Consider the following 137,784-nt stretch of genomic DNA (forward strand, 5'->3'; position numbering starts at 1 on the left):
ATATTCCCTCGGCATCTTCTTCTTCCCTGCCTCCCTATAAATTCCGTTAACCAACCATGCCTTCCACGTGTAGCGAGCGAGCGCCCCCAGCCTTACTGCAACCCTAATCCAGCTGCATTGTCTCTCTGCCATGGCTGCCGTCGTCGTGGTGTTCGACTTCGACAAGACCATCATCGACTGCGACAGCGATAACTGGGTCATCGACGAGCTCGGCGGCACGCAGCGCTTGAGCCAGCTTCTCGAGACCTTGCCATGGAACACTGCGATGGTATGGTTTTTTTTTTTCTGATACAGTGAGAAAGGTATCTGTATCTGTTGCTGCTGATATATTATATATATATATATCAGGATACGATCATGAGGGAGTTCCATGCGCAAGGAAGAACAATCGAGGAAATCGCAGAGATATTAAAGAATGCTCCTCTGCCGGCCGAGACCGTCGCCGCTATCAAATCAGCTTACTCTTTCGGGTATGTTCGTCTTTTGTTCGTTTTGTGTTTTCTTCCCTTCGCCGTCTGAATCGCTCCTGGTTCGATTTGCAGGTGTGATTTGAGGATAGTGAGCGATGCCAATAGATTCTTCATCGAGACCATTCTGAAGCACCACGGTCTGATGGGCTACTTCTCGGAGATCAACACGAACCCTGGGTACGTGGACGAGGAAGGGAGGCTCAGAATCTTCCCTTTTCACGACTTCAGTAGCTCTTCCCATGGCTGCAGTCTCTGCCCTCCCAACATGTGCAAGGTGATCCATGTTCTTCCTGTTTGCAAGCTTTTCGCCATCGTTCTGTAGGCTGCCTGCACTGGATCTGAGTTCGAGCCGTGTTAAAATATGCAGAGCAAAATAGTCGAGAGAATTCAAGAGTCAGCTCTTGCGGAGGGGAAGAAGCGCATCGTCTACCTGGGAGACGGGAAGGGGGATTACTGTCCTTCGCTCCGGCTCGGCGCGCAGGATTTTGTGATGCCGAGGAAGAACTTCCCGCTGTGGGAGCTCGTCGCCGAGAACCCTCACGCTCTCAGAGCAGAGATCCACGAGTGGAGCGATGCGGAGGAGCGAGAGGGTGCTGCTTCAGATCGTCGATGGGCTGCTGTCGGCCGAGCGCCGCAACGTTGGCCACTTGTTTTCGGCGGACTGCAAGTTGCAGAGTCTGCCATTGGCTTCGCCGGCGGCCTTGCCGAAGGCTCTTCGTGTTCCCAACTAAGGCATGCGTAGATATTGAAGAAAGATAGAGAGCAAAAAAAAAGACTAAAGAACAGAACTGGATTGTTTTTGTTTACATTTTTAAATATTTCAGTCAATCGATTGTGGAACTTAAATGAACATGTTTGTTGGAGAAGATCACGTGACAAGATTTCGACTCAGAAAATGCAGTTGGATATAATCTTTTCTTGATCTAGATCTTCGAGTCTGGTTCTCCTAATACAAGAATAAAATTAACATATAAAATTTAAATAATATGATTTTATCTGGAGAGCAGAGGACTTAATAAATTTAAAATACTTTTAAATTATGGTTTTAATATAAATCAATTTTGTGGTTATAAAACTTTCCATGTGGGATTATTTTTTCATTAATATTAGAGTCAATTTTATCTATCTTTATTCATTTTTTTCAATAATTTTTTTTATCAATTCTATCCTTTTCTCATTTCTAACGCCAACTCGGAGGATGATAATATGGATAAACGTCGCTATAGGTATTCATATTCTCATGTAGGTTTTGATTGAATGATTAATGTCTTGTAAGATGACATTATGATCTCTATTGGAATTATTTCTTCTAAACCAAAAATCAAATTGACGGGCGACTCTCATTATTGACCTTGGAGGGTTTTATTCTCTTGGGCTTCATTTCCAACTTAGCTTTCATTTCTAATTTATATAACCTTTTTTTATCCAACCTGAAAAGGTATACTCGAAAGAATTCAATTATATGTCTAATGGTACCTAAGTTATCCTTAGTGGCTGGCTTTGCTTCTCAATCGGTCAAGCCTAATTCCGTATTTCTTTACTTTTCTGCTGTTTAGTTGGCCTAGTCAGTTACAATTTTGCAATGTGCTGCAGTATGCTCATAGGGCATGTATCCAACGTTGGTGCGATGAGAAGGGTGATACAATGAACTCTGTCATGAGGTGATCAGTTACAGTCTTGGTTGTATTGTATGGACATTCTCCTCAAATTTGTGTCATTCATGTGCCTTCTTTCTGAAGAATATATAGTTTTTGTTTTTCTTTGTAAACAAAGATAAACTATTCTTTTAAAAAAAGGCAGTTAATTTTATTTCCTATTTCCAAGCTTCACAATCTACACACTTCCATGAACAAATATCAATGTCTAAACAAAAAAATAGGATGTCTGGAATCCAATATTACAAGCACATAAGCTTTGCTGTACATTGCCATGAGGTGTTGAAGACAAAAAGAGTAAGCCATTTAGAAGTCATTGAATCTTGTACATACCATTTCTTCATGCAATACAAACAACAGCAAGCTAGTTCCTCCGAGGAAGAATATTTTTTTTTGGAATTCATCTGGTTCAAATGGTTGTCTAAATCTCTGGTGAGAAAAGGGTGAAATGAAAATAGGAAAATCACCTGGATTCAGCATGATAGCTGCACAAACTTATTCAGTTTAGTTGTTTGGATAATTTATTGGTATTGTGATTTATATATTATCAATATTCTAGTGCAGTAGAAAACTTAACTTACCACTTGTCTTTTAAAGTTCATTTATAACTTATTTTATGCCAAGAATTACTTAGTTCTTTTATGGTATTGTTTATTTAGCTGCACATAACCCTAATTATTATTATTATTTTTTATACTCCTGGTGTCCGAGCTTCGCCCGACTAATCTTGGAGGGGAATAACCTTCCCCCTTGGTTCACCCACACTAAGAAGCCGACCTCCAGGATATTCGTCCCACACATAACTCTAGTATTCATCTCGGATGTGCTGGTCCATCTTGAGTTTTTGTGCTAACTCCTAATCCTTTTGACTTGAACAATGTGCTCCTGTATATTTCACTTTAAAAACAATATGTCATATATCAAATAAGTATTATAATTTTTTTTAGCTTCATTTGTGATTACAGCAATATAAACCTGGTTATACCACTCCTCCACGAATTCATTTTGATGAGACCACAATTGACATCGAGTATGTTCATTTACAAATTTTACTTTGTCGATCCCAAATATTAATTCCTTTTTCTTTAAGATATTTTTTCATTTGCTGTGGCAGCTTGTTAATTGCAGGTTCTACTTTGGATTTGCATGATCGTCACGTATTGACAACGACAGCAGCACACCACCACCTTGTCGAAGCTGACTATGATGGATATGCTTCAAATGACATTGGTGCTGAATTTTGCCGCTGTGTTGCTTTAATAGTTAAGTCCCTTTCTTCTTTTTTTTTTTTTTTAACTTTGACATCTACATCCAGCAATCAGATGGCGTCTAACTTAGAGGTATAAAATGATACTCAAATGGTATACATGTAGACTAAGCTTTGTTCCTGAACAAACTTCTGTAGTTAATGACTCTCTTGTTGTTGAGGCATGTATTGATCATTAGCAATGAGGATGACAGTGATGTCGACGATGCTTTTGCACACATTTTCGTGAGTGAAAATTTAAACTCTTTAGTAATTTAGGGCCTAGCTTGTTCACGTATCAAACTTATTAGTTGAATTTTTCAGGTTTTCTTGCTAAGTGTTGTTGGATTTCTGTTACCCCTCTACTTTGTGGGTTGGATCATGATCATCGAGCGACACCAAAGGGAAAGGCAGGTAAAAAGCTGTTGTAATTTTGATGCTCGCATAGTTTTGGTGTATTTGATATAAGACTTGACTTTTCTTCTGAATTTCCTCGACTTACAAGTTGAAATGCTTGAGATTCCTCCTGTGGCAACCATTTTGATGAAGTCAACAACGCTATCAATCGGGTTCCTGCATGTCACTTCCTGACCAAACAAAATAAGTGACTCCAAATAGGTTAGATGAAGGCGACATGTATCAAGAATTCCACCATCTAATGAAAGCTTGTGTTTATATATAGTAGAGGATCACAAGAAACTAAAAGTAATCTGCCAAAATTATTAATTAGGTCTGGGATCACAATATGGGCACATATATTTATCACCAATTGAGATTCAGTTGAGGCTGAGTCCGGGCTTAGGTGGTTTGCTTGAGGTGACCACAGGTCTATTGAGATTCTTGTGAGGATGTTGAGTTCCACGAAGGTGGAATGCATTTCTGTGGTTCATGTGAAGGTAGTTGAGTATGTAGCTCAACTGAGGTGCTTGGGCTTTGTTCAAGCTGGCACATTGATTGGCTCTATAGAAGCTAGCAAAAGTCTCTCTATGACTCTGTAGGTGTCTTGAAAGCTTGCCAAAGATCATTCTATTACTGTAACACAGCCTATCTATAAACCATTGTAGTGAGCAAAGTAGAATTGTTTTTCACTAGATGGTGTTGGCAGAGGGCCATTGGCAGATTTTTTAGCTTGGAATATATATAATTCTATTTTCCTCTGACTAGAAAATTGAGGATTATGTGACTCACTTGTTTTATTTTTAATCCTTTTGTTGGGGTCTATAATTTTTATTGACATTCAATCTCAACAACAACAACCCAGGAAGCAGCAGGCTTAGCAGCAAGTGGAATGGCATTCAGTCTGCAGTCTGGTGGGCATAGGGGCAGCTTGCCCATCACATTAGCACCAGATTCACCATCCACTCCCCAACAAGAGCCGCAACCGTAGCTATCAAGTGTGAGAATCATTCCATTAGACTCGAGTTGGTTCTCAGATGAACTATAGTCTGAGCCACAAAGGGTGCCACTCTTTGAATATGTTCCATGCATTTGAAGATTTAATTCACTTGCAGCTAAACTGTCACCTTTGCCAGAGCTCTTTGATGCTCCTTCCTCCTTTGTTTGGCCATATCTTGGCATTCACTTTAGCTGTTCACAACAATGTAATGTGTATTGGAATGATTGAAATGTATATATGCTATTTAATTCAATGTGTGATATATCATTTTCCTTGCTAAAATTTCTAGGGTGTATAACAAGTTGAGTGGATCAAGAGAATCAAACATGCTTGAGAGTGGATGGATTGCGGTTAATTACATACTAATCAGTTATTGGTAATTAATGGTTGGATAATTAATAATTAGTTAGTTAATAAGTTAATTGTTGAATTAGTAATTAATTAATTGGTAGTTAGCAAGTGATTAGTTAATTGTTGATTAATTAGCCAAGCTTGTCGATTCATAAAGGAGTAGGGTAGATTAGATGAAGTACATTGGACCAAGCGGAGGAAGAATGTGTATTGGAATGATTGAAATGTAATGGTGAATGGCTAAACTAGAAGGTCAAACACAAGTTTAAGTATGTTTACTATTTTCAAAAGTATGGATCAGCTAAGAAAATTTTCCTAGGCACTACAAGCATGTTCAGAAAATAAGTTAGTACTGCAGATAGAGGATAAGAAAATGAATTAAGTGAGCAAACATGCTTGAGAGTGGATATTGCGATGAAGCTTTATCGAGTGTAGATTAAGGTGGACAAGAGGCAATAATATCGATCAAGCAAGACAAACAAATCGAGTGAGGAGGGCATATCATGTAGGTCTAGTCGACTAGGTTGGAGGGACAAGCGACATGAACTAGATAAGACGAATGAGCAAGTGCTTAGCGAGACATACAATTTGTTCTACTCTTATAGCTCATTATGTTCCCTCAAGCTTTTGTTCCTTTGAACCATTTGCTTCATAGACCAATTCAACATGTCTGACCTATCCATCCCATCCGATTTGTTTAACCAACTCGATCCATTTTTACTCATCTAATTCATCCAACTTTCCCTACAAGTTTAATCTTCTCAATTCATGAATCTAACTTAATTTATCCACTTTGCTCGGTCAATTTGAACATTGATCTATCCTGCCCTTTGCCTAGCTTGATAGAGTTACATGTTTTAAGTCACTCAACTTGGTCTTATTAAATCGATCTAATCGGTATGTTTTGGCCCCACTCACCTCTCCTTTAGTTGCCCATCTTAGCACTAACAAAAAAACACTATCTACTCATCTTCCACTATTTTTAGCCTATATATTGATGCCTCTTTAGGCCACAAGCAATGTTAAAAGACAAATGTGAAAGCCACCTTCTTTGTTAGTGGAATGACATAAAATTGAGGTTAAAGCCCTTCATCATCCACCCACAACCCACAAGATGTTATCTACTTTAAAACTAGGCCTTCTTGGATTGGCCCTCCCAACACATGCTTTAAGAGTGGCTTATTCGATATCTAGTATTCAATCCTACTCCATCTCGATTGCCATTTGTTTCGGCTTCCTCTAGCCATAGCTATATGGTGTCTTGTGACTTAGTCGATCGAATGCAATAGCAAAAGTTCATCTATTGAATCACTAAATGCATCATGAGGATCACCTCCAAATTCGCCTGCATCGCGTATACCGCTCGAATTCAATCCCTATAGAAGGAACAATAATCAATATTAGCAATGAATAATATTAAAGGGCTCAACACCCCTTGGGTTAGTACAAAACAGATCAAAATAAAATTGTTTTATACAAAATAGTTTGTATAAAATAGTTCTAAAAGCGATATTATTTTATATGAATAAAAAGATTTCTTTTTATTTTTTACCAATTTTTTAAAAAATAATTATCCTTCGTACTCTTAACTATTAACATAAACATTTTTTTTTCCTTTAAAATTTTTAGAAATAATTATTTATAATATATTTACTTTGATTAAATTTTCAATTGATATACTTATCACACCTTCAATAGAAAGGTTTGACTAAATTTTCAATTGATATATCTTCCTCATCACACAAAAACACAATTAATGATCATGTAAAGTTATATCACATGTAAATTATTCAAAACTATGGTTACATTTTTTTTGTTTTGTTTTGTTTTATTTTTAATGAATATTTAATGCCTCATTTTCTCGCCCTATCTAAAATATTTGGTGCACGCATATCATGCCGACAGCATATATATTTAAATATAACAGATAGAGCTCATGACTTAATTTTATCAATAAAAGAATGGTGAAAGTCCTCGCACAACAGTATCAAGTATTCATAATTTTAATTAAAATGTATTATTATTTTTTAAATTTATTTTGATGTTCAATAAAAAAATTTATAGAAATTATTCAAAACTATGGTTACATTTTTTTGTTTTGTTTTGCCTAATTAATGAATATTTAATGCCTCATTTTCTCGCCCTATATAAAATATTTGGTGCACGCATATCACGGCCGACAGCATATATATTTAAATATAACAGATAGAAGCTCATGTCTTAATTTTATTAATAAAAGAATGGTGAAAGTCCTCGCATAACAGTTTTATCAAGTATTCATAATTTAAATTTCAATTATAATGGACACGTGATTTTTAAATTTATTCTGATAATTAATAAAAAAAATATATAAAATTAAATCGATCGTATATAAAATTAATTGAATTATAAAAATGGAATGCGTAGAATTATAAATTAAAGAGCAGGATGAAAAATGCAAGCTTTCCGGGTCGTAATTGATTATTAATTATTCAGCCAATGGGTCGCCCTTTCCTTTCGTTGCCGTCCACAATAAACCAAATTCTTTTTCGTGTCTTCATTGAATAAGGACAAAATAAATAATAAAATAAAATAAAATCCGAGTTAAAATATATTATTAGGTGGAAGAGACAGTGACCTGGGAAGACTTCTGATGCTCTTTTGGTCACAACTTGAACGATGAATTATATTCGTGTGAAAAATGCACCGTGGCTGGGGAAACGCCATCGATCCATGGTAAAATATTGATTCATTTTTTTAGATAAATTTTATTTTGATCGATTCGATATTTGAATACATACCTAAATTATGTTTATTAATTCATTTCAATAAAAAAATAAAATTTGTCATCCTAACGATCTCATACGATCGATCTCATAATCATCTGTGAAAAAATAAATCAAGAAATTTCCCACGGAAAAGACAACTGCAACTTGTGAAATAAGATAAATCAACCATTAAATCTTGAAATTTTTAATATGGAATTAAAATTTCATTCATGTCTTCCGTTCCCCCTATCCATTCACATTTCTAACATTAATAGATTTTTATTTGCCTTCGAGGCATGATTGAGTTGATTACTATGGGATAGATTTACTAAAGTGGGCAAGGACAAAGCTAAAATAATGGCCCCCGTATTGATCAATTGCAGTTTTTTGATTTATCACCTCATAAATGATCATGAGACCGTGTGGATCATTGGGATGATAGATTTATTTTTTTCCTGAAATTAATAGGTTCTTACAAAACTGAGTGGCTCTTTTCATAACTTTAATTATCTAATTAATTAAAGGAAGGGTGTGGGCAATTAATTAGCTTATGTATCTAAATTAATTATGTATGTCGAGATACAATTGAATTTTATGATCACTGATCATTCAACATGACGACTTAATTATGCTGTCTGTGGCAGTCGATTTAATTTCTATAGAGTGCTTTTATCGACTGTGAAAACGATCGATCGATCTTATAATTAATTTATTATATATCATAATTAAAGTAGAGTTATTGCAAGAACATTATCGATCAGTTGATTAATCAGAAAATTAAATTAAAGTAGCCAGACGATTTTCAAAAGCCATGGTCGATGCGTGCGTACGTACGTCGACTGGAATATAATTCAGTTAGAGTAGGTTATCAGCTGCCGGGTACAGTTCCGTCAAAAATGGAATCCACTATACTCTAATGATCTTCACCTACGATCAATTTCACGATCATCTATCAGATACATTTAACTTTATAAATAATAGACGTTTTTTTATAAAGTTAAATGAAATATCTATTTAATTTTAATTGAAAATGAGATATCCATCTGATTTTGTAAATAATGGATGTCTTTTTTATTTTTATCTAAAAAATAATAATAAAGGGCATCCTTTTATTATTATTTTTTCCCATGAAAACAAAATAGACATAGCCACTAACAATGTATAATATCTTATGACATCCCTAATTAAACTTAGCATCTATTAAGAATTAAAGAAGGGGTAGGCGTCTACCTCAAAAAAGTTAAATCAATTATTATGTATGATAAGAGGAGGATTAGCTATTATTAATAGAGGTTTACCCACTACATCACTAATTTAATATCAGTGCTCTCACACTATTTTTTTTATAATTCAAATATTTAAACTCTTATTGATTCAACTAATTTAAAGATTTCCCCCCAAAAATCTAACAATTAACGTTCGAATCATAGATATTTAATTAATATCATGATCGAAAGGCTAGTGTTCTTGCACGATATTTTGATTATAGAAGGGAGTTTAAAAGAGGTGAATTAAACTAAAAGTTTAAATAAAAAAAAGTCAAATCGAGGAAAATAAAGCGTAGAGGTTAACTTAAAGGCAAAACAAACTTTAGATCGATTAATTAGAATTCCGGATTTCATTTTCATGTCCTTTTTCTTTTTCTTTTTCTTTTTCCTTTTTCTTTTTCTTTTCTTCAATTAACTAATCACCGATACTTTTCTTATCATACGTCACCGTCGAAGATTTCTGTAAATTTTCAATAAAAACGCGCAATCCAAAAGTCTGAGTCTTGACCAGGAAAATAAAGGCACAATGTGAAAATAAATAATAATAATAATAATAATAATAATAATAATAATAATGTGAAATGAAGGAATAGATCGATTCCTGAAGAAATGAATAATTCCCAAGGCGTGGAAGGGAGCAATTTGGCTGTCAATTTTTCATAGGGAACGCAAACTTTTATTTTGGCTTTTTTTTTGTCTTTCTTCATTAGATTTTCTTGAATCCTTTTTCTTTCGCAAGAATATTTAGCCACTATGAAATTTCTTCTTCTCCTCTTCTTCTTCTTCTTCTTCTTCTTCTTCTCTGTTTCATTCTTCGTAAGGAAGCCTCTCGTTGATTTGCAATTCTAATTGGGATTCAGCTTTAGTTGAGTTGCACAGAGCTGCTGAATTGAAGCCATGGAATTCCAGAAGCTGTCCAACAAGGCCATGGAAATCTTCACTGATTTCTTCTGGTTCATCTTCACCAGTTCCTTGATTTGGGCGATCAGTTTCGCAGCCATGCATTTCTTGAGGTGAGGACGTGATGTTTCTGCTACTTGCGGTTCAATTTTCTATCTTTCTTGGATGCAAATTTTTACTTTTTTCTTTCTTTCTTTCTTTCTTTCCTGCTCTGTCTTCAGACCTAAGAAAGGAAGTGATCCTCAGAGTGCAATTGATTTGAGGAGGAAGGACGATGAGTCTAATAAAGAAGAGGAAGAGCCGCCATCACTTTGTTTCAAGTTTCAGTATCAGTTTTCCGATCGACAGCAGCTGAAGCAACTTGGCGCAGAGGATGCCGGCGAGCCGACGCCGCCGCCAAACGCTAGAATTCACAACTACAGCTTCTCGTCGGGGAAAGATTTCACCGGGTTCATCGAAGAGCCGGCGGCAAAAACTTATCGAGTTTTTCAGGATTCTTATCGCGATCCTGACCATGCTTCCAGGAACAGGAATTTTAGTACAGTTCAGAGAAGTAGCTCTTTATCATCGAAAGACTTCCCGCGCCGGCGACGAAGTTCGACAGACCGGCGGCAGGGACAAATCCACGCCGGCGAGAGGTTTCCGACCGACAAGTCGACAAAGTCGAAGGCTTTCTCATCAGGAGACAGTAGAAAATTCGGTTCCAGAGCTAGTTCAGCATCACCAAAATACTTCAAGGCAGACAATTTTCAGAGCATCGAGGGAGTGAAGAAGGAAAAATCAGATGAAGCAATCTTTATTCTTCCCAAGTTTTCTAGCTTCAACTGGGAAGCTGAATCCATTTCTGATGCTGATTCAGTGAAGGTTCAGAGCTTTGTGTCTTCGAAAGGTTCCCGAAAATCGTATGCTAGCAATCTTGCTAGTGTGCCCACAGCTGAAGATGAGGGATTTCTGAAGACCAGGGCAAATTTATCAGCTGAATTTGGAAGAGTTCATCAAGGAAGGTTTATGTTCCATGAGTTTGCAGGATTGGACTCGGACACCGAAAGCTTCAGTGCAAGTGATGGTTATTCTGTCAAGGATCTGATTGTGGATTCAGACAGTAATGGCCTTGTCTCCGACACCGATGCCGACTCCGATGATCATGAACACAAAGCAAATTCAGCTAGATACAGTGGAAAATTTTTGGAAGCTGTTAAAAGACTTGAAAAACTACAGTCACGGCTTACTCACAGCTATGATACAGAATCTGTTGTTGCAAATGAGGAGTTCTCCAATCGAACCATGTCGAAAGAGAATGAACCAGATGGAAATTTTGAGCATGATGAGAAGGTTATGAATCAAGGCCCTGATGAATCAAAAGGAATTCAGAAAGAATCAACACCACCAAATTTGAATGCCAATGGTGATGGTGAACCTCAAGTAACTGGTGATGCAGTTTCTGAAGCGCCGACCGGATTTGATCTCTCTCCTCATCCTCTTTTGGAAGCAATTTCAAGCACAGATGAAGAATTGGATAGACTAGAGAAAGAACTAGAGAAGGAAAAGGAATTGGATGATGATGAGTACGACGAGTTGGAGTCTCTCTGGGAACATGAGGATCTCATAGAGCAGCTCAAAATAGAGCTGAAAAGGGCGAGGGCCGCCGGCCTGCCTTCGATCTCAGAGGAATCGGTAGCCCCGAAAATAGTCGAGGATCTGAAACCATGGAAGATTGGCAAAATTCAGCACGAAGATCCTATAGAAGAGCTCCATAAGTTCCACAAAATTTATCGAGAGAGGATGTGGAAGCTCGACATCTTGAACTACCAGAAGATGAACACAATAGGTATTTGTCAAACGCTTGAAACTTTGTTTTTTTTATCAAAAACAACATATTCGATAACGATCACTACTTCTCCCAGGATTTCTCAACCTCAAGGATCATGTTCATGCGAAGGGGCCTCAAAAGTCCATCAAATCTGTCCTCCTGCAGAATCTATGGTCCTGTAATTTTCAAATGGATGTAGATCCATCTGACAAACTGATCAAGGAGGTGAAGAATGATCTGGAGCTTGTTGTTGTGGCACAAACATGCCTTTCATGGGAGTTCTTGCGTTGGCAGTATGAGAAGTCCAGAGAATTGCCGGAATTCGAGCATCAGTACAATCACGTAGCTGATGAATTCCAACAATTCCAAGCGTTGCTGCAGAGGTTCATAGAGGATGAGCCTTTCCGAGGACCGAGATTACCGAATTATCTCAACAGTCGATCTCTCGTTAAGAATCTCCTCCAAGTTCCAGTCATAAGAGGTAGCTAGTGTGCATGAATTTACTACTCCATTCCTGATCGAGAATATCACTCACCAGAACTGAATTTCCACTTATTATGCTGCAGAGGATACCATGAAGGAGAAGATGGAGGATGAAAGCAAGGGGAATTTCATCGTTACAATTGAAACCCTTGACGACATAATGGAGGAGTCCATCAGGATCTTTTGGGAATTTGTCAAGGCAGACAAGAATGAAACTCCAGGGTTTCTGAAGATGTTAACTGGATCTCATGCTGAGCTTGAAGACCCTGCAGACTCCAAGCTCATGTCAGAGATCCAAATCAAGTTGGAAAAGGTAGTAGTCTATCAATCTTCTTTATGTTAGATTAGAACAAAGAACATCATTATCCTTTTTTACTGCAAACTTGTGATCCTATGTTTACTGTTCCATGTGTTGTGTGACTCAGAAAGAAAGGAGACTGAAAGACATTTTAAGAACCGGGAATTGCCTTGTGAAGAAGTTCCAGAAGCCTAAAGAAGACAGATCGAATCAAGATCTCTTCTTCTCTCAAGTCGACTTGAAGCTGGTAGCAAGAGTCCTACGGATGTCGAAAATTACAACGCATCAGCTGGCGTGGTGTGATGCAAAGTTGAGCAACATCTGGTTTGTGGAAGCAAAAGTTTGTAGAGAGCCTTCATTTTTTCTCTTCCCCTGCTGAGTTTGTTTGTCACTTTTGTTGTTGTAGTAGTAGTAGTACATATATATATATATATCTCATACATGTAAATTAATGTAGCAGAAATTAGGCCTATACTACACAAAAATAAATGTATGTATAAACAGGATTAATGGTGAATCATTTTACATGGTTGATTCATCCACAGAATTTTAAACCTGGAGAGGTTGAATTCTTAGAATAAAATCATAATCAGATGCTTGTTTTGAGACTCAACTATCTTCTGTGGCTACTTCTCTTTATCCAAGCTCCATGTAGAACTTTTGTCTAGTTAAGTATTTTCTAGAGCAATAATTAAGAGAATCCTTAATTATCAGAATCATTAAAGGGATGTTTCTCTTAAAATTGCCAAAAATCTTAAAGATTACAAAAACTAAGCAAATCATTCCGTACATATACAAAAATCAAATCAAGAAGCAAATCATACACACAGCTCAAAAACCCTCTAAACACCAAAATAATGCCCAGAAATATGCTTGATTAATACGTACTTATGAAGTACTTACTGTTTAACGATGTATCTTAATGTTTCTGGACGTCGACGACCCCGAACCAGCGGGAGCAAGTGTAGACCGAACAGAATGCTTGCAGAGCTGTGAGGAGGAGCAGGAGAATGGCGGCCACGAACGTCAAGAACTGCCATGAACCGAACACGTACTTCTTCATGAACCTTCCCGTCTTCACTCTCCACCTGCTGTTGTGGTACTTGTTCACGTCCTCGATGAGTTTGTCCATGAACGCCACCCTCGTCAGCCTCACCGAACGGCTCATGCCGTTCCACAGCGACGCCACCTGCCCGTCGCTCTTCATCCGGTTCGCCACCACCCCCTGTTCCCGGAGCAGCCGCACGTCCTCCTCAGTGTCGATGATGCCGTTCATCAGCTCGGTGAACCTGGTGAACACCAGCGGCCCCATCGCCGCCGACGCCTCGTACGCCACCAGATTCCGCAGGATGACCTCGCTGTTCACGTCCAAGCAGACGGCGGGGAGGTAGAACGTCGCCGTGTTCGTGTCGAACGCGATGGTCGACAAGTCGCCGGTGGTCGGCGAGAACTTCACGCCGGAGCTGACCAGGTCCGTCACGGAGGGGATCATGATCTCCTCCACCAGAGGCGGCTACTGTTGATGGAGCTGCTTCCGTTGATTAATGCTTGAGGGATCTGATCCCTATCTTGTCCTCGCAGGGCGGAGCTGCAAAAGGACTCCAATGGTTGCATCAAGATGGAGAAGCCAGGAAGGCTGGTGAGGATCTTCCATGGAACCAACGCCACAAACTTGACCGGCCTCGAGGTCACGACGCTTCGGACGAACTGAATCGGGGCTACAGTGAGCCCTGATCCGATGCTCACCACGGAGTTGAACAGTTGCTTCATGTAGCCGCCCCCGGAGCTGCTCCCTTTTCGCGGTTGCCCTTTCGGCGGCGCCGCCGTCTCGTCGTTGGGTTCCTCGATCTCGTTTTCTTCGGATTGGTCGTCGGACTGCGGGACGACGACGTAGTAGAGAAGTTCCAGCAAGTGGGAGTGCTGCTTGACGTCGATGCTGCAGGGGAAGCTATCCATCAGCTTGAAGGGGGAGAGCTCCTTAAGCAAGCCGCCGAGCATCTTCGCCAGCGTCTCGTCGGATGCCTCGGCGGACGGCGACTGCGACTCCAAGATGTTCCGCAGGAGGAAGAGGGGGATCTGGTTCTCCAGCATCATGATGTCGCGAAGAATGACGTTGTGGGCGGACTTCCTCCCCGTGTAGTCCACCAAATGCGACATCCTCGACGACAGTCTCCTCAAAGCTTTACCACCACCGTCCTCCACCGCGGCGTAGACTTGGAGGAACTCGAGCAAGAACGAGGCGTCCACCGCCATCATCCACGCCAAGGTCTCGCCGCTGAGATCGAGATACCGGTGGTAGTGGGCGCGGATCCTGTGCTCGAGCTTGGTGAATTGCTGGACGAGGTGTTGGAGCTTGATGGTGTGGAACTGCTTCTTGGTGCGGCGGACGGCAGCGAGCTTGTAGCGCTCCATCTCGTACAGTTCGGGTCGCCAGTGGTGGTAGGGGCCGAGGGCGATGAGCTGGGGGGTGTACGCCTCCGGCTTCGTCACCTGCAGGCTCTTGGGGACGTTGAACACCGACACCGGGATGCCGACGTCGTCGCTGTCGTCCACGTCCTCCACCGAGTGCCGAATCTGGATCACCCACCGGAGTTCGTCGAACAGAGGATTGTTGACGTGGTGAGAGTTTGGACCCGGACTGGAATTCTGCTGCTGCAGCTGCTGCTGGCCATTGATGGACGCCATGCTAGAGCTCATCTGTGGATCAATTCGCTCGCACCTACACAAGACACATGCAGCTCAGCTCGATCGATCCCTTAATGATCTCCGATGGATCGAGAGCTGAGCTTTAGTTTTCTTTTGGACCCGCGACAGAGCCTTTACAACCCACATTGGATCATCCCCAAAGACTTTATAATTATAAGATAATGAATTGTTAGTGGTCAGCCATCATGTTAGTCTGGGAAATGTGATCCACGTGTAGATATTATTGCAATTTCTATCTAAAGCTTGTTACAATTAGAGGATATTGTCACACAAATCAATAATTAACCAAAAAAAGGTGAGGGGTCAAAAAAATATTTATCATATGGATAAGATTCATAAACAAATCAGATTTAAACCTCTCTCTATCTCAGATGAGCTCACAGGACAAAAACATGGCAAATTTGAACTAAATAAACGCTGGAAACATGCAGCAAATAAAAATATCTAAGAGATAAATACAGGCATTACAGTTGCTCAATTAGCATGTCACATAAGCAAATAAAAATATCTAATAGTTGATGCTCCTGATGTTAAGCCTCAGGACTAACAAAAGACAAATACGCAAGAGACATAGGGCTCTTCTTGATTATGATAACCTGATCTAAAATTTTCTTCACGTGAAACATAAGACCTGTTTCTTATATTCAATGATATAACATAAGCAAGAGAATAACAAACTGATAGTTATAAACGAAAAGGTGTATTGTCAATACACAAACTCCATCTTCACCGATCTGATGTATTACCCAGAAACAAAGCATAGACTGGCAACCACAATACCTGTTACCGTGTAATGCCGTCTGAGTTCTTGGAAAACTGAGGTAGACTCAAATTCACCATTCTGAAATGCATGACCACATGGCCTACATGACCCTGATGTAGAGAAATGGCTAAAGCTGTTTGAAAATGAATGTATCCTTAACGCTGGTTAAAAGGTGAGTCTCAATGTCCCTCCAGATAATGTCAAGTCTATTTCGTTTTTCCAACATGAACGTATATTTTTGCAGTCAGAGTTCAGGATGTGAAATGCTCAATAATTTAGTAAACCAAAAACATATAGGAAAGTATAATATAGGAATTAGTTTCATAATTGAACTGCAAAAGAGGCGATCTGCATTAAAATTCAAATATCAGCAAACATTTACCAAGAGATACAGTATACAACAATCAGAAAGAAGGGGGGTGATTTGAACTGGAGAATGCAACAGAAAGGATCTCCGTACTAAAGCCTGATAACTGCACCTCAATTCAAGTATAATCCAGTAGCCTTCTCTTGTCCCAAGAACATGTAAAGAAACTGTTTGAGAGGAGAATCATATATTATAGCCAAACATATAATTTTTTTATTAATCTATAATATATGCGATCAAACCTTCACAAGATGAGACAATTTTGTTTCAGTATCTATGACCATCATCGAACAATGTAGAGTTTTCTCCCCATGGATTATACTCTTTTTCTGCATGAGATTGTTGCTGAGCTTGCACCTCCTCTAAAATTGTCCGACGAGTTTTAGGCTCCCTTTGATACTGCAAACAACAGTTGCAAGGCATTAGTAACTTTGAGCTGCTGACGAAAAAGTCAATATATTGTTAGGCAAAACATATAGATCATGTTTTTCAAATGAAAATCACATTGTTTGGACAAATATTAGACATCATCACTGAACCCCAAAGGAACCAGAAGGTGAAAATATGATGTAGTTGCATCCTCCATTCAAGTTTATCTGTGCATTACCCAACTGCTGCAAAAGTTAAATGCTCTAGCAAAAATGTAAGTAAGCTGGGAAATTGTTTCTGATATCAAATGAGAGCATTTGCAGAAATGGCATCAAAGCATACTACATACAGAAAGAGATAGAGAGAGATCAGAAAATTTACCAAAAGCCATTAGAAGCCAGGTGAAATCATTGGAGAAATTTCATAACAAAAATGGGCGTATGAATGATGTACTAAACCTACTGATGCTGATGTTAGGATGCAAAACAATAGAGCACATGTATAAACGATATCACTTAGTAGAGATAATCATACTGTGCTTGTTAGTAAAGTAATACAGGTGAAATCAATTCAAGAATGTAACAAAAGCACAAGGTATGGACATGGTTTTGATTTTCAAACTATATCAGAGTTTTGATTTATGACCGAAACGATACGGTTTTGATACCATATCATATCATGCCAATATAGTTTTGATATTTTTTAAAATATATTAATTTAAAGTAAAAATTTTGACCTAAATATTTAAAAAATAAAAATAAAATATTTTGGATCACGGCAACCTCCGTGACCCTACGGAGATTGTGGCAGCCTCCATGACCCTATGGAGATAGCAACAGCCTCCGTGACCCTACGAAGATCGCTGCGGAATTGCAATGGCCCACGGTGCCGAACAGCAAGGCATAATGCAAATTTTGTCTGTTTTCGCCCAACGCAACACGAAATTTTAAACCATGGGTATAGATTTTCTTAACATTTGAAATACAGCATACATCACTCCCCAGGATCTATCCTACTGCAAACACTACAACCAAAATCTCATTATACGATGAACAACTCCACGAGATTATGATGAGTTAACTATGGCATGTCCAGTAACACATGTGAGGAAGGACTATAACAATGTTATAGCATGAGCTTACCTTGCTTATCAGCGACTCAAATGCTTTTGGTCCATTCTCTTCAATATATTTCTTTGCTGCTGATAATATATCTTCTGGTTTACTAATTATGTCCTCCTTTCTTGGGATATACCAGATGTTCACTGTCTGCCGATTGACTAATAATGGTCTCACAAAATGTTGATAAACATATGCAGCACCATTAAAGTAGGGCAAGACCAACCAGCAGCTAAAGAACAGTTTTGCATATGACCAAATGGGGAACCTACGCCAGACAGTATGCATTGAAGCAATTTGAATTAGAAATTTGGATATTACTAGTGTTACTTGCATAGAGTTCAATAGAAGGACAACTGGAAAGATACATATAGCTGATCCTAAATAATTATGACTAGCATGGTTACCTTGTAAAGGTTAGTCAACAAAAGAACAGAGAAAACAAGCTGCATTTCCTCTAGTAACGCACATAATGTGCATAAAAACAATATCCTGACCAAGCTCCATCATATTTTTTTGTTAAAGACATAATTACTTGGGTCTATTGTTGCTAGTTTTAAATGCCAATCAATCTCGAAGTGCTCTGGGACCAGGAAAGCAATATGAGCATTTTCCCAAAATGCACTCTTCCTACTCACCCCTAACTGTTTTTTTTCCCAAAATGGCATTCTAGATTATTTTCCCCTGTAATACTCCTGATTTTCTCTCAAAAAGGTAGCACAAGCTAATTCGCAAATCGCAACAAGATTTAGAGTAAAAATAATAAGTTTAGACACCTGAAATTTTGAAATGTACAACTTGGGGTGTTCCAAAGCTAAATATTGGATAAATTCATAATTTTCACAGTATAAGTTATTTACAAATCAACTTCCATTGTAGAAATTGACACAGAATGGGTAAAGGTGCACAAGTAAAGATAGGATAAAACAATATCAATTTTTGACACTCGAAATGTCTAAGATGTTAAATTTGAAGTGCCTCAAAGCTAAATATCGGATAAATTTATGATTTTCATAACACAAATTGTCTTGCAAATCAACTTGCATTGTAACGATATAGAAGGTGCTGCAAGCTAATTTGACAGTCAGCTTAGGACAATTTTGAGTCAAAAAGTAAATTTCTCAACATCTTAGAGCAAGATTTAGAGTCAGAAAGTAAATTTCTCAATATCTGGAAGTCTAAAATGTTCACTGTGAGACGCCTCAGAGTTCAAAAGGAGATCAATTTGTGATTTTTAAAATGCAAGCTGATTTACAAATTAGCTTACAACACCTTTCAGAGGAGAAATGAGGGGTATTATGCGGAAAATAGATCTGAGGTACCTTTTGGGAAAAAGTAATTATAGGGGCACATTTTGGGAAAAATAATCAATATTAACACGTTAGGCAATTTGCACTTTCAGTAATGCCAATGTTACTACCAGAATTCTATCCAAGCAGCATGCAATCAGATTACCATAAGGATGCATATGGGGCATGAGGACAACTATGCAGAAATATGCATGTGCATAAATGTATAAACAGAACCAACAGGGGTAACAACGTGACTGCTAGTGTGATCCAATAGAGAAAAAAGGCTTTGCAATGGAGACAAAACAAGAAAACAATCCAATCAGGAGAACCACACTGCTCCTCTCTTCTCACCCCTCCTAGTGCAAATGATCAGCTTAAGGAAGAGAAGCCTTAAGATGGAGCCAGAGTTTATAACCCTGGAGATAAGTAAACGCATACCAAATACCATGGACTTGTGAAGGGACACAACTGATCATGTGAACCAGTTCATCAAGGTTGTTTGAGATAAAAGATGTGGAATAAAAACCATGTTTATTCTGTCACAAGCATACAGAATCAATTGGCTGTCAATAAGGAAGTACAAACATCTATTCTAAATACACAACATATTGAGGTGTGACATCTAAAATTCACTCTCACAAGCCCAGTCTCTCTTTTTTCTTCTTGTTCTTGTTCTAATATGTACTTCCGTAACATAGGGAAGCACAAGGAACATAGGATTAGGCTGACTGATCCTCCCAACCCTTCAAAAGATTCTTCCTAAGTTCTCCTCTCAGAACACAACACTGATGGGTTTGATCCCAAGTCAGGCACCTAATCTTTCTTTTACCGATTCATCATACTTCTATTAAAATATACATACACACTAACAGTTATCTTTTGCATGTCTATATAGTCTAGACTACTCAATAAACATGATGTAGGCAAGACAATTAAAGATTAACACAATATGTAACTATATGGGCATATAAATAGCATATATGACTACATTTGATGCAGTTAATAATTGCACAATGGTAAGTGGAAAAATTTACAACTTAAAACAGTGGATAGTGAGATGTAATAATTCTGTAGAAGAAGTGGACAAGCAAAAGCAGGGAATTATGAGCAGTAAAAACTGAGCAATAAGTGAGCAGTAAAAACTATCCACTGTTGGTCATCAGTAGATGAATTTACCATTCTATAACCTTTGCGAAAGTAAGTTCAAACAGTGTAATAAATGAGTACAACACCCAATAAGTGAGCCACTGTTGGTCATCAGTAGATGATTTGGTTTCTATTGCTTTGATGGACGCATACCTGTCAAGATTAAGCAGATGAATGTTCAAATGAATGACGAAGAAGAAAGAAAAGAGAAAATTGTGTACCAGGTTATAGTTTCCACTTACAATGGATACACAAGAGTAACCACTGGCCTGAAAACCATAATTAGAAAAAGACAAATTAAATTTAACAGTTAGAAATAATGCATTTACTAAAAATGTCAAGAAAAAGAATAATAGTGCTCCAATCAAGAACAAAGAAGTTAACATGTAAGATTTTGAGCTTGAGATACTAATTGATAATGCTTCTTGGTTGGCAAAGTCTTAACTAGAGATTGAGATTATTTAAATAAACAGGATAGGAAAAAAAACATGGGTAGATGTTAGATCCTATACTAATTACATTCCATAGATATTTCAGCATTTATCATCATAAAAGTTCAGCCATTTTTTTCAAAATCTGATGCAACACTACATTAATTCTAATCAATATAGCAGAATGATAAAAAAAAGGCAACTATCTGATTAGTGCCCTAAAATAACATGCTAAGCAAGGCTCGATAGACCACAAATTGCAGAGTTACAACAAAAACAAAGAATTTCTCTTTAAATCATTAGAAAACCTGTTTTTAAAAGATCCCTGAAGTATTGCTATTCATAAAACAAGGATACAGACAAGGGGCATGGAAGGGAAGTGAGACATCTCTTCTAATTTAGATAATACATGGACACAAAAGATACCATGTTAGGCTTCACTTGCAAAATCTAAGCAGCCAAAAATAATTCGCATGCAGTTGCTAAACAGGAAACACAATAGAAATCTTTCTAACAGAGAAAAAAAACAATCATATTCAAATAAACAACTCCTAACTAAAAGAATTCTTTTTTAACTTTTGATGTTGTCATCCTTCTTGTATTGATGTCAGATAATATAGTTTAATGTGTTCATATTAATGTTGTACATTAAAATTTAGTTCACATGATAAATTATAAATATCAAATATAGTTCTAAAAATATTTTGACTAAGTTGTAGATCTCAATCCTAGATCGGCTCTCCATCCTAAAAACTTTGCACTTAGGTATATAGGATCACATAAGAAGTTTGTCAGATGAAAAAGAAAGATGTGTTGTTAGTGAGTGTAAGAAATATTATAATAGCCAATTGTTTGATAGGTTGCGTTAATATATCATTTATGCATTGAAGTAATGTAGGAGATAAGAGTGGCTAATACCCAAATATATACATGTTCACTTTCAGGCTCAGTCCAAATTTGTGGACAGGAAGCTCAAAAAAAGTTATTATGGATAGGTTAGAATGTACAAAAGAATTAAAGGATCAGAAACAATCTAATAACTTAATACCATTAATTTCTAATGATATTAAGAAATTCTTAATGTTGTGTTTACTTGAAGAGGAGGAAATAGGGGGAAAAGGAAGCAGTGAGCTGAAAAAAAAAGAATAAAATTATATTATTTCCATTTTATCACTTCCACTCACCTTTGTTCTTCAATGGAACCAAAAGGAAAAAACACACACACGTTACTTGTGTTAGATTTATTAAAGGATCAAACTTTTCTCCCTTACTTCTGCTTGATCTAGGCAGATATAAAATGAAAGATATGGATAAAATTAAATTCCTTCCCCTCCAATTCGTGCCTTCCAAGAAAACAAGAGAAGCTGACAATTTTATTTATTTATTTATTGTTTCCTTTCCTCTCCTACTCAGTTAAAGCAAGTAATCAAGAAGAACTTGAGGGCACAAGATTACGATCAAGTTTCACGTCACCATAAAAGATTATTATAATTTGTTATCTAAAAGTTATCCATCAAACAAGAATAAAGGCAATATCATAAACAGTTGGGTCAAAGAAGTATATAATTTCCTAGCAACAAGCGAGTAACAAAAGGAACAGGAAAGTTCCAAAGTAACAAGGAATGGGACAACATTAATTTCCCGGCTCTAAAACGAAATGCACATTACTAGCGGATGTCGATCGACATAGTCTTCCCGATGATGGAAGAAAAATTCAATTGCGGAAAAGCTAAGGCAGTGCGACGATGGAGATCCCTGAAATGGACAATACTACGAGGAGTCGAAATGCATTTAGACCATGATTATGGATTAACCTGGACGAATCGTCCAAAACCATGCTCACCAAAACGTATTCCAACGAAAGTGCTACGAACATGGTGAGTACAGATGCTTACCCAGCAAGAACATCGAAGTTTCTTGCGACTACCTTGAGAAAAGATCCCGATCCCATTCTCTTCTACTGCGCCGGGCGGTGGCTTCTTCTTCGCTGTAACCTACCTTCTCTTTTCCCGAGGAAGAGTGTCGATGAATAAAAGAGTTGCTGGAAGAGTGTGGAATTATGCTGTTCCGCATAGGAAAGATTCTACGACCTACAGATCGGCCGTTCATCACCGCCGAATATCGTCGGTCTAGATCGTCTAGCTTGGAGCGAATATGGTTGGGTTGACCGGATCTTGACCAAGGGCTATCGGATCTGACTAATTCTTTTGTATTGTGCGGTTTAGTCAATTGAAAAATAACCCGATAATTTTTACGCCCAAGTTTGATCAGTTTATTATCCCTTGACCTAAGGTCTATTAAAAATTAATTCAAAATATATATAAATAAAAGGTAAAAATTAAAAGGTACCCTAATTATTAAAAATGTTAAAAGGATGTCCCAAAACTATATAAAATACTATTATTTTAATATTATTATAATGGTTAGAGTATTATAAGGTGTAACAATTAAAATATTTTTTAAAATTTAACTTGATCAAAAACATACATAGAACACTTTCAAATTTAAAAAATATTTTATCAAATTGATTAAAAATAAATAAATTTAATCAAAATTATTTGAACAATATTAAAAACATCATAAAAATTATTATAACATCTACTAATTAATTATTACAATTAATTCATATATATACCTGGGATGAGGAATTAGTCCTTGCTCTGCATTCAACTCCAGTGAAGAACCCCACATACAACAGAATACGTAGAATTTCACAGGAACCTCATGTTCAAGTTAAATCTCTCTCTTTAGCAGATGAGAGAATCGATAGGATTGAAAAGAAAAAAGGGGGGAAAAATTACCCTGTAAAAGATTCACTACTGAACACCGAAGAAGGGGGAGAGACTGTGTTATTGGAGAAAGCTACCCTTATCTCCAAGTAAGCAACAGGTTGATGGCTGTGCCTCAACTCATATTTGCTCTTCAATTGGTTGGTCAACCTCTCTGCTTGGATTGCTATTTTCAATTACTGACGATTGATCAGGCTCACCCTCCCACTGGTTTTTCGGTTTGTCGACGACCCAATACTGCTTAACTGCAACCAAAATCTTCTCCTGCAAAAGAGGGCCATCCTCGTGATCTGACATCTTTGTCTTCCATCTCATTCCAGTAATCATCCTCTTCACCTTCACCAGGATATCACCGTGATCTCGGAAAATGACAGCGCCTTCGGGCCTCAGTATTCGGTCCATTTCTAGGAGAATGTCTTCCATTTTGCACCTGGTACCGGAACGACTATGTTCAGCAAAGAAGTATCCCAAGTAAGTACGTAAGGAAACTAACAAACTCACTTGTTCATGTACATGCTAAAAAGACCTTGGGCATGGATAAGGTCATATGTCCTTGGGTAAGTCGAGAAAGCTTCACACCTGCAGTGGAGCAAAAAGGTTGCATTAATATCGAACATCACAGAAGAATTGCTCAACACATGCATAAAAGACTGAAAAAGGTGGAAGGAGGTTGCTCTGTGCTTACATTTTGGATATGAATGATGTATTATGACACATTCACATTGACAAGCTGACCCAACAAACACGGATTATAATGAGGAATATTCATCTCTAACATGATATATTTGCAAATAATGTAAACTTACTGACATCCACGCTAGATTGAAGAGCATATAAAATGTAAAAAGTGTAAATAAAACCAAATTGATCTTCCAATAGCTACACTTCGAAACTTACGACTGCTGCTTATATTATAAGATGAGGAAAAATATGTAAAAACAAAGAAAGTAAGGAATTAACAGCAGAAGTTAAACATTCTGCTTGTGGAATGAGGAAATAAAAGCTATATTTAAATTATAGTTTGGACAAAGTAATGCCTAGTTTAGAAGAGAATAGGGAGGAGAATGTTTCAGAATAGAAACCAAAACAATGCTATAGACCTTGGTTTATGGATTGTGAGAAAGACTAGTGAATTCGTACATGAGAAAACGGTCTGTGAGTCATACTTTAGTTCTTTCCACAAGTTTTCCGTAGGTCATCAATAATATCTGGTTACCTGAGAAATGAACTACAAGAAGAAGAATCCTACCGAAATGTTTTGTCCTGAACTCTTTCGTTCTTTACTATTTTAGACCAAATAAAACCACAAACAAATTGCAACCATATGAAGAATCCTACAGAAATGTTTTGTCTTGAACTCTTTTGTTCTTTACTATTTTAGACCAACTAAAACCATAGACATCATAATGCAAAATATACATGGCAGCTTAACAACACCATATATAATGTGATATTCAATCAAAAAAGTTAACACAGATAAGTAGAATATGCTTAATTTATTAAACTTCACAAAGAATTCAAAACAATTCAAAACACATTTATAAAATGAATTATACTAGTTATTTCAAGATTATAGGTTCGAACATATTGTGAAGTAGAATATGCTTAATTCATTAAACTTCACAAAGAATTCAAAACACATTTATAAAATGATTTATACTAGTTATTTCATGATTATAGGTTCGAACATATTGTGTGAAACACTAACCATTAAAATTAGATTGCTAACGTCAGAAAATATGATATAATATACTGCATCAACAACAAGTCGTGAATCCCCAATTATTTATGGTCGGACACTTATACATTATCCTAAATGAAATCTATGCAAGAATGTACCATTTGTGGTGTCAACATTATTTTAATTACTTTGGTAAAAAAAAAAATAATCTATAGCAGGCATACCTTCAACCTAATACACTTTCATTTTTTTATATATAAATTTTGGCTCTATTTCCAATAGTCTAACCCGTAAAGTATGGCAGGTGCATCAATGTCAACATTAAACAAAGAGCTAAAATCTAACTGAAATATTTAGAGCAAATACCAGTCATGATACATGCCAATCAGCCCTCTATCATATATGACGTGTAGTGCAGCCTTCTCAGCAATTGTGGGCACCACATTCATTACCCATAATTTAGGTGATTCAATTGCAGCTGCAAAACTACCGAACCCTGCATTCATATCCATTATATTTCGATATCTTCCTGTGTCAAGATACTTGTTTATTCTTTTGTAAGCTTTGACATGTTTCCTCCATAATCTGTTGTCTTCATGAAATGACTCAGCTGAGAAACCAGGAACCAAACCACTAGCTACTGTAGGAGGCAAAGCATTCAGTCTAGCTGGAAATGCTTTTAATTCTCCACCGGCAACATCTTCAGGATTGTCAACTTCCGGGAAAGGCACAATGCATGCTTCCATTTTCTTGTACCTAGAGCACCATTGTGTCATAAACAGTACAAAAAACAAGTTGATAGAAAATGTCAAACAGTTAAGGGTTTGATCCATGGTATCTTCACAATTGAAATTCAACCAAATCACATGGTGTGAATTTTTAGTACAGTAATAATAAATATGAGAGAGGGATCTGCTAACATATCTTCTATATCACAAATGTACTTATATGAACTTAACTAGCACATAAACATCGAAAAACACACCAATTATATTATTTTAGTCATGTAGAAAGACAGGATAAGTTGGCAATACCAGACATCATCTGCATAAGAAGAGTCACAAGTTCTGATACGAGGTTCATCTTGCCTCAGAGGACATGAATCAGTATTGATTCTCTTTCTCCATATTGCAATTTCATTTTTTTCAGAGACCTTCTCCCAGCAAAGAAGCTCAGCAATCTCTTCTATCTTTTTCTGCTCTTCCTCAAGGTCCTCCTGTGTTCGCAGCCATGCTTTGTAATTATTCTTCCAATTTATTGGAGGGCCTGAAAGCACCCAGTATCCACCTGGCCTAAGAACTCTATCAACCTCCATCATATACATTCCATCTGGGGAAAAAAACAACACGAGTAAAACAGTGACTGATCCCAATCTTGGACTGCTATCCTTAAGGGTGAGTGTTTGTTGGTAACAAGAATGAAATAGAATCTAATTGTCCACAGTCCACACTCACCATGTGCTCCCCAAGGAATCAAGCACCTTGAACAGTGAGCCATATCAAAGGATCTAGATGGGTATGGAAGTTTTATTGTACCAAGGACACCAATAATTGCAGGAACACCTCTTTCTAGAGCAAATTGCACCTGTGCCTCATGAGAGTCTCTTGGTGCAAATGACATGGCTAGAACATTCTTTTTGAGAAGGTATGCTCCCCAGCTTGCAACCTGAATTTTCCAAACTTGTCAAGTTAAAATGAATTTGGAGGGATCTAATTTTCTTTTTTAAACTTTTAAGTATCTTATAAGTTCAATGACATAAGAATCAATGATGATCCAGGAAGAAGTTTGCGACAAATTTTTTGCGTACCCCACAACCGGTGTCCAATGCAGTTCTCACTGTCCCATTATCGATAGGAATAACTGATGCAAGTTGGTTGATATATGCGTCTGCGCCTTGAGGAAACTGTGTTCCACCACCAGGGAATCTAAAAACATTGCCTTCAAATTGAACCCAGTTCTGGACAGCTTTCTCAACTGTCAGACTTTTATAGGGGACGTTTGCATAAGGGACAAAGTCCCTACTTTTTGGCCATGGGAACGGAGCAACATATCCTCTGGGTGCTGGTATCAGACAGTAAAGCTTTTCTTCTTCCTGGGGACAATGCCGTTCTCGATAGTTCATATTTTCTCTAGGAAACAACATTGCTCGGCTTTGATCTTGGCAAGGAGTATAGTCTGTATAATGTTCATCACATGGTTCAAAAGTTTTGGGTTTTGCACCGCCATCATCGTCGATATCTGATCTACTATGATGAGTCTCAAAACTAAGATTTGGTAAGATTGTGCAATCAGTTTGTTTAGTTATCTCAATAGCAATACTATCACCCTTCCCGAAACCGCTTCTCTGCCATGCTCCCAAAACATAGAAGAAGCAGCACATACCAATTATTACGAATATAGAAACAGAACTTCTGGGCCTATTCTCGGCAGCATTTCCTTTAACAGCCATAGAACCTAAACAAGATACATTGTAAATAAGCAAGATTTGATGCAACATAACACTGAAAAAACTAATGTTTTGGATATCCAGAGATGGAAGATCAACTAAACCAGAAAACAAGGAAAACAATAAAAGGCAAAAGCACCTTTTAGAGTCCATGCAATCTCCAAAAGAAAGTTTCATAAACCAGTGACTGATAGAAACCTTTTGATGACAAATGCTCTTTATTTATTTTTTTCTGTTGAAGAAATGCGGCAACTTAGCCTAATTCTAGGGCAATCACAGAATGGTATTTCCATAAACCTCCATATTTATAGGGAAGACTTCCCTCATCATTGATACAAACAAGGGGAGTCCAACTAACCATTACAAAGTCTATATTTTTAAGAAATCCCATCTCTAAGTTACTCAATACCTCAATTTCAGAATTTCTCAATCGACGATATGCATAAATTAATTTCAGAATTCCTCGAGCCTAAACGAGGCCTCAACAGTGACCAAAGCCAAAGGGTTCTAAAAGATCATAAGAAAAATGCGATTCTTGCAACGAGAGCGCGCGCATCTGCTCTCCCTGGAAAATTATTTCCAAGAAAAATAAAATGCAAAAGCCAATTACTTGCCAAAACAACGGAAAAGAAGAAGAAGTGACCTAATCCATGAAAAGAAAGCGTTTTGCCATACCGACTACCTCGGATTGGAACTGAGATGCAGAACAAGATCTCAGATCATTGGAGCCACACTGGGAATCCCGTCAGGAAGAGCTCGTCGATAGCCAAGGAAAGGAACCAGAGATCTCGTCCTCGGGCGGTAGTTTTATAGCGATCGTTGGAGCTGCAGATCTACAACAACACCATACGATAAGCCGAAGAGGTAGCGCGGCCAGGCGGTGCCAGGATCCCGTCAAGAAGTTTGGGTCGGATTATTTGCGGAGAATTGACGAACAGGAAAACTTTGACGAGATGGCGGAGACTGGGATCGGGACGATGACTTTACTGACACGTGGCAACGGATGTGTGGCCCTGCAAGATTCTGCTTGCAGTGAATCATGCATCCGAGTCGGGAACACGCACGACTTGGTCTTCGCATGGAGCCTGGAGGAATCGGAACGGGGTTTTGTGGCCTAAAATAAATAAATATATAAATATTATGTAATTTATTTAGAGTATAGTCTTATTTTCTATAAAAAAAATAATAAATCTCAATCAGTCTCATGGACTCAATCCCTGAGGGTGACCGATCCGGTCCCACAGAAATTTCCCATTGACCACCAAAGTAAATTGGAAAGTGCATACGACGGCCAATCCAGATGTCCAACATCCTTTGATTGCGAAAATAGCCTTATTTTCTATAAAAGATTATGAAAGTTGATTGATTACATTTATATTCATTTTAAATTTTAGAAAGTGTAATAATAAATGATAATTATTACACGTGTCCTCCCCCAACAAACTTGGCACTTGGCACCATAGTATTGGCCAAGCATCTTTCCCAAAGCCTATAAATAGTTTGCGCCTGGTCTTATCACTTGTCTAGAAGCAAAGCAATGTCCAAGCTGCACCTATCAAACAGAATGAGTTGCACGAGGTGAAACTAAGAACACCTTGTGGAACAGAACATAAACGTTGAATAATAAGCTGTGATCATCCATAGTTCATTAGGCAGCAATACATCGCAATTCATACATCTCATATCAGTACTTTCGAGTAGAACTCAATAACTCATGCTCGCATCAGACTTTTGTTGCAAGTAGACTACTGTCATCGAACTCCAACTCACTGCCCTCCTAGAATTTATGGTACAGCTGATAGATATATCTCAGGGAGAGCAGTCATCTCTCGTAAGGATTCCTGAAGTTTTTTAGTAGTTCTGGAATATCATACCCTAGCATATCGTCGACAGCTTGTATCATTTTTGGTTTCAGCTTCTCGAACTTATCGATACTAAAACCATTCAAAATCTCTCTGAAATACTCCAAATTGGGGAAATCCCCAAGTGGAAGATGATATTCCCTTTGAACCTATTGAAGAAAGATTTCAGTGTATAGGCAGATGAAAACTGGCATACATTAAGGGGAAAAGAAAATTGCTCGGTTGGTTGGTTAGTTGGTTTGCTGCAGATACTCAATTGAATAACCATATGAAAACAGTGTACTGACTGCTGCATGATGATGAAGAATCAAAGGAAATAACAAAACTGTTGCACTACTTAGTGTTTATATACATATCCAATGAAGTTGACCAAGAATATAAGCACTGTTCGGTAAATAGATAAGTCAACCTTTCAAGTTTGGAATATACATGTGCAAAAGAAACGAAAAAAAAAAAGAAGATAAAGAATAAGGAGTTGGAAATAGTGAGAATCAACACAAGAAATATAGATTCATGAATTGCTTTAGTATATCCACATGTTCTGGATCCAATTTCTTTAACAGCAGATGAAAACTAGTTCATTTTTTTTAAAAGTATAACCATGAACAATCATAAGACAATAATGGATTCTAATAAGATATCCTATGTCTAAACTCAGAAGATACTTATTGAAAAACTTTCTAATTATGGATATATGGGCAAATTCATATACTTCATCTAAAAGAGCCGTCCGGTGCACGAAACTCTTGCCAATGTGAGGTTCCCGAGAAAAGTCCAACCACATTGGGTCTATTGTACGCAGTCTTACCCTTTATTATAAAAGGTTATTTTCGCAACTCAAATCATTACAAGGTCACACGACAATAATTTTACCATTGCGCCTAGGCTCCACATACTGAAATGAGAAATGACTGAAAGCATATTTGTACTTCATCTCATTTTGCCAAATATGCTTTCTGGCATTTCTCATTTTAGTATGTATATACATTTTATGTCGCATACACTTCCAAAGGTATTCCTTATTTTCATTCAATGAAAAGCAAGGAGTCCTCTAATATATATGACATAAGCCTAACTAGCAAATGATTGCCCAAGCAGGGACAATCAATGAAACATGTCTAGGTAGACAAATTTGTACAAACAATCAAGATTTATTGGATAATGTTTTTTCAGCACTACAAAAGGAAAGGAACATTACCTTTTTAAACTCATCCTCCAGGTTATCAATTAGTCTTTGTTGAGCCTTTGCCTTACCTATCATCGCCAGCATCTCATTTCTGAGGTGGCTAATGATATAGGAATGAATTTTAGCTGCTCTAGCCCTTTTTACAAATTCATTGATCTGCAATCCATAAGGTAAACTAAATTAGAAACAATTTAAAAAAAAAAAAAAAAGTAGTTTGAAAGAGGTCACAAATCAACAAGATTACCCTGCGATCACAAGCCTTTTTAGGAACATCTTTCAAGTCAGACAGGAGGTCATCTTGTTCTCTCTCAAAAAGTTCCTTTCCAAGTGGACCAACAGCTGCTTCATTCACCGGTTTGTCATTGAATGAACTGTAAATTATAATTAGAATAGTTTTGAACTATAACATTGCAATGCTTGTGATTGCAGTCCAATAAGAATTAAAATAATAACTAGGACATAATAATAAGCAATCTGAAAAAAGCAAAAAACCAGAAATGATTCCTGGGAAAAAGCAACAGAAGTTCTTGGATACCATGGAAATAATGAATAGTTTTGCATTGAGAACACACCCGATATACACACGCATTACTTCAGGAGTATTCAGAACCTTTCCAAGTGACCACATCAATGCACCATAGACTCTCATAAGCTGCATATCAAAAACCATATTAAAAAAAAAAAGCACTTTTGTTATAGAAAGTTCAAAAGCAAGAGATCTTATAATCGCTCCTAGTATATGATCTCCTGTCAAAAGATGAGGAATTTAATTGGAACTTGTTCACCTGCTGCGTGTCAACCTGGTCAGCTTTATTGAGAACCACACGTATCTTGTCATCATGACCACGCAGAGAGCCAATAACACACTTGAACTCATCACTGATGTCAAGCTTATGGGGATCAAATAGAAGGAGAATAAGATCGCATTTTGCAGCAAACCATGACGTAACGCCAGTGAAGTCATAACTACGTTGAGTTCGTTGTTTTTCTCCAGAAAGTACCCCAGGGGTGTCAACAAATGTGATGTGTTCCAGTAGCTTAAGAAATTCATAGCAGTTAGCTTCTAGATTATATTCCCTCCCTTCCAAGAGCTTAAGATAAGATCATTGTTGGAGTATACTGAAAAGACTAGCTCTTTTGTATATAAACATTTCATGAAATAAAGGAATCATGTTTTGGTCAAATGGTTGCAATAGATTAGACTTGTAACATGTCCCCTTAATTTACATTGTAGATAACATGGTGTCTGTGAGACACAGAAGATCATGATTATCAGCTCCTTGTAAATTATAAATTAAGGCTCACAACCAAGATGACTTTGGACAAACCATCGGGAACGGTTGTAGTGTAATTCAGTAACTGTCTATCTTGACTGTAGAATTACACTAGTGCACTTTGTGTGTATTGAGTAGGACCATTGAGGTTGTTCAATTTACGCTGACTCATAAATTGAACAAGACCTCTGTTATTATACTTATGCACTCTTAATCCCGATATAATAAACGGGCGCGTATATTTAGTAACTATCACTTTGATTTACCAAAGGGTGAGATCTTTCCGTCAGATCAAATATTCTCGGTAAGTTGGGTGATGTTACTATCTATATGGTGTGCCGTTAATTATAGAAGGAATCCGTGTCCCAGTAGGGTTGATGATGTCCCCTTGAAGAGCTCATAAGGTTTGTCATGTCAAATCTTGCAAGTGGACTTAGTCCGACTGACAATAAGGATGAGTGGTACTATTCAAGGACATAGATGTCGATTATTGAGTTGTCAGTGAACTCAGATAATTGATGGACATACGATATCTTAAACACGGGGAGCAATGCATAAAATAATAAGAAGGAACCCATAACGTAATTTGGGGATTGGATTGGTAGTGCAATAATGATCCTCTAGTGGAATGGATCGTTATTGATGGATGTAGGTGTGTATTCGGAGTTGAATACGGGATCCGAAACCCATCAGAAGGCCAGATCCAATACCTCCTCGAGGTCCCTGCTGTAGCCTAAAGAAATCTCTACAAGATGCAATCAAACGGATGAGATTAGTTCTCAGCCGTCGGATAAGATTTAACCGATGGATGAGATTGGTTCTCAACCGTAGGATGAGTTAGTGGATGAGATCAACTTGTATCCTTGGGATTAGATCAAGTTGCATCCATTGGATCGAAATAAATAAAGAGGATCAAAAGAGATTAAATTAGAACCGTTGGATGAGATCTAGTTGCGTCCGATGGACGAGATCTCTTCGGTTTGGTTTTAATTCTCTTTGGAAGCAAAAACCGGTTCACAAGGTGAACCGAACCCCTCTCTATAGCCCACGCCCAAAGCATGATTATTTGTGGCCATTGGATCGAAGAGATCAAGTTATATTAAAGAAGATTATATTAGAACCATTAGATGAGATTAAGTTGCATCCAATGGATGAGATCTCCTAGGTTTGGTTTTATTTCTCTTTAATATAAAGTTGGTTCACCAATTGAACCAAGCCATCCTTGATGTGGCCGGCCACCTCCCCTTGGATTTGGAAATGTTTTTTTAAAATAAAAAACTGAGGGGGCCGCCAAGCAATCAAAGGAAGAAATAATCAACGCCTATTCTTTTCTAGATTTGGAAGTTATTTATGGAAATTATCCAAATCAATTCCTTGATTGAAGGGGGCGGCCAAGGCTTGATTGGGCATGGGAGGCTATAAAAGAGAGGGGGAGGGGGCGGCCAAGAGACACATCAAAGAGAATAGCATACGAAATCTCTCCGATTTCGCAATTGCTCTAGTTTTTCCTCTTCTCTCTTGGCCGGCCACTACTCTCTCTTCTTCTTCTTCTTTGCTTTGTTTTCTTTCCTTGCTCTTGGTGGCCGAACCTCTCCCTTGAAGTGGTGGCCGGATCTAAGGTGAAGGCGAGGAAGAAAGAAGCTGGTTCAAGAAAGAAGCAAGGCGATCCAAGGCGTCATCCAGCAGAAGTTGCAGTTCTTGTTTCTCGGAAGATCGTTGCCCACACAACGTCCGAGAAGGAGAAAGGAATACAGCAGAAGATTCCGAGGTTCAAACCGGGTTCTGGTATAATTTATTTTCCGCAGTTTTATACTTAGAACTAAAATGTAAAACCGTAGATAAGTAATTTAGAATCGGCGATCCTGTGGATCGATCGACTTAATCTTCTTTGAAGATTATGTCGATTGATCCGGGCGGGATAAAATTTTTGTCCTATGGGGTTCTATGCTTCTCGGAGCGGATAGAATCCGGAACATGGGACGAAGATCCAGAACGCCAACACGAAGTAACTGAGCTCAATGGTATCTGTTATAAACAAAGCATTGTCATATGTTTGCTTAGCAGCAAAAGGACTATACAATATCGGCATATTGCCTACTAAGAGGGTGAAAGAGTGACAGAGTGAGATCTATTGAGAGAGGTAGGTGACAAACATAGAAAAGAAACAGCACAAATTCAATAACACTCAAGTTTGAATTAACACCAAATGATTCCACTTACACTGCTGCGAGCAATTTAGTGGCTATCATGTTCAATTTTTATATAAATCCAACATACAACACTCGTTTTCTTTTAATGACAGAGGTACATAGTTTCAAAGAGTAGAATATCTAGTACAGTAGAAGTGTTTAAAGTCAGATATTAAACTGCTGATTAGACGTCATTTATGAATTAACCTTGAAGGTTAGCAAGGTATTTCCATGTCAACGCATGAACCACCTAAGATAACAAAATTTTTGTGTATGTAGATCACAACCTCAAACTAACTCCTATCAGAGACTTATTTCTGCTGATCAACCAATTTAGCCAAGCAACTACATATATCAATTGGGGATTTGGGATATATTTCCACATAGAGAAGGCCTTGCTCAGACCACCCAATAAGCATAAATTTTCCTCCATACCCTTTTCGATATTAATATGAGAATAGACTTGAACAAGTGGTTCTGCCATCAGTCAAAAGTTGAGCTGTGGGAAAAGAGAACCATGACTACAGAAACTCTCAAGTCATCAACCCTTCTCTACTCCTTTTGTTGTCCCTTGATTTGACCTTTCCAGAATCAACAAAACCATGTTAAAATTAGTTGGCATGACTAATTCTGATCAGTTACTCAATCCATGTTAGCCAATTCCATCTGATTTTTATACTACTTTCACAATTTCATATAATTTCTAGTAATTTTGCTTAATTTAAGAATGATCATTCTAATCCATATTAGGATTGATTGATTCCGAAAACTACACTTTCTATGTTTCTGAGTAAACTGGCATGCAAAATCCTGTGTATAAAGCCTGGTTCCTATGTCTGGTCCAAGCAATTTTAAGCCCTGACTCTTGTACTTATTTCCTTCTAGCATGTACACTACCATGTTCTATTACTCAACTTTCTATCCATTATCCTGCACTAATTGTGCTTGCATTGATTTGGTAACAAATGTAGATCAACATTTACATTGATTTCATAATCACATATACATGTAACCTTGTGGATGAAGATCTCAAATATAACATAGAGAGTTTGAATATCATATTTTGTAAAGTTCATGTAACTAAGTTCAATGAATTTAGCTCTTAGCAATCAAACTACTGCCACAATGATTGAAGAATTAGCATGAACAGAAGCAAACATAGGGAAGAAGTACCTTCTTTGCTGATTTTGAACTGAACCATTGGAATGTTGATGGAGGACTTTGTGGCTCGGAGTTCACTAAGAAAGATTAACAATAAGTTCTTATCCAAGATGAAAATACTTAAGTAGAAAATTTGGCATACATAAGAATTTCTATACCATCTAGCTCAGAATCAACTCTCTTTTGTGATTGTTTATTTCTCTATCAAATAAGAGAGAGTTAGAATAGTTACAGACTACTAAATTTAGTAGTTCAGAAAAACTTGGCCTGACTTACAGTGAGCAAAACATCCAAACCTTCCATCATTGGAGGATTCAATTTTTCCAAATCTACAAAAGGAGGGAATATAGTTTATTATTAATTCAAATTTCATATGAGATATGAAGCCGTATTTAAAAATCCACAGTTTACCTGCATGAGCAAGTGCATCTTGAGTGATTTCGCTTCCTGCTTGTGCTAAAGACACAAGCTGATAAAATAAAAAATAAGACAGCAATTTACAGAATTATGCATTCTTATCAACATCAACAATATTGAAGCAAGGGAAAAAAAAGATGTCACCAGAAACCTGCATGGCTGTAATGAACTCTCTAAATCCCAAAAAACCTTGGCGCTTAGAGTCCGCAATTGCCCATACCTTCATTAAAGTTTGGTAGGAACATTGGTTACTGATTATATCTTCACAGGTTTGAAAAAAGAATATCGCTCGTGTTATTGTATCAAAGCAGTCCATTTATAGAAACTGAAAATAACTAGCAAGTACAAATAAATGTATTACAAAATAGTTGAATAATCAAACAACACGATCATAAAAGAGTAACACCATTATCCCTAATTAGGAAACCTTCAAGTGAGCTTTAGATTAGTTGAGATCACAAATACTATAAAACACAGTAGCAGTAAGTTCTCCATCACAACAGGAACAAAATACTGAAATTTAGTTTCCTAACTTCAATAACTTTGAAATCGAGACAGCTATGAATTTTTCAGTAACTTGATTATCATATAGCAACCTTAATACCTGACCTCCACATTCTTTCAGGCACAATAAAATGGAAATTTCGCCTATTATTGTCCCTTTAATAACCACAGAATCATGAATATCTTTAATTGACTCAATGTGCTTAGGTGATTCCCCTTGTCTCCTATTAAATCCTATCCTAACAACTGCATTAAAGTAGAAAAGTTACCAGGGGCTCAATCTTCTCATTCAACAATAATTAAAGTGGGCGTCCTAGAGATAAAATATGAAAGAGCCGTCGAAAAGAGGTAAAAACTTTTTTCAGTAGCGACGAATTCAGACCCAATTCACCTGCTTAAGGTCAGGGCGAGACAAGTTGGACATGGAGAAGAACTTAATGGCATCGTTACCCGTGATCCGGCCGTCTCCATCTGTCACAATGGCGAGAAGATCCTCAAAGCCCTGGCAGAGATCGCCTCAAACCGAACAAGGAGGAAGGGTAAAGAAGCGAGACCTGAATCGGCGAACGAGAACCAGTCCCGGTAGATCTTCGCCTGCTCTTTACTGACAGAGACCGAGGAGAAGTCCATAGCCGACGGATCGGCGGCGGAAGGGAGGGAGCAAAGAGGGCGAGGCAGCGGATTGGAAGAAGGCGGCTTGAGATCGGAGGAATGCTACAGCTTTAAAATAAATAAAATAATGTTAATAAAATATAACAGACCAAATGTGTTTATTACTTCTTTTCTCGCGGTGCGGGAAGTCAAGTCTCGGATCATTGGACCTCACGTCTATTTTAATTTTCTGTAACACTCATGACGACACAATAATTTAATTCAAATTAGCAAAATAATCAATAATAATCGAACGCCCATTATTTTCATTTTAAAAGTGTTTTTTCCCCGACCTTATTTTTTATTTAAAAAATAGATGTCTTTATTGTAGTAATTTTAATTAACAATTTTAAAATAGAATTGCAAATTGCTATTATACCAAAATATCCTTATTTTAAGAGTGCCAAAAATGGACGTTAAAATATTAATATTGATATGTATAACAGAATTATTGTAACAATAACTGCATTTTTTATTTTTATTAAAATTCTGTAAAAACAGTTTATTCAAAATAATTCCAATGGATATATTTTCAATCACAACAACAACAATTAAATTTTTTCACATCAGATAGGAATTATATAGATTCTTTTATGTTATTAGATTTTATCATCTACTACATTATTATATATATTTAAATAATTTTTATTATATTTATTATTACTGACTTAAGTCTTTTTAATTTTTTTCTTCCTTATTAATATTAATATTTATCATAATTTTATTTCGTTTAATTGGAAGTCGTTTATATATGCATATATTAAATTTTATCTATTTATTTTCTTATGTTTGTACATCCATCTTAATATCTTTATTTCTGTTACTTTCATCTTTTACTCGTATACTCGAATAGTTATCCAATATTTAATATTATATAACATAATAAATTTAATCATAATTTTATAAAACTTTTATTTAAATTTTAAAAGTATTTTATGATATCATTATGATAACATCTCAACCATTTCATTTATATTATATATAAGATATTATTTTTAACTCCTCTAATTTTTTATAAAACTGATCATAAATATTTAATAATTATTTTAATAATAAATTTATTATTGTTAAATTTAAATTTCATATATTTTTCCATCGAACAACTTATTCAAAATAAATTCCAAAGGCAAATATATATTTTACGAGAGCTGCTTTTCCCACCCCTTTACACCGCACGCCCCCTCCCACTTCCTCTCTCTCTCATATTCTAATGACATTTCTATCCTTTTTTTTTATTTATTTATTTTTTATTTTATTTAATTTTTATTTAGTTTTATTTTTAAATTAATTTTATTTAAAAATAGCTCTCATATATTTTTAATTTTATTTACTTTTATTTTTTAATTAATTTAATTTATTATTTTTTTCATCAATACGATATTATTTTTTTAAATTTTATTTAAATTTTATTTAGTTTTATTTCTTTAATCAATTTTATTTATTATTTTTTATCAAATTTTTTTATTTTATATAATTTTTAACATAGGTCAAAATTGATTAAAAATAAAATTAAATAAAATTCTAAAAATAAAGTATTGATAAAAAATAATAAACAAAATTGATTAAAAAATAAAACTAAATAAAATTGGAAAAAATATATATATAAGTATTAATGGAAAAATAATAAACAAAATTAATTTAAAAATAAAACTAAATAAAAATTAATTAAAATTAAAAAATATATATATATAAGTAAAATAAAATAAAAAACAAAGAAAAAGGGTAAAAGTGTCATTTAAATAGGAGAGAGAGAGAGGAGGGGAGGGGGGGTGCGGTGTAGGGGGTGGGAAAAGCAATTTCAATATTTTACTTTAAATTTGTTTAAATATTTATTTTATGATTTAAATTAAAATGAGAAATCTCAGGTTAGTTTCGATTCGGATTTTGAATTTCGATCACTAATACTAATTATTACCAATGACAATAAATGTTCCAATTAGTATTAACTATAATGGAATCGTATAACAATAACAGAAAAAAGTTAAATTAGCTCATTCATTAATTAAAAAAAATAAAATTAGAAATATTCATCGTCGAGCACATTTATTACAATAAATGAAAATAACTTAGAAGATATTTAAGATTAAAACAAATTAAAATTTTAATTTATATAATGTAATAATTAATATTCCCCATTTTGATAATAAATAAAAAATAATTATAATATTGTTTTAAAAAGAGCTTTTCATGTAAATTTATATATTTTCTTATTCACTTCATAAAAAAATATAAACAAATAAAAATATATGAATATCAACTTAACCACTACATTCGAACAGTCAACGTCTTGGGATTTACCGTCATGCATGGCTGCCCTAACTGGGGGCTTAGATCCGGCCGAGTGGGGATTCATCGGCGTGGTCATCCGCCAGCCAGAGCCCGTAGTCTTTGAAACGTCGTATCTTGTTCTGAAACCCTAAGATGTAGTTGTTGTGGACGATGGCGTGCAGGCCTCGAGTTCTCTCCACCCAATCCCCGTCCTGGAAGTATAGCCCTCCCGGTGGGAATGCAGCTTGAGGTAACAAGTAGAGGTCCACCTGCAGCAAACCACGCCGGCCGGCCGGCAGTGCTGTGTTAGTCGAAGAGATGGATCGTATATTGGACTTGCGAAGCAGAGATCAATGTGAAGCATGGACCTCTCCTGCTGCAGTTTTGCTCAGAGCAGAATTGAAAGCAGGTTGGTCGTTTGTCGGCGTGTTCTCGGACCAGGGCTGGTTTTGGATTTCCTGAATCCAACTGCTCATCGCCTTCTTGGCGCCCCTCGTCGGACGGAGGAAAAGCATGCAGCTGCAGACGTAGGTATGGCCGTCGGCCCCTGGCGGCGGCAAGTCGTGAGAGTGATTTAGGGGCTTCACCTGTTCATATGGAAGGGGACGACGACGGTTACGTTCACAGAGGATACAGCACGCAGATCCGTAGAGAACGCCAGAGGAGGCGTACGTGTATTCATTGAAAGCGTCCATATTACTTACGGCGACCTCGTCGTCGGCGAAGTATACGTCGTGATTGCCTTCGAGGTAACGGAATGGATCAGCCACCCACACCATGTCCACGTCGTTGTACATGACGCTGTATCCCAGCTCCAGAATGTCCAGCAAGTGGCGAGGCCTCCGTGATGTGATGTTGAAGAACCCCTGGCCGGAATATAATCGAAATTAAGCAACTCCATTAGCGATGTATGCCGTATGCTTAGAGGTCGGAGGATGAGCACCTGAGATCCGAAATTGTGGGCAGTTTGGGAATCGGGAGCGGGCTGGACCAGGACGGCGTGGCCGGGCCACCGGCGGTTGATCTCGTAGAGGGTGGCGTAGTCCTCGGCGAAGATAAGCACCTGGTCCTGCCGCTTCTGCCGCGCGACGCTGATGAGCCAGTTGTTCAGCAAGGGGAGGAAGGGTTCGCTCACAGCGGTAACGATGAGAGTGTCGTTGCGGGCGGCGAAGGCCGCAGCGCGAGCGACCGTGTAGTCCTTCCATCTGGATACGGCTCCGTCATCGTCGCCGGGGGAGAAGGAGGATAAGAGGGCGGACACGGGTCGACGACCGGGCAACGGGACGAAGACGACGAGGAAGAGGAGGAGCGCGAGGACGGAGAGAAGGCCGGACCGGCTGAGGAGGAAGGACGACACGACGCCTTGTGTCTGGGCGCTGATCATGGAGGCGCGTGAAGAGATCAGCAGGTCGTGTTTAGCCACCACCGGCAGCGGCTGCTGCCGTTGATTGAGAGACATGAGGGATCGAAGAGAGAAGGTGAAATGTGATGCACGGCAAGTTCCTCCGATGAAAGTCAACGCAGGCGGCGGACAGAGAAATAGGAGAAGGATTTAAGGCGACAGGCTGTTGAATGCTTGCACGGCTAATACTCTTTTGTTGACCTTCGCGATGCAGCAGTTTGTGGACCTGTGACGCTGCTCTCTACTTTTTCCTATTCGAGATGTCTCCAACGAATCATCGGACCGTAACTTCTACACTGACGAACTGACGAGATCGCACGGTATTCGCAAACAGCTACAAAGAAGACCCTAATCACGTAGGACTTTGAAGAAACGTCAAAGAGTTAAATGGATGTCAGAGATGCCCTAGTTCAACTCCTTCGACGTCTATATCAATTCGTCGTGGATTGGAGATAGGGAAGAAATCGACGTCTATATCAATTCGTCGTGGATCGGAGATAGGGGAAGAAGAATAGGAAATATATGCATGCGTCATCGAAAAAATGTCACATCGAAAATAAAAAAATATCTCATCTTATTACAATAGAAAGTTATACTTATATTAATATGATAGGTTATCTATCATAAAATATTTTACTATTTCATATGTTATTTGGTGGTTGTTAATCAAATGAGCGAGAGAAATAATAATTATTTTAGTTAAATGTCGCAGATGGTCAAGTCATCAGTCAACGAACGATTCGATGTATGTGACTTCTTATCAGAGCTCGAGGGAGAGAATGATGAAAACCTGAAATGCACTTCAACAGGAGATGAGAATGGTGTCGGAGTGTCCCGACAGACCACTCCGACGCTCAAGTTAATATTCCATGGAAGGAAAAATGAAAATGTAAAAGAAAGAGAAGAGTTTTGAAAATCAAATTAGTCTAATAAGCAAAAGCGGAAGAAGAAGAAGGAGAAGAAGCCTCCCTCATAGCAGAAGAGGAAGAGTCCCCTTTTCTTTAATAGAGCCCCCATTATATATGAGGAGACCATATATGACATTATGTATAGAAAAAAGGGGTTCAAGGACATCAAATCTGACAACTTCATAAATGTCCTTCATGTGGTCATGTGTCTTAGGAATATACACAGCTTATTCATAAATCTACAAAAGATAAATATTAACACTAGTCCATTTGACCAGCATTCCCAAGTCAGCCACTTTACTTTGACTCTTGGCCTCTATCCAGAAAGGAATCAAGCCATTTATTACCCCTGCATCAATAATGATAGAATGGAACTACTTAGATAGAAGTGCAGATTCAACGAGATTGAGCTGAATGAGAAGTTGATTTCTATCTGAGAGACCATGAGATCAATAAGATGAGTCGAATACGGAATCAGTCGGGCACAAAATTAATCACATAGCCAATCACAGAATCAGCCGAGTATAGAATCAATCAAACCATCCGATGAGAACCTGAAATGCACTTCGACAAGAGGTGAGAATGGTATCGGAGAGTCCCGGCCGGCCACTCCAACGCTCAAATTAGTATTCCGTAAGAGGAAAAATGAAAATGTAGAAAAAGAAAAAATTTGAAAATCAAACCAGCCCCATGAGCAAAAATGGAAGAAGAAGAATGAGAAGAAACCTCCCTCCTAGCAGAAGAGGAAGAGTTTCTTTTTCTTTGGTAGAGTCCCCCATTATGTATGATGAGACCATCAGATATGACATTATGTGCAGAAAAAAAAGTTCAAGGGCATCAGATCTGACAAAAATGTAGAAAAAGAAAAAATTTGAAAATCAAACCAGCCCCATGAGCAAAAATGGAAGAAGAAGAATGAGAAGAAACCTCCCTCCTAGCAGAAGAGGAAGAGTTTCTTTTTCTTTGGTAGAGTCCCCCATTATGTATGATGAGACCATCAGATATGACATTATGTGCAGAAAAAAAGTTCAAGGGCATCAGATCTGACAATTTCATAAATGCCCTTTATATGGTCATGTGTCATGAGGATATGCACAGCTTGTTCATAAATCCATAAAATATAAATATTAATACTAGTCCATTTGACTAGCACTATCAAATCAACTATATGACTTTAGTTTGACTCTTACCTCCATTAGGAAAGGAATCACGCCATTTATTGCACATGCATCAATAATGATAGAACGGAACTACTTAGATAGAAGTGCAGATTCAATCAGATTGAGCTGAATGAGAAGTTGATTTCTATCTAAGAGACCATGAGATCAATAAGATGAGTCGAATACGGAATCAGTCGGGCACAAAATTAATCACATAGCCAATCACAGAATCAGCCGAGTATGGAATCAATCAGACCATCCGATGTTTGTTTTTTGAATTTAATTAACATAGATTTTCTTATCAGGATATATCAACCCATAAAATACTACTCGTAACATTAATGACAGAGAAAGAGTACAAATCCATAGCCGCCGGATCGGCGGCGGAAGGGAGTAAACAGGGCGAGGCAGCGGATTGGAAGGCGGCTCGAAATAGGAGGAATGCAATCGCATTGAAATCAAATAAATTTTGACGGCGAACGTAAAATATAGCAAAGAGCAAATGCGTTTATTACTTCTTCTCTCGCGGTGCGTTGAATCAACTATCGGACGTTGGATCTCACGCTTGGGTAATTGATTTTTTTTCCAAAAAAAATTCTACGACACTGATAACGATGTGGTAATTAATTTAAAGCAAATTCGAAAACAAACAAAAATAAATAAATCAAACGAGCAAAAATTTTTATTTATTTCGAAAGGTAAAATAACGTAACTGCAGTCGAGTGAGTGGATGGCGGCTTAATTATATTCGGCCGAGTGGTGATTCGTCGGCGTGCTCATCCGCCAGCCAAAGCCCGTAATCTCTGAAACGCCTTATCTTGTTTTGAAGCCCTACGATGTAGTTGTTGTGGACGATGGCGTGCATGCCTTGAGTACTCTTCACCCAATCCCCGTTCTGGAAGTACAGCCGTCCCGATGGGAATGCAGCTTGAGGTAGTAACTCCAGATCCACCTGCAGTCAACCGCGCCGGCCGGCGGCCGGCAGCGTTGTGTTAGATATTGGATGATCGATATCGCATATAAAATATGTGAAGGAAAGAATTGTAATATTGCACCTCTTTTGCAGTTTTGCTCAGAGCACAATTGAAAGCGGGCTGGTCATTTGTCTTCGCCTTCTCGGACCACTTCTGGTTCTGGATTTCCTCGATCCAGCTTCTGACCACCTTCTTGCCGCCCCTCGTCGGACGGAGGAAAATCATGCAACTGCAGATGTTGGTCTGGCCGTTGTTCTCCGGAGGTGGCAGATTGTGAGAGTGATTCAGGGGCTTCACCTGTTCATCGATCGACTTGCTTGTTGTCAGAGCTAGGAGACAAAAATTAATTCTAGACAGATCGATCGATCTCCATTTTCAGTCACACCCTCCATGTACAGTAGTGTACTTACAGTGAACATGTCGTCGGCGAAGTACACGTCGTGATCGCCTTCGAGGTAACTGAATGGATCCGCCACCCACACCATGTCCACGTCGTTGTACATGACGCTGTATCCCAGCTGCAGAACGCTCAGCAGGTGGCGAGGCCTCCGCGATGTGATGTTGTAGAACCCCTGGAGATCGATCGATTAAGCAACTCGATGAGCATCAGCTAGCAGGTATGATTAGAGGTCGGAGGAGCACCTGAGATCCGTAATCGTGGGCGGTTTTGGAATCGGGAGCGGGCTGGACCAGGACGGCGTGGCCAGGCCACCGGCGGTTGATCTCGTAGAGGGAGACGTAGTCCTCGGCGAAGATAAGCACCTGGTCCTGCCGCTTCTGCCGCGCGATGCTGATGAGCCAGTTGTTCATCATGGGGAGGAAGGGCTCGCTCACGGCGGTAACGATGAGAGTGTCGTTGCGGGCGACGAAGGCCGCGGCGCGAGCGACCGTGTAGTCCTTCCATCGGGATACGGGTCCGTCGTCGTCGCCGGGGGAGAAGGAGGAGAAGAGGGCGGACACGGGTCGACGACCGGGCAACGGGAGGAAGACGAGGACGAGGACGACTAGAAGGGATAGGACGGAGAGAAGGACGGACCGGCTGAAGAGGAAGGAAGACACGATGCCTTGTGGTTGGGCGCTGAAAGAGTAGCATGAAGAGAGATGGCCGTCTTTATCTACCTCCGGCGGCGGCGGCTGCCGTCGATTGAGAATCATGACTGTGAAATGTGATGCACAACGAGTTCCTCCGATGAAAGTCAACTCCGGCGAGCGGAGTGAAATAGGAGAAGGATTGAAGGTGGCAGATTGTTCAAGAGCTTGCGCGACCACTTTTCGTTCTCCTTAAGATACGCCAGTAATTATGTGACCAGCGGGATCTAGAGATCTTCAAAAGCCAGTTGGTTGACCAGTGGAATCTAGAGATCTTCAAAAGTCGACGATATTAATTCTACCGTTGAATGTAATTCATATAAGAGACAATTTTAAAATATAGATAAATGATGATGATCCTTTCGAGATCCAGATGAGGAAATCATCGAGGATAAAAGCAACTTCTCTCTCTTCCTCCACCAGCCGCACCTCCACCAGCCGCAGCAAACACCAGCAGCAATTTATTCCAAGCTCCAGCGGCACCAGAAGACAACGTCGCAGTAGCTTCTTCTCTCTTCGCAACAACCATCTAGGGAAGTTCTTTTTATTCTCTCTTTTATGTCTGGAATTTCATCTTTAAATTTTGGAAAAGTATCCTTAACAATGCAATCCACTCTACAAATTTGCTCTAGAATACTCTTATCCATGCAATCTTCAACTACTAGACGGTATTTTGATATCGAAGCAACTTGTTATGTTACATTGGATTATCACATCATTACAGAAATATTACTCTATTCTCGCTTGGATACGGTATATGTAGGTGATGACTCAGATTTATAAATTGCTAATTATGAAAATATAATTTTAATGATCTAATCGAACTTTTCATATGCTCAATATCTTTCATGTTCCTTCTATTATTAAAAATTTACTCTTTACATATTAATTTAGTCTTGATGACAATGACTATTGCCTTGTAAAAGATAGAACAACGTGCATTACTGTACTTCATGCCAAGCTTAAAAATGATCTCTATTATCTTCAATAATGTCCTTCTGTTAAAATTTTATTGGTGAATGTACAAATAAATCAATTTGGCATGCTCGATTTGATCATCCTTTTCTTCGTATTATTCAAAGAATCATAAATCAATTTAGTTTACATCTTCTGCAAAAAGGTGGAATCCGTCATCTTAGCGAATCAGTTTAGTTTATCTACTTCATATACCTCATCACCTCTTTTATGTAAGACATGTTTGAAAGCCCAAAGTCATAAGTTATATTTTTTCCCCCATTAAATCATGTTTCTAACTTCCCATTTGAAATAATTTATTTTGATATTTACGGGCATGTACCTATCTTATCGAATCAAAGTTTTCTATATTATGCCACTTTTATTAATCATTTTATTAAATTCACTTAACTCTAGCCTATGAAATGAAAATATGATTTAATTGACATCTTTTGCCATTTTCAAACTAAGTTGATTATTATAGAACTAAGTTGATTGGGGAGACAAGTATCGAGTTCTTCATCATCATCTTACTTCTTGTGGATTTATTCATCAAATTTTTTATCCTCACACCCTTTAACAAAATGATTTTGCTGAGAGAAAACATATATATATAATGGAAACAATCTTAGCTCTTCTTAATTAAGCATCAGTTATTCGTAAATTCTGAGATGAAGCTGTTAGTGTTGTAGTTTACCTCATAAATCATCTTCTACTCCATTACTTAATAAAAAATGTCCACCAAAATTTTATAATCAATATCCTGACTATACTTTTCTTTAAATTTTTAATTGCGCATTTTATCCATGGTTATGTTTTATATTTTCTGACATATTATTTTTAATGAGTCTTTCTTCTCATTTTTCATTAGCTTCCTCAACCTTTCTTCCAGAGTCTCTGACATATATTTGGTACCACCACTAGTAGAATTTGGATGATAAATTTCGTTAGAGGATATTTTGACAAATATTATTTATGAAGTAATATACGATAATTCGATTATAAAATTGATATAGTAAATACCATTTTAGACTTCATAGGTTAAAAAACACGATTTCAATTCTAATTTTAAATGATATTTTACTTTCTAATATTTATTTAATGAAGTAATAAGTCATAAAAATAAAATTTTAATTTGTAAGTACTAAAATAATAAAATTGAACTGATTAATATTTTTCCACCCATCCTCATTTTGTTAAAATCTCTTTTTAAATATATAAAGTTATAATAATGAAGATTAAATATAATATCCTCACTTTTAAAAAAATAAAGAACCGATAAGAAATTGTAAAATTCTACCCGATGAGAGATATTTTTTGTGCTTTAATAAAGTTCAATGTCATCGATTTTAATGATCTTGTTGGCAATATAATTGATAATAGCATGTAAATAGTTTATCTTCTTTTTTAAGTTCTAAAATAATAAGAAGAGAACAAGAATATTAAGATTATCTATTTTTATCTTTTTGAATTTTTTTAAAATTAAAATAATAAAAGATGTTGATAAAGTCTGTACCGATGTTGCATCCTTCCTGCGCTCTCTTTTTCCCGACGCACTTCACCGTACGAGCGTCTTTTTTTTCCTCTCCCAATCCGCAATGCCGTCTGAGGAGAATGGAGCGGCCTAGGTTCTCGGTCTCGCTCATGAAGGAGGAAATCGACGAAGACATCTACGCCGTGACCGGGTCCAAGGCTCGCCTCCGGCCAAGGAAGCGGCCGAGAGTCATCCAAAAGCAGCTCGAGGTGCTGTCTCTTCCAGTTTTCTTCCTTCGTCGACATTCTGTTGGGTCCTCGACGCGCTAGGCGGCGACAAGGCCCGCTTCGCCCCGCTCTGCCTCGACGCTCTCTTCGCCCTTGTCGCCGTCGGCGACGCTGCTTCCGCCTGCAGGGATGCTGCCACCTCCAATGCCCTCTCTCCATTGCTCCCCAAAACTAGGGCTTGATCGGTGCTTCCCTCTTTCCCTTCATATGGCTCCATTTCCTTACACACAGTGAAGAATGCCAAAAAAAAAAAAATGGTGGAAGAAATGACGCGCGGAGTGGAAGATCCATCCACGAGATCCTCAACAGAGTGATTCAAGCGGAATACGAGTCCCTTCTTGAGTAAAACCTCCCCTTCTTCTTCCTCGTTAAAAATTGAGTTTTACTGCTGGTTTATAAGTTAATTTCTAAATGGGTGCTTTCTCCAAGATCGCTTATGCTATCACTGAATAATTTATGAGCAAGTTATTCACTAAATATGACATAAATTATGTTATCCATGGGGATGATCCTTGTGTACTTCCAGAGGGTGGGGATGCATATGCCCTGGCTAAAAAGGCTGGTCGCTATAAGAAAATCAAAAGAACTGAAGGAGCGTCGAGCACAGACATTGTTGGTAGTCATCCTGCTCCTGCTTTTAATCATATCTGTATATCGCCAACTCCTTTTTTTCTGTCAGCCAACATAAAAGAGTTAGATAAATTTGTTTGTATCTTGGGATGTATCATATTTGGTATTTGCATGGAAGATAGTGTTGAATAATAAACTTAATTTTTGTTCATTAACTCTAGAGAATATTCCTAGAGCATATTTTTAGCATTTAATCATGAAGAGTTACTTAAGTATCTCTTAAAGAGTTTTATATGTGTTCCTTAAAGAGTTACTTATGTGTCCCTTAAAGAGTCACTTTTATGTGTATAAATATGCTCTTGTAGTTGACATTTGACAATACAATCAAGTAGATTAATAACAATTGTTATTGAGTTCTCCTCCACTCTCTCTCTCTCTACAAAGATCTTTATCTTCATTCTCTCCAACAAAGTGGTATTAGAGCCAGGTTCGAAGTGCTCAAGTGATGGCCAACAATGGAATTTCTTCTTTTCATTTTCCCCATCTCACAAAGGAGAATTATGAGACATGTTGTCTAAGGATGAAAGCATTGCTTGGTTCTCAAGATGTTTGGGAGATTGTAGAGAAAGGCTACGAGAAGCCTCAAAATAAAGATAATTTATTTCAAGTTGAGAAGGATTCTTTGTCAAAGACAAAGAAGAAGGATCAACAAGCCCTCACTCTCATCCATTAATGTTTGGATGATTCCATGTTCGAGAAGGTGGTCGATGCTACTACTTCAAAAGAAGCTTGGGAGATATTGGCAAAGGCTCTTCAAGGTGTTGACAAAGTAAAGAAGGTCAAACTTCAATCACTAAGGCGTGATTTTGAAGCATTACAAATGAAAGAGTCAGAATCAATCATGGATTATTGTTCGCGGGTGAAGGCAATTGTCAATCAATTGAAGAGATATGGAGACAAGATAGAAAATGTACGCATAGTGGAAAAGGTGCTTCGCTCTTTAATTCCTAAATTTGACTATATAGTGTGTGTCATTGAAGAAACAAAAGATTTAGATTCAATGACTATTGAAGAATTGGAGGACTTATTACAAGCCTATGAAGAAAAGATGAAAAGAAGACAAGAAGAGTCTTTGGAGCAAGTTCTCAAAGTCAAGGCTATACTAAAAAATGATGAAAGTGACCACAATTATTTTCGAGGTCGTGGTCGAGGAAGAGGCCGTGGACGAGGAAGAGGATATGGACATGGCCAAAATGGACCAAGTGAGGGGAAAAGAGACAACTTTAATCAAGAAAGAAGTCAATCATCACCTAGATACTATGGAAGAGCAAGAGGGAACGGACAAGGCTATTATCCAACTTCAAATGGAAGAAGGTATGACAAGTCTAAAGTTGAATGTTACACTTGCCATAAAATGGGTCATTATGCTTGGGAATGTCATAATTCTACTAATGATATTAAAGAAGAGGCTCATCTTGTTGCTAACAATCAAGAATTTGAAGAGTCAACTCTATTGCTACAAATCAAGGAAGAAGAAAAAGGTGATAACAATTTATGATATTTGGATAATGGTACAAGCAATCATATGTGTGGGTATAAAGATAAATTTGTAGAGCTTGATGAGGAAGTAAAAGACGTTTCTTTTGGAGACTCCTCAAAAATTCATATTGAAGGACAAGGTACAATTCTCATCTCTGTTTATTTTGTGCCAAAATTAAGGCATAACATTATAAGCTTGGGTCAACTACTTGAAAAAGGTTGTGAGATTCTTTTAAAGAATAACTATCTTTGGCTTAGAGATCAAAATGTTAATTTGCTTGCTAAGGTTGCTATGTCAAAGAACAGAATGTTTACTTTGAATATTAAGACAATTGAAGCAAAGTGTTTGAAGGCTAATGTGCAAGATAAGCATGGCAATGACACATGAGATTCGGTCATTTGAACTTTGGAGCATTAAAGGCCATGGTAGAAAAGAATATGGTGAAAGGTATGCTTCTGATCAACCATCCAAATCATTTATGTGAAGCATGTCTTCTTGGGAAACATGCTAGGAAGAGTTTTCCAAAAGAAGCAACATTCAGAGCGATAATGCAACTAGAACTTGTGCATGCAGATGTCTGTGGACGGATCAATCCTCCTTCATTTGGTAAGAGTAAATATTTTTTGCTCTTTATCAATGATTTTAGCAGAAAAACTTAGGCTTATTTTCTTAAGCAAAAATCAGAAGCTTTTGATGCTTTCAAAAGTTTCAAGACTCTTGTTGAAAAAGCGAGTGGAAAAAATATCAAAGCTTTGAGGTATGATCGAGGAGGCAAATTCATGTCCAAAGAGTTCAATAACTTTTGTGAAACTTCTGGAATTCAACGTCCTTTGACAGTTCCTAGATTACCACAACAAAATGGAGTAGCCGAGAGGAAGAATAGAACTATTCTTAACATGACAAGATGCATGCTAAAAGCCAAAAATATGCTAAAGGAGTTTTGGGCCGAAGCTATTTCTTGTGTAGTTTACTTATCTAATCGCTCTCCAACATTGAATATTAAAGATCAAACTTCTCAAGAAGCATGGAATGGAAGAAAGCCAAATATCAAACATTTGCGAGTTTTTGGGAGTATTGCATATGCTCAAGTACCGCAACAAGAGAGGTCCAAGCTTGATGATCGAAGTGTCAAATATGTCTTTATTGGATATGATTTACATTCCAAAGGCTATAAGTTATACAACCTGAGCAATGATAAAGTGGTGATAAGTCGAGATGTTGAATTTGCTGAAGAAGCATCTTGGAATTGGGAAGTTCAAGAAGAGAAAATTTATAATTTTCTTCCATACTTTGGAGAAGAAGAGGATGCTATAGTACCAATACAAAATACAACTCAACCACCTACTTTCCATGAAGACCATCCAACTGAAACACCTCAAAAGATAAGAAGTTTGGAAGATATTTATGCTGAAACTCATGAAATTAATGCTTCTATGTGTTTGTTTGTAGATTCAGAACCCCTGACCTTTGAAGAAGCAGTGAAAAATGAACAATGGAGGCTTGCAATGGATGAAGAAATAAATGTAATTCATAAGAATGATACATGGGAATTAACGACACTTCCAAAAGAAAAGCAAACTATTGGTGTAAAATGGATCTACAAGATAAAGAAGAATGCAAAAGGAGAAGTTCAAAAATACAAAGTTCGTCTTGTTGCAAGAGGGTTTAATAAGCAACCAGTCGTTTAGAAACTATTCGATTGATTGTTACATTGGTTGCACAAAGACAATGGAATATTTTTCAGTTAGATGTCAAGTCAGCTTTCTTGAATGGCAAGTTGGAGAGATGTTTATATAGAACAACCATTAGGGTATATTGCCAAAGGACAAGAAAATAAAGTTCTGAAGTTGAAGAAGGTTTTCTATGGATTAAAACAAGCCCCCAGAGCTTGGTACAACAGAATTGATCAATATTTCAAATTTAAAGGCTTTATAAAGTGTCCACATGAATATGGTCTCTATGTTAAAGAAAAGGAGAATGGTGATTTGATAATTGTTTGTTTCTATGTTGATGATCTAATTTTTACGGGGAGCAATTCAATAATGTTTGATGAATTAAACAAAGATATGACTGTTGAATTTGACATGAAAGATATTGAGATAATGTCATATTATCTTGACATTGAGGTAAACAAAATTGCAAATGGTATCTTTATTTCTCAAAAGGGATTTGATACGAAAGATTGTCAAACAGTTGGCACCCCTGCTGAATGTGGAGTCAAGTTATCCAGATTCGATGATGGTAAAAAGGTTAATCCAACATTATATAGAAAGCTTGTTGGAAATTTGAGGTAATTGACATATTCTAGATCTGATATTCTTTATAGAGTTGGACTTATCAGTCGTTATATGGAGTTCCCAACTCAATCTCATATGAAGGCTGCTAAAAGAATATTGAGATATATTAAGGGAACTTTGGATTATGGTTTAATTTATTCATTTTTTGAGAATTGCAAGTTAGTTGGATACAATGATAGTGATTGGAGAGGAGATATTGATGATAGAAAAAACACTTTTGGTTTTTTATTTTGCATTGGCAACACTGCATTCACTTGGAGTTCAAAGAAACAACCGATTGTGACGTTGTCAACTTGTGAAACAGAATATGTAGCTGCTGCTGCTTGTGTTTGTCATGCTATATGGTTGAGAAAATTATTGAAGATAATGCATTTTTCACAAGAAGAAGCTATTGAAATTTTCATTGATAATAAGTCAGCTATTGCTTTGGGAAAGAATCCTATTTTTCATGATAGGAGCAAACATATAGATACAAGATATCATTTTATTAGAGAAAGTATCATTGGAAATGAAGTTCAACTAAAGTATGTGAAGACACAAGATCAAGTTGCTGATATTTTCATCAAAACATTGAAGTTTGAAGATTTTGCAAGATTAAGAGCAAAACTCGAAGTGACAAAAGTTTAAGTTTAAAGGAGGATGTTGAATAATAAATTTAATTTTTGTTCATTAACTCTAGAGAATATTCCTAGAGCATGTTCTTAGCATTTAGTTATGAAGAGTTCCTTAAGTGTCTCTTAAAGAGTTTTGTATGTGTCCCTTAAAGAGTTACTTTTATGTCCCTTACAGAGTCACTTTTATGTGTATAAATATACCCTTGTAGTTGACATTTGACAATACAATCAAGTAGATTAATAACAATTGTTATTGAGTTCTCCATTCTCTCTCTCTCTACAAAGATCTTTATCTTCATTCTCTCCAACGGACAGAACTCCTTATATATTTAATTTATCTATTTGGTACCATCTTGACTATAACCTTCCTAGTTCAAAACTTACTAGACTCTTGATTATCAGTTCTTTGATCTAACATTTGCACGTCACCAAATCCTCATAGTCAAATTATAAAATCAGTTACTTTCCCTTATTTTCTCAATTTTACTGTTTTCCCATAGGATGGTTTATAATGTGGGTGTTCTAGTCTTCTAGCTCGCTTGTATTATCCATTTCACTGACTGGTTACATGTGACTTTAATTTTATAAATGTACTTCAAGCATACTGCTTATGTATAGCAACCAAGTCACATTAGGTGAGTTCTGTCCCTATGTATAAATGATGCTACTGGTGACATTAATCAACATGTGGTACAACCTTGTCTGATGAGGGCTGGGTGTGGCTTTTGGCAGGCTTTTAGGATGCTAGGGCAAGGAATGAATTGAGACATACATTGAAATGGGGAAAGTATGAGCTATGGTTGTAAAATGTCTTAAATGGATTATGCACTCTAAACAACAAAGCGGCTTCTGATGAAATTGGCTAAGTAGTTATCCAAATAAAAATTCACATTGTACTTTGGTGCACTACAAACAAGTTGGCAAGGTTTTACTTTTTTCTACTTGGTTTTTTTATACACAGTTTACTTCTCTAATTTTTGCTAACTTGGTATCTTGTTTCTCATATATAGAACTTTGAGAAGATCACCTGCCGTGTTCAAAGTAAAAACAAAGACCAAGTATGTACCTTTACGTGACGAGTTATATATTATCATATTTTTCTTCCAAGTAGCTTGTAATTTTTATTAATTTCACATTGCCGTTAATATATTTAAAAAAATGTGAGGTTTTTTTTTTTTTTTTGCAATTATATGTGATGGATCTATTTCCTTTCCGCATCATACCTTGCTGCTAATCATTTAAGTTGATAGTTGCCTCTAATTGTATTTATGGGAAAAATGTAAAATGCTTGATTTATATTGTCTAGTTTGTTATCCTTTTTCAGTTTTCTAACATGATTTATTTGTTTGGTATAAAGGTTAGCCATTATTATTATTGCCTTGTGAGACGTATGAACAAGTTTCTAGGACCTGGATGCTCTTTTGATGCTAAAAATTCAAAGGATTCCAATGCTGCAATGCTCCGATGGTAATTGTTCGTTATGTTTCTATTTATCTACTATATTAGCATTGACTGCTAGTTGTTTGTTATTGCCCATGATGAATATTGAATCAAAATCTCTATTCTCTTTGCCATAACCATGCTTCATACGGTAACATCATATATGAACATGACTGTATAGGTTATCAGAGTAACATATGGACAAGTTTACATCAAATTGGTTGTGCATTGTTTACATGCGCCTTAAGTAAATATATAAAAAATGTGGTAAAGAAAGAGATAATCTTGATGAAGATCCACAGTTGGAGAAGAGGATTAATTTCTTTTTTATGAAATATTGAATTATTTTATACTGAGTCTCAAACTTCTATTAATGTTTCAATTTGCAACATTAATTAAGAACCAGTATTACAATTAATCTCAATATGATGAAATAAAAAGTGAATGGAGCGAATTCATCTACTCTTATGTGGGTGCCTAAGGGTTGTGTGCATTGTGGTATAAATTTTTAAATTGTATTTAGAAATTTGTGGATGCACTTTTAGGTGAAGTTGGTCAAACATATCGTTTATGAATACAATTTTGGGTTATATTTGATAGATATTTATGGTATATTGTTCAATTTTGATAGTGAAAAATATTTTATTCAATTAAAATTGTATTACAGTAAAATATGTGTTATTACATCTACACTATGATGAAGTAATACAAGGGAAAAAAAATACTTTGATCCAGTCAAATTGTGCAAAAGTAAAAGCAAACATTTACTGCATTACAATATAAAAACTGTGAAGTTATATAAATAATTTATTTTGTCAATTAATGTAACTTGTGAAGTCATATATGATCAACTATTTCAGTATTTTTATGGAATTGATAAAGTAAACGAATCTTTTTTACTTTGAAATCGATCTAATTTTGAACTAATTACGGATTGGATAAAGACTTCGGTACTTTTATGATGAAGTAATAAACTGACTCTTTTACTTCACATGTGTTTATGTCGGTAATTATCTACTTATTATTTCCTTGAATCTCATAAGTCTATTACTCAAATTATACTAGTGCACCCAACATTACAATAGGCATGCAATATTTGTCTCCTATATCGAGGAATGATACAAGAGTTGATGGCATTTTGGGTTTAGCTCCATCTCTGCCAATCTCTGAGGCCTCTTCTTCTGGTTCTTCTAACACATCATTCGATTATAAGAATAATGTTTTTCCTTCCTCAGATATGCCACATATCCCGCTTGTCTTCTCCGACCAGTGATTTTGATGAAGATGCTCCTCGACATACACTTCCCTTAAGTGATATCTTTGCTCGATGCTTGCCAGCAGCCACTAGATACCCCTTTCCACGGGCTCTAGTGATCTCTTCAAAATCTATCGAACCAATATATTTTACACAGGTTGTTAAGGATCCAAATTGGTGTGTTGTGATGACTATTGAATTTGATGCTTTCATTTGCAATGGGACTTGGTGCTTAGTTCCTTGCATTATCTCCATGAATGTTATGAGTTCCAAATGGGTCTTTTGTCTCAAGTATCGTGTTGATGGCTCTCTTGAACGATATAAAACTCATCTTGTGGCAAAAGGATTCAATCAATTACTATGTATTGATTTTAATGATACTTTCCGTTTAGTTATTAAGATTACAACCATTAGATTATTACTATTGATAGTTGTTAGCTCCAATTGGCTGATTCGTCAGTTAAATATTTCCAATGCCTTTTTCTATGGTCATCTTGAGGAAACCGTGTTTATGGAGCAATCGCTTGGGTTTGTTCATCCACAACTTTCAACACATGTTTGTCAGTTGAAGAAATCCTTATATGGTCTTCGATAAGCCTCTTGTGCATGGTTTCATCACCTCTCTACTGGGCTATACACTAAAGGGTTCTCTAGCTCAAAGATTGACTCCTCTTTATTTTATAAGTGCAATGTTGGCTCTATGCTTTTTCTTCGTATTTATGTAGATGATATTTTTCTAACTGACAATGATCAAGAAGGCATTACTTCTCTACTTCATCTCCTTAATTAGGAATCAAGAAGGCATCACTTCTCTACTTCATCTCCTTAATCAGGAATCTCCCACTAAACAACGTTGAAAAGGTGTTAAGAGGATCCTTAGCTATCTCAAAGGCACTATTCTTCATATTTTATTTTTATGTTAGTGTTTCTCACGGGAGTTAAATGCATTTAGTGATACAGATTGAGTCGGCTTTTCTAAAGAAAGACGTTCTACTTATAGATATGTAATATTTATTGGATGAAATCTTAACTCATGACATTCTAAAAAACAACTTGCTATATCTCAATCAAGTATAGAATTTGAATATAAAGCTATTGTCAATGTTTTGGCTTCAATCCCTTCTTTCAAAACTACATCTTTTTACTAATGTTATTCCTAAAATATTGTATGATAACATTGAAGCAACACCTCAATCTTTCACGCTCTCATAAAATATGTGGTGAGAGATTTTCACTTTATATGAGAACGTGTAACAGCTAAACAATTATCAGTGTAGCGGCTAAACAATTATCAATCCTTATATCTCTACAACCGATCAAGTGTTGTTGACATCTTCACCAAACCATTATCCAAATAGCGATTTTATAAATAGACAATTAAACTCAACGTGTTGCACATCCCGTTGAATTTTTCAAGGGGTAGTGATGACAAAATTAGCATTCCAATCCAAGATAATAATTGGAAAACTTATCATGTTTCGGATAAAATGAAATTGATTTCAATTATTGAAGATTTTATCATATTTAGATTGTAATCACCATCATATTTGTCATTGTTTCTATAATGACTTAGATCACATACCATATTCATTGTTACAATATTTTCGATATATCTGTATAAATAAGCTTGTTGTTAGTTAAGACCATTAATCAATAAAGTAATCAATTATTTTCTCATACTTTTCTCTTTGTTCTTTGTTTTATATTTCATAATGCAGATTGGCCTCAAGTCGCCTGTGATTACATCTTCTACGGTTTAATTACTTCAATCTCAGATCCAAGAAAAGAGCCAAAGATCCTTCAATCTCAGATCCTTTACGAACTCAAAAGTCAACGCTCCGGTCAAAAGGGACTCATATCTTGAAATTCAATCTCAGATCCAAGAAAAGAGCCAAAGATCCATTTCCTTGGTTATCAAGTCTTACTCTGTAATAATTTGTTTTATTATTTTTATCTGTATTAGTTTAATTTAATATATTAATTAGAAAAACATAATATTATCGTTTATTTATTTCTTATTTGGTATGATAATTTATTTATTTCTTGTTTGGTACGCTAGTTTACTTATTTCTCGTTTGATATAATATTCAAATTTTAAATTGTTTTTTGTTTATTTTACTGTTTGATATGATCAAATTAGCAAGAAACTATGGCTGGAAAGTGAAATGGCTGAACAATTAAAAATTGAGTAGAAACAGTAGCCTAACATTGCTCTTAAAATTTAAAACAAACTAGAGTAGAAATGACAGAAAGTAGCTAGTTCGAAGATACTGGTTGTATATCATATACATGGAAGACCACGTTGAATATTTTCATATACCATGAGTAGTTTGCCACCGGGTCATTGTGCAACGGTAGGATCATTTATCAATTCTCCATAATATACGGATTTACATGTGGGATGGAGGGGGCCATGGGTTCCCTCCCTCCCGTAAATAGCATTATATTATTATTATTATTAGAGCATTTATAATTCATTCTCATTATAATATCCTTCACTTCATTAAAAAAAATATAGGTCTACTGTCACATACTCATTATAATAATATATCTTTTTCACTCATATTTCTTTTAACATTAATATCCATTATTTATGAGTCACACCGTCCACTCAATCATCTTAAAATTATATCATATTAAATAAATATATTTTAAAATATTAAAATTATTATTATTTTTAATAATAATCTTACTTTTAAAATAATAATTTTACTATTTTTAAAATATAATATTAAAAATTTTATTTAATTTTAAAATAGTCGTTAAAACTAACCATTTTAATAAATATAATTAAAAAATAAAAAAATACACATGGAGTGGGTCCGTTTCTTGGCTGATTCACCCCACTTTTAATTGAACGTGTTCAATTGGAGGGGTGTTATAACACCCCTCCACAATGATGTTTAAAGATAATATATGTATAATTGGTGATGGTAAAATTTATTTATTTATTACACACAACTCCAATTCCAATCCTCTCCGGACTAAATAAGTTTTTTTTTTTTAAATTATTGTTGTTTTAGTATTGAATGTTTTATATAGCATATAATAATTATTATCGCCACTTAGTATGTAGATCCATCTAAAATATACAACTCCTCTAAATCTAAAGTACTAGATCCGTCCCTTCTAGAGCGTCACAGTTTGATTCTTGATTGAAACATATATATACTCTATTTGATAGAAAAAAATTATGGAAATCAACATCAAGTATGATTATATAGATGGATCGAGCTATCACTTGACGGAGCTGCCACATTGTAGCATATGGTTCTAATACCTAAATGGAGTATGATGCTCTACAATGATGGATCGATTATAGAGGTCGATTGTTGGTGGCCTTAAGGTGAGCGATTTTTTAATTTTCTATGATGATCAATGAAAATTTTCTATAGGGCTGATGGAAAACTTTAGTCGATTCGAAAAATTTGAAACCGAATTATAAAAAAAATCATGAGTTAATGGATTTTCTTTATCTTTGTCTTTTGTATTGTTTGCAAAAGACTGAAATAACTTATTACTTATACTTATCTTTAATTATATATACGTATTACTAGTAAATCCAGAAGTTGTTGGTATTTATTTTGATTAAAATCGAGTCATATACGCACGATGATATTTTGGGCTCAGCTGCCACTAGAGTAAAAATTATAACCCTTGAATAGGATTGGGTTGACTATTATGGAATAGATATTATTGTAATGGATAAGGATTAAATCTAGACGAAGTCGAGAAACATATCCTTCAATTAAATCTTGATGAAGCCGAGAAATATAACCCTTAAATAATTTTTTCTTTCAATTATTGTATTTTTAACATTAAATATTATATACAACATAATAATTATTATTGTCACTTAAGTACGTAGTCCCTCCATCTAAAATATATGGCCCCTATAAATTTAAAATCTTGGATCCGTCCTTGTTACGGTGTCACGGTTCGATTCTGGATTGGAATATATATATACTCTATTTGATAGAAAAATTTATGAGAATTAACATAAAGTATGATTACTTAAATGGATTGGGCTACCACTATAGATGGAGTGACTGTATTTGTTGAAGATCGGGAGATGACTAGAGAGGGGGGGAGTGAATAGTCTCCCTTCAAAATTCGATTTTCTCCTACAAAAGGTTAGTGCGCAGCGGAAAATAGCTAACAAAACGAAAACAATGCAAACACTAAGATGTACGAGGTTTGGGGATAACTTGCTCCTACTCTTCGGCGTGTCCGTGAGGTGGACGATCCCTTGATCTTCGGTAGATCAAACCCCGGATGAATCCGGCTAGATGAAGTCTCCTTCTCGGTGGAGTGACCTCTCCACAACCAATCTCAAGAATGTTTGTTAAGTACAGAGATTATAGAAGGAAAACTCAAGATTGAGGCAAACAGATAGAACTTACAGCACAGCCCCAATCACACAAACACAACCTTAAGCAGAGCTTCCCGAGAGCAAGGCAGAGACTCCTTGCACCACCTCAAGCAAAGAACTTCAAGGAAGAGCAATGAACTGAGCAAGCAGAGAACACCACAATCACAAGCACACACAGCCTTGTTTTCTGTTCGTTAGAGTTGTTCTCTCTTCTCCTTCACCTCCTCTTCTAGTCTCCTTGCATCTGCTCGTTCAACGGTCTCTGAGTCCACTGCAACCTTGCTGAGCTATCTGAGCTCTCCAGCACCACACTAGACCACGCTCCTCTCAGCATACTTACTGATCATCCTCCGGTGCAGCTCAGAGTCCCGCTGTTGTCTTTTACCTGAAAACCAAAGTTCGACAAGCTGCCATTATAAAAAGCCAACCCTTGACTCTTCCTGTTCTTCATTTGAGTTCAAACTCCATCTGCAAACCTCAGAGATGGATTAACACATCAACATCAGAAATAATCAGAAATCAGAAATGAGCAGAGCAGAAACCTGAACACGATCAGAAATGCCTTAATCGATCAGACAATCGATTAAACGTCATAATTCTTTCCTCTATAACCCGTGTGATCGATCAAGCCTAAGCATCAATCGATTACCACATACCTTAATCGATCAGTTGGTCGATTAAGGTATGGTAATCGATCAGGTGATCGATTACCGATCGCCAATCCGGTTTCTCATTAAACTTGTAATCGATCAGCTGATCGATTACTGTCTATCATAATCGATTGCCCAATCGATTATGGTGTATTCTGTGGATTTTCTGAGATCTTACAGAATGCTCTGTAATCGATCATCAGATCGATTAACCAACTAACCCTTGGTTTACAGAATGCTCTGTAATCGATCACCAGATCGACTAACCAACTAACCCTTGGTTAATCGATTCACTCATCGATTAAACCAAAGTGAAATCAAAACTCATGCAATCTGATCACTTGGTTAACTTGGGTCTCACCCGAGCTAACCGCATTGGATCATGTATTCAGAGAACAGACTCCCAAGCCTCCTCTGACAATGATCCGGTCCGAAAATAGGCTACCTTGCCTTCTCCGACCATAGTCCGGTACAGAGAACGAGCTACCAAGCCCTCTCCCACTTCATCTGGTCCAGAGAACGAGCTACCGAGCCCTCTCTGACCTAGTCCGGAGAACGAGCTACCGATCCCTCTCCGACTCCATCCGGTCCAGAGAACGAGCTACCGAGCCCTCTCTGACCTAATCCGGAGAACGAGCTATCGAGCCCTCTCCAACTCCATCCGGTCCAGAGAACGAGCTACTGAGCCCTCTCTGACCTAGTCCGGAGAACGAGCTACCAAGCCCTCTCCGACTCCAACCGATCTAGAGAACGAGCTACCGAGCCCTCTCTGATCTAGTCCGGAGAACGAGCTACCGAGCCCTCTCCAACTCCATCCGATCCAGAGAACGAGCTACCGAGCCCTCTCTGACCTAGTCCGGAGAACGAGCTACCGAGCCCTCTCCGACTCCAACCGGTATTGGTCAATCTGAATGTATTGAACTTAATTCTTATCCAACTAAAATGAACTTAAATCTGTGTCAACATCAAAACAACAATCGGGATAAACTGCATCAACAGTATTGACTCGGCAACTCAACCTCGGTAGCTCAACCAAGACAACTCGACCTCAACAACTTGGGCACTTAACCAACTTAGCTGACTTGGCATTTGGTGACTCGATGACTCGACCAAGGCAGCTCAGCATTCGGCAACTCGGCCAAAGACAATGACCTCTGCAAGACAACTCAATCTTTCAGGCAACCCAATCATCCCAAGCAACTCATCCCTGCTTGGCAGCTCATCTTTATTTGGCAGCTTAAGATTATTCGCTCAAGTCACTCAACAGATAAATCTGAATTTAATTTTTTATAGATTTAAAAATTTTCTTGCTATCTTTGGCAAATATTGTCCAACAAATATAAAAGATATTCATTAGTGTTACTATAAATTAGTTAAGGGACATTTTAAATTGACAATTTAAATTACCATTAGTAACACTTTTTATTGTCCTTATAAAACAAATATAAAATGCTTATAATTGTCAATATAAATGAATTTAAATAATATTTAAATGTATCTTTATTAGGATAATAACAAAATATAATATGAATTTTTCATGACATTTCAAAGCGTTGTTATATCCTTAAGAGATCTTTGAAGTTAACATTGATATCTTATACTGACTGATGTGGAAGAAAGTATAGGCTCCACGTGGTATGACTAGAGATCTAGTTAACCTAGACCACGGGGCATGCCCGAAGACTTGGTTAACTCTGACCCATGCTATGTAGCACGACTAGAGACCCGATCAACCTAGACCATGGAGTAGGTAAAAGTCAAGACGACAAGGATTTAGGTCTGCTGAACTCGGCTTAAGATGGTTTGACTTAGATCCAGTTAGATCAACTTGATCGACAGCATCCTAGCAGGGAATTCAATCCAGGTCGGCCAAGCTGGCAATAAGGTACAAATAGGTCGGTTGGTTTCTTTAGGGATGAGCTTGGTAAATTGCCAAGTCAATTTCAGAATAAACTCATTAGAACTAAGTTCGCATATAATGAAAGAAGTTATGGATCGGGGAAGACATCAATTACCAGGAAGACACTGGTTATACACAATTGACAATAGACATATCCATTACGCCATCAGTAAAGGAGCTGCAGGAAAGAGGCATGTTAGTTACAAGAACAGGTAAAGGGTACCACCACCAATAATGAGGCGGGGCAAGTATAGGAAAAAGGAGGCACAATTGTTGCAAAGAGGCTCCCGTTAAGGTTTTTACGTGTTAGTGTTAGCCCTAGAGTCAATCATGAGATGATTGACTAGGAATTTTTTGTATCATATTTTATTAATAAGGTAAAGTTTTGGTTATTATATTTACTATGCTTGTGCCAAATGAATAAGTATAATAATGTCCTTGGGTAATAGGTTCTAATTTATATCATATCAATTGGTTGAATTGATAGTGAGATGATGTAGAGAACACTATTCTTAACTATTCCTAGTCAAGCATTAATATATAAGGACAATAATAATGCGTTGAGACTAGCGTGTAGGTCAATTGATGACTTGATCTCATAAGTCATGGATATGAGATATTACGTTGACACATGAGTATATATTGAAGAATATATACTGAATTGAATCACCATTAGAAAGTTTCATGGATCGTTATATGAGTGTCATAAACTTTCTTATAGTGACTATTGGTATGAATAGTTCTTAAACCTAAAGTCACTACGGTTCCTTACATAAGGAGTTGTATACTTTGATATCGTTAAACGTCACCCTTAATAGAGTGGACTATAAAGTTGATCACTAGATATGCAATGAATTATGCGAAGGGATGTGAGTGATATAAATGAGATCTATCCATCCTATATGATGGGAGTTATATCTGTGAGCCTCATGATCGAGTAAGGATTACTAAAACACATGCATGATCATGCTCAAATGAGTCAATATGAGATATTGAGCTCATTTATTTGAGTGAGTCTACCTGGAGATTAAAAAATATAAAATTGATAAGAAGATGATACGATGTATGTCTCATTGATCCGACAAGTCTCCAAGTCTCGATCGACCCCATCGGTCCTACTTCAAGAGTTCTTGACCACACTCGCGCTGCCTCGAGGTCTTGACCACATCGATTCTAGCCCGAAAGATCTCAAGGTTTTGACCCTTATGATCCTAGCCCGAGAGACAGATACCAAATTAAGTACTTTAATTATTCTTCCAAATAATAGCTAGCACTTAATTATTGCCGTTGAAAATAACCAATATAATGGGAAATTTCAACGTACATTAATTTTGATTTACTTCGAATTGAAAGGTAAAATTGCCACACGGTGACGCATGCCTGCAGTCCAGCGAGTGGATGGATGGTACTGGTGGCTTAATTATATTTGGCCGAGTGGTGATTCATCGGCGTGGTCATCCGCCAGCCAAAGTCCGTTATCTTTGAAACGCTTTATCTTGTTTTGAAGCCCTATCATGTAGTTGTTGTGGATGATGGCGTGCATGCCTCGAGTTCTGTTCACCCAATCCTCGTTATGGTAGTACAGCCCTCCCGATGGGAATGCAGCTTGAGGTAACAAGTGCAGATCCACCTGCAAGCAACCACGCCGGCCGGCCGGCCGGCGGCGTTGTGTTATATTGGATGATCGATCGATATATAAAATATGTAAAGGAGCACCTCTTTTGCAGTTTTGCCCAGAGCACGATTGAAAGCGGGCTGGTCATGTGGCTTCGCCTTCTCGGACCAATGCTGCTTTTGGATTTCCTCAATCCAGCTGGTTATCACCTTCTTGCCGCCCCTCGTCGGACGGAGGAAAATCATGCAACTGCAGACGTTGGTCTGGCCTTTGCTATTTGGAGGTGGCAGATTGTGAGAGTGATTCAGGGGCTTCACCTGTTCATATGGAATCGGGAAGGAACGACGATCGATCGATCGATCGACTTGTTGTCAGTACTGCTAGCTAGGAGACATAAAAATTCCCTCAATGTACAGTACTGTACTTACAGCGGGCCTGTCGTCGGAGAAGTACACGTCGTGATCGCCTTCGAGGTAACGGAATGGATCCGCCAGCCACACCATGTCCACGTCGTTGTACATGACGCTGTAGCCCAGCTCCAGAACGCTCAGCAAGTGGCTAGGCCTCCGCGATGTGATGTTGTAGAACCCCTGGAGATCGATTAATTAAGCAACTCAGCGATCGATGCATGTTTAGAGGTCGGAGGATGAGCACCTGAGATCCGTAATTGTGGGCGGTTTGGGAATCGGGAGCGGGCTGGACCAGGACGGCGTGGCCGGGCCACCGGCGGTTGATCTCGTAGAGGCTGGCATAGTCCTCGGCGAAGATGAGCACCTGGTCCTGCCGCTTCTGACGCGCGACGCTGATGAGCCAGTTGTTCATCAAGGAGAGGAAGGGTTCGCTCACGGCGGTAACGATGAGAGTGTCGTTGCGGGCGGCGAAGGCCGCAGCGCGAGCGACCGTGTAGTCCTTCCATCGGGATTCGGGTCCGTCGTCGTCGGCGGGGTAAAAGGAGGATAAGAGGGCGGACGCGGGTCGACGACCGGGCGACGGGAAGAAGACGAGGAGGAGGAGGACTAGAAGAGCAAGGACGGCGAGAAGGCCGCCGTACCGGCTGATGCCTTGTGAAGAGAGTAGGCCGTGTTTAGCCACCGCCGCCAGCGGCGGCTGCCGCCGATTGAGATGCATGAGGGTGAAATGTGATGCACGACAATTTCCTCCGATGAAAGTCAAAAGTCAGGCGAGCGGAGAGATATAGGAGAAGGATTGAAGGTGGCTGGTAGTTGAAGTCCTTCGTGCATATGCTGAATGCCACCTCATGTGGGAAGATGTGGCGACAGATGCATACAAGCGTTGAAGTCTAGCAGTTAACAGAAAATAATACATAACTTTCCATGCAATATTTTTCTTTTTCTTCCCTGCAATGCGACTACGATGCTTGTAGCGAGGATGACCACAAAATTTGCATTCTATTAATTAGTTCACTGTCTTCATTTCAATATATCATGCAATTGTTTATACAACAATGGATCTTCTCTACAGGCAAACCTAAACCCCTCACCAATTTCTTTGTATTGTAAAAACTATCAGTCATTTGGTGATCAGCAGGGAGCAACTTTGACATCAATTGACAAATGTCATCATAATATCGTTCTGAGAAATGATGTTCAGCTTTGATGTTCAATAATCTTGCAGTAGCTGATAGTTGGAAATGACCAGATGGAATACCTTCCCACACTTCTCTTTCACTAGCCTTTAACATGTCATATAGTTGTTGGACAGCAGGAGTTGGTAGTTCATCTACATTAGATGGATCAACTGCATTAATAGCGTCATAAACCATTGATTGCATCATCTGATCACTAGATGTTGATTTATCTAAAACAGTCGTGCCAGATGAAGAAGCAGCTGAAGTTCCAATTCGTTCTGAGACATAAGGCTCCCCGTGACAATACCAATTGTAGTAGTTTGGAACAAAACCATTTTTACAGATATGCACTTTGACGGTATCCTCATCACGAAAAGCTTTATTTCTGCATTTGCAATGATTGCACGGACACTGTAACTCTGCACCATTCATGCATTCTGGATGACTCTTAGCAAAGTTCACAAACTTTTCAACCCCAGTATAAAATTCAACTCGGATAAATCTATTGTCTAATCTATTGTACATCCAAGCTTTATTCATATACATTGTAACCTTCTGCAAAAATACATTTTCATTCATTCGAAATAATCATGTACAAGGCGAGGTATATGATTGCATATGTTTTATGTAAAATTTTAGTAGTTCATTAACATAGTTAAACAACCTGTCTAATTAATGTAATCATTCCAATTCATTTTAGATTTATAAATCATACTATATTAAATTTAGATTACTATAGGTCATGATTATTATAGGTTATCTTACCACCTCGTAACAAAAATTTTTACCTAATGACAAATAAAGTAATAAAGCAATAAAGTAATAAAATTGTTACCTAATGACAAATATAGTAATAAAATTGTTACCTAATGACAAATATAGTAATACAATTTTCACCCGAGTATAACTGCTAATTACCTAATGATATAAATTAATTATATGCACTAACCATTATTGTTCAAGTCTTTGCTAGAAGGCATGAAAAAATGTTCAAGTCTTTGCTAGAAGCATGAATTTGATTTGGTTTTTTGTTCTGCATTTTTAATTTTCAAAAGATACATCCTAGCTCATTTTCAAATTTAGCCTAATTTAGCCTAATTTACACCAGATAATGCAGAAAAATTCTTCAATTTAGCCTAAATAATGTAGAAAAATTTTCCAATTTAGCCTAATTTCCGATTTACCTTGACAAATGGCCGAAGGAGAGATTATGCGCGGTTGGTGGAGAGAACGACGCTGGAGGTCGATGGGAGGATAGGTGGCCCAAGGGAGGTCGCCAGAGTTGCCGCTTGCCGGGAGGAGAGCACGCAGGAGTCTTCGCCGCGAAGAGAAATTGCCGCGAGAGATTGCTGGAGGAAAGAACCGCGAGTAGCTTTCGTCGGAGGAGAGAACCGCGTGAATAGATTTCGCCGGAGGAGAGAACGGGAGGAAGAACGCGAGAGAAAAGGAACTGGCCGGAGGAGAGAAATCGGCTGTGCCCTAAATCGCGAAGAAGATACCCAAAATCGCGAAGCTGCGGTGCCCTAAATCGCGGCATTAGCGACGGAAATTTGAATTCCATCGCTAATTAGCGACGGAATTAAAATTTCCGTCGCAACGCCGTCGCTAAGCTAGGGTCCTGACTGTTCACGAGTTATTTCCGTCGCTGAAATAGCGACGGAAATATACTTCCGTCGCTAATTAGCGACGGAATTAAAATGTCGTCGCTAATTTAGAGACGGAATTAAAGTTCTGTCGCTAAAATAGTGACGGAATTAAAATTTCCGTCGTTAATTAGTGACGGAATTAAAATTTCCGTCGCTAATTAGCGACGGAAATTTAGTTTCCGTCGCTAACAGATCTCATTAGCGACGGATATATATATTTCCGTCGCTAACTTAGAGACGAAATTAATATCTGTCGCTAATTTCGTCGCTATTTTCAGTAATTTTTGTAGTGTGTGTTGCCTCTAGGGACCTCGAGGTCTCGACCACATCGGTTCTAGCCCGAAAGATCTCAAGGTTTCGGCCCTTATGATCCTAGCCCGAGAGACAGATGCCAAATTAAGTACTTTAATTATTCTTCCAAATAATAGCTAGCACTTATTGTCCTTGAAAATAACCAATATAATGGGAAATTTCAGCGTACATTAATTTTGATTTACTTCGAAAGGTAAAATTGCCACACGGTGACGCATGCCTGCAGTCCAGCGAGTGGATGCATGGTGGCTTAATTATATTTGGCCGAGTGGTGATTCATCGGCGTGGTCATCCGCCAGCCAAAGTCCGTTATCTTTGAAACGCTTTATCTTGTTTTGAAGCCCTATCATGTAGTTGTTGTGGATGATGGCGTGCATGCCTCGGGTTCTGTTCACCCAATCCTCGTTATGGAAGTACAGCCCTCCCGATGGGAATGCAGCTTGAGGTAACAAGTGCAGATCCACCTGCAAGCAACCACGCCGGCCGGCCGGCCGGCAGCGTTGTACATGTTATATTGGACGATCATATCGATATCGCATATATATATAATATGTAAAGGAGCACCTCTTTTGCAGTTTTGCCCAGAGCACGATTGAAAGCTGGCTGGTCATGTGGCTTCGAATTCGCCTTGTCGGACCAATGCTGCTGTTGGATTTCCTCAATCCAGCTGGTTATCACCTTCTTGCCGCCCCTCGTCGGACGGAGGAAGATCATGCAACTGCAGACGTTGGTCTGGCCTTTGCTATCTGGAGGCGGCAGATTGTGAGAGTGATTCAGGGGCTTCACCTGTTCATAGATCGACTTGTTGTCAGAGCTAGCTAGGAGACATTCAAATTCCCTCCATGTACAGTAGTGTACTTACAGCGAGCATGTCGTCGGAGAAGTACACGTCGTGATCGCCTTCGAGGTAACGGAATGGATCCGCCAGCCACACCATGTCCACGTCGTTGTACATGACGCTGTATCCCAGCTGCAGAACGCTCAGCAAGTGGCGAGGCCTCCGCGATGTGATGTTGTAGAACCCCTGGAGATCGACCAAGCAGCTCATGAATTACCATCAGCTAGCAGCTGACAGCGATCGATGCGTGTTTAGAGGTCGGAGGATGAGCACCTGAGATCCGTAATTGTGGGCAGTTTGGGAATCGGGAGCGGGCTGGACCAGGACGGCGTGGCCGGGCCACCGGCGGTTGATCTCGTAGAGGCTGGCATAGTCCTCGGCGAAGATGAGCACCTGGTCCTGCCGCTTCTGACGCGCGACGCTGATGAGCCAGTTGTTCATCAAGGAGAGAAAGGGTTCGCTGACGGCGGTAACGATGAGAGTGTCGTTGCGGGCGGCGAAGGCCGCAGCGCGAGCGACCGTGTAGTCCTTCCATCGGGATTCGGGTCCGTCGTCGTCGGCGGGGTAAAAGGAGGATAAGAGGGCGGACACGGGTCGACGACCGGGCGACGGGAAGAAGACGAGGAGGAGGAGGACTAGAAGAGCAAGGACGGAGAGAAGGCCGTACCGGCTGATGCCTTGTGAAGAGAGTAGGCCGTGTTTAGCCACCGCCGCCAGCGGCGGCTGCCGGCGATTGAGATGCATGAGGGTGAAATGTGATGCACGACAATTTCCTCCGATGAAAGTCAACTCAGGCGGGCGGAGAGATATAGGAGAAGGATTGAAGGTGGCTGGTTGTTGAAGTTAATTGAACAAGAAAAAGATATATTTTAATAATTATTATATTTTTGATTTAAATATAAAATATATATATTTTTATGATTTCGTCATATGGGATAATTCTCCATGGTGACTTTTCGTTTGCCCAAATTGTTGGACAGATCAGATATCTTTAAAAGTCAACGATTTAATTTGACCCTTGAATCGTAATTCATATAAGATAAAATTTTAAAATATAAATAAATCTTCTCTTCTACGTAGTAGCCCTCCACTTTATCGCATTTAGCCCAAGAGGAGTGGACCCACTTTATAATAGTTTATTATATTTATATTTAAACTAAATATCTAAAAAAATGCAATAAAATTTATAATTTATTTGATTTTTTTTTTATCTCTTAATTAAGTTTAAAGTCATGCATCTCCGTACTGCTTACCAATTTGTACTCACTTTGTATTCTTCTTCACTTTTAATTTTACATCCAAAGATTGATTTTGGAGTTATATTGGTTTCATCTAATATTTAAAGTTACTAAAAAATTTAACATACAAGTTTTTTATTCTGTTCAGTTGACCTTTTGGTAGCGTAGGATGTACGATATATATTTTTTAAATAAATAAATAAATATATAATATTATCGAGCACCTTTTTTATCTTGATTTATTTATTATTGACATAATTCTTAATTAACTATTATTACACTATATCATTAAGGAATGAAAATCATTTTTAAAAAAATATTATCATATATATATATATATATATATATATAAAAGCGTGCTCACGTGACAGTTAGCTATCGACGTTACCACACGAACACGCCTCCTCAGTCGCACATGAGCAGCAAATCAAATGAGCAAAATCAAATGAGTAACATCTATCCAATCAAAAGTAAGACTCTGTATCGTGATAATTACAGTTTCTCGATTTACTTTTTGATCGTAAAGCCGATCATGTGAGACCGCTAAAGTGACAAATTCTACCTTTTTACAGAAGAAAAAGTAAGACTCTCCTGTTGTTAACACATACACAAATATTTTCTTATAAGAATTATGAGAATATAGCGTGAAAGAGTTGCCTACAGAATTATTAAAGGGCACTTGAGGCAGCCAATGTGGCTAAAACATAAACAAACATTAAAAAAAAAAAAATAGAAATGGAAATATAAGATCCTAACTAAGCCACTCAACACATACAGGTACTCTTGAAAATAATACGTATACGTATGTATTCCAGAAGGGTAAATTAACCGCGGAGAAAATAACCGATGGAAAATTTCATGCAGTTTTAATTAGCTTGAAAGGTAAATTTCTTACAAGGTAAATCCACAGGTGAATGAAGGTTTGCTTACGTTTGACCCAGTGGTGATTCATCCGGATGGTCATCCACCAACCAAAGCCCGTATTCTTTGAAACGTTTTATCTTCTTATCAAAACCTGTAATGTAGTTGTTATGAATGATGGCATGCATGCCTTGAGTTACCTTCACCCAGCTCGCGTTCTTGAAATATAATCCTCCCGATGGAAATGCAGCTTGAGGTAACAGATAAAGATCCACCTGCAGTTAAACACGTTGTCAGTCATATACGAGCATCAAGTAGGGTTTATACATTGAACTTGTGAAATAAAGATCAATGTAAAAAATGAAAGAGATGGACTGTGCAGTGAACTAAAACATATAATTAATTTAATCATATACATAACTGAGGAACAGAGGCCTACATTACGAATGAACTTGTGAAATAAAGATCAGTGTAAAAAATGAAAGAGATGGAGCAGTGAGCTTTAGGGTATAATGTAAATGAAGACCCGAGAGGAATGAAGCCTGATGGTGTATTTGGTGCATAGAAATTGTATTCAATTACTTATGAATTCTAATGGAATTTGCAAAAATAGACTCAAAATGTTATTATTGATTTGATTAGTTATGAATTCTCATGGGATTTGCAAAATTGAAGTAAAAAAACAATCCCACAAAAAAACTAACAAATATGTTCTTAAAAATATATATATTTATTCTTACTCCGTTCTTATCTTCCAAAGAAATATATACAACAAACAAATAAAAAAGCCAAACACGTTAGGTGGATTGGACAAGCCGAATGGGTGAAATAATTGGGCATGAGTAAGTAAATTAGTTAGGTTGATCAAATTAAGCAAGCATATTACTTAGATGAGTCGAACGGAGTGAGTGAACTACTTGGCCAATTGCACAAAGTCACCAAGTTTCACAGGCTCATCAAGTGGGTTTGTTGAGTTAGACCAACAACGAGATCAAGTGCAATAGGTTGATTGGGACAAACAAGCATATTGTGCAAGCTAGTTGAATTAACAAAATATTTCACGTAGGATATATAGGATAGATAGAATGGCTGGTTTGTCTAGCTAGAGGTGGAGAGAATAGGCGACACATCAAATTTGCAATCTTGCTCACAATATAAACAAATCAAATGTCAGAAGTGCATAGGCTCGTGCATGTTGTTCATGTCAATTATATCACAATGAAAAATAAGAAATGTAAATACAGGACACATTAACACGAATATTTATATGGTTTAGAGATCCTGCTACTAATTCACAACGTATGGCACATCCAAAGTGTCCCTCCCAAGTTCTCTACTAGGAATCACCCCTTCACAAGAGATATTAGAGCAACCCCCAACCGTCGAATGTCTACAATGATCACTCATCTCAAATAGAAGGAAGAATAAGTCTAATGAAGAAAGATTATCAAGAGCTTGACCTAGATCCAAGCCCTTGGAAGTTTTAAGCAATGTTAGCAGTTGATCTAAGTAGTATTAAGAATGTTTCTGTGTAACATCCTTTTTTTTCTAGCTCAAAGCACCCTAAAAGCTTTTATAATGAACTCTCCAATTACAACATTTTGTTCGCCTCCAGTTGATTAGAAATCTACCATTAGATGTACCAAATTTTTTCTATGTTATTACAAAGTGTCTTCAAAATGCGTGTTGCAGTCTCTCCAGTTTATGTATATAATTATGCATATGTTTTAGAAAGATTTGATCTCCAGTAACTATTGTTCCTAGTTAGCAATCAAATTCATGTTGCCAGATATACTAGGATTATTAAAATCATAGAGCATATTAATCAACTGTTTAAATTTTATAAAAATATTTATTAATTATATCAACCATCAAAATGTTCTACAAAAGCCAAAAAATATCTGGCTTTGGAATGAAACCAGACAGTCAGAACTTAAGAGTTCTTCAGTACATTAATGCTCCAACTATGCAACGTGTGCTTCTGGAAAACATCACTAAAAGTATATAAATGGCCTAAAAATGATCATTATATAATGATTATGTTGCCTATATATATTTAGGGGAATTTTGGACCAACTGTTGTCAAACTTGATTGGAAGTTCACAAAAGGAGGTAAGAAAGAATATCCAGATAAAATATCCCAAGGTTGCTTTGCAATTTCTCCTGAGGATATAACAGAAATATGTTTTCAATTGTCACCTTTGGGATTAATAGAAAAATAGCAATAGATAATTAGAGATTCAGTTTGAATCCAATGAACAAGGAGATGAAATTAAGAAAGCTCATGAGCAACAACATAATTATGGGCCATTCCTACCAAACATCCAATTAACGAGATGCAAATCTGAATCAAGGGAACTAAGTGAAAATTTGACTAGTGGACTGTAGATGACTGTAGTATGAGCCAAAACTACAGTGCCATGATGAGTCCTATTCAGATTTGAGTACAACTAATCTTATAATAAGAGTTTGTCCAAGAAAAATGCAAAAGGAGATGACTACAAACAATGAAGAATAAATATTGAATAAAAAGTTGCTGATTATGCGAAAAAGAAAAAGAACTAAATATATATTATCAACTCGATAAAAGAATTATTTTATTATGTGCTGTGTAGGAGTATATAACCCTTGTTAAAGGAGACTATATGCAAGTTTAAAATTCAGAGGGATGTCATGAGTGATGAATGATCTCACAAAATTTAACAGGAGTTAGTGCAACTTACAAATAAAAAAATGAAGGTTAAGAACTAGATAAGTTGCCTCTATCCAATTGTGGAAAATTAAGATGATTTTACTTCTATAAAATTAGTATGGAATCATTGTTTGACCAGAGAATTTATTTTGCAAAGAAACAAAAAGATCCATGTAGTTCAGCTTAAATGTTTGGGACATCAGGAAGTAGAAATTGTGGAAACTTGAAACTACTATTGTGGTAGTGAAAGGAGCATATTTATAGTAGGCCAACCAGACTAAGCTTCTAAAAGATGTAGCATTAATATGAACAATTGCTTTTATCTTACATTCATTGGAATAACCTCGCGATGTTCTGGTAATGTTAATGCATGAGATCAAATATTCCAAACTCTTAGCAATGTTAAATTATGCAGTACACTGCTCAATACTGCATAAGGAGTCAAAAGGATACAACATGGTACACGTTTCCAAGATGGGTCCGATATCATTGACATCAAATTACGTATTTTGAGTTAGTTCTGCATTAGTATTAGTATAGATCAATTCTTGGAATGGTGAAGGAATCAACTGGATGACTGATTGTAGATGTTGGACCACCAATGGGTCGGATGGTTCTTGGTTGTAGTTTGGATGTTGGACCTTAACAAAAAATAACAAACCTTAAGGTACAACAATTGAAGGAAGATTATGATGCTCTAGCTTAATTGGAAATGCAAGGATAATTCTTTAGGTTCAGGTCTCATGACTCATGAATGCAAAACCTTAGACTTTGGCTTATGCATTTTGGGTGCATGTTGCAAGCTTATCACATTAAGGATTGAACCTTCAGGCAGGCTCAGGAGAATTTTCCTATAAATTATACATGAGAATTTTCCTACAATTTATCTCCTTGTCATATATATATGTTCCTTTGAGAATTTCCCTACGAGCTTTGGAGCACAAAGTATGAAGGCCCCTTCCTTCAAGATCAAAGATCCTCCTTTTGACTAAAATTTTTCAGCCATCTCTAATTGGGTTGATTTTTTTTTAACATATTGGCATAGATCTATAAGGTAAACCAATGCTACCATCAACCCTTCCCACTTACCAAATGATGGCAAAAGTTATGAGAATTTTATTTAGTTGTAATAAATGCCAATTTGTAGAATGTTGCAAATTCATAAACAACACTTTCTTTGACCTTATAAGAGTGTATAGTGTAAGAATTAAATACGTGATAACTGAGACGCAAAGACTCATTCTGTTCTGAATATGAACTACCACTCTGAGAAGAATTGTTCAAAGGGATATCTAAAAGCACTGATTATTCTTTCTTTGATGAAACTATGGAATGGGATTACAACAATCATCATTATCATCAAGTTACTAGCACCAACTATTTGGGGTCAGTTCCATGAGTCTTTTCCTTCCATTTAACATTATACAAGTTGCATCATCATTAAAACATTTTTATTATATTAACTGAAATTTTCTTTGGTCTTTCTCCGTCTCTTACTGCTTCCATGCTAATTGATTCAGCTGTCTAGATATATATTCTAGTAGCCCTGCATTTGTCTTAATTTTATCTACTATAGCAATGTTGAATAAATTAAACATTTCAGTAATTTATGCAATTGAATTGTATCTAGGTCCAGCCATGCAACCATGAAGCTCAGTTAAAAACAATTAACATCACTATATTTAGTTTTTATATCATGATAAAAATTTAATGTTCAGATGCTAATATTGGATTCGTGAGATAAATCACAAATTTCTCATGTATAATAGATGATTACCGCATATAAAATATAAAAAAATTGATAAAAAAAGAAAAATGAATTCATGAAACTGAATTCTTAATTAGCAAAGTTATGGAATGATGTAAAGCACCTCTCCTGCAGTTTTGTTCAAAGCCCAATTGAAAGCAGGCTGGTCATTCGATTTTGTTTTCTTGGACCATGGCTGATTTTGGAGTTCATCAATCCAACTGTTCATCACCATCTTTGCTCCTTCGGTAGGACGAAGAAAAATCATGCAACTGCATATGTAGGTCCGTCCCTTCTTCCCTGGAGGGGGCAAATCGTGAGGGTGATTTAGAGGCTTCACCTGTTCATATAGACGGAATAGCTATTCTCAGAAGATACAAGGATAGTACACAGAATCATAGAAAACATCAGAAGAGATATAGAATTCTACCAAAAAGTAACTAAGTTCTACACATATCTTCATATTCTCACCCCAAACTACATTAAAAGCATCCACAGTACTTACAGCAGCCATATCATCGGTGAAGTATACGTCGTGATCGCCTTCAAAATAACGGAATGGATCCGCCAACCACACCATATCCACATCGTTGTACAAGACACTATATCCCAGCTCCAGAATGTGCAGCAAATGGCGAGGCCTCCGCGATGTAAAATTGAAGAACCCCTGCATAGCAACTCAACCATCGGCAACAATGCCGCAACATCAACAAAATCCAAACTCAGAAGAGCACCTGAGATCCGAATTTGTGGGCAGTCTGAGTGTCGGGAGCAGGTGGGACCAGGACGGCGTGGCCAGGCCACCTGCGGTTAACCTCGTAGAGGGTGGCGTAGTCCTCGGCGATGACGATCACCTGCTCCTGACGCTTCTGCCGCGCGACGCTGATGAGCCAGTTATTCAAGAAGGGGAGATAGGGTTGGCTTACGGCGCAAACGATGACGGTGCGGTTGCGAGCGGCGAAGGCCGCAGCCTGAGACAGCGTGTAGTCCTTCCACCGGGATACGGATCCGTGGCCTGCGTCGCCGGGGGAGGAGAAGAGGGCGGCCATGGGGCGGGACAATGGGAGGAAGACGCCAAGGAGGAGGAGAAGGGCGAGGACGGAGACAAGGCCGGATCGGCTGAGGAAGAAGGAGGGCATGGTGCGTTGCGTCTGAGCGTTGAAAGAGGCGCGGGGGGAGAGCGGGTAGGGTTTGGCCGCCGCCGGCACCGGCAGCGGCTGCTGCCGTTGATAGAGAGACATGAGGAACCGAGATCTGCAGATGGGTCTCTTCCAAAGTGCCACCGCCGACGATCACCCTCATCATCATGACGGATCTAACAACCCGCGCGGATTACGGGTTCAGACGGACCGGTGCGTGACGAGTTCGGGTTGACCCGCCGGTTTAAAAAACCTGAGACCCGATCCAACGGTTGAGATAAACGAAAGCCCTTCTAACCCTATCCCATTACCATCCGCCTCGCCGCCTCAGCGCCTCCCGTGAATCGCCTGCAGAGAAACCAACAGACGGCGGTCCCTGTCTCTGATCTCCAAGTTCGAATCCCACCAGTCCGGCAGTGCCCGATCTCCAAGCTCGAATCTCACCAGTCCGGAAGTCCTTGATCTCGAAGCGCTCCTGTTTTAGGTGAGATTTTTTGCTCCCTTTCCTTGTTTCCTTCTATTTCCTTTCCTTTTTCTTGTGCTCATCCCGTGTCCTGCGATCTGTGCGCCGAACATGGCAAGACAAACTGCCGTGGTTATTGTTTGGTTGATTATGAAGCTTGGAAATAGGAATCCCTGCAGTTAACACCAACCTTTTCCCCAGTGGCGAGCAAAACTTGTTTACTTGTAGAGTTTGACCAATTGATTTGACGCTTGAAACTGTTGGTATTTTAAGTGTGAATTGTGAAGTCTGAATATTTTCTATGCAGGACTTTGTATTCGTATAAACCATGCAAATTAGATTGTATGTTTTTAAATGCCAATTAAGATTTACTAAGCCCTCGATCTGATAACCATATGAATGTAGAATGTTTTAGCATTTATTCTGAAATAGCATTCATCAATCATCATCCAGTTCTCTCTTTTGGTGCTCAACATATTCTTTGAGAAGACATGGGTTTAGAAGAGTCAGGTTCTGATTTTTTTCGTTGAGATCTAGAGGGCTAACACAAAAAATAAGTTTCTGCTGTTCTGCTATTGGCATTTTTTGTGTTTGATTGAGTTTGTTTGAAACTGAAACTTATTTTTTTTTCTTTTTTTTTATTACAGATTTATTTTTTGTGTGTGGTGTGGATTATGGATTATGATCAAATTAAGTGGGATGGCCCGCTCAACCCTCAACCCGCCTTGGGTTGGGTTATGGATTTTGCAGCCTGTTGGAATGGCGGGTCGGTTAGTCCCACCCCGCCAGATGTTGGGGGTTTGGTGGGTCAGCCTGCTCCGTCACAGGTTTACCCATTTGATAGATCTAGATAAAATTGATATTTTAAATATTTTTTAAAAGTTAAATTTTGGAACATTTTGGTAAAGTTTAAAAACTTTTTTGAAAATATTTAAAATTATCAAAAAAATTATTATTTTTAAAAGTGTTAGGGCATCCTAATCTTGCATCTTCTTGCCACAGCCACGGCTCATTCCGAACGTCTCCCCTCGTTCGACTTGAAGCAATGGGTCGCAGGATACTGAACGATGCGCTGCAAAAGATGCTGAACGCAGAGAGGCGAGGCAACGCCTCCACCACCCTCCAGCCCATCTCTGGCACCATTGTTGCTTTCCTCAACGTCATGAAAAATCGAGGTTCTTGCTCCCTTCTCTCTCTCTCTCTCTCTCTATATATATATATATATATCTTGTTACTTGCATTCTCACTCACTCCTTTTTTTTTGTTAAATGTACTTAATTGTTCTGGTAGAAGAGAGCTGTTTGCTTTTTGATGTAGGAAAAAGTTGCACAAGACTTTCTGTACAGTGCAACTAATAGCTAGTGGTAATTGGATAATTCTTGAAGTTCTCAGGCTAATGCCTTAGAGACACTGCTACAATTTGAATTTATGTTTGATGAGAAGAAAAAAGAAGGTTTTGGAGACAAATAAGAAATATTTCCCTTATCCATTCTGATCCATTTTAAAAGGAAAAGGAAAATATAGGTCATATATTAATCAGTATAATTAAGGAGATAATGCACTTTCTGTTATGTTTAGACTTCGAGCTTCTAATTTTCAGCCTCAACTTGCTGGAACTGGCATAGTTGATTTATAAGTTTCAGGGTTTATTAAACTTAAAAAAAAAAGTTACAATTTTATTCTACAGGATGCTTTCAATTGACATTGTCTAGTTTTCATCTTAAGCTATTTTTTATATTTGCGCTTCCTTTCATTCATTTTGTCTGAATTTGCTATTGTATCTACTCGATTTAGTGTCTTTCTTGAGATACATGCATTGCAGGTGTTATGTTGTACTTTTTATGTTCTCAAAGCCCTTTAACATCTATGTACACAGCTATAATTTTCATCAAGGTGCTTTGTATTTATAAAAGAACATATTCTACACCTATGTGGTATTTCACATTGTTTTGGAACATTTTTTCTCCTTATATTGGGGCATATTAGCGTGTAGACAATTGTGCTAAAACCTTGAATAAATAATTATTAAGATATGCTACAGTGACCTTTTGGAAGTTAGATGCACATGAGACAACGTACTTCTCGTAAAAGTTAAAATCAGGCTATAACCCTTAGTATTTTTTGTAATCATACCAGCCAAATTATTAATGTCATGATCTGTAACAAAATCTTGCAAAAGATTCACTTAAGTGAGAGTAGTCATAATGACTTGGTATTACCGCTGATATACCCTTATGGCAGATATGATTCAAGTATCCAATCCCATAGTTGGCATGCAAATCTTGTTTTGAATTTACACTTTTCATTTGTACTTGCCTTCTCTACCTCACCGACACAGCCATATCTAAAACCCACTTTGTGCACAGTCTATAACCATACAATGTGTACCATGTACAGTCCACTAGATTCAAGCTTCTCAACCAAACTTGTGTGATCATGGTTCTAATTAATGCATCTTGCAAGGTGGAGTTACCGTATTCAGGGCAGTGTATATAAACAACAGAGGGTTGGGTTACTGCAAAAAGAATTTCTTCCTTCTATGCTAACAAAATGCCCTAGCTAAAAAACAATAGTGGAACTTCAGGAGGCAGTTTATTTTTTTCCCTCAGAATACTATAGTCTAAATGATTGTTATAAATTCACAGTCTATACCATGAACAATTGATAATTAAATTCTAAATAGTATCTTCTTCATGGTTCAAAGACTTACCAACTGTCAAGGCAACTAGTGAAATGTGTAAAATATTTTTTTTATTAGAAACAATTTCATTTAATCCCTCTTCATATTCACATTCCTTCTTCTAAGTCAAGAGTTATTAGTCTCTTGTGAAGAATAAGTGAAGCCGGAGCTCTTAAAGCTTTGATTGATATTAAGTTCTATGTAATGCAATGCTTGAAATCTCATTTTGGTCCTTGGCTAGAATGATAGGTGTCAGTCATGCCGATAGTGCCAACATGCAGTCAAAAAAAAAACTTGAGATACTGATGGAGAGGAGGAAGGAATTTGGGTGGAGGAAGAAACTTGCCTCGCAGAAGCCTCATTATTGCCTTGCTTAGGAGAAGGGCCATTTGACATTGTGGAATCCTTAGATGCCTTGGGCGGAGCTTCTAGCTGTGCCACCTTTTTCGAGGAATATTTGTGACTGGATTTGTGTCTTGTCGTTTTACATGTTGGTTGGTAGGTGGAACAAAGTGTTCGGTTTGGGCTTGCTGACCAGGAAGAAAAATTCAATCCTTGATCTAGTGTAACTTTTTTTTTTGTTGCTGCTGTAAACTATCAAGTAATTGTTCTTTTAAACTTTTCATTTTTTTATTTCTATGAATTACATTTATTTTATTGACACTGAATTTATTTTTAATATATTTAATTGGAGAAACTACTGTACTATAGAGCGAAAAATGCATACACAGTTTAATCATCTTCTCCCAACCATTTGGGTTAGCTCCATGGATTTTATCACTCCACTGTTAGCTCCATTTTGGTTTTATGTTGATATTTGATGACAATCAAATACACATATTGGAAACCATTTGGTAGAATTTCTTTAATTCTGGATGATTCCTAGGGCACATTTTCTATGAGGGAAGAAAACTAGAAATAAGATACAGAAAGATATCCCAACTATACTAAGTTCTTTCACAATCTTTAGTATTTGGTCTTTCAGAATTTTAACAGGAGCCATATTTTTTGCAGGATATATTAAAGACTTTCAAGTCTTTGATCCACATAGAGTGGGGCGGATTTCTGTAGAATTATTTGGCAGGTTAAAGGATTGCAAAGCTCTTTCATATAGACAGGACATCAAAGCTAAAGATATTGAAGAATACAGACTACGAATGCTTCCAACACGGCAGGTTTGTTTTTAACTAATGGTGCTTACTATATATATATATATATATATATATATATATATATATATATTGAAATCATTAGTTTCATACTTTACAGTCCCATTCACTTGCTGTTATTTGGATCTTTAGCTGTTGGCTTCTTATTATATGATACAATCTGAAAAAGAGGAATACAATATGATCTGTTATAGTTCTTTCTAGCATGCATACTTGCTCAATAGTAAATAAAAAAAAAATCAGGAAAGTGATCCACAAAGAAGCAAATAAGCGAAGGAAGTCTTAGGTAATTAATTACTGAACTAGATATAACTGGATTTAGGGCTAACGTTATATAAGTTTGCTGTCCAATGTTCCAGTATTTCTTTGCATTAAAATTGCCATGCATAAAGAATTCCACATGTATTCACTATCTTGTCTTGTTGCCATGCACATTTCTAACAGAGTATGATGCACACACTTAGTTCAACTATAAAATTTCAGAACAAATTAATTATCTGTTTGGTGTTTGCTACTTTATAATAATCCCTGGAACCTAGTTCAACTATAAAATTTCAGAACAAATTAATTATCTGTTTGGAGTTTGTCTACTTTGCTCATATATTGCTAAAACTTCTCATCATTTAGACTGCCTCTTCCACAAAGCTTTAGTTTAATCCAGTTTGCATTGTCTCAACCTTTTGGGTATCTTTGTCCTCAGAAAGCCAAAGTTTAGACTTCCTTTCAGTTTGCATTGTCGTCAACCAATCTGGATGAGAGGACACTTGCTTTTGAATATAGTTTCTTATGTCTAGAGCTCAATAGAGCTGTAACTGTAAGGTCCATATAACCAACACTAAATTGTTAAGGCTTTTGTCTTGATTAGGACTGAAGAGTGATTCTGACCCTATATATTTGGAATATATTAGTTTTTCTCTAATGATTAACCTTTCCATTCACGTCTAATCTATATCCAATTTCCAAGACCCATCACATTTCCAACCACCACACAATTTTAGTCATGGATGTGATGTTGCGAATTATTCTCTTTTGCTATTTAAATTGGTGAAACGTTCAACTATTTTTCCTTTTACAGTGGGGATATGTTGTAATCACAACTCCAAATGGCGTCTTGGACCATGAGGAAGCTTTAAAGCAAAATGTTGGGGGTCAAGTTCTTGGTTATTTTCATTGAAATGGTAGAGATCATTTCAAGCCAAACTTATTTATTTCTAGCATCCAGTCCTGAGCAAGCTAAATCAAACAGAGTCCTGTTAGTGACCTCAAGTTTGTAACTTGTCTTGTTGCTCATGAGACCTTACTGTCATGTACCTTGATGCCAAGAGACGTAAGAGATCAGTCTATAATTTCTATAATTCTCCATGCTTGTGTTATTCATGAGATTTTGCAAGTTTAATCAATTTTCATTGTAGATCTTGTGTGTCCGTATTCATATTGCTAATGATAATAGTTTTGTGTGGTGGTTGTGTTGGCTTTTCTTGAAGGAGATTATAAATGAAGTTGGAAGAACCCAAACTTTTGATCGATGGATCTGCCTTTGGGCTAGAAACTTAGCTGCATGGTTTGGATTAATTCTCATCGTATTTGATTAAATTTCATGGACAAAAATTTTAAAAGAACTTTTTATTTTTATTATCATCATCCTATATTAAAAGGATGCCGTTTTAATTTTTATCAACAAAATACTCTTTACTTTAAATAAAATTGTTATATATTATATCGATTTTTATCAAACAATTGCGCAGAGTAATCCTATCAAGATTAGTTATAGAAAAGGATAAAAATATAAGTGGATACTTTTAAATATTTTTTCAACCTAGAATATATTTTTAACAATAATAATTTTTTTTAAAAATATTCTTTTAATATTTGTCCAAATCTTAGTTCAATTTAAAAAAGTAAAAAAGTATTGGGGGATGATGTAGGGGTAAGATATTTTGGTGACCAATAGAAGCATCACAATTGGAATTTCATCTAGAAAGCATTTGCTGATAGTGGGATAGTAGATAATGAACATTCAATGTCGAGTGCATGATGTGAGTGCTTTTTAAATTTATTTTAGTGGTTGATAAAAAAATTTTATGACATCAGACGGTCCATTTTCAAGATTAATCGAATCGTAAAAACTAAATAATTAAATTATCAAATAAATTAAATGCCGGTGTAATTTAGCCTTCTTCAAAGGAATGGAGGGAGACATGACTCATTGCCATTTAATTTTTAACAATTTTATACACATAAGGTATATGATAAAGTGGTCATTTTAGTGGACCACCATTATAAAATTATTAGTGAATTCTCTATAGTATTGTTTCTGTTGCGATCCGCTTCCAGATGTGTCACCGGCTCCTCAACACCAAGATGCAGCGGGGGTGAGAGAAGAGAGGTCGACTAAGCTCCTGCGCCTGTAATCAACACAAGCGTGAGAGGGAAGACTAGGGGTGCCCTGGCGCGATCACTCCGACGACCAAGTCAGCCACTGAAGAAGACGAAGAAGAAGGAACTGCAGTGATGTATTATATGTATATCTTAATTAAGGAACATGTCCCATCATCGATAATGACCTTGTCAGAGGTGATAGAATGATCAGAATATCAGTCCCATCGTTGGCACGCGATGGTATTGTCACTTCGCACGTGGGTGTCAGGGCGGCGATCATAATTAAGGGGTATGGGACTGTCAGAAGAAATGATGGGAGTGATGGAGCAGGGCACCGAGAGGTGAAATTCGTATAAGTTGAGTCTGGGCCGAGACGGTGGAATCTGACTGACGGAGAGGAATCGACTCAAAGTCAAGAGTCGGTCTGAGGACTCTGCCTGAGAATTCGACCTGAGGACTTTGCCTGAGGATTCGACTTGAGTATTCGGACTCGGCCTTAGGAGTCTGCCTGAGGATTCGGCCTGAGGAGTCTACTTGAGGACTCGAACTTGGCCTGAGGACTCGGATTCGGCCTGAGGAGTCTGCTGAGGACTCGGCCTGAGGACTCGGACTCGGCCTGAGGAGTCTGCTAAGGACTCGGATTCGGCCTGGAGAGTTTGCTGAGGACTCTGCCTGAGGACTCAGACTCGGCCTGAGGATTCAAACTGAGGATTCGGATTCGGCCTGAGGAGTCTGCTGAGGACTCTGTCTGAGGACTCAGCCTGAGGATTCAGATTTGGCCTGAGGACTCGGATTCGACCTAAGGAGGCTGACTCCTTCCTAACTTGGCTGACTCCTTGCGGTGCTCGGCCGAGTTGATCAACGTTAAAATATGAGTTTTGACCGAGTGGATAGGATTTGGGTGTTGTGTCTTGGTTCGATTATAACACCCATAACATAAGTCTCCCCGCTAGTCTAGTCGAAAGAAGCGTGAGTCAGACTGACTAGACCAAGTTGTAATAGTCCAGCAAGGATTCAAAGGCCCTTCAGAAGCAGGCGAGGGCCAGCGAGTACCGGAGTTCGAAGGAGCCCGAGCCGAGTTAAACAAAAGTCAGGAAGAGAAAATATAACTTGAGCAATCGTCACAGTAGGCCAACCTGAGGTGAGCTCAATCCTCGACTATGTTCTAGTCGGGAGAGATTGGGTCCTGAAAAGGGCAATTGCTGATGGAGCTAGTCCGAGACCAGAAAATGAGCTTGATCCCGACTATGCCCGAGTCGGGAGAGGTTGAATCCTGAAGAGAGTAATTGTTGATGGAGCTGGTCCGAGATCAGAAAATGAGCTCAATCCCGATTATGTCCGAGTCGAGAGAGGTTGAACTCTGAAGAGGGCAATTACTGATGGAGCTGGTCCGAGACCAGAAAATGAGCTCGATCCCGACTATGTACGAGTCGAGAGAGGTTGAATCTTGAAGATGGCAATTGCTGATGGAGCTGGTCCGAGACCAGAAAATGAGCTCGATCCTTACTATGTCCGAGTCGGAAAAGGTTGAACCCTGAAGAGGACAATTGTTGATGGAACTGGTCCGAGACCAGAAAATATATGGAGGACTCGGGAAGTGGCCTACAAGGAGCATGTTCATTAATCATAAAGAAATTATGATAGAATATATATGGGAGGATAAGGAGCAAGTCGGGCTCCTAGGAGGGAGGAGCAAGAGCCGCAAGCAGGTTTCGAGAAATTATCAAGACTACAGCGGCTACCAACCGGTCGAACTCTTCCGGTGTCATAGTGATGAGGGGAGGTCGATGAGGATCATCCATTGGCATGTCGCAAAGCAGGACTCTAAGCTTCCCACAGACGGTGCCAAAATATGTTCCTGTTGCGATCCGCTTCCAGATGTGTCACCGGCTCCTCAGCACCAAGATGCAGCGGGGGCAAGAGAAGAGAGGTCGACTAGGCTCCTGCGCCTGCAATCAACACAAGCGTGAGAGGGAATGCTAGGGGGTGCCCTGGTGCGATCACTCCAACGCCCAAGTAAGCCACTGGAGAAGACGAAGAAGGAACTGCAGTGATGTATTGTATGTATGTGTGTGAGCGCGCGTACCTAAGGGCAGAGGGGAGTGACCGTATATATACAGGAGAGGGGCGTAATGTCATGTCTTAATTAAGGAACGTGTCCCATCATTGGTAATGACCTTGTCAGAGGTGATAGAATGATCAGAATATCAACCCCATCGTTGATACGTGATGGTATTGTCACTTCGCACATGGATGTCAGGGCGGCGATCATAATTAAATGGTATGGGACTATCAGAAAAAATGATGGAAGTAATGGAGCAGGGCACTGAGAGGTAAAATTCGTATGAGTCCGAGTTTGGGCTGAGACGGTAGAATCTGACTGACGGAGAGGAGTCGGCTCAAAGGCAAGAGTTGGTCTGAGGACTCTGCCTGAGGATTCAGACTTGGCCTGAGGATTCTGCCTGGGGATTCAACCTGAGTATTCGGACTCAGCCTAAGGAGTCTGCCTGAGGATTCGGTCTGAGGACTCGGATTCGGCCTAAGAAATCTGCTGAGGACTCGGCCTGAGGAGTCTGCCTGAGGATTCGGATTCGGCCTGAAGAGTCTGCTGAGGACTCAGACTCGGCCTAAGGAGTCTGCTGAGGACTCTACCTGAGGACTCGGATTCGACCTGAGGATTCGGACTGAGGAGTCTGCTGAGGACTCTGCCTGAGGATTCAGATTTGGCCTGAGGACTCGGATTCGGCCTGAGGAGGTTGACTCCTTCCTAATTTGGCTGACTCCCTGCGGTGCTCGATTGAGTTGATCGGCGTCAAAATATGAGTTTTGACTGAGTGGATAGAATTTGGATGTTGTATCTCGGTTCGATTATAACACCCATAACAAGTATTATAGTACAATTTTTAATTAAAATATACTTATATAATTTTTTATTAATCATCAAAATAAATTCAAAAAATACTCAATTGAGATTATCAATCATCAATCTGTGATCCATGGCTATAGAGCACTCTGCTACTGAATTTTTGCATTTCACGTGACTTTTAGATTACTCGATAATTTTGTATAAAAAAAATCAATATGATCATAAAATAAAAACCCAACTAGTTGATACACAATGAATGAGGAGAATAAAATAAATTAAAGTATTATTGTGGGTATGATATTCAATGACACTTAACAAAAATTGAAACAATAAAGTAACAGCATCCGATCAATTGTTCTGGCACAAATTTATTTGCCATGTTCCTCCAAAAAGTAAGCATGGAACAGAAAATATAATCAAGCAAAAATATGTAACATCTACTGGACAGTTAATTCAGTTGAAAATCTGAGTAATATAATGGCTCTGATCCAGTGAGTTGTGCTGTGGAAGAACTAGACTTAGAAGCATTTCCTGTGAACAATGGAAGGCCCAGACTCATCGTACTCTGCCTTTGCAATCCACATCTGCCATGGATGATGAACAATGTTAATTATATTAAAGTAAGTACAAGATCAGAGTTTAAATTTTGAATTTTGTATACCTGTTGGAAAGTGCTTAGAGAGGCCAGGATGGATCCTCCGATCCACACGCTGTACTTCCTCTCCGGCGGCGCCACCACCTTGATCTTCATGCTGCTCGGCGCCAGCGCGGTGATCTCCTTGCTCATCCTGTCAGCGATCCCAGCGAACATGGTCGTCCCGCCGCTCAGCACGATGTTGCCGTACAGATCCTTCCTGATGTCCACGTCGCACTTCATGATCGAGTTGTAGGTGGTCTCGTGGATCCCGGCAGCTTCCATCCCGATCATGGACGGCTGGAAAAGCACCTCCGGGCAGCGGAACCGCTCCGCCCCGATGGTGATCACTTGCCCGTCGGGCAGCTCGTAGTTCTTCTCCAGGGACGAGCTGGTCTTTCCCATCTCCAACTCCTGCTCGTAGTCCAGCGCGATGTACGCCAGCTTTTCCTTGATGTCCCGGACAATTTCGCGCTCGGCCGACGTCGTGAAGGAGTACCCGCGCTCCGTCAAGATCTTCATGAGAGCGTCGGTCAGGTCGCGGCCGGCGAGGTCCAGGCGAAGGATTGCGTGCGGCAGCGCGTAGCCCTCGTAGATGGGCACAGTGTGGCTCACGCCGTCGCCGGAGTCCAGCACAATACCTACGATGAGAATTGACATCCAAATTAAGGAGCATCGATCGGTGAATTAATACGCCGGACGATACGCGACCTGTGGTTCGGCCACTGGCGTAGAGCGACAGCACGGCCTGGATGGCGACGTACATCGCCGGAGCGTTGAAGGTCTCGAACATGATCTGGGTCATCTTCTCGCGGTTGGCCTTGGGGTTCAACGGTGCCTCGGTGAGCAGAATCGGGTGCTCCTCCGGCGCCACGCGGAGCTCGTTGTAGAAAGTGTGATGCCAGATCTTCTCCATGTCGTCCCAGTTGTTCACGATGCCGTGCTCGATCGGATACTTGAGCGTTAAAATGCCTCGTTTGGACTGAGCCTCGTCTCCGACGTACGCGTCCTTCTGGCCCATGCCGACCATCACGCCGGTGTGGCGCGGGCGGCCGACGATGCTAGGGAAAACAGCCCTCGGAGCATCATCTCCAGCAAAACCAGCCTGAGAAAGATCATACGATCGAATTAAATATATATGTTCCAACAAGATCGATCGAGGTTGAAGTTGTACCTTGACCATGCCAGTTCCATTGTCACACACAAGGGGCTGGATATCTTCACCTTCTGCCATTTTTTAGCTGCTACGATAAATTAAATTCATTAATGAACACAGAAGAAGAATAAGAAGAATGGAAACAGTGCAGCTAACGAAGATCAATTCCACTTCCAGAAAAAAAAGGAAGGGAGGATTACATTGAAATCTCGCCTGCAGTCACAGAAATGAAGAGGAGGAATGAGCTTGAAAGCTTGACGCTAGGGCAATTATTTATCATGCTCGATTGCGCAGGGTCAAAGAAGGTGATGAAGATGGTAGTCCGCGGCGCCCGCTGCCAATATCGTCGCTCGTTCAAGGATAAAGAGAGAGAATTATGGGACTGATTGTTCATCACCAAAATTCCCATCAATGTCTAAAACATTTGTTTAGTGTAGCAAAAAAAAAAAAATCCAATTTTTTTATTTATTTAAAAAAATTGATTGGAGAATATTTTAATTTTTTTGGTGTAAGCAACAAAATATCTAAAATTTAATGTTTCACCGTTTGTAGTTTACATCCTTATAATAATAATAATTATTATTATTATTTTAAAAAATAATTTATATATACATAAAATAAAAGAGGTTAGACCCCTCAAATGTATAATCAAAAGACCAGCATCATAACTCAGACAGTACTAGCTGTTGAGCACACACATATGATCCATCACATAAGAAATTACATCAAACTCATAACACCACAAACACCAAGACACCATAGCCCCACATGTCCACACAAGTGAGCAATTCATCTCAGAAACAGAGCCACCGGCATGCTACCGTGGCTTGAGATCTACAAATCGATACACATGGACCTACACCTTGCAAAAAATCCAATCAAAATCTCGGATAATAATGCCTTGATAACGCCATCGATTTCGTGCCTCCTATATATAGTATATCAAGCTAGAGATGCCGAGGTAGTATGCCTTGATTTTTGTTGCTCCATTCTTGTAATGTCGTCGAAGAATCTGTTGCATCTCCTCAAAAGAAGTAAAATTTTGTCTAATACCGAGCCACTGCTTGACCTTGCCCCATGCCTCACAAACCTTGGGACATTTAAAAAACAAGTGGTGGTTGATTTCTTCATGAAGTTGGCATAACTCACACAACTTGTTAGGCTCATACTCCACGCGATCCTTGGTCCTCAAGTGCCTATTTGCTAACATCCACAAGATAAATCGATGTTTAGGCATAACTTCTGGCCTCTACACCACCGACTCTAAGCTACCTCCAAACCCCGTGGCATGAAAAAATGATAAGCATTAGAAACCATTTTTTTCCCACCAACAAACCAGTCTATCATAGCCATATTAGCCCTCCCCACACCATTCGAGCTATGGACAATCTTGTCTCGGATTTCAATAAGTCTTTTAATTAGAGGAGAATCTGAAAGCTTTACATTCCATGCCCAAAAATCTACATTTTTAACATAATGATGATGCACCCAATTCATCCATAGAGAATTCTTTTAAGATTGTATGCCCCAAAGTATCTTACTTAACAAAGCTTTATTCCATGCGTGGAGATCCCGAAAATCATAGCCTCCATCCTTCTTTGATTGACAAATTTTAGACTAAGAGATAGGAGACCACTTAGAAGACCATACAAAACTTCGACAAATAACCTTGATTTTTTCAATTACCGCACTTGGAATTGGTAGCATAGATAGCCAAAAACATACTATATATTGAAAAATCATGCCCAACAATTCCAATCTACCAGCGTAAGATAACGTATGCTTGGGTCACGCATTAATCCTTCGAGTGATAGCATCCAAAAGTGGTCCATAATTGACAATAAGAAGCTTCTCCGCCGCTAAGGTGATGCTCAAGTACCTAAAGGGAAAGGAGCCTTCATAAAAGCCCATGATTTGAAGTAATTGATTCTTGATAGTAGCCTCTACATCGGCCATGAAAATCTTTAATTTTTGCTGATTAGCTTGTAAACCTGATATCTCCCCAAAGAAATTCAAGCAATCCTTCAAATGTTGCATAGAAGACCCATCAGCACAATAAAATAACATGAGATCATCCGCATATACAAGGTGTGTAAGACCAATCTCCTTGCACATCGGATGAAAATGGAAAGTAGTCAAAGTGAAAATGCCACGAAGTTTTCGGGACAATACCTCAATGCATAGGCCAAATAATAAAGGAGAAAGTTGATCCCCTTGCCGAAGGTCACGCATTCTACTAAAGAAACCATACACCCCACCATTCAAAGATATAGAGTAAGAAACCGTAGTAATGCATTTCTTAATCTAATTACAAAATTGTTGGGGAAAACCAAAACCAACAAGTGCCGAAAGAAGAAATTCCCAATTAACCATATATCAAACGCTTTCTTTAAATCCACTTTAATCATGCACCGAGGAGAAACCCGCTTTCTTGCATACTTACGAAGCAACTCTTGAGTCAAGTAGATGTTGTCACCAATAAACCTTCCCTTAATGAAAGCCACTTGTGTCGGAGTCTAATAAGAATTCTAAGACAACCGCTAATCGCCCAGCAAGTATCTTTGAGATGATTTTATAAACCACATTATAGCATGAGATTGGTCTAAAATCCGTAACACTCACCGCATGATCTCCCTGTGGCACAAGCGAAATCAAGGAGTGATTCCATTGCTTGAGCAGTTTGCCACCCTGAAAAAATTCCTACACAGCTGCAACTAAATTGTTACCAACAATATTCCAAGCAGAGAGAAAGAATTTCGAACTATATCCATCCGGACTCGGGGCTTTTCCAGTCCCAATGTCGTGCAAGGCAGTCCATATTTCTTTCACCTCCACCGGCTTGCAAAGATCCTCAGTTTGACTCCTCAACAGTGTCCGATCCATGCTGTCCATGTCGCCCAAGCTGCTGCCCTCTCCAACATGTCCAAGCAAACTATGAAAATAATCCACGAACTCCTCCGTAACCTCTTCTATACTCTCCGTTTGATCACTATTTCGCTTTAAGAGTATAATAATAGCATTACATTTATTGTTTCGCTTCACCACATCATGAAAGAACTTGGTACACTGGTCCGCACTCCTTAGATACACATTTTTGGCCCGTTGTTGATAAAATTGCCTCTCCACCTCGGCTAAGAGATTGACTTGTTTCCGAATACTACTATACTCCAAAGGTGCTGGACCGCCATTAAGAATACCCCGTTGAATCACCACCAACTCCTCCTTTGCTCTCCGTGCACGCTCCGAAATGTGACAAAAATTTTCCTTGTTGAGCGTCCTCAAACAACCTTTCAAGCGAAGCAACTTTGTCTTGAGTACAAATTGGGCATTCCCCGTTGCCGGGGCTGTCCATGAGTCTCTTACAACCGCCTCAAAATCATTGTGCAATGTCCACATATTGAGAAACTTGAAAGACCAATTCGGCGGTCGACTCTTTCCCAATGTATGCACTATGGCACAAGAATAATCGGAGAGACAACTCGATGCCATAAACTCCGTGTATGCATCAAAATCTGCCATCAACCAAAATGGATTAACCAAAACTCGATCAAGCTTACAAAATACTGTACCATTTGACCATGTGAAGCGAGTTCCAATTGATCGAAGGTCCACAAATCCGCATGCTTGGGAAAAAATCTGCACATCCCTCATTTCATGATTGGTGACCAGTGCCCCCCTTGCTTTTCATCGATGGATAGAAAAGTGTTGAAATCCCCATAATCATCCATGGAATAGAAATAGAGTCTCCCCAAATCCGTAAGCGCCTCCCATAACGGCCGCCGTGTAACAATAGAATGAAAGCTCATATATAAAAGTGACCAGAAAGCTCCTGCTAGAAATACAACAACGAACATGACAATGCATATATTGCTCCGTAGTTACTAGAATGTCCAAATCCACCCTCTGAGAATCTCATAGAAGTAATATTCACCCATGACTAGAAAAATCAAAGTTATGTGCATGCGCCATACCTGAGAACCTTCGTTGTAAAATTGGGCTTAAAGAGTCAACCTTTAACTTTGTCTCCAATAACGTCAAAACCTGAATGTCTTTTTGCCGGAGAAGATGTTACACTCCCCCATGCTTTAGAGGCTTGTGGAAGCCCCTAATATTCCATGAAGCCACCTTCATTGTCCACCTCTTCGGGCTGCTCGTGCTCGATGTTTAGGATTTAGGGTTCGTCCAACTGTTGGAACCAGTGTGTTACTCCCATTATCAACATTTGCAGTTGCTAAGGTAGCTAGAGTCACTATAAATGATGTAGATGTCTCTAATGTTGTACAACAGTCCTCACCAGTCGATATACTATCACATAATACATCCGATGATGAAGAGGAGGAGGAGAAACTTTTCCCACTTGTAAAGGCCAGCTATACTGCTGGATCTTGTGGTCGGCTGACCATTTCTTCTTGCTACAATTCTTCATTCCTCCCCACCACTTGTGTGGGTTGTTGTGGCGCTCTCATACCCGTATCTTGCTGCTCAACATGTCCATGTCCGGGAGCACAATAGTTAACAGGACCCGATTGCATCTCAAAACTATCGCAAGTCCTTCTTGAGCCTCCGACACCGTAACATTTGGTTGTTGTTACATTGGCCTCCACCTCGACCTTGTACGGTTTCGATACCTTGTTCTTTGCCGTTTTTTTTAAATCATGTGCATTTGGATCAATTTGGGGTTATTGCTCAGCCCAAGTATGCCGTTGTCCAACCTGCTTTTTCCTATGTTGACAAGTCTCCATTTGGTGCCCCATCCTTTTGCATTCTTGACAAAACGCAAGAGTCATTTCATATATGATCTTCAAGTCCACTTGAACCCCTGTTGGAAGAGTTATGGGAACCTCATGAATTCGCTCTCTAAAGGTAGGAATCTCCACCATTAACAGTGCATAATCCAATCCCTCCTGCGCGCGTGCGCATGAAGCTATCCGTGTACAACGGTTTGTCCACCTCAGAGCCAACTTTGCTTAACACCAATTGTGACTAACAATCTGGAGGGAGCCCCTGTATTTGTATCCACACTAGAACATATTGTCCATCTTCTTCAAATATGAAGCATTTCGGCATGATCTTCAAGAATAGAGGAATACCAAAGATGAAATAAGGCCCGCCATGTAACACTGTCTCCCTGTCTTCTTCTTTGTTAAAATGGAACACCATCCATCCATTTTTATGCATGAAATACCGATGGGGAATCCTTCATTTGGAGCCAATGATGCACACCCTGTCTCTGCCCGGATGTCTTCCCATGAAATAACCTACAAGATAATAGCCAACCGATTCTTCCACACTATCAATATCATCATAGTTGAACTCTAACCTTGCTTTTTTCGCTTCATACTGATCTAGACCCTAGCTTTCGTGACGTTGAGATTATCCTTGAAAAGCCCCGCCCAATTCCTTCGCAAAAGGGATTGTTCAACGCCACTTGCAACCCTATCTTGGCCGGTCGGATGTGAAGTATGTGGAGCATGGTTTGCCACTGGCATCGACTGACTTCCACCAGTTGGAGGGCCCTGTTCCAGCGTCTCCAACCCCTCCTCCTCCACCACCGGTGGGGAGGGTGGCTGGGTACTATTCCTGGCCGGAGAGGGCTGGGGAGGAGCCCATTGTTGCTGGGCAAAACAGACCAGCATTCACCATCCAACTCAACCACATCTGATTGGTCCACCTAGTCAAATCATTTGCCACATGAGAACCTTCATTTGCCACATCAACAACACTTTAACCTTGACATTATTTCTTTTGACCCAAGTGACTCATGTTCTTTCCTTTTCCTTTAGCCACATCCTTATAATTATTGATAATTAACTAAATGATTTGGTTAGCCACTCGTGAGGTCGATACACCCTCTATAATTAGGTTGGAATATTCAATTAAAGTTAAAATGAATTAAATTATTCAAAATCAAATTGAATTAAATTATTTTAATTAATCAAATCAATCGAATTTTGAAATAAAAATTTAACAAATCAAATCGATAAAATATCAATTAATTTAATAAAAAATAAATTAATCAAAATGTAAGATTTATCAATTAATTTAAGATTTATAAATTCACTTACTTAATTAGAAAATTATCGATTATTTTTTTATTTTGATTGGTTCAATTTAACTGAATAAGGAAAATCAAATGGAATTAATCAATTTTTAAAAAAACTTAAAATTTTAAAATAATTGAATTAAGTTTTTAAATTCGATTAGTTTGATCGATTTAACTAAACTTTTGTTTGCTCTTATTCAGAATTAAATTATCACATCTGATACGACGAACACCCAGTGGTCCTACCTAACGGTAAAAGTCCAGATTAGGTCAAGAATAGATATGACGTGGCATAGTAAGGTCAAGAGCCTAGTCCTCGTTGACCGAGGCACTAGATCAATCCCACCCTTCTTAACTTAACTTGGTATTTCAATTCTGGCTCGTTAGGGTATGGTTCAGCAGCCCTCGTGCCTAAGGGCTCAGTTCCTTGTATGGTTCAGCAGCTCCCGTGCCTAAGGGCTCAGTTCCCTGTATGGCTCAACAGCCCTGTGCCTAAGGGCTCAGTTCCTTGTATGGTTCAGCAGCTCCCGTGCCTAAGGGCTCAGTTCCCTGTATGGTTCAGCAGCCCCCGCGCCTAGGGGCTCAGTTCCCTGTATGGTTCAGCAGCTCCCGCGCCTAAGGGCTCAGTTCCCTGTATGGTTCAGCAATTCCCACGCCCAAGGGCTCAATTCCCTGTAGGGCTCAGCGGTTCTGATGCATAAGGACTCAGCTCCTTCTGCCACTCAACAATCCTGCTGCTTGAGGGTTCCGGATTGTATTGGCTCAGTAGCCCTATTTTCCAAAGGTGTAGATCTTCTTTCGGCTCAACAGTTTTGTTTCTTAAGGGATCAGCTTCTGCTCTGACTGATCCACTCAACCATAACCGGCCACTCCCTTAGCTTAGCCGCCCCGTCCCTGTAGGGTGCGGTTACCTAGCTAGCTGACCCCCGAGTTAGCTCAGGGACACGACTCCCCCTAACCATCTTCGACGCTAGACGACAATAACATGTGCAATTCTAATTAGAAAGGCAAGGACGATTATTAGGTTGTCAGGACTAGTACCCTAGATCCTCACCTGCTTCTCCTCGCAATAAAAAGGTAAGGGTAATCTGCATGGCTAAAACTGAAAGTGGTTACGAGGTGACAGGTCCTGTCCCCTAGATGTCATCTAGATGAACACCTGTCAATAATTTGCAGAGTTGGTCTGCCTAATGATCGACAGTAGCTCACCTTAAATGAAATACGTGGCTCCCTCCTGGTGAGTATAAAAACTCCCTTTCAGGTATGAAAGCTCTCTCTCCAGACTTTTGCAACCACTACTATTCATTCTTCTTTCTCTCTCAAATACTTACTGACTTGAGTGTCGGAGTGATCTGCCGGGAATCCCTGGCACCCATCTAACTCTCTGTTCAGCCCTCATTTACAGATCCCAGCTCACATAAAAGCGGAGGACAGTTGAGGTGGCATAACATTGACTGGTGTCTTGAGCATCACCGGGATCTAGTCGGAACAACATCCATTATTTACAATTGTTGCATCTACAATTGAATACTCAACACTAAATAAAGCCTTTTTCTTCTGCAAAAGGTGGAATCCGCCATCGATCGGCCCCACGACCATTTGTGAGGAGGTAAATCAAGAAACTGCAGTTGGTCACGATACAGGAGGGTATTGCCTGACTTTGCCAGAATTCGAACCCTTGCCCTCTTCTGCAAGTCTGCTACATCATAACCAACTCAGTTATGTCTCAGGATTGATGATAGAATTTGTGTTCCTACAAACTTGTACCACAAGATATTATTTCCGCGATTAAAATCATGACTTTCAAATTACATGACAACCGCAACAACTTTATGTAAAAAAGAATCATTATGATCTTAAAAAAAATACAACTAGTTGAGACGTAAGGAGAATAAAATAAATTAAAGTATTATTGTGGATATATTAATATTCAGTGACACTTAACAAAATTTAATACAATAAATCGATTGTTCTGGCACAAATTTATTAGCCATGTTCCTCCAAAACGTAAGCATGGAACAGAAAATATAATCAAGATCTACTGGATAGTTAATTCAGTTGAAGATCTGAGTAATATAATGGATCTGATCCAGTGAGTTGTGCTATGGCAGAACTAGACTTAGAAGCATTTCCTGTGAACAATGGAAGGCCCAGACTCATCGTACTCTGCCTTTGCAATCCACATCTGCCATGGATGATGAACACATAAGTACAAGATCAGAGTTTGAATTTTGAATTTTGTTGAATTTTGAATACCTGTTGGAAAGTGCTTAGAGAGGCCAGGATGGATCCTCCGATCCACACGCTGTACTTCCTCTCCGGCGGCGCCACCACCTTGATCTTCATGCTGCTCGGCGCCAGTGCGGTGATCTCCTTGCTCATCCTGTCAGCGATCCCAGCGAACATGGTCGTCCCGCCGCTCAGCACGATGTTGCCGTACAGATCCTTCCTGATGTCCACGTCGCACTTCATGATCGAGTTGTAGGTGGTCTCGTGGATCCCGGCAGCTTCCATTCCGATCATGGACGGCTGGAAAAGCACCTCCGGGCAGCGGAACCGCTCGGCCCCGATGGTGATCACTTGCCCGTCGGGCAGCTCGTAGTTCTTCTCCAGGGACGAGCTAGTCTTTCCCATCTCCAGCTCCTGCTCGTAGTCCAGCGCGATGTACGCCAGCTTTTCCTTGATGTCCCGGACGATTTCGCGCTCGGCCGACGTCGTGAAGGAGTACCCGCGCTCCGTCAAGATCTTCATGAGAGCGTCGGTCAGGTCGCGGCCGGCGAGGTCCAGGCGAAGGATTGCGTGCGGGAGCGCGTAGCCCTCGTAGATGGGCACAGTGTGGCTCACGCCGTCGCCGGAGTCCAGCACAATACCTACGATGACAAGAATTGACATCCAAATTAAGGAGCATCGATCGGTGAATTAATACGATGGATTACCTGTGGTTCGGCCACTGGCGTAGAGCGACAGCACGGCCTGGATGGCGACGTACATCGCCGGAGCGTTGAAGGTCTCGAACATGATCTGGGTCATCTTCTCGCGGTTGGCCTTGGGGTTCAGAGGTGCCTCGGTGAGCAGAATCGGGTGCTCCTCCGGCGCCACGCGGAGCTCGTTGTAGAAAGTGTGATGCCAGATCTTCTCCATGTCGTCCCAGTTGTTCACGATGCCGTGCTCGATCGGATACTTGAGCGTTAAAATGCCTCGTTTGGACTGAGCCTCGTCTCCGACGTACGCGTCCTTCTGGCCCATGCCGACCATCACGCCGGTGTGGCGCGGCCGGCCGACGATGCTAGGGAAAACAGCCCTCGGAGCATCATCTCCAGCAAAACCAGCCTGAGAAAGATCATACGATCGAATTAATTAAAGCAGAAGATCGAAACTATATATGTTCCAACAAGATCGATCGAGGTTGAAGATGTACCTTGACCATGCCAGTTCCATTGTCACACACAAGGGGCTGGATATCTTCACCTTCTGCCATTTTTTAGCTGCTACAATAGATTAAATTCATTAATGAACACAGAAGAAGAAGAAGAATAGAACGAAGATCATTTAACTTCCAGAAAAAAAGAAAGGGAGGATTACATTGAAATCTTGTCTGCAGCCACAGAAATGAAGAGGAGGAATGAGCTTGAAGCCTGACGCTGGGGCAATTATTTATCATGCTCGATTGCGCAGGGTCAAAGCAGGTGATGAAGATGATAGGAAGTCCGCGGCGCCCGCTGCCAATATCGTCGCTCGTTCAAGGATAAAGAGAGAATTGTGAGACTGATTATTCATCACCAAAATTCCCATCAATGTCTAAAAAAAATACATTCCAATTTTTTTATTTATTTAAAAAAATTGATGGAGAATATTTTAATTTTTTTGGAGTAATTAAACAACAAAAGCTCTACAATTTAATGTTTCACCGTTTGTGGTTAAATTTACATTCTTGTAATTATTGATAATTAACTAAATGAGCTTGTTGGCTATTCATTAGCTTCAACCTTCAACGTACATTTTCACAATTAAATTGAGTATATTTGATTAAAATTAAATTGAATCAGATTTTTTTGAACTAATCGAACCGATTAAATTTTTAAATAAAAATTAAATAAACTGAACTGGTAAAATATTAATTAATTCGATCAAAAATTAAATTAACTAAATATTTTAAATATTAGTAAAGATTTATCAATTAATTAAAAATTTATAAGTTCATTGAAATTTATTGATTATTTTTTTATTTTGATTAATTCAGGTTATTCGATTTTATTAAATAAAATATTTTAAAATTGAAATTGAATTCGAATTAATCAATTTATTTAAAAAAATTAAAATTTTGAAATAATAAAATTAAATTTTTAAATTTAATTGGTTCGATCAATTTAAATAATTTATTTATTTAAAAAAGGATTTGAGTGATTATGTATCCTTGTATTTTATCGAACATGATATAAGAGATTGAGACTATTAGAGCAAACAACGGATCAGTAAATCACAAACAATTTAGGGTAATGCTCTTGCCTTTGTTAGAACTCAACCAAATCCAACTCGAAATCATTAACCTCTAAGCAATTATATTATGCATTTGTCCATCGAAACATCGAACCTCTAAGCAAATCATGCACTTCCAAATTTTAAATCACTATCCAAATCATATATTAACTTTCACTCAAAGTTACAAATCATATATTCAATCTGAGTTGAAGAAGTGTTTAAAAAAAATTCAATAAAATAGTAGAATAGCAGCTAATTACAATATCCAGTTTTAGCTTATTGATATAGCAACCATATATACATAATTGGTAAAGATTTTCTCAAGAACAATAAGCAACATTATTACACAAATTAGTAACTTCACTTCTATAGAGAGTGCATAAATGTTCCTGAGCAGAACCAAGAAGTGATGAATTATTCACAACCCTCGGAAGACTTTTGGATCACAATAACCCCAAGGGTAATTATGGAGGCGTAGACGGAACTCGGAAGCCTTTGCACAACTTTGCCCACACCGGGAACCCCTTCGGTCGCCCTCTTCGTCAGTAGTGCCACTGCCGGAGCCAGCACGAGCGCGATTATAAGATTCAGACTGACTGTCGATAAGGTGTCGTTTGTCAATTTTCGTATGAACTTTGTAAACTCTTCGCGGTCGAGTAGTCCATCGAGATTGACATCGTACTCCTACAAGGTGAAGTATAACATAAGAAGTATCTACTTATAGAGAATTGATGTGAACTTTAAAGATACAAATTTGTAAACAAAATTTTAGATCTTGCAGAACTAAAAATACAAGATTGCATAAGCTTTACACACATCCAAACTAGTTAATCAGATGCATAAATCTAATCTGCAATTGGTCTCTTTGTAAGACCATATTTTCCAGAAATAGCCAGATCATTTAACTAGATTCTGTTTCTACAAACTTGGAACAACTTCAATTGGCTTAAAGTGTTGCTCACCTAATATCCTTTGTTATCATTTTGTTATAGTTTACCTGAAATGATTAGTCTAAGTTTAACGATTGTTTTTTAGCAGCTTTAGAAAGCATCCTAAAGGGAGATTAATGTCAGGTAGATCCTCATAGAAGACACAGAAACTGTTTGCCTTGGGATAAATGGAAGAAATCAATGCAAGTTCAGCTACCAGATAAGGGAAGATCTTCATGAAGCAAACAAGATGCAAAAAGTTCAGAATTTTGTTCGATGTTGAGTCTAACTCTCTAATAGAGATTCCAGCCGTTATATGATATTTTGTTTTGAATGAAGTTTTTCCTTTAATACAAACTGATCGTCTTTCTTTAGAGGCCAACGAAAGTTTTTGCAAGACAAATTTAGAGTTTTCTGTAGAAAAATGAATGATCTTCTTCCTAGGTCAACATGAAACAACCTCAGATCAAGCAGCTGAGGCAAGAAAAATGATATACATGATTCGTGCATAAAACTGCAACAACCAAATATCTATCAGAACTTGTTCGATATCTTGAGAATCCATAGCTAGGTATTCTTTTTGTTGTTATGAAAAATCTACCATAGGAACGGTAATTGGGAATCGAAGCTGGGAATACGAACCTTCATCAAAGATCTGAGCTTTTCCTTGGAGGGAGGATCATGGTGGGGTCCAGGCAAGTGCTTGTTGATGTCGCTGAAGAAAATCCACAACACGACAAGAGCAAAAGGGTCAGAGAGATTCCCCCAAAGTGATTAAGAAGAAGAAGAAGAAGAAGAAGAAGAAGAAGAAAGGGGGTTTGATTTACTTGAAGACGCAGAGGACGGAGATGTAGACTTCCTCGAAGGTCAGAGCATCCCTGGAGGCGGCGTCGTCTTTGATGTGGTCAAACACCCGATCTGTAATCTTCCGAATCTGTTTCTCCTTCCATTGCCTCCCTAAAATTGGGACTCACGTCATATTCAAGCATTGCCGACGACGACCGACGAGATTCTTATCAAGGAGGAGAACGGAAAAGAGACTTACCGTGGAGTTTATCCTGAACAGTCGCCAAAATCCCACCCATAATACTCTGCGATCGACCGAACAAGTGAAGAAAACGACGAAGACGATGATCTGGATCGAAGAGGAGGAGGAACGCAACGAGAGCGAGGATAAATAATGATTTGATCTAATCCGTGATTGTGATAATTAATGCCCTCAATCCAGTCGACACGTTTTTCCTTGATTCGATGAGATATGATCGAAGAGCTTTCTTTTATGATTTAATATTGACCGTAGGATGTCCAGTAGGGGCGGTATGAGATTGCCCCGAAAACTACATGATCAATACCCTTCGAGGTTCCCCTCGCCGTGATCGCCGATCATCTACCCTCCTCGCCGCTGCAGATCGAGGCCCTTTCTCCTCTGACGCCTCAAAACCAGAAAATCGCAAGGGGTCCCCGTTCCTCCCGCGGCGCTGCGGCCTCAAAATAGTAGTAAGCTAGCAGCCTGCCCTCGCCCCATCTCTTGCCCTCTCTCGGCCACATTGACTTCAATTAATTCTGCAGGAATTTGGAGGAAAAGGTCTGATCTTCATCATCTTCTTGTTGAGTACACATGGATGTGGAAGGTTCTGTTGCATATGAACAAAATCAATTGGAGTTGGATGAATTTGATCAAGCACTAAGTCAAGCCATGGACAAAATGGTTTCATCTAAACAGGTAGACTCAATTATCAGTGCAATTCAATTATGATGGCATTAGTTGCACTTCACCTTTTCATACTTGATCTATTGGATGTTGTTTTGTGTATACGGAAACAATGTTAAGATTCTATTTCACTAGTAAAGTTTCCTTACTACTTGGATTTCTTTTTCCCCCTTTTTCTTTCTTTCTTACTTTCTTCACAAAATCTGTCTCTTGTGAACATATTTGTGTTGATAAAGCAAAATCTATCTCGAAGGAAATTGATGGTATCTGTGTGCGTTTGTTCAGGAACTTGCAGCTAAATTAAGGATGATACTGTCGGTAAAACGGAAGATTGATGATGTGCCCACGCAAGCAGAACTGATTCAGTATGTTTATGTTTTTGTACTAGTTGCTCTTGTCGTTTCAGATCTCATAGCATACTTCCAGTACCAGTCCCGTCAAGAACCATTCAAGTCACTAGCTAGTTTACATGTCTTCTCCCTTTATTTTACCCGTTAGGCTGCAAGGCTTGGTATACTGTCAAGCTGTAGCAATTTGAGAGTGGACAAGTATCAATGCAATGTGAGCACTGTTACGAATATTATGTATATATAAGAGTGGTGTATAAGAAGGGAGAGGTTGGCGATTTTATTAAACATTCTATATATATAATCAGCTTATGTAGAGTAATGCACAAGATTTTTTTAAAGGGAAATGGAGATCTCTGTTGTGCAGTTGGTTGGTCAAGGTGTTAGCAGAATGAGGTAATTAGCTTAGACATTGCTGGAGGGATTAGAAAGATAATGTTTCAGATGAGGGAAAAGTAGGATCTGTTGAAGATGCAATGACTATGTCGTGCAGTGGTGGGATATTCGGAATGCAGAACAATGGCCGCTTGGCTGAGTCTTTACTCAAGTCCTGTTGTCAGTTTTATAGTAAGTTTCAGCGACATATTGCTTTTGTAGCTGCCGGCAGATTGTTTTTTAGCGGTGTGGCTTGGTTGAATAGTATCAGGATGGTAGTTTTTCTTTAGTACTTAGATAGTTGGTGACTCAGGTAGTTAGGTAGCTGAAGCAACAGGTAAGTTAATGGTGTAAGACCTTACTTAACTTTACCTAATATTAACATGGCAGGACTCTCTCTTGCCATCTTATCCATTTTCCAAAGGAATTTTGTATCACTAGTCCCTCGTTTAATCCCCAAGCCCCAGTTCACCTGGAGAGAAAGTAAAGGAATGAGAAAATTTGGAGGAAGATTGTTCTTGGTGGTGGATTGGTTTTTTTTTAACTATCTCCCCTCATCTTCTATCTCCCCTCAATATCTGTTTTTCACAACTATCTATCTTACCTTCCCTGATAAATAGGGCCTAAATCTTAATAATGCAACAGAGCTATATAACATTGACATTTCTTCATTATTGTGCAGCCATCATTGTCACCTAAATCTTTCTTTACTTGTGGTCATTCACTAATGAACTCTATGATAATCAAGCACTATTTCCCTGTTTCTAATTCAGAATTCCATGAATATAACAAAGATATTTAATTTGATCTTTCTAATTAAGTTGTAGTCTCAGGATTTTATTGTTACTTGCTTATATTAGCTCAAAGCATCAATCAATTGATCTTCTTACCATATCTTTTCGGGGTTTTAGAGTCATTCTTTTTAGCAATCTTGGGCTACAGCATACCTATTTCCCAGCCCAAACTGAGAGGATTGAGAATAATCAAGGGTATATACAATTAGAGAAAATAAGGAAGAGTACCATAATTCAGTATGATAATTTCTTGATATATTCAACTTAAGGGGAATCTAGGAAGGTGTGACAGTTTTTTTCTTTTGGTTCTCCCTCATTTTGTATCTGAAATTTATAACAATTATAATCTTAGGTGCTTTTACCAATAGCAATTGCTTTTGGTCTTTGTGCTTAGTGCCTGCATGTTAAGTTGGTTTATTTATAAAGTTTCTTTGTTTAACAATTAATCTCCTACATTATCCTTTATGTTCTTACTGGACTTAGTAGCCTACTTTTAATTAATTCAGGTATGAGCGGAGATTATCTGAACTTTATTCCCAGATTAGGGTATGGTCGCATGGAATTTTTGGCAATATTTGGCACTGCTATTCTTTTTTTCTCTCTCTTAAAGGTAATTTATGAATCATCTGAAATTTATTCTCAGATTATCTTTAAAAAATTTTTGCTTATAGGACAAGCATAGACAAACTTCTACATTGTATGACACTTACAACTCACTACTGGAAATAAAGGAACTGATGCTAAAAGAAACATCAATACTGAACTCGATAAATTCACAGGTTTGTCCAAGACGTCACTATGATCAAGTAATCATTTGAATTTTCTTTTCTGTTTGAATTTGCATCAATTTAATTAGAAAAAAAACAAAAGAACAAAGAAATCTGATGTAACTTGACTAATGAATACCTTCGTGTTCTATTGATGTGATGATTATCTTCAGTGTTTTTCTTCTCCATGTTTTATAGTTTCAAGATGCCTTAACGAGCACCGCTGGTCGTACTAAACTTGTAGATTCTTTGGAGACTATAGTGAAGGGAGCTCGACAAGTAAGCACATTCTCGTAGTTAAGCTTTAGTACAAATATTGACCAACCCGACAAGTTTTAAGTACATCCAGATAAGTCTAAACTACATTTTATGCTTCAGAAGCTGGAAAAGGTAGAGCTTAGCCTGCTGGCTGAAAAGAAGAATTCTGAGTCTCTTAGGGAGAAGTTGACAGCCAGTTTGGCAGACCAACGACATTTTTCATCTCTTTTGAAGGAACTCCAGGTCAGCTCTAAATTCAACAACTAAGCATATGAATATTTAGTGTGTTACCACAATGAAAGCATATACATAGTTGTCCTTTGAATCACATACATGCTTTCTACTATACCATTAATTGATTTTAGCATAGATGTGTGCATAAACAAGATTTCAGAATTCTCAGATTAAACATTTTATGCATGCCATAGAGATCTGATTAAAATGATAACGACACAAGTTTGCAATTGCTTTTCACTTCTGTAAACCTGAAGAGTTGGTAAATGTTACAGGAAGAGTGTGCAAAAAATGAACGAATCAGGCAAGCAGAGTAAAATCACAGTTCATGGACTGTGCTACATGGTTCCATTTCCTTTGCAACTTTTTTCCTTGTGTTCATCAGTCCTTTGAAAGGCACGATGTTTTGCAATCAGTCGTATCGATCTGCTTCTGACCAACCGAATGGATTTCTGATTTCTCTGTTGTAAAAATTTACAGAATTTGGTGAGCTATATCTTGTTTATTTTTCTGCATGGGTGATGAATCTGTTCCAGAATTGTTCAATCTTCAAACATTGAGTCTGAGTGGAAACAATTTGCTGGGGATGATTCCGAGCAACTTTAACAATTGCCTGCATCTACAATCCATCAGTCTCAAACAAAACATGCTTCCAGGAGGGATCCCAGTAACTTTGGCTCCCTTTCGAAGCTCAAGGTGCTCTCTCTTACAGACAATTTCGGTGCCAATCTTATTCGCCTGCAGTTGTTGCTTCCGAGTTCATGGCCGACTGCTCCCATCGTAAAAGCAATCCAATTGGATCGCAACAACTTCACCGGCATGATTCCCAACAGTTTTGGATCTCTGCAAAGTTTGTTCTTCCGCGCTTAGTAAAGGTGTCCCTAAGTGGAAATTTCTTCGGTGGAGACATTCCTGTAGGTATAGGAAACCTTCTGCGCTTGGTGAAGGTGTCCCTAAGCGGAAATTTCTTCGGTGGAGAAATCCCATCCCAACGATGGCAACACTCATCCAGTGGCTCGTTCCGTGACGATCTCAGGCAGGAACATACGTGATCTGGAATGCATTATGTCAGCGCTTAGAATTGCCATTTTAGGCACGAAGGAATTGGCAACAGAAAGGATGCACATGCTCGAGGTAGTTAGGGAATTGCAGAAGGTTTCTAAGTCGGGCATCAAAGGAGAATGGTAAAGCTACAGGCAGACAAGCCTAGAGATGGTTCACAAGTTAAACTTCTGATGTTCTCTGCAACAGCTTGAAAGCAAAATGCACATGCACTGGTCTCTCTATGAATCGATGCATTGCCATAGTTTTAGTGGAGATTTATGGCCTGTAGGTCATAGTTAAGTTGGTTATGATGGAACAGATTTGTAAAAGAAAGCAAGGATTCAAATCTCGATGAAGTCAAGCAATATCTTTTTTCGTCGTGATTAACTGCAGTTTCTCGATTTACCTCTTTACATCTCTTCCGTCTGACCAATTGAAGATCCAATCGATAGTCAATTTTTTCTAAGAACTTGAACGGTTTGAAATCAATGTAAACCACATTGAAAGGATGACTAAACTAAAGTAAAAGGATACTTAGATTTAGTCTTTGAACGGACAACACGTACCTTAATACTACTATAAACTAAATTTGATTCTTTAACAAAATTTTCAACTTCTACTTTCTTGTCAACTTTCTAAAGCATGATATCAACTTTCACTTTCTAAATCAGTCGACTTCGATTTGGAGAGAAACTCCTTCCTAAAAAGCATCGTTGTGTGTTGAAAAGCATCACTATGTGTTGTAATATGTTGACGTTGCTCATGTTGTGATTAGCAAGTTTGGAAGATGATTTTATATGTATTTTATTCGTGTTTCTTCAACCATATCACAAGGATATTCATGTTCTTTTAAGTAGATTAAACAAATACAACACAATAATTTTTTAAAACTATATCTTTACCGAATTAATTTTTTGAATCTTTTATAATCTAAATATTTGGACTCAATTAATATTGGGGATGGACAACCTTAATTCCTAGTTTGTCCATCGGATAGATTTAGAAATGTAAGTGACTCCTTCTCTAACTATCAATGTTTTAGATTTTTTATCTCGCTAAAAAAATATCATGTAGTGCGTCGTAATTAGAATTTGAATAATGAATACTTAGTTAATCTGTTGAATATTTTATTATTGCACCATATCTAAGGGCTATTGTTATATGACTTTATTGAATTAGTGTGATAAAAGATGACAACGCTCATTCCAAACACTCCTTTACTATCGACTTCACAACATGCGAAAAGAAGTTAAATCATGATAATCGAGCAGCTTTTCTTTAAATTGGAGGGATTTTTTTAAGGAATTGTTCTTTCAAAAATTTAATTATTGTTTTCATGTGATAATTTACTATCTGAGTACCGATTCAGCTATGTCATTATAGATAATTTTATTAAAAAAATCTCAGGACATGATGCCATGGTAGGACATTCAGATTATCACCGTAATTGGGATTTATCATCTCAAGTATTTAGAAAATTTCTATAAATATGCTGTACTTGGGAATCGAATCATGAGTACCTAAGTAACAACTTGGATGCCCTACCAGAACATCATGCTCAAAGATATCTCAAATATCTTACAATATCAATCTATAGTGGTCAAAGAGAATAAATTACGATGAATTAGTGATCTCTTCAATTGAAAAAAAAATTATTTTCGATCTTTATTCTTTTGTGTTAATCTAGTATCAACTCAATTATCTGATCAAAACTTAATTAGGTGAATGTTTTTTTTTCTTTATTTTTTTTGTCCTTATATATACAGGGAATAAGGTCCACCGACTTCGCCCGTCGTCAACGAATCGACGACACACGGCCAGACCATGGCGACGTCGAGCGACGGACACATCCAAACCCTAGTCCGCCCGTCGGAGCCCGACCTTTCGTCCTCCGATCCCCTCTTCCACCGCCGCTCCTCGCCCTCCCCTCCCGGTACTACCGACGCCTCCCCCCGCTCGAGTTCCCATCGGGCCGACGAATCGGCGGAGCAATCGGATTCCGGGACCAGTCCCGACTCGGCCGTGTTCCGTCGCGCGATTGCTGGCCGTAATCGAGAGGGTTCGGAGGAAGGGAGGGGGAACCTAGTGGCGCCGAGAGACAAGGAGAATACGGAGGATCAGGGGAGTGGAAGCTGGATTCCGGCCAAGTACAAGTACCGAGCGTCCGCGCCGGCGCATAGGTGGATCAAGGAAAGTCCTTTGAGCTCGGATGCTATCTTTAAGCAAGTAAGTCATGTTGTTAATTGATTTTTGGGTTTAACCTCACTTTGATTAAGTCTTGCTGTTACAATTGGACTTTACGCTGCAATGAGACTTCATCCAACGTTATACGGCAGCAATCTCACTTGACATTTGCCTTTCCTTTCAAATAACTCATTTCTTGATGGCGCGCTATGGAAAGAAATTATTAATCAAATAAATTAGTTGACTGTTACTTGGAATCACCTACACGATAAGTAGACCCAAGTTATTATCCAGTGAAAATTTTGTTCGCCTTTTATATTATCTGAATGCACTACTGAAGTGCTTAATAGAGGAGTGGCATGTCTCGACTATGCATCTTACACTCTATTTCTGGATTACTCAAGTGAATTCCATTGTATTTCATATCTCCAAACAGATATATTTGACATTCTTTTCTGTTAATTTGAAAGAGTTTCTTCTTGTTATGGGTCAAGATTTGGAATTGTTGATTTGTTGGTTTGCTGAGCTTATTTTCTTACTGACTCAGTTTTGCTAGATCCTTATCCTTTCTAAGACTCTCTTTGATAACAGAGTCATGCAGGTCTTCTTAACCTCTGCATAGTAGTGCTGATTGCAGTTAATGGGAGGCTGATAATTGAGAATTTGATGAAGGTTGCTTTTTTTTCCTTTCTCATGTTTTCTTAGCAAGTATTTTTTTCCCTTCGATTGCATAGATATAAGTTCCTTCTTCATTTATTTTCTAGCTTCTACATTTCAATAGAATACATGAAAAATTAGATGACTTTATTTATAATCAAGTTGCCTTCATGTTGCTTCTACATTTATTTGGAATTTGATGAAGGTTGCTTCTACATTTATTTGGACCTCATATCTTCTTTTGTGCACCTTCATGTTGCACCTTCATGTTGAATGTATAATCAAGTGTATTTCTGAATTTATACAGGAATATGGAAAATTTTCATAGTTTATGTTGTTTTATTTTTGCAGTATGGCCTGCTCATAAGGGCTGGGTTTTGGTTCAGTTCAAAGTCACTGAGAGATTGGCCAGTTTTGATGTGTTGGTAAACTTTTGGCAGTTATATTTTTGTTCCTAGAGCTAATGTAGATTTTATCTGACGTGTTAAAGTTTCCAGCCTCACACTCCCAATATTCCCCCTTGTTGCTTTCTTGATTGAGAAACTAGCATGGCTCAAGTTTATTTCTGAACCAGTAAGTAGTTTTTTATGTCTATTTTTTCAATCTCTCTATCTGGATAAACTATGAATTTTTCATATTGAAGTTGAACATTGATGAAGCTTTATCATGATAAGCTAATTAGATTTTTGAAATTGAACTATGAACATTGCTAATTTCCATGATTATGCCTGGTACTCTTGCTTTTGATGATGAGAATCCATGGAAATTTTATGCTAGGTCAAATTCCAAAATATTAGTTTTATTCTTTGTCATTGAACAATAGTGCCGGGTAGGAAATTTGATGGAAAGTTTCTACTTTAACACAAAGGCAGGTCAAAAAGTGGAGCAAACCATATTCTTGGAACTTATTTTTATACTATTCTGATTTTCTCTACATAGAAATTTATATTATTTTGGCCTCTTGGAAGATATTTTGGTAAAATGTGAGAGTATCCAAGGTATAGTTCATACTTCTACTGAATCTACGGTTTTATCAATTTGAACATTCCTACTAAGTTGTGGAATGATTTAAAAAGTTGTGAATTTTCGGCTAGGTTGTAGGCTCTTCCAGTTATACACTTTGATTTTTGATGTCTTGGACACCTGGTATCTTCTTTGACATAAGTCATTTTTGTTTGTTAGAGAAGAGCATATAGGCCTATGTGCTATATGCTTAGAGGTTCTAGTAGATTTGTTGGAACCTCTTTGCATTCCATTAGTACAGTTTGTTATCTTAATTAAAAGGCATTGATCTAGTTGGGGAAACAATTAAAGACGAAAGTGATAAGTACCATTTTCAGTGTAATAGGTCCTTTTGTTTATATCATTACTTCTTTCTGATATTTAGTTCGTGCTAGAACTCAAATTTGACTTTAATTTGAAAAATCAGAAATGGAAGCATGGTAGCCCATATTTATATACTGTCTGATTGTCAGCGTGGTGATAGTAGCACAACTTTTTGGCGCAATACCTTTCTGTTATGATCAACCAAAACAAATTTGCAGTTCTTAATCCTTTTTCAACATATAATAGCTTATTTATTGCCCATTTAGCTGGATTATACTTTGTAGATTCCTAAGGCCTGGGAACTTTAGAGTTTTTTCTGTATTTGTTGTTTAGTTGCTTCCCTTGACATTGATAAACTTAAACTTTATTTTTGCATGTATCCCAATTTCCTCTTCTTTTTTTTCCCCTCTACATCTAATCCTTTTTATCTGTCAGAGCAGAGGCATGATATCAATATACTCGTCCTATTGTATTGTTTTGTTATACTGATGGGACAGCCTGTGTGGTTTTCATACACATGATGTTATGTTCATGTGATGACATGGCTATCTTGTATTTCTAAATACATTCCAAGAATACTATGATTGTATTAGAAGAGACAAGGTATGCAAGTGCACACAATATATCATTCATGTGTTCTGCATGTATTTGAAAGGTAGGTCCCATAATCACCATACTTGATTGTGCTTTATTTCTTCCTATGTTATTTTGCTAGAATGATGGTGGCTTCTTTGTATGTTTTATGCTCCATACTTGCATTCTCTGTTGTGTTTAACTTTTGACCAATGACTTTGAGTGATGCAAAAGTTCTTTATATGAATTGGAGGGTTTAGCTTTCACTTATTCCAGTTGTCTTGATTGTCCACAGGTAGTTATCTCTCTTCATCTGATGCTTACAACTGCTGAAATTGTCTATCCAGTTTATGTGATTCTTAGGTAATGATTATCCATTTTCTTTTCCTGTGTAATTTTTTAAATCTAGATCATTTTCAAAGGTCATGAAGCTAATTTTGTATCTTTGGAGTGTTCCTGAAGCCAATTTTAAGTTTCCACACATGATATATTAAACTTCTAAATTCTAATGCTGCAAGCTGTAGAAGGCTGGAATGTTCAAGTACTATAGTTTTCCTAGATAAGGATTGTCTTGCTTGTTGTACTTGTCCTCCATCTTTGCTTGTGAGGATTTTTGTCGTTGTAATTTTATCATGGTGTAGAGGAAATGTTTCAGTTTGGTAAATAATGCAGATCAGAAAAGATAAAAAGAGGTATAATAATAGATGGTGAAGAATTGACTCACCGAGTTAATTACTTTGTATGCTGATTTTGTACTGTTTTGTTAGTTTGCATCAAGAAAAATTAACGGCATATATTGAAGAATGAATTCTCATATCTCTTATAAATAGATTAGGAACTCTATTTACTGAAGAAAGAAGAATGAATCCTCATATTTCTTATAAGTGTATGATTTAGTTAGCAATCTGGATAATTTCTTCTATGAAACAAATCTATTTTCTGTTGATGGTCAGGAACTTACAGTCCTCATATTGGTACATGCCAATTTCTTATTTTCTGATGTCTAACAATTTGATGATCGTTTACATATCAGCTTACTACATTATTGTAATTAGATATGCACAAATCAGAAAATAGCCAACTTTTGTACCCTTCCAATTTCTTTATCCCAATTATCTCTTAATAAACACGCTCTTAGTCACTGTTATATCTTTTCCTATGTTTTTTGTTAACTTCTGATGAGGATAATTGTCAGGTGTGATTCTGCAGTTTTATCCGGATTCACTTTGATGTTCTTTGCAAGCATAGTTTGGTTAAAGCTCGTGTCATTTGCACATACAAATTATGATTTACGAACACTTTTCAAATCATTTGATAAGGTGATTTCTCGTACGAACATTATATATCTCTATCATAACTGTAAATAATATGCTTTATGTTTAGGAGGACACATCTACCAACTTATCAAGCTTTGATGCTGAGGAAGGTGTTAGCTTCAAACAGTCAGTGTACTTCATGTTGGCTCCCACACTTTGCTATCAGGTATTTGATTTTGAAAAGCTGATTATATGGACGTGGGACTGGAATAAACTTCTATAAACTTAATTTTTGTTAATTTCCATTTCCCTAAAATCACTTGCTTGTTTTCTTTTCTTTTTGAAATTCACTAAGAAACATCTTTGCTGCCCAAGTTGGTATAAAATTTGTATGACTTCCTTTGTTGTAGCAAAAATATCCTCGTACAAAGTGCATTAGAAAGGGCTGGGTGATCTGTCAATTTATTAAGTTGGTGATTTGTACAGGTTTGATGGGCTTCATAATCGAGCAAGTAAGCAGTTCTCACAATCTTCATAGTCTTCAGCCTCCTACTATGTCAGTTAAATTGAATTTTTTATATTTTTTCCTTTGACAGTACATAAACCCAATTGTCAAGAATTCTCAACACCCTTTAAAAGGGAATCTTCTGTATGCTATAGAAAGGATCTTAAAGCTATCAGTTCCTACCTTGTACGTGTGGCTTTGCATGTTCTATTGCTTTTTTCATCTATGGTAAGTCATGTATAATCCATTTAAACAGTTCTACTTTCTGTATGTCAATTTATTTATTTTCAAATAAGCTGCTTTGGAAATATTCTGGTGACCATACAGTTCGTAAAATGCATGCCAATTTTTCATGACCATTTAATTTTAAATGAAGATTCAAAGAATCCTCACCTTTTCTTTCGCAAGAATTAGTGAAGAATGTCTATAATTAATACTGTAAAATGTTAGAAATGATTTCAGTTTATAAATAATTGGATGAAGTACATATCCAATGTCATCTTCTGATTGTAGGCTTAATATTCTTGCTGAGCTCCTTTGTTTTGGTGACCGTGAGTTCTACAAAGATTGGTGGAATGCAAAAACAGTTGAAGAGGTAGGTTATTCTTTGAACTGTTTTCCACTTTTATAATATTTTTTTAACTTCAATTCTTCTCCCTCTGTTATTTTCATGTACTTTTTTTTTGGCGTGGATCAGTATTGGAGAATGTGGAACATGGTACGTCTATTATCCACTTTTTCAAGTTATATTGAGCACCTAGAAGCTTACATAAAAAACTGCCCCTTCAATACATGGTTTCTGACTCTTGAATATGTTTCTTCTTCATTGTCTGTTGTAAGAAAGCACATCGTTTCAAGATTGTTGGTTTTAGAAGTTTTCTTGTTTTGTCCTGATTCACACAAGACCCTTTGGATTTTATTTGGTTTGTTCATTCATCATATTTACTAATAATCTATAGAGGTAAATAAGTAGTCATTCAGCATTCTGTACGTCCATGGAATCTTTTATTTCATTCTGTTGACTATAAATGAAATTCTAAAATTTAAAATAATAGAGTATGGAACTCTTCTTCATTTTGCCAATATATAATTTTCAATATGAACAAAATCTGTTATTTCAATGTTTGTTCAAATTATGATTTGGTTGTCTGAAAGGTAATTTAGATCATCTCATATTTTATGTCCTTTCTTCACAAGCATATTCTTGTGATGTGGTGTTTTTCTTTCATAGAAACGATGCAAGGATTTCTTTAAGTGGTCACTCTAAACATTGTTTTTTTTTTGGTTACACAGCCTGTCCATAAATGGATGATTCGCCACATATACTTTCCTTGTGTACAAAAAGGTTTACCAAAGGTAAAGCTTTTGAGTTTTAATTTGAGATGGTTTATGCACACTGTCACTCATTTATTTAGTTGTCTTTACTTCCTCTTCATCATTCTTCTTGACATATCCTCTTCTTCATTCTTCTTGACATATTCCTCTTTGTGATATGCTTTCACTCTTGCTACTTTTATGGTGTTGAAAGTTAGTTTGGTATTCATATCAAACTAACAGAGAGTTTGAATGACAACTATAGGTTTTATAATTGGACAAATTGAATCAATTAAAGGTGGAGGGACATCAAAGAAAACTGTAGTTAACGTAATTGAAAATGATTTAAGATATATGAATCATACTAATATTATAACCTTGCATAGAGTTTAACAAAGCGAGTCAACCTTAAATAGTTGACATTAACAAGTCTTCATGATAAAGATAACAGAAAGTTCAAATGATCCACTGTTCCACAAAATTGGATTGAGAGATAATTCATTGCGAGAAGTAAAAAAAAAAAAAAGTGATAGCTTGAATTTCTTTATGATCTCCAATAAAGAATACCGTTCTTTCCTTTCTTTCAGTTTGCAAATTGTACCTTGTAAATTCATAAAGATATGTTGCTGAGTGGTGAACAAAGACTTCAAGTCATTAATTTTTTAGTTTTAGTTTCTGGCCTTTTATTTATAATACTTGATTGCAGGGTATTGCTATGTTAATTTCGTTCCTGGTTTCAGCCATATTCCATGAGGTATTTATTGTATTTTGCTTTCTGTAACAATGTTTATATCATGTTTACAATGTTACAAAAGGTTATCCTTCTATCATTTAGTTTAACAATGTGAAATTGTAGATATGCGTTGCAGTACCGTGCCATATATTCAAGTTTTGGGCATTTCTAGGAATACTATTTCAGGTATATAAGGATCACTTCCCAAAGTTTACAAACACACATTATGATTGTGCTTGCTTAGACTGTGTAATTCTGAATATAAATTTTTTTCTACCTTGGATTCACGTTTTGTAATATTCAAGCTGAAAAAAGTCAGATGATAAAACATTATTCTTGGAGCGTCAATTAGATAACGTTTTGTTCAATCAATGTGGGTGATTTAACTTTCATTCAATTAAATATATATACTTTTGTCTAATTCTGCATTTGCTTATTTTCCTGTGGCAGATCCCCTTGGTATTCCTAACCAAATACCTCCAGAACAAATTTAGAAATACCATGGTACAATTCCTTGCAATTCCACAGTATCTATTTCTGTTCTAACCAATGTTTTGAAACCGACATGATTACTGGTTTGATGCTTCAATTGCTTACGTATCATGAAGAATCTAACTTTTTTTTTATGCTGAGTGGGCAGGTGGGCAACATGATCTTTTGGATCTTTTTCAGCATTCTTGGTCAACCAATGTGTGTCCTCTTATACTATCATGATGTTATGAACAGGAAAATTAGAACTGATTGATCTAAAACTCAACATTCATCCTGTTTTCTGCATTTAATGTAAACAAGACACATTATAATAACCATGCAATTTACTCATTGGAACCTCCAAAAGCACATTTCAAATTTCTTGTTAGCTGGCTTTTGCAGTGTTTAAATTTTGCATTGGGATACTACTTGTAAAAAATCCTTTTTAGCTCTGGTTTGAATATTTTTGAGGTTCCTGTGGATGGTTTAGTTGAGATTATAAGTGCATCTTTATCGGAAACTGCAATAATTCTAGGGAAACCCTTGAAAATTTATGTTGTTTATCCAAATGTTTTGGTTCTTGCAGTGTAAATTTTGCATTGGGATACTGATTGCAGAAATATTCAACACTGTTCTTTGTATTTGTTAGGTTGAGAAATATGTATTTGACATTTATGTTCATTACTACTACTGTCTTAAACCGGTCGCAGTTAGGTTGATACAATAACATGGAGCAAAGGTGCTTAGGTTGATGTTGCTCCTTCGAGGCGAAAAGGAGGGGCAGATCCAATGGATATCATTGCATATGCGCATCTACACGGTAGTCACATGGAGAATAGATCTCATGAACAAAACAACATTACAGAGTTACGAAGATCCCATTGTATTTCCGAAGCTCGTAACATTGGAAGGTAATCAGCTGCTATGCCTCCGATGCGGAAATAATTATGCATCATTCACGTACCTATGACAGCTTCGAATAAATCATATATCAATTCTCTCTCTAAAAAAACATAGAAAAAAAATTAAGTCTCTGCACTGATGGATATAGCTAACCCTTTTAGGCACTTGAACATTTTCTAGTTGTTCTAGTGCATTTACCAACAGAGTTTAAAGCATAGGTACATCACTCCTTTAGATGGTGATAATTAAGGGTAGTAAATTTACTTGAATGCATATTGATTTCGTCGCAAGCATTTCTTGACAAATTGCTTCTTTATTTAGTGTAGTTAATCAATGCTTTCTTTAAGGATATATTTAATGTGCATTTAGTGACAGAAAAAAACTACCCAATCTTGGTATTTAATTTAGGGAGCAAGTGTTTTAATTCCATTAATTGATCAAGCCAACTTATAGAACTAGCAAACAATCATAATACTATGAACATAAATTGCTTCACTAGTTTACCCGATTGCTTCTATTTATAAAGGAGAATTGACGGTGCTTGTATACCTCCAAAATGATTTTGTTTCGTCTACAAATGTCGTCTAGTGTAAATGATCTCTTTGGATTGTGTTACTTGCCGACACCTTCTCCTAGTGAAGGTCTGTTTGATCCCATGGAGGAGCCATTGGCTTGGTGTTCTTTTTCTTCTTAGCTTAGCTGGCACAAATGGAAGGTGAAGTGAACTGGCACAAATGGCACGCAGGGTTAAGCCAGGCAAAAAGCTTTCGCGAGATGTATTTTTCAATTTGTTGTTTTCTTTCTTTTTTTTTTTTTTTTTTTTTTAATTTCTGTTGACGAGTTTTGTTCTCCGGAGTCGCGTCTGGGTATTTATTTGAAAATTTCTGAGTTTTTCCGGAAAGAAGGGCAAGAGAGATTGGAAAGTTTCAGAATCATATATTCTTACACATGCTCTTGTTTCAGAAGTTTAGCTATTTTATTGAGGACTATGTTGTGCATTGGAAAGAAACTCATGCTCCTAGTAGGGATGACAATTTACTCCGAATTTGATGGTGGATCCGATAATTTATTTTTCTATGGGATCTTACGGAGCTTGTTCATGCATAACATCATTTAGGTACGATGGCTCTCTCAAACGAACCGGCCTATCCTCTACTATTACATAAGTACACAAAGGGCTTACACGATGGTTGGATGCGGATACACATTTGGCTGTGAATTTATTTCAACGTGGCAAATAATGTAATGTATCTCATGGTCTAATCAATAGTTCAAGTCACACCTGATTCGAATGGAGAAGGATATGATTTTTTTTTAAAATTCAATTAAATAATTGAGTAATCAGATATGAAAATTTTTTTCAAATACGAATAATTGAATCCGATTTTAATAAAATTATCTATATCCAACTCAAATATCTGATTAAATAATATATATATGTATATATATATTCATTATTTTTTATTTTTTACAAAATAAATTTAATCTTCTCCTTAATAAATAAAATAGAGATAGAAGATATGGAAGATAATCTGATCCATTATAATCTCTAGCACATATCGTTGTAGCTCATATTGTTTACTGTAAGAGAAAATCCACCATAATGCGTAGGAAACTCACAGACAATAGAGCTCAATCAATACGCATTGAATGTCTATTGGAAAGTCGATTCAATTAATAGTTGAGCCTGTCACTGAAACAAGTGCGAGTTCACTAGCAGAGTTATACCACATGCCAGTTTATTTCCTATAAGATAAAAAGAATCCACAATCACCAAAAGAGGTCTCTTCTGTAAACTAGCAAAGTTTGAACAACGATAGTAACAAAGTATACACGAGATGCCGATTTTCACACCACAAATTTGACCATAAGCAAACTTCAATCTGAACAATCAGCAAGTATATCGTCCAAGAGCAACAAACTTACCCTAATTTTATTTCACGTTGCAGAAAGTCTATTAAGAGTAGAAGCACAATAACATAATGTTGAAAGTATCGCAAGACAATAGATAGGCAATCAGTAAATGAAACCGGGAGGTAACTTCGCGATAAGCGATACAAGATGACGATGCAGAGCGACAGTACATGAAAATACTATGACCAGACAGACACATTAACTTAAAGCTTGTCTTCGAATTCGGATAGAGGAGTCATCTGTTCCTTGAGGCCCTTGCGCTTCCTGATATCTGCCACCAGCTGCCCGGCCTGGGAATTTGGCTCCAGAGGATCAGACGACATCATGTCCCAGTGATCAAACACGCACTGTGGGAAGGCCTGCCCTGATGTGGCAGCCCTCAGGGTGCTAGAGAAACCAAACGACTCGATGACTGGAAGATACGCCTTGATGTTGTATAAGGGAGTCCCTGGCCTCTGCATCTCTTCGAAGACGTGACCTCTCTTCTGATTAAGGACACCATAGATACCGCCAAGAGCCTGCTCAGGAGCCTGGATTTCCACCAGGTACACTGGTTCAAGAAGTCTTGGTTTGGCGGTCAATTGAGCTGCATATATGACTCTTCTCGCTGTTGGAATAACTTGCCCACCACCTCTGTGAATAGCATCAGCATGGAGCACCACATCACACACCTCAAAACAAATAGCACGCATATTTTCTTCAGCCAATGCTCCTTCCTTTGAAGCCCACTGAAATCCAGCTACAACAGAATCCTTGATCTCATTAAGGTACTGAACTCCTTTACACATATCAACCACCATGTTCGGACCAGTAGTCTCAGGCCCAAAGCACCAGATCTTCTTGGCGAGATCCTTGTCCCAGCCGAATTCCTCAGATAGAATCTTGGATCTCACTTTAGGATCGTCTCTTGGGCCAATACGCCCGTCATCAATTGCCTCAGCAAGGCCTTCCTCCATAGGCCGGGCTTCCATGTAGAGCCTGTTGTGCTTGTTTGGTGATTTGCTCATAACAGTCCTACATGATTTCTCCAACACGGTTTCACGGAAAGAAACCACAGGATCTGAGACAATGATCTCTGCTCCTCCCATGAAATCTTCCTGCAGATCTTTCAAGCAGATCTCAAGATGTAGCTCGCCAGCACCAGCAACAATGTGCTCACCAGATTCCTCAATTGTACACACCACCATGGGATCTGATTTGGCCAACCGTTTCAGCCCTTCTACGAGTTTTGGAAGATCAGAAGCCAACTTGCATTGCACTGCAACACGAACCACAGGAGACACTGAAAACTTCATTGCTCTGATAGGATGAGCATCCACTTCTTTCTCATTGGTCAAAGTTGCATTCTTGGTAATGTACTGGTCCAGGCCAACCATAGCAACTGTGTTTCCACAAGGAACATCCTCCACAGACTCTTGCTTCTTACCCATCCAGATAACAGTTCGCTGGACACTCTTAACATACAAATCTTTCTTCTGCCCTGGAATATAGTTGGGCCCCATAATCCTTACCTTCATACCAGTTGAAACCTTTCCAGAGAAAACACGACCAAAAGCAAAGAACCTGCCCTTGTCAGAAGCTGGAATCATCTTTGAAACATACAACATAAGAGGTCCCTCTGGATCACAGTTTCTGATTGCATTTGCATAAATATCATCAAGCGGACCTTCATACAAGTTCTCCACACGATACTTCTGTGCCCTGGAGGGAGAAGGAAGGTGGAAGATCATCATTTCAAGAAGGGCAGTGCTGGCAGGCAACCAAGTTTGCATGACCCGCTTCATTAATGCTTTCCCAATCAACTCTTTCTCATCAGACTTCATGGTAACACCAAGCTTCTGCAGCATCGGCCATAGTTTATCCTTCTGATCATTCATGCAGGTGGCAATAATCTGCTTAATTGGCTCATAGCAGAATTGAACAAATCCACGCTTACATGTAGGAGAGCCAGAATTCTTAGTAGTCCATTTCTTTGTTGCTGGGTCAAAGAAGTTCTCACCCCAAAGCCTCTCCATCATTTTGGACTCATCAACTCCAAACTTAGCTGCATACATCTTTGCAAAATTAGTCAAGGTGAAAGCCCATCCATGCAATCCAGCAGAAAAGGCAACAGTCCCCTTTTCTGGGTAAACTTGGACATCACCGAGAAGGGGATCCTCATAAGTAGCCATAATGACATTTGCATTCTCAATAACTCGAGAGAACGTTTGATATGCTTCTTCTCCATCAACTTGAAGCTCAAGGAAGCAACGGTCCATCTTATTAACAGTTAACACAGGCCTGATTCTTTCTCCTAGGGCTTGTCGAAGAACTGTTTCAGTCTGAACACATACTCCCTCAACACAGTCAACAACAACTAGCGCACCATCAGTAATACGCAAAGCAGCTGTGACCTCAGATGAAAAATCCACATGCCCAGGTGAATCTATCAAGTTAATGAGGTATTCATTTCCAGCTCTTTCACCCTTAAAGTTCTTCAGAGATTCATCAGTCATTTCATAATAAAGAGAGATTCCAGTGGACTTGATTGTGATGCCACGTTCAGCTTCATCCTGTCGTGTATCTGTCATCCTAACATCTCCGGCAACTTCCTGTGCAATAATACCAGCAGCCGCCACTAGAGAATCTGTCAAAGTAGATTTACCTGCACACCCAAAGAAAAATTTGCCAATGAAATATTCTCTGAAAGGTTGTACTCAATCCCTAAATAAATAAAATCGAAGGATACAGCTTTTATGGTCCTTTTAGCATCAAATTGCAACCAAGATTTATTCTTCAAATGTGATATAATGACTTTGGTTGCAGGCAACCGATACATGTAGATTCATAATCATTACTTCCCTAAAGATAGCACATGACTGAGGAAAAACAAGCATTACAAAATAACAAATAACCTTAAACAAACTAGTAATTTCCTACAACAGATGGCATGAGTTTCCAAACAGATGATATAACTGTACATCAGTCTCTGTCAATCTTTCCAAGTATGAGTGTGAGTTCACACAGTCAAAGTAAAATAATATGTTAAAAAAATACTGTCAACATGGAAGAAAAAATTAACCAAGGAGCAAAAAATAAAATTTATGAGATAATAGGTAGCACATGCTCCAAAATGCACCAAGCTAGCAGTTACACATGGATTTATGACAACTAGCAAGTGAATGAATCAATGAATAGAAGAACAAAAAAGATTGACTAGCAGAACCATATTATCCAAAAAACAGTGAGCAATAAACTCTAATGGATACATGTAGGATAACATTTTTTTATACCATGATCGACATGGGCAATGACAGACATATTCCTAATATTATGCTTCAAGTCCATAATCCTGCGGAGCTCTTCAGCTGTGAACTTCACCATCTTGATTGTCTTTAAAGTTCAGACAACAAAAATGTTCTGCAACATGAAAATGAACTGAATTTGTTAGGATATAACCCTAATGCTGCACAAAAAAAACACAACTAAAATTAAAAAATAATTCAAACAACTTTTTTATGTAATGAGTAATAACAATAACCAAAGTATATGTATAGTTTGAATTGAACACATATCCAAAGACGGTCATTCCCACATGGAATAAGGATAATCTGAAAGACATCAAATAAATACATGAATCTGGGAACACCCTAATTGCTGATGAAAGACAGTCTGAAATTACAGTATAAAATTATAGAAGTTGCATAACTAAACTATATTTGTTGTTGTGATTCAGCAACAATCAAAATGTGAATTTATACATAATCCAGTAGGCCCTTCTAAGAAGTAACTGAATGAAGCAAATAAGTTATTACAATTTATTCTAATGTATGGACCACAGTAATCCAACCAATGATTGATGCAATCTGGTCAAATGAAACTTCAACAAAATGGAAATCATGTATTGCAACAGTAGACACTGCGACCTTGAGCATTTAAGACATAGTAAAGTTAGATATTTAATTCAGGATGTAAAGAGACTCAAGTATAAAGATCCCTTGTTTGTGAGGATAGATCAATAGGCCACACAGACAGATCTTCAGTTTCCCATTGCATCTATGTGCAATAGGAAATTGGTTACCTAAAAAGATAATTTTGCATAAAGTTTATGAGGGGATAAGACCCATGCAATGGTCCCTAACTAGTTGCCACTTATACGGATTGATAATGAACCTGACGATGATGATTATTAAATCTCTATGCTAAAATTTTAAATCGTGTATTTTATAAATTTTATGATCGTGATCTTGAAGATGGTAATCTTACAATAAATAAAAATCCGATGCGAATAACCAAGATCAAGCATGATAAACTCCTTCTTGAAACAATTTATCAAATATAAGAAGCGAGACGCATAAAAAGAAAAGATTGAAATCAAAAAAATTAATACATAAGCAAAAGAAATAAGATCAGAAAAACAGAAGCAATTTTCACGAAGTCAGCAGGCATAACGAAGACATTTCGGACTCAAATAAACGCTGTCAACCACATCTTGGCCACAACGAGGAGCAAAACAAAGAGACAGGAACGAAATAGATCGTCGGGAGGCAAGGAATCGCCTACCTCCGGATGTGTGAAGCGCGGCGCCGAGCTTAGGTTCTGAAACCCTAGATTGCTACGGAACGCATTATATATAGTGCGTCCAATGAGATCTGGGACGCCTCTGATCGAAAGAGCTTTCTCTTTGATTCAATCTTGGCCGTAAGATTTTGATGAGATCTGATCAAACTAAATTTACAACACACTACTCAAATAGGAGACGAATTACAGCTTTGCCACGATTTATTTAATTAGTTATTTATTTATAAAATTAAATTAGATTCGTTTGGGCAAATTTCTTTAACAAATCTTAATTTCCATTAAAGTCTCACCAAAACTTCCTTTCCTCCGAAATGCCCAATTAAATTCATATTTTATAGAAAAACTAATTGAAAACATCTTTAATTGCGTTCAAGAAAATTAATTTAAACGATAATACATAGAAAATTTTAAGTATTTAAATTCAAGACTACCTATACATGTGTGATTACACTTGTACCCTTATTTCCCTATAACTAGACCGAACCGAATTAAAAAATTCTTTGAACACAATTAATAATTTAAATTAAAAAAATAAACATAATTAATGTATTTATTATAAAAATAAAAATAAATAAATAATGTTAATAGAATAAATATATGATATATAAATTTTATAATTTCAAAATATTTTCCTCCGATGTCCCATACAATAAAAATTCTAAAACATTGAGGAACCACTTAAGTTTTCAAAGTTACTTGACACTCATTCCAAGTTGATCTGAAAGCAGTGTTTTAAAAGGCGTTCCGGAGGCACGCCCCGGGGCGAGGTTGATCTGAAAGCAGTGTTTTAAAAGGCGTTTCGGAGGCACGCCCCGGGGCTCGCCCCGGGACGAGGCATTCCAATACTGCCTTTGGGCGATGGAATAAGGCGTAAGTGTTGTGAGGCGTACGCCCATAACTTCAAGGCATTCGCCTGGGCGTTAGGGGCTTACGCCCGACGCCTCGTGCGCCTCGCCGGGGTGTCCGTCGCCGGCCAAGCTCTCTATGTTTCCGCGGCGTTGTACTCTGCCGTGCCGACGATCATCGACTTGGGGACGATGATCACGCGGCTCCCGCGGGAGGTTTACGCCGCGCTGAGTGGCGCGGTGGCTGAGGTGATGAAGGGGCGAGGGGCAGTGTCAGCGCCGACGTTCTCGATCCTCGACACGTGCTTCCGTAGGAGTCTCCGACGGCTAACTGTGCCTACGGTGGAGATGGTGTTCCAAGACGGCGCCGCCCTGAGACTCGCGGCAGCCAACGTGATGATCGACGTGGACGAGGTGACAACGTGCATGGGCTTTGCGCCGACGGGGAGGGTGGCCATCATCGACAACAAACAGCAGGAAACATTCAGTCTTAATTTTATCTAATTTTATTATATCTATTTATATTTTTAAAGTATTTTTTATAATATATATCATATTTTTATATATTTAAAAATTAAAAATTTATGAGGCTTACGCCCGACGCATCAGGGCTTTCGCCCCGTGTGGGCGGATGGTAAACGCCTCGCCCAACGCCTTCGCCTTTTAAAACACTGTCTGAAAGTTAATAATCAATAGCCACTTGATTTATTGTTCGTATGGGACTGCATTAAAAATTAAATTGAAAAAAATACCTATAAAAATTAGTATGTTCAGAATGAAATCAAGCATAACCAAGGCACTAAACCTCTATTTTTCTTCCCCTTACATGTAACTGAACGCAACACTGCCCTTTCTCAAGTGCAACAAACCTCAGAACAAACTAACATTCCTGGGAAATGCTTCGAAAGATGCATATCATTTTTCACAAAAATGTTTATCGTGCAGTATTCAAGTCTTCTTTCACATGCCTCTGCCTTGCCTGCAGGTGGAAAAATAAGATTACAAATTCGATACTCCAAGACTCAACAGAGAGATAGGCCTGTTAGCACCGGCAAGAGATGGCACATAACTGCAAATTCGCATTCTCAACTTTTGAACCTAATACTCCGGCTAACGTTCATGTTGATTCCAGTCGATTCTCCACCGTATGGACCACTCTGCTTCCTAATTTCACGCACCTGCCCTTTTCTCCTTTGAAGTTGCTTTTCGTGTTTATGCTGCAACAACGAAGGCATTAAGCCTGGATACTATATACAAAAGAACTTTATCCTTTATACCCATTACAACTAAGAATTACCCTGTATTTCTTCCGGGGATTTTTGTTGAGCTTCTTCCGCGAACGAGTTAGCCCTCTATTCTTCTCCATCTGCGACGCAAAAAGTATGCGTAAACTCGACAAATTATTTCAAAGAAAATGTGAGATATTTCTAAGAGCATGCAGAACACACCTGATATGTGATATGTCTCTTACCATCAGCATCGGCTTCAGCAAGTGGAACATCTGGTTTCCTGTGTAATGTTCGAAAATTAAAATGGGAATTACCGGAGAGCACTTTTTTCCCCCCAATGAACTCATAGAACTTTCAGTTTTCTTTCAATCCTACCGTGCATATTTTTCCGCTTTAACCATGAGCTTTTCAACCCTTTGCCTTTTTACCTCTTTATAAAATTCATCCTCTGACTCCTGTGATTCATCTGCTTCTTGGACATTAGTGTCATCCATGGACCCCCCATCAGAAACTCCATATTCATCCGGGGCCAGATCTTTGTCATCTATAGCTCCTGCCTTTGCAAGAACTTGCAGTTCACGTTGCCTACGCCTTTCACCAATATCATCTCTTTTTGGCAAGTCGTCATCGCCACCAGAGATAATCTAGAAAAAGAGCTCTTAAAATAAGCTGATAATAATTACAGCTTAAAAGGTATATAGATCCAAAGGTAAATAATCTCCATACTAAAAAAAAGAGGTGAAAGGAGGAAAGAGATAAGAAAAAGAAAAGACAGTTATATAGGTCTATGTTGGCTTCCTTCTGGAAAATTACAATTTTGGAATCATACAAACTTTAAAAAAGAATATTATCTTAATTTTAGCACACTAAAAGGTGTTGAGTGTTGACATGAAATGATAGTCGTCGACTTAATTAGCACAATGACAGAAGACACTGTCTTAGTATCATGTAATATCGAGTTTCAATAGTTTATCAAATGATACATTTCGACCATTCTGTTCGACACAGTACGAGATTTCATTAATTCAAACCACCCATCAACTTGCCTACACTTTTCATGTTAGACTAAGTTTGCAGCTTAGCTCCACCTTTTGTTTTAGACTAAGTTTGTCGACCAAAGCTGATCCTATTTTTCAATTTCTCAGTGACTCCATTAATAGTTGAATGAAATTGAAGAAAATATATTTTAGATGACTAGGAATAAAATTTGATTGCTGCCGGTAGTATTAATCGGTTAGCAAGCTTATTTCAGTCTCAGTATAAGAAAATTCCAAGAGTCGCGGAAACTAGAAAAATGAAAAAGGTTAAAATAGGAAGAAAGTGAGCAAGGAAGCTTCATGTTTAGGAATGTCACTTGTCACACTCTTCCCCTCAGGGTTAAATTGAAATTTAAAAACAACTTTGAAGCAAAATTAAATCTTTAAAGCTAGAAACAAAGATTATGGAAGGCCACCAGTAAACACAAAACAGTGTTCATAAGGATTAAAGGTATTCATAAAATGTATATAAACTTAAAAATAATAATAAGAAGTTATCAAACCATAAGCTATAACTTATTTATTCACAATAAAAACACTATATAGAAAATATTGTTACGAATAATAATAAGATATGCACAGTTAAAAATTAAAATACGTTGGTTAAATATGCTTAAGATATACCTAATTGGTAACTTTGATAAAAATAGATCAAATATCCTAATAAACAAACAATTAAATCAGTATTATTAAGACATATGGTGTTAATATTATACAAATCTCTAAACTACTTCAGTCTCATAGATTAAATAATATTTTTTCTCTTTGATGAATTTTTGTGTTACGTTTCAACATACGTGTTACCAAAACTTGCATCAGTTGCTGCCACCTCGGAATCTTTTTGTCTCATTACTGATGGTGCTTGAATCCACCCTACCATTTACTTTATTGTTTATAATCTAACCTCACACAAACACAATGCAACCAGTGCAATCAACTCAAGACGTCTGATAGACTCTTCATTTACTCCCTCTGTGTACAATATAGTATAATGGCAACCCCAACACTTTCAAGTTGGCATTCAATATTCTTATTTAGAAGTCGACATGCCAAGACACTTAGATCTAACACCTACATCAGATACTTGTAGACAGGTCTAAGAAAGATAGCTAGAGACTTAAAATTTCCTTCTTGCAATACTTCAAGCTGCCATGATGAACTAGGCCAGACGAAGCCAACTTTTGGCTAATATTAATCCAACTAAAATTTTTTGCTTTCAAAGAAAATATGACCCAAAATTAGCATATACCCAACCAATTATGCAAAATATGATCCAGCCAACACCTAATATCAAGTGGATATCAAGGATTAAGTATCAGCATAAGACAGCACAACATGACATCTTCCAACTCTCTACCAGCATTCAAAACAAAAACTATCAGATCTATCAAATATAACCAATTTTAAGACACCACTCTGATACACTTAAGTTCCCCAAAATTTACTACAACTACCGCCACTTCTAGTACTGCTTTCTTGGTAAAATCCAAGACTTCAGGGATTACTTGGTTCAAGTGCATCTTTATATATGACAGGTAAATCTAAATTGTTTATCTTTTCCATCTGTTTCTATTGTTGATGGTTTTCATATTCCAATCTAAGGACAAGACTCTTTTTGTACCCCTCATTATTCTTAGGTGATTCTTTACATTCCAATATATGCAATCAACTTTTACTAGCTTTTATATTTCACAAGGGTGCATAGACACCTCAGTGGCATGATATTGCAAAATGTAAGGATTGATATCTACTTGATTGCACTTGTTAAAATGTTTTATATGCATGTACCAAAGTAATATTACAAAAATAAGTTTCTTATTTAATGCTACCTAATTAATCATTCTTTTGCACTCAATAGTAAAATACTCATTCCACATTTTTATCCTAAATAAATTATTTTTCCTTTGCTACCAAGCAGTTTTGGTTGTTTATCCTCTGTTTATATTATTAGATCTGAACAAGACAAATTTAGCCCTCTGTTCATTTTATCATTCCAAGTAATCTTGACTGGGCACCCAAAAGAGTTATAGGCATTATGATGCAAATTTTCTTCATTCTTCTGTGTTTTCTGGTGTCATATTCTTGATTTTCTTCCATCATCTTCTAAAACTATACCAATTCCACCAAAACCCACATTGACATCGTCACTAGTATAACTAGTATAATGAACCCAAGAAGACATCTTCGGAGTAGCAACATCTGCAACCTCAATAGCAGATCATCAGACATTGACTTACCAATTCCTCCTGGAAGGTAAGCATACTTCTCCTGGGCATCATATAGCTAATATGCACTTAGGCAGAACGATGCGTTCGGGCAGTCCAAGCCTAATGAGAATAGGGCCAACAAGAACCCATTAGGAATCTAATTTTGGGTTAATAGTTCATGAAGTCCTCAAAGCCCAAAACTTAATTTCTTACTAACCATTATTTACTTTATCGTTTCAATTAACTTAATTACAAACGTTAAAGCTGGCATTATCTCTATCTTCAGTATTTGCCCTAGTTTCTCTTTTCCTAGGACTCCTTTAAGTGGTGAGTTAAACCATCTTAGTTTCATAACTCTTGGAAAGATTACTTAAGTGGTGAACTAAACCAAAATTGTTAACCTTGAGTGATAGGGAATTGGGAATGTGAATGCTGACTTGGTAATTTATTCGTAGTACTTGAACTAATCTTGGAAACTAATCAACAAAACAACTCTAAAGCAAAAGCTGTAACATAAATCAACATGCCACAATGACAAACATGAAGAATCAAGATTATTTTAGATTTAAGTAAGCCATACCTTTGTCTTGCTGGATTTATTTCCAAATAACTGAGAAGGTTTCCGCAACTTTGATGAAGTAGAACTGCTCTTGGAATTAACCGATATTTGCTGCACATCATCATCAAAATCTACCAATACTCCATGATATCTGTTAAGAAATAAAAATTTCTTCATTCCACACAATATTCAATGCAGAAGTTTGATTGAAGCTAACAAGACAAAAGGGAGTAGACATGTCTTGTCTAGAAAAACCTAGCTTACTTGTTAACAGCCTTCTGATCACCATTTTGAACATTTTCGGGTTTTGACTTTGTTAAATTATAAATACCTTTCTGCTTCAGCTTTTCTTCTAGATTTGCTCTTACTTTCAGCATTTCCAAACTTTGAATGCTAAATTTAGCATGCTGGTTCATGATTATGTGGTGTTAGTACACTGAGTACATTGCCAATTCAAATTATCAAAACAAGCTTATCAAGTTGTTCGTTAAAACCTTTTCTGGGTGATTAGGGTTGATTTTTTTAGCATCCTCTGATGAGTTATGTTTATCAGAATCCTGCATTTTTATAAAAGAATAAGAAATAATAAGAACGTGATGTTTAACCAATACAAATTATACTTTATTTGGTTCTGGTGAATAGCTATGTTTTCCAGTTTTGTCTTCTAATGGTACATGTCCTATAAGCACATTGTCTGAGCTGATTGATGTAGCATTTACAAGCTTCTCTAACTCTGAAGGAAGGTTGGCATCAACCAACTTAACCTGTTGAAAAAATTGGTATGATATAATAAATAATTAAGAAAGATGAAATGTAACCAGCAATGAATAAACAAAAAAAGGCAATTTATAATTTGAACATATACTTGAAAAAAAAATAGAAATGCACCTTCTCTAACAGGTGCTTGATCTCAACTATTCGTGAAACTACTGGATGATAACGAATAGAATGCCCCTCTGACTTGAGAAGAAGATAATAACTTATTGTCTGGCAATAGACCAACAATAAAGCATGTTTTACCTCCACAAAATGCATTCCTCCTCTACGTCTGTCGGTCCTTTGCCCAAACTGCATGTATGCCAAAGAAAAAGAAACATAATCCCAGTGTATTTATATCCAAAAAAACATTGCTTTAAGTATTAAAACAGCAAAACCAGAAAATAGAGCAAGTATTAACAGAAGTTCTTATATTACAAAAACAGACAAATTATTGTTCCTAAAAAAGAATCACAAGACAAACAAGTTAAAACTCTGTGCAGATGCAAGTACAAAAAATTGATCCATTGGTATATGACCAAGAGATCATTTTGTAATTTGTAGCACCACACAGTGATTTGTCCTTAACACCATGCTAGGTTGAAAATTTGACTCTAGCACCATATTGACCAAAAACATCAAAGGTTAGTGCTCCTTGTTGGTGCAGTATCAGTGTTGCTAAAACATAGTTAATAATCTATTAGTTTGATAAGAATGTACCATTAGATGAGCACTATATGGTAGGATGTACAAGTAAAACCCTGGCACCATGTCATTTAAATGTCTATAGGTTACAGCAATAAATCAAATTTCATTGTGTGCCAGTCGGAATGAGCCAAAGTTTTCTTTCCACCCACCAATAAGAATGCGAGAAGGCATGATATGGATGTTGCAAGAACAATGAGCAGCCATCGTCCTCCGCAAGCAAAAAAGGATACCAGGGTTCTGGGGTTCTTCCTCTTCCTAAGACTGTTAAAGATGACTACATATCGTGGTTATCCTGCTCTACTGGTTATGTGATAATCATGGTAATTATCCTGCTCTACTGGTTATGGATATTTTAGTCCCTACACATTGCCCAACTTCCAAATATCACATTCGATTGAACTTATTTGTTGCGGTAATTACTTTTACTTTGCAGTGTTACTCAATTATTGAGGACTGTCATGGAAGAAACTGAAAAAGGTTAAGTATTGCAAGAATGGTATATGACAAGAACTCTTATGTTGGAGCTATTGCAAAAAAGAAGTATAACCAAGTGTTTACCTTGAGAAGGGCAGGTTTCAGTTTTTGAACTTCATCAAGAGTTTCATTTAATTCAGAAAGCAAACCAACCAATTCTGGAGCAGAACTGCAAAGAACAAATTTCAAATTACACACATCGAAAACAATCGCATCACAAAAAAAATGCTAACATGTTAAAGATATTCAACTGGGCAATGCCACTTATATTTTGATATATTCAACTTGGTCTATGGAAGTGCATTAGAATGATATGGTGTTCTTTCCCACATTTGGATAAAGTGATTTGGATTCCACAATCTAAAACTTAGAATGAGAATCTCATCTCTAACAAATATATTTAGTTTAAATTCATAAATTAGTGCGTAGAAAAAAAATAGTTATGTTAATTGATTTAATAGAGAACTTGGATGACCATATCAACCCAACCAAGCAAACTAAGTTGACCTGGCTATTCCAATCGATTGACTTAAATGATTGGACCATGTGAACAAACTAATTTGACCCAACTAGTTAACCAAACAGACCGAACAAAGCATACTTAGCAAACCACAATGGTTTAGCCAAACAAGACAGACTGGATCAATAACCAATTAAGCAATCTCAATTCATGGGGTGGACAAAGTGAGGTGAACTAAGTCACATCAATGGACTCAACATGACAAACAGGGCAGCTCAACCATCCAAGCGCACTAAATCAGGCGATGTTGTCTACTACAGCGAGTGAAATGCATTGACCCAATTAGGCAAATTGAGCCAAGTTGACTAACTCGATCAGGCAAATAAACTTGAACACACTAATTCTATCTAGAGAACTAAGATGCTCAACTAGTCAAATGGCAAGGTCGATTTTTCAACTCTATTAAACAATTGCGACCTTCCAATATCTAGAGCATGGTAGGCAAAATTGAAACCAGTATCAGGATAAGGTAATTCAAAGACTTAAGTTTCAGCCAACAAATTCAATTCAAAGACATGTCCGTAGTATCAGTAGGATCACGAAAATTAAACTAATATTGAAAACAAGGTATGTATGAGGTAATAAAAGATGAAATTGCAGTGGTGTATTAATTGCTGTTAAATGAATAATGACACATTATATAATACAAGTTTGTTAAATGAGAATATATAATTTTTCTGTATAATTAGCAGCATACAATAATTGAAAAATCAATTATTAATATTTCTAACTATACTAGAAGTTCATGCTATAAATAATTGAATATTGAATTCATGATTTATTTAAACAAATAGATATTAGTTATATACATACATAAAAAGTTATTTGTACATACATACATATAATTAATATTTGTACATTTATTAGTTATGCACGTACATATATAGTTATAGATACACAAGTACACACAAATAATTACTAAAAAAATTTATACAAGTATTTAATTGGATATTAATAATAATGGTAGTTACTAATCAATAACATTATAAATAGGCTAAATTGTACAGACAGAGAAATTGGTGGGTTTTGTTATATGAAAATGATAAAGTAATACTAGAAGTTCATACTATAAATAATTGAATATTAAATTCATGATTTATTTAGAGGTTTTGTAATATGAAAATGATAAAGTAATACTAGAAGTTCATGCTATAAATAATTGAATATTAAATTCATGATTTATTTAGACAAATAGATATTAGTTATATACATACATAAAAAGTTATTTGTACATACATACATATAATTAATATTTGTACATTTATTAGTTATGCACAAACATATATAGTTATAGATGCACAAGTACGCACAAATAGTTACTAAAAAAATTGTACAAGTATTTACTTGGATATTCAATGCCTACATGATATTTAATAATAATGGTAGTTACTAATCAATAACATTATAAATAGGCTAAATTTTACAGACAGAGAACTTGGTGGGTTTTGTAATATGAAAATGATAAAGTAATAATTATATGTATTTATTCTCTACTGTATTTGTAATTCACAAACTGTCTTGAAAGAATATTACCTATTAAATGTTAAGTATTGCTATGCATTAATTATTGTGACCATAGTTATTAAACCGAGATCAGACCAGCCAGTCCAAACAGAAACAAATGAGCCTGGGTACCTCTCCAGGCTGCTTCCATAATCAGATTAGATAAGCAATTGAACCAGCCAAAGGATCAGTTAAATCAACCAATTTTTGTAAAAAATGCTAACCACGCATTTTTGACAAAATTGGTCAAGCCATGTAGAATTTTAAAGATCTTAAATACCCTTTATATAACAAAATAGCTTTGAGCAATTGTAATTGGCAATTTTGCCTCAATGGACTCAAGCTTAGAGGCTGGGATTGAGTTGTGGAGATGAAGATCCAAGGAGCTTGTGAACTTGAGAGCTAGTTGGTATGTGTAACTACAATGGAGCTCATGGAGAAGCTTGGTAAATTTAAGCGATGATGGCTACGATCGAGGTGCTGCTGAGATTGCGTTGTTGCACTAAGAGCTCAAGAAGGAGCTCAATGGACTCAAGGACCTAAGTTCTAAAGATGTGAAAACTGTAAGTTATTATGAGACTATAATTTTAGGGTTTCATTATTGTAACAATGTTATGTCTGCTTACGTAGTAGGTGAGCTATCTAGGTTTTGCTTGTTGAAGCGGCATAAGTGTTCCCAAGTATTGTAATCAACTGGCTCAAGTCTTGGACCTTAAATCAACTACAGAAGTAATTTAACTTACAGTGATTTACTAGAAGGGAATTGCCTGTGCATTAAATTAGACGGTTTTGTTCATTGGGAAATCCACTAAGCAATCCACGAACCCCCTAGCAGTCACCTAGCAAAAGAGTTATTGGCATCCAATGGTTATTTGTGTGATATTCAAAATGTGTTTGTTGGAGCTTTTCTATATAAGTTCTTAAGAGAGCTTTTGGACACTAAACATTAACAAAATACTTCTAATTTTCATGTGCCAATCATCAACAAATGCCCAAAAGAATCCGAGAGCTTCAATAAGTATTATAAGGCTTCCACCCTCAAACTCATAGTAATTTACTCTCTTTGCATTCATTTCATATCCTAAGGAAATGTGAAAACAGCTTGTGAAATCCAAAGGTTGAGTCAAAGAATTATCTTCAAAGCCAGGTCATGAAGTTACCAATGGACTATAAAGGCTTACCACATTACCTTATTCCATAGGGTGGTAATAGCGGATATTATGGGTGTGACATATTGAACGTGCTATAGGAAGTAGGAATCTAGTAACAGTATAAAATCATCGTGTTTACACCGTGATTTACAAGTGCTTTATTTCCATTGCTAATTTATCAGGCATACCAATCAATCACCAGTGAGACACTCACTCTACTAATCATTTGTGTTGTTTGTGTTTTTGTATAAGGAATTTGTAATTTGATTATGTCACTATTCAGCCCCGTACAATTTAGAACAACTCAGTTGAATCAAGCTCAACATGTAGTAATTCAATTCTAATCCAGAAATCAAGCATCATCAAGAAACTCGACAAGTTGATAATGAAAATAGGCCTAGATTTACTAGAAGGGGCTAGATTTGGAAAAATAGATGTTACTTCGAAAAAAGCAAGTATTATGACCATTGATCAGTTCGAATAAGAGCATCTTTTCAGACTCTAATTGAAACCTAAAATATATCACCAAACTCTTGATCTAAAAGCAGCTATTGCATAGTGTTGTGAGTAACACCAATGTTTGAAGCTGGCCAAGGAGATCTACCTTCAACTTAAGGATGATTGGAGTGATTGGTCAATAGAGAATGCATTGAACAAGGGTTGCTACTCTACTATGAGGAATCTAAACAAGTGAAAACAGCACATGAGCAGCGACACTAGTCAGAGTTGTATTACAAACAAGTATTAAGGTTATTATAATATTAATATACAAAATAAAAGAATTAATTGTAATTAGACTAAGAATAGACATTATCGATAATAAATATTATTTGATTAATATTAATTAGATTACTATTTATATAGAATAATACAAACTTAATAAATATAATATTGATATCATTCCCAATTGTTATTATTCATATTACTAATACCAATTACTTGTAGTAAAAACTAATTTAACATAAAAAAAAAATATTTTATTTTCTGACATATTAAATTTACTTTTCTTGATCCCATTTTTGATGCAAGTGATAGCAAAGCTTTGGAATGTCATACATTGATAGTGATGCTAATTTTGACAACCATGTTCGATGCTCATTCCACTGTACAAAAGTAAATGCTAATTTTGACAACCATGTTCCATAGTCATTCCACTGTACAAAAGTAATCTAAATACATGTCCATATCATTCAATTTTTTTGAGGGTTGCAGAGTATCAGATTCATATAATTTTAAGAGTTGCAGAGTATCAGATTCATATAACATAAGTTTTTCTCAAATAGTAGCTCATATTAGAAAGATTGGCAGATTTAGACTGGAAAATGAAAGAAGATACCTATGTACGATATCCATCTGCTCCTCTTTTGACAAAGAAGCAATGTCTTTCTTAATTTCCTCACAACTTATAAACGGATCATTTTCCTCAATGCCAGATTTCATTAAAGCTGCCTTTCCAACAAAATCCTCCTGCTAATGAAGTTTTTCTCTTATAGAAGAATATTTTATGAAAAAGGGAGTAAGTTTGAAATTTTTGAGGATTCACTCTGAAAAATTCATACTATCCTGGTGATTAAATAACTACAAAAAAAAATCAGTACCAAAGCAAAAGAAGTAAATCTAACCTGGAATGTTTTATTCTGTTTATCATAATTAGTATTATCTTGTTCATAATTTTCTAGGCCAAAATCTTCCATCAAAAGGGATTTTGCCTTCTCTCTCTGAATCTTCAATACCTCAGCCTCCTCCTCTATAGGAAAATCTTCATCACTTGATTGAAGCTGCAGTCACAAATCAATAGATAGCACAACATGAAAAGAGCCTAAGTAACAAATCTATACAATACTATAGATTGGTGGAGAACAGAAAATCAGAGTGACCAAACGTTCACTACCTCATAGTCAACATTATCAGCACTATAATATAAGTTCTTCCATCTACCCCATACAGCTTTTCTTTGATCTTCGTTTTCTTCAGGATCATCCATCTCATCAACATCATCGCCTCCAAACTTAAGCCTTAGATATCTTGCTTGTCTTTCAACTGGAATAAGATTAAAGATGATGAGTATTTTTCTATTGTTACAATGAATGCAGAGAAATCATACAAAAAAAAGAAGTAGACCATATGAAACAACTTTCTTCAGCAAAAGTGGAATCTGCCATCCCAGCGGCCCCACACAGTCGGCCCCACGACCATCTGTGAGGAGGTAAATCGAAAAGCTGCAATTGGCCACGACGGAGGAGGGCATTGTCTCGACTTTGCCGAGATTCGACCCATGTCCACTTCAGCAACTCTGCTCCGTCGTAACCAACTCAACTTTCACATGAACACTTAGTTGCAAAATAAATTTATATGCATGTCTCAACATATATGCAAGATTAGAAGAAAGATTAATACTACTTAGTGAAAAATAGAATAGAGAAGAATAAACAACTATATTGGCTGTTTATTCTTTAGGATTTTTTATAAATTTTTGCCACTGTGATTGCAGGATTACAACTCAAACCATGGGATCATCCAGAATCTGCTACCAACTTTATATGATTGTCAATTTTGTGATTCAAACCATAGGAATCTTGAATTTTAAGAACCTACACCAATACCTTCTTCTAAGATAGGGCAATCTTCAAAACCAGACAATGAGCTATGGGTCCTGTTTTTGATGGGTCTGCTCTATCTTCTCTAATGAAGTGAAAAAGATATTGTAAAGAGTTGGTGGTTGGTGGTTGGTTGGTTGTTGACCAAACAAAAATTCTTTACCTGGGCAAAAAAAAAAAGAAAGAGAAGGTAGGTTTTGAGAATCCAATCAAGCCTCTTCCTAGACTGACTAGACGGCTGGCATTGAAGTAAAAAAAACAGCTTGGTGCTTGAAGCTCCCGCCAATGCGGGATCCTGAGAAAGGGCTGGACCACATTGATTCTAATGTACACAACCTTACCTTACATTGCAAAAAGTTGTTTCCACAACTCAAACCTATGACCACAAGGTCATACAACAACAATTTTACCATTACGCCAAAGCTTTCCGTCAGACTGGCACTGAAGTAACCATCAAAAATAGAGAAGAGAATATTGACTTTCGCAATTCAATCAAGCCTCTTCCTAGACTGACTAAATTGATACTAAACTAATTGACAAAAATAGAGTAATCACTTATTATACTTCAATGTAGATTCCAACAACATTAAGAACTTGAGCAACTGACCAGAAAAGCTCTATGCACAACATGACTTCACAGCAACTTTTCTGATTTGCATCACTAAAAAAGCAAAGGCGGCAATACTAACCCACCAAGAAATGTCAATATCACTCCCTTTAGATCAACAGGAAAGCTTGAAAAATGTTTGTAACTCGATAGAGTCAAGTTAAAATTTGTTGAACCAAGAGGTCAAGATAAACTAAGGGCTTAGAAGGTTGCTCATAGAGCAAGAAAAAATCATGGTCATAATGGGTCGAGTTGCATTCAAAGCGGTCAACTTAGTTGATGGTCCAATGGCATAGAGACCTCGAACAAGGTGAACCAAAAGGCAAGTGACGGCATAGAGAAAGGTTGGAGACTTAGTGCTAAGGGACCAAAGGTCTAGCAAGATGAAGTAAAGGGCAAGAAGCATTGATGGCATCAAACACTTAAAGAAATGTGAGTTATCTGAGAGACTACACGAGAGAATGTAATAGGCTGTATTCCTGGCTAAATCCTACCTAGCAGTTTGTACGACTACAAAAGAATGAATTTCAGGTTGTAATCAACATTTGAACTTGATTTGGGAGCTTCAAGCAATTTTAGTTAACTAGAGGTTATTTTCAATCAAGTGCAATGATGAGTTGATTTAAGAGTCAACTGTATATGCGCTACTCCGATACAGAAATGTTTTTTTGGCTTTAAACACATGAAGAAAGAACTTAGTCAATTGAAGATATTGAGTTGACAAGGTAGTCCATTGTTCAAAAACAAATGTCTTCTATTATGTTCAAGTCAATTGGAGAGGCCTTCAAATGACTAGAAATCTACCATTGGAGGATAAACTTGTTATCATAGATATTAAAATTGAATACAAATGATTTGAGTTGATCGAAAGTTTAAGAATCGACTAGAGAAGTTCTAATTTACTAGCAAACTATTTGTTGGCAGATAAGCTTGTTAGCTTTAGCATTTGAGACGAGTAAACTTGGTTTGCATTGAGTCAATTGAATGTTAAAGCAATCGACTGCACTAGTGTTTGAGTCATATGGCAACTAATCGTTGGATGATAAGAATTTCATATTTGCCTTTGAGTAGACTCAAATCATCAATTAAAGTTGAGCACCAATATCCATTTGAGCAACCTTATCTACAAATTTGAGGGTGGATTTTGCATATAAAGGGGTACAAGAAGACCTCAAAGAATAAGAACTATTACATCTTCTTTAATACTCTTTGTCCCTAGACGCTTCCAAAACTTCCAAGACCACAAAATCAAATTAGCTTTAGCTCTTGTAAGATATCTTACAACTTTTGCTCTCCTTTTATTTTTCTCTTATTATATCAACTATAGAGAAAAGAGGAGTGTTTTTCACTTTTTAAGCAATAGTATTCATCTTATATATCTTATATCAAGAGTAACCATTTTTATGAGACTTTCAGTGCTTCTTGTAAAGAAGAGTTTTATAGTGAATTTTCAAATAGTGATTCACCAAACTTATCTGAACACCACACAAGGGACTAAACCGCCTTAAATTTTCTTTTTGAAATTGCTCTTGATTGCCCTTTTATTATTTGCTTAGTGTTTACATTCTCATATTCTAACTAACAAACATAAATATTTGATGGTCAAAAATTTGCTTTAGCCTTACTCTTACAAGAGAATGGAATTTTAATTTTCAAGTTATTTACTATACAAACTACTTGTCTAGTTATGTCATTTGACCCAACAAATCCTCCTACATTACCAAATATATTTCATATTACCTAATATGTTGTATTTTATTTTCATACAAAAAATCTTCCCTAATATAAAGTATGCCTTAGCAAATGAATATTAGATCTTATTTTCTTGCCCTGCTTTAAGAAATTAAATTTTTAATATTTTAATTAAGATGATGATTACCCTTATTTCTCAAGATTCACATCCACAATTCATCTTCTTCGCAGGTTAATTTCTTATTCATGCAATGGCGCACCTAGGATGGCATAAATTGCAATAGTTAGACATCAACTAGTTCAATTCTCGTCTTTTGTACCCTCTCATATGCTAGAATCTTCTATCCATTGATTTGCTTTTTTTTTTCTTGTATTGTTTTTTGAAGTTTTACACTAAAGACTATTTGAGATGAGTTGAATATGATTAGATAAAGAGAATCATTTGATTACAACATAAAATCATGATGTGAAGCTCCTTGAACTTCTTGATAGAAAATCCTTCCTAGAGAAATTATTGGATACCTAAAATCATAGATTTAGACATCATCTTGTTTTGAGTGGTTGAAATGTCATGTTCCACCAATAAACCAAAATTGGCTAAGTCTAGCATATCTCCTGCATTAAACTGTTTCATCTGATGTGATACTGATTGAAATAGAGAAAGTACTGAATGGATCTGATGCAAGCAAGTCTTGATACCAGTGAATAAAGATGAAGGACGAAGGATATGGGAGAAGGAAGATGTCTGATGTAGCCATTGCCCAATCAAGATAGAAAGTAGATAAGATGGGTGTTCATGCAAAGATGATGTGGGAAGACAAGGATCAAAGAGGAAGAATTGTGAGATAGCATCAGTGTCATGGAGGAGAAAGGTGAGTGGAATTATAATTAATGAGTGGGGACAATAGAATGAGGTGGCATGGGGGACAATAGAGTGAGGTAACATAGATGAGTGGAGATTTTTTATTCAACACATTATCTAGTTGCTCCTGTATTAGAAGAAACATACAAGGTACAAATAGAGTAAACAAATAAAACATCTAAATCATTTTGGCATTCTGAAGCATTCAGCACAACAGAGGTACTATAACTCCAATACACCAGTGTGAAATAATAATTAAATCCTTGCCTAAATTACCATACATATTGTCATGTTGCACTGCTCATCTATTCACTATATTGTGATTTTAATTATGCTACATGGTACAAGAATATGAACAAAGTTTTCAATGTTTGTAATAGTATAAAATAAAGTAAGGCATATAATATGATATAATTATTAGGAAATTTTATGAAAAGCAAATTGTAGGAAGAAATTTTAAATTAAGTTGCATTTGGAAACTGAATAAGATCTCAATAAAATTATATG

At 37.5% G+C, this 137,784-nt stretch overlaps 19 protein-coding genes, 1 long non-coding RNA gene and 2 pseudogenes across 30 annotated transcripts in view; 8 read left to right on the forward strand and 14 right to left on the reverse strand.

Annotated features, from left to right (window-relative positions):
• Positions 1-5,020, forward strand: part of LOC141814821 (uncharacterized) — a 10,024-nt pseudogene extending 5,004 nt beyond the window's left edge.
• LOC141814822 (inorganic pyrophosphatase 2-like) lies at positions 61-1,316 on the forward strand (annotated as a pseudogene).
• A 4,740-nt stretch (positions 5,021-9,760) lies between the features above and the next one.
• On the forward strand, positions 9,761-13,237 carry LOC141815067 (uncharacterized). The gene is made up of 5 exons (XM_074703033.1): positions 9,761-10,146; positions 10,255-11,861; positions 11,938-12,324; positions 12,410-12,639; positions 12,752-13,237. The coding sequence occupies exons 1-5, from the start codon at positions 10,031-10,033 to the stop codon at positions 13,001-13,003; spliced, it is 2,592 nt and encodes an 863-aa protein (XP_074559134.1). The 5' UTR covers positions 9,761-10,030; the 3' UTR covers positions 13,004-13,237.
• A 177-nt stretch (positions 13,238-13,414) lies between these two features.
• Positions 13,415-15,601, reverse strand: LOC141815007 (putative UPF0481 protein At3g02645). The gene is given in 2 exon segments (XM_074702968.1): positions 13,415-14,139; positions 14,142-15,601. Coding segments are annotated over 2 exon segments (1,776 nt in total). The 5' UTR covers positions 15,322-15,601; the 3' UTR covers positions 13,415-13,543.
• Positions 15,602-16,420: 819 nt separating this feature from the next.
• LOC141815008 (HVA22-like protein a) lies at positions 16,421-22,816 on the reverse strand. Its single transcript, XM_074702969.1, has 6 exons — positions 22,712-22,816; positions 20,628-20,654; positions 20,416-20,538; positions 17,972-18,215; positions 16,703-16,859; positions 16,421-16,627 (listed from the first exon to the last, which is right to left on the reverse strand). Exons 1-5 carry the CDS (start codon positions 22,765-22,767, stop codon positions 16,728-16,730), a joined length of 582 nt encoding a protein of 193 aa, XP_074559070.1. The 5' UTR covers positions 22,768-22,816; the 3' UTR covers positions 16,421-16,627; positions 16,703-16,727.
• A 648-nt stretch (positions 22,817-23,464) lies between these two features.
• Positions 23,465-28,632, reverse strand: LOC141814713 (putative methyltransferase PMT2). Of its 2 annotated transcripts, none has more exons than XM_074702653.1 (7): positions 28,415-28,632; positions 27,094-27,740; positions 26,741-26,951; positions 26,321-26,615; positions 25,653-26,042; positions 24,107-24,184; positions 23,465-24,035 (listed from the first exon to the last, which is right to left on the reverse strand). In XM_074702653.1, exons 2-7 carry the CDS (start codon positions 27,733-27,735, stop codon positions 23,726-23,728), a joined length of 1,926 nt encoding a protein of 641 aa, XP_074558754.1. In that variant the 5' UTR covers positions 27,736-27,740; positions 28,415-28,632; the 3' UTR covers positions 23,465-23,725. The 2 variants fall into 2 exon arrangements, with proteins under 2 accessions (XP_074558754.1, XP_074558755.1); XM_074702654.1 differs by having other exon boundaries at positions 28,408-28,632.
• Positions 28,633-29,314: 682 nt separating this feature from the next.
• On the reverse strand, positions 29,315-37,112 carry LOC141814521 (EH domain-containing protein 1-like). The gene is made up of 14 exons (XM_074702477.1): positions 37,103-37,112; positions 36,880-37,045; positions 36,717-36,796; positions 35,973-36,041; positions 35,816-35,873; positions 35,681-35,733; positions 35,563-35,605; positions 35,417-35,481; positions 34,055-34,079; positions 31,566-31,861; positions 31,353-31,432; positions 31,025-31,151; positions 30,793-30,936; positions 29,315-29,743 (listed from the first exon to the last, which is right to left on the reverse strand). Exons 2-14 carry the CDS (start codon positions 36,953-36,955, stop codon positions 29,555-29,557), a joined length of 1,305 nt encoding a protein of 434 aa, XP_074558578.1. The 5' UTR covers positions 36,956-37,045; positions 37,103-37,112; the 3' UTR covers positions 29,315-29,554.
• A 2,133-nt stretch (positions 37,113-39,245) lies between these two features.
• Positions 39,246-40,738, reverse strand: LOC141814375 (UDP-D-xylose:L-fucose alpha-1,3-D-xylosyltransferase MGP4-like). Its single transcript, XM_074702327.1, has 4 exons — positions 40,188-40,738; positions 39,949-40,110; positions 39,613-39,831; positions 39,246-39,513 (listed from the first exon to the last, which is right to left on the reverse strand). The coding sequence occupies exons 1-4, from the start codon at positions 40,701-40,703 to the stop codon at positions 39,304-39,306; spliced, it is 1,107 nt and encodes a 368-aa protein (XP_074558428.1). The 5' UTR covers positions 40,704-40,738; the 3' UTR covers positions 39,246-39,303.
• Positions 40,739-43,456: 2,718 nt separating this feature from the next.
• On the reverse strand, positions 43,457-44,843 carry LOC141815499 (UDP-D-xylose:L-fucose alpha-1,3-D-xylosyltransferase 1-like). Its single transcript, XM_074703445.1, has 4 exons — positions 44,331-44,843; positions 44,099-44,260; positions 43,770-43,985; positions 43,457-43,666 (listed from the first exon to the last, which is right to left on the reverse strand). The coding sequence occupies exons 1-4, from the start codon at positions 44,841-44,843 to the stop codon at positions 43,457-43,459; spliced, it is 1,101 nt and encodes a 366-aa protein (XP_074559546.1).
• A 2,875-nt stretch (positions 44,844-47,718) lies between these two features.
• LOC141814172 (uncharacterized) lies at positions 47,719-53,974 on the forward strand. The gene is made up of 3 exons (XR_012600457.1): positions 47,719-47,834; positions 53,524-53,571; positions 53,871-53,974. It is a non-coding gene; the product is annotated as an uncharacterized LOC141814172 (long non-coding RNA).
• A 9,508-nt stretch (positions 53,975-63,482) lies between these two features.
• On the reverse strand, positions 63,483-64,873 carry LOC141815391 (UDP-D-xylose:L-fucose alpha-1,3-D-xylosyltransferase MGP4-like). The gene is made up of 4 exons (XM_074703339.1): positions 64,400-64,873; positions 64,174-64,335; positions 63,847-64,062; positions 63,483-63,760 (listed from the first exon to the last, which is right to left on the reverse strand). The coding sequence occupies exons 1-4, from the start codon at positions 64,871-64,873 to the stop codon at positions 63,551-63,553; spliced, it is 1,062 nt and encodes a 353-aa protein (XP_074559440.1). The 3' UTR covers positions 63,483-63,550.
• Positions 64,874-67,431: 2,558 nt separating this feature from the next.
• On the reverse strand, positions 67,432-68,873 carry LOC141814376 (UDP-D-xylose:L-fucose alpha-1,3-D-xylosyltransferase 1-like). Its single transcript, XM_074702330.1, has 4 exons — positions 68,403-68,873; positions 68,154-68,315; positions 67,856-68,077; positions 67,432-67,755 (listed from the first exon to the last, which is right to left on the reverse strand). The coding sequence occupies exons 1-4, from the start codon at positions 68,871-68,873 to the stop codon at positions 67,546-67,548; spliced, it is 1,065 nt and encodes a 354-aa protein (XP_074558431.1). The 3' UTR covers positions 67,432-67,545.
• Positions 68,874-70,132: 1,259 nt separating this feature from the next.
• Positions 70,133-75,938, reverse strand: LOC141814915 (UDP-D-xylose:L-fucose alpha-1,3-D-xylosyltransferase MGP4-like). The gene is made up of 4 exons (XM_074702873.1): positions 75,402-75,938; positions 75,173-75,334; positions 74,792-75,007; positions 70,133-70,503 (listed from the first exon to the last, which is right to left on the reverse strand). Exons 1-4 carry the CDS (start codon positions 75,906-75,908, stop codon positions 70,294-70,296), a joined length of 1,095 nt encoding a protein of 364 aa, XP_074558974.1. The 5' UTR covers positions 75,909-75,938; the 3' UTR covers positions 70,133-70,293.
• Positions 75,939-76,107: 169 nt separating this feature from the next.
• On the forward strand, positions 76,108-81,473 carry LOC141815375 (small ribosomal subunit protein uS8my-like). 3 transcript variants are annotated; one of them, XM_074703324.1, is made up of 5 exons: positions 76,124-76,201; positions 76,240-76,290; positions 77,272-77,444; positions 79,964-80,124; positions 81,194-81,473. In XM_074703324.1, exons 3-5 carry the CDS (start codon positions 77,315-77,317, stop codon positions 81,290-81,292), a joined length of 390 nt encoding a protein of 129 aa, XP_074559425.1. In that variant the 5' UTR covers positions 76,124-76,201; positions 76,240-76,290; positions 77,272-77,314; the 3' UTR covers positions 81,293-81,473. The 3 variants fall into 3 exon arrangements, with proteins under 3 accessions (XP_074559426.1, XP_074559425.1, XP_074559427.1); XM_074703326.1 differs by having other exon boundaries at positions 76,149-76,201; positions 77,313-77,444; XM_074703325.1 differs by having other exon boundaries at positions 76,108-76,290; positions 77,313-77,444.
• Positions 81,474-85,881: 4,408 nt separating this feature from the next.
• LOC141814468 (actin-like) lies at positions 85,882-87,231 on the reverse strand. 2 transcript variants are annotated; one of them, XM_074702430.1, is made up of 4 exons: positions 87,172-87,231; positions 86,709-87,102; positions 86,025-86,638; positions 85,882-85,947 (listed from the first exon to the last, which is right to left on the reverse strand). In XM_074702430.1, exons 1-4 carry the CDS (start codon positions 87,229-87,231, stop codon positions 85,882-85,884), a joined length of 1,134 nt encoding a protein of 377 aa, XP_074558531.1. The 2 variants fall into 2 exon arrangements, with proteins under 2 accessions (XP_074558531.1, XP_074558530.1); XM_074702429.1 differs by having other exon boundaries at positions 86,694-87,102.
• Positions 87,232-95,315: 8,084 nt separating this feature from the next.
• LOC141814446 (actin-like) lies at positions 95,316-96,674 on the reverse strand. The gene is made up of 4 exons (XM_074702406.1): positions 96,615-96,674; positions 96,133-96,526; positions 95,453-96,066; positions 95,316-95,381 (listed from the first exon to the last, which is right to left on the reverse strand). The coding sequence occupies exons 1-4, from the start codon at positions 96,672-96,674 to the stop codon at positions 95,316-95,318; spliced, it is 1,134 nt and encodes a 377-aa protein (XP_074558507.1).
• A 1,216-nt stretch (positions 96,675-97,890) lies between these two features.
• LOC141815540 (uncharacterized) lies at positions 97,891-99,785 on the reverse strand. The gene is made up of 4 exons (XM_074703488.1): positions 99,650-99,785; positions 99,432-99,561; positions 99,247-99,319; positions 97,891-98,359 (listed from the first exon to the last, which is right to left on the reverse strand). The coding sequence occupies exons 1-4, from the start codon at positions 99,687-99,689 to the stop codon at positions 98,090-98,092; spliced, it is 513 nt and encodes a 170-aa protein (XP_074559589.1). The 5' UTR covers positions 99,690-99,785; the 3' UTR covers positions 97,891-98,089.
• Positions 99,786-99,876: 91 nt separating this feature from the next.
• LOC141815539 (uncharacterized) lies at positions 99,877-103,605 on the forward strand. The gene is made up of 8 exons (XM_074703487.1): positions 99,877-100,101; positions 100,174-100,327; positions 100,601-100,680; positions 102,338-102,377; positions 102,503-102,610; positions 102,797-102,877; positions 102,977-103,099; positions 103,366-103,605. The coding sequence occupies exons 2-8, from the start codon at positions 100,223-100,225 to the stop codon at positions 103,405-103,407; spliced, it is 579 nt and encodes a 192-aa protein (XP_074559588.1). The 5' UTR covers positions 99,877-100,101; positions 100,174-100,222; the 3' UTR covers positions 103,408-103,605.
• Positions 103,606-105,937: 2,332 nt separating this feature from the next.
• LOC141814385 (diacylglycerol O-acyltransferase 1-2-like) lies at positions 105,938-113,504 on the forward strand. Of its 2 annotated transcripts, XM_074702340.1 has the most exons (16): positions 105,938-106,360; positions 106,910-106,990; positions 107,327-107,400; positions 107,473-107,548; positions 109,170-109,237; positions 110,070-110,193; positions 110,258-110,356; positions 110,541-110,642; positions 110,727-110,863; positions 111,149-111,230; positions 111,333-111,353; positions 111,929-111,991; positions 112,656-112,703; positions 112,806-112,868; positions 113,133-113,186; positions 113,323-113,504. In XM_074702340.1, exons 1-16 carry the CDS (start codon positions 105,959-105,961, stop codon positions 113,425-113,427), a joined length of 1,599 nt encoding a protein of 532 aa, XP_074558441.1. In that variant the 5' UTR covers positions 105,938-105,958; the 3' UTR covers positions 113,428-113,504. The 2 variants fall into 2 exon arrangements, with proteins under 2 accessions (XP_074558441.1, XP_074558442.1); XM_074702341.1 differs by lacking the exon at positions 106,910-106,990.
• A 2,451-nt stretch (positions 113,505-115,955) lies between these two features.
• On the reverse strand, positions 115,956-120,549 carry LOC141814279 (elongation factor 2). Its single transcript, XM_074702216.1, has 3 exons — positions 120,513-120,549; positions 119,243-119,369; positions 115,956-118,614 (listed from the first exon to the last, which is right to left on the reverse strand). Exons 2-3 carry the CDS (start codon positions 119,331-119,333, stop codon positions 116,174-116,176), a joined length of 2,532 nt encoding a protein of 843 aa, XP_074558317.1. The 5' UTR covers positions 119,334-119,369; positions 120,513-120,549; the 3' UTR covers positions 115,956-116,173.
• A 1,018-nt stretch (positions 120,550-121,567) lies between these two features.
• On the forward strand, positions 121,568-121,879 carry LOC141814522 (aspartyl protease family protein 2-like). Its single transcript, XM_074702478.1, has one exon. The coding sequence runs from the start codon at positions 121,568-121,570 to the stop codon at positions 121,877-121,879; it is 312 nt and encodes a 103-aa protein (XP_074558579.1).
• A 200-nt stretch (positions 121,880-122,079) lies between these two features.
• Positions 122,080-137,784, reverse strand: part of LOC141815283 (protein THALLO) — a 25,849-nt gene continuing 10,144 nt past the window's right edge. For 4 of the 6 annotated variants that reach the window (XM_074703211.1, XM_074703209.1, XM_074703210.1 and 1 more), the window contains 13 exons: positions 133,411-133,559; positions 133,142-133,297; positions 132,856-132,989; positions 128,430-128,514; positions 127,296-127,475; positions 127,028-127,171; positions 126,902-126,964; positions 126,672-126,814; positions 126,429-126,558; positions 122,980-123,248; positions 122,824-122,884; positions 122,673-122,741; positions 122,080-122,592 (listed from right to left, as the gene is read on the reverse strand). In XM_074703211.1, coding sequence (XP_074559312.1) covers positions 122,461-122,592; positions 122,673-122,741; positions 122,824-122,884; positions 122,980-123,248; positions 126,429-126,558; positions 126,672-126,814; positions 126,902-126,964; positions 127,028-127,171; positions 127,296-127,475; positions 128,430-128,514; positions 132,856-132,989; positions 133,142-133,297; positions 133,411-133,559 — 1,715 coding nt within the window. In that variant the 3' untranslated portion in view covers positions 122,080-122,460. The remainder of the gene's footprint in view (positions 122,593-122,672; positions 122,742-122,823; positions 122,885-122,979; positions 123,249-126,428; positions 126,559-126,671; positions 126,815-126,901; positions 126,965-127,027; positions 127,172-127,295; positions 127,476-128,429; positions 128,515-132,855; positions 132,990-133,141; positions 133,298-133,410; positions 133,560-137,784) is intronic. The other 2 variants (XM_074703212.1, XM_074703213.1) reach the window with 2 other exon arrangements.

This window comes from Curcuma longa, chromosome 21 (assembly GCF_044706935.1).
Source record: "Curcuma longa cultivar G26 ecotype Majalengka, Jawa Barat chromosome 21, ITB_CL_G26_1.1, whole genome shotgun sequence".
Lineage (NCBI taxonomy): Eukaryota > Viridiplantae > Streptophyta > Magnoliopsida > Zingiberales > Zingiberaceae > Curcuma > Curcuma longa.

What these genes read in the sequence shown, in the direction of transcription:
- LOC141815067 (XM_074703033.1), top strand. Translation starts at nt 10,031, where the DNA reads ATGGAATTCCAGAAGCTGTCCAACAAGGCCATGGAAATCTTCACTGAT. An exon ending in CCAGAAGATGAACACAATAG is followed by an intron (nt 11,862 to 11,937) that starts GTATTTGTCAAA and finishes TACTTCTCCCAG; the next exon opens with GATTTCTCAACCTCAAGGAT. An exon ending in CCAAGTTCCAGTCATAAGAG is followed by an intron (nt 12,325 to 12,409) that starts GTAGCTAGTGTG and finishes ATTATGCTGCAG; the next exon opens with AGGATACCATGAAGGAGAAG.
- LOC141815008 (XM_074702969.1), bottom strand. Translation starts at nt 22,767, where the DNA reads ATGGGATCGGGATCTTTTCTCAAGGTAGTCGCAAGAAACTTCGATGTT. An exon ending in GTTACTCTTGTGTATCCATT is followed by an intron (nt 20,539 to 20,627) that starts GTAAGTGGAAAC and finishes TAATCTTGACAG; the next exon opens with GTATGCGTCCATCAAAGCAA. An exon ending in TTGAGTCGCTGATAAGCAAG is followed by an intron (nt 16,860 to 17,971) that starts GTAAGCTCATGC and finishes TGTTGTTTGCAG; the next exon opens with TATCAAAGGGAGCCTAAAAC.
- LOC141814713 (XM_074702653.1), bottom strand. Translation starts at nt 27,735, where the DNA reads ATGGCTGTTAAAGGAAATGCTGCCGAGAATAGGCCCAGAAGTTCTGTT. An exon ending in CATTGGACACCGGTTGTGGG is followed by an intron (nt 26,952 to 27,093) that starts GTACGCAAAAAA and finishes TGGAAAATTCAG; the next exon opens with GTTGCAAGCTGGGGAGCATA. An exon ending in GATTCCTTGGGGAGCACATG is followed by an intron (nt 26,616 to 26,740) that starts GTGAGTGTGGAC and finishes TTTTTTCCCCAG; the next exon opens with ATGGAATGTATATGATGGAG.
- LOC141814521 (XM_074702477.1), bottom strand. Translation starts at nt 36,955, where the DNA reads ATGGACTTCTCCTCGGTCTCTGTCAGTAAAGAGCAGGCGAAGATCTAC. An exon ending in AGTTCATTACAGCCATGCAG is followed by an intron (nt 35,874 to 35,972) that starts GTTTCTGGTGAC and finishes TTATTTTATCAG; the next exon opens with CTTGTGTCTTTAGCACAAGC. An exon ending in AAAAGGCTTGTGATCGCAGG is followed by an intron (nt 30,937 to 31,024) that starts GTAATCTTGTTG and finishes TATGGATTGCAG; the next exon opens with ATCAATGAATTTGTAAAAAG.
- LOC141814375 (XM_074702327.1), bottom strand. Translation starts at nt 40,703, where the DNA reads ATGTCTCTCAATCAACGGCAGCAGCCGCTGCCGGTGGTGGCTAAACAC. An exon ending in TCGCCGACGACGAGGTCGCC is followed by an intron (nt 39,832 to 39,948) that starts GTAAGTAATATG and finishes CCATATGAACAG; the next exon opens with GTGAAGCCCCTAAATCACTC. An exon ending in GCAAAACTGCAGCAGGAGAG is followed by an intron (nt 39,514 to 39,612) that starts GTCCATGCTTCA and finishes GGTTTGCTGCAG; the next exon opens with GTGGACCTCTACTTGTTACC.
- LOC141815499 (XM_074703445.1), bottom strand. Translation starts at nt 44,843, where the DNA reads ATGATTCTCAATCGACGGCAGCCGCCGCCGCCGGAGGTAGATAAAGAC. An exon ending in TCGCCGACGACATGTTCACT is followed by an intron (nt 43,986 to 44,098) that starts GTAAGTACACTA and finishes ATCGATGAACAG; the next exon opens with GTGAAGCCCCTGAATCACTC. An exon ending in TGAGCAAAACTGCAAAAGAG is followed by an intron (nt 43,667 to 43,769) that starts GTGCAATATTAC and finishes GGTTGACTGCAG; the next exon opens with GTGGATCTGGAGTTACTACC.
- LOC141815391 (XM_074703339.1), bottom strand. Translation starts at nt 64,873, where the DNA reads ATGCATCTCAATCGGCGGCAGCCGCCGCTGGCGGCGGTGGCTAAACAC. An exon ending in TCTCCGACGACAGGCCCGCT is followed by an intron (nt 64,063 to 64,173) that starts GTAAGTACAGTA and finishes CCATATGAACAG; the next exon opens with GTGAAGCCCCTGAATCACTC. An exon ending in TGGGCAAAACTGCAAAAGAG is followed by an intron (nt 63,761 to 63,846) that starts GTGCTCCTTTAC and finishes GGTTGCTTGCAG; the next exon opens with GTGGATCTGCACTTGTTACC.
- LOC141814376 (XM_074702330.1), bottom strand. Translation starts at nt 68,873, where the DNA reads ATGCATCTCAATCGCCGGCAGCCGCCGCTGGCGGCGGTGGCTAAACAC. An exon ending in TCTCCGACGACATGCTCGCT is followed by an intron (nt 68,078 to 68,153) that starts GTAAGTACACTA and finishes ATCTATGAACAG; the next exon opens with GTGAAGCCCCTGAATCACTC. An exon ending in TGGGCAAAACTGCAAAAGAG is followed by an intron (nt 67,756 to 67,855) that starts GTGCTCCTTTAC and finishes GGTTGCTTGCAG; the next exon opens with GTGGATCTGCACTTGTTACC.
- LOC141814915 (XM_074702873.1), bottom strand. Translation starts at nt 75,908, where the DNA reads ATGTCTCTCTATCAACGGCAGCAGCCGCTGCCGGTGCCGGCGGCGGCC. An exon ending in CCCACAAATTCGGATCTCAG is followed by an intron (nt 75,335 to 75,401) that starts GTGCTCTTCTGA and finishes GTTGCTATGCAG; the next exon opens with GGGTTCTTCAATTTTACATC. An exon ending in TCACCGATGATATGGCTGCT is followed by an intron (nt 75,008 to 75,172) that starts GTAAGTACTGTG and finishes CTATATGAACAG; the next exon opens with GTGAAGCCTCTAAATCACCC.
- LOC141815375 (XM_074703325.1), top strand. Translation starts at nt 77,315, where the DNA reads ATGGGTCGCAGGATACTGAACGATGCGCTGCAAAAGATGCTGAACGCA. An exon ending in CAACGTCATGAAAAATCGAG is followed by an intron (nt 77,445 to 79,963) that starts GTTCTTGCTCCC and finishes TATTTTTTGCAG; the next exon opens with GATATATTAAAGACTTTCAA. An exon ending in GAATGCTTCCAACACGGCAG is followed by an intron (nt 80,125 to 81,193) that starts GTTTGTTTTTAA and finishes TTCCTTTTACAG; the next exon opens with TGGGGATATGTTGTAATCAC.
- LOC141814468 (XM_074702429.1), bottom strand. Translation starts at nt 87,231, where the DNA reads ATGGCAGAAGGTGAAGATATCCAGCCCCTTGTGTGTGACAATGGAACT. An exon ending in ATGGAACTGGCATGGTCAAG is followed by an intron (nt 87,103 to 87,171) that starts GTACAACTTCAA and finishes GATCTTTCTCAG; the next exon opens with GCTGGTTTTGCTGGAGATGA. An exon ending in CACAGGTCGCGTATCGTCCG is followed by an intron (nt 86,639 to 86,693) that starts GCGTATTAATTC and finishes TTCTCATCGTAG; the next exon opens with GTATTGTGCTGGACTCCGGC.
- LOC141814446 (XM_074702406.1), bottom strand. Translation starts at nt 96,674, where the DNA reads ATGGCAGAAGGTGAAGATATCCAGCCCCTTGTGTGTGACAATGGAACT. An exon ending in CGCCAGTGGCCGAACCACAG is followed by an intron (nt 96,067 to 96,132) that starts GTAATCCATCGT and finishes TTGTCATCGTAG; the next exon opens with GTATTGTGCTGGACTCCGGC. An exon ending in CTCTAAGCACTTTCCAACAG is followed by an intron (nt 95,382 to 95,452) that starts GTATTCAAAATT and finishes CATCCATGGCAG; the next exon opens with ATGTGGATTGCAAAGGCAGA.
- LOC141815540 (XM_074703488.1), bottom strand. Translation starts at nt 99,689, where the DNA reads ATGGGTGGGATTTTGGCGACTGTTCAGGATAAACTCCACG. An exon ending in TGTTCAGGATAAACTCCACG is followed by an intron (nt 99,562 to 99,649) that starts GTAAGTCTCTTT and finishes TCCCAATTTTAG; the next exon opens with GGAGGCAATGGAAGGAGAAA. An exon ending in AGCTCAGATCTTTGATGAAG is followed by an intron (nt 98,360 to 99,246) that starts GTTCGTATTCCC and finishes TTCACCTTGTAG; the next exon opens with GAGTACGATGTCAATCTCGA.
- LOC141815539 (XM_074703487.1), top strand. Translation starts at nt 100,223, where the DNA reads ATGGATGTGGAAGGTTCTGTTGCATATGAACAAAATCAATTGGAGTTG. An exon ending in AACTTTATTCCCAGATTAGG is followed by an intron (nt 102,378 to 102,502) that starts GTATGGTCGCAT and finishes TTTTGCTTATAG; the next exon opens with GACAAGCATAGACAAACTTC. An exon ending in CTCTTTTGAAGGAACTCCAG is followed by an intron (nt 103,100 to 103,365) that starts GTCAGCTCTAAA and finishes TAAATGTTACAG; the next exon opens with GAAGAGTGTGCAAAAAATGA.
- LOC141814385 (XM_074702340.1), top strand. Translation starts at nt 105,959, where the DNA reads ATGGCGACGTCGAGCGACGGACACATCCAAACCCTAGTCCGCCCGTCG. An exon ending in TGGGCTTCATAATCGAGCAA is followed by an intron (nt 110,643 to 110,726) that starts GTAAGCAGTTCT and finishes TTCCTTTGACAG; the next exon opens with TACATAAACCCAATTGTCAA. An exon ending in TTCTAGGAATACTATTTCAG is followed by an intron (nt 112,869 to 113,132) that starts GTATATAAGGAT and finishes TTCCTGTGGCAG; the next exon opens with ATCCCCTTGGTATTCCTAAC.
- LOC141814279 (XM_074702216.1), bottom strand. Translation starts at nt 119,333, where the DNA reads ATGGTGAAGTTCACAGCTGAAGAGCTCCGCAGGATTATGGACTTGAAG. An exon ending in CATTGCCCATGTCGATCATG is followed by an intron (nt 118,615 to 119,242) that starts GTATAAAAAAAT and finishes TTGGGTGTGCAG; the next exon opens with GTAAATCTACTTTGACAGAT.
- LOC141814522 (XM_074702478.1), top strand. Translation starts at nt 121,568, where the DNA reads ATGATCACGCGGCTCCCGCGGGAGGTTTACGCCGCGCTGAGTGGCGCG.